General features: G+C 45.5%; 5 protein-coding genes across 6 annotated transcripts; 2 read left to right on the top strand and 3 right to left on the bottom strand.

The window, feature by feature from the left end:
• Nucleotides 1-7,842: 7,842 nt before the first annotated feature.
• Nucleotides 7,843-19,213, top strand: LOC108705068 (putative beta-lactamase-like 1). The gene is made up of 9 exons (XM_018241853.2): nt 7,843-7,941; nt 8,070-8,297; nt 12,592-12,669; nt 13,271-13,412; nt 13,924-14,033; nt 14,337-14,494; nt 14,928-15,169; nt 15,733-15,838; nt 16,179-19,213. Exons 3-9 carry the CDS (start codon nt 12,649-12,651, stop codon nt 17,155-17,157), a joined length of 1,758 nt encoding a protein of 585 aa, XP_018097342.1. The 5' UTR covers nt 7,843-7,941; nt 8,070-8,297; nt 12,592-12,648; the 3' UTR covers nt 17,158-19,213.
• A 3,577-nt stretch (nt 19,214-22,790) lies between these two features.
• On the top strand, nt 22,791-26,710 carry LOC108705058 (guanylin-like). The gene is made up of 3 exons (XM_018241836.2): nt 22,791-22,896; nt 25,031-25,229; nt 26,189-26,710. Exons 1-3 carry the CDS (start codon nt 22,837-22,839, stop codon nt 26,251-26,253), a joined length of 324 nt encoding a protein of 107 aa, XP_018097325.1. The 5' UTR covers nt 22,791-22,836; the 3' UTR covers nt 26,254-26,710.
• Nucleotides 26,711-32,463: 5,753 nt separating this feature from the next.
• LOC121395688 (guanylate cyclase activator 2B-like) lies at nt 32,464-38,684 on the bottom strand. The gene is made up of 3 exons (XM_041569937.1): nt 38,432-38,684; nt 34,660-34,834; nt 32,464-33,065 (listed from the first exon to the last, which is right to left on the bottom strand). The coding sequence occupies exons 1-3, from the start codon at nt 38,498-38,500 to the stop codon at nt 32,998-33,000; spliced, it is 312 nt and encodes a 103-aa protein (XP_041425871.1). The 5' UTR covers nt 38,501-38,684; the 3' UTR covers nt 32,464-32,997.
• A 10,989-nt stretch (nt 38,685-49,673) lies between these two features.
• slc2a1.L (solute carrier family 2 (facilitated glucose transporter), member 1 L homeolog) lies at nt 49,674-110,258 on the bottom strand. Of its 2 annotated transcripts, none has more exons than XM_018241828.2 (10): nt 109,536-110,258; nt 59,647-59,739; nt 54,250-54,410; nt 53,729-53,969; nt 53,461-53,623; nt 53,194-53,381; nt 52,845-52,949; nt 52,637-52,738; nt 52,317-52,520; nt 49,674-51,962 (listed from the first exon to the last, which is right to left on the bottom strand). In XM_018241828.2, exons 1-10 carry the CDS (start codon nt 110,175-110,177, stop codon nt 51,762-51,764), a joined length of 2,100 nt encoding a protein of 699 aa, XP_018097317.2. In that variant the 5' UTR covers nt 110,178-110,258; the 3' UTR covers nt 49,674-51,761. The 2 variants fall into 2 exon arrangements, with proteins under 2 accessions (XP_018097317.2, XP_018097318.1); XM_018241829.2 differs by lacking the exon at nt 109,536-110,258 and adding an exon at nt 64,742-64,899.
• A 7,740-nt stretch (nt 110,259-117,998) lies between these two features.
• Nucleotides 117,999-143,904, bottom strand: arhgef19.L (Rho guanine nucleotide exchange factor 19 L homeolog). Its single transcript, XM_041569935.1, has 16 exons — nt 143,525-143,904; nt 133,745-134,226; nt 131,831-132,127; nt 127,578-127,668; nt 127,171-127,334; nt 126,249-126,496; nt 123,310-123,470; nt 122,937-123,089; nt 122,369-122,498; nt 121,530-121,604; nt 120,901-120,990; nt 120,421-120,584; nt 120,020-120,178; nt 119,554-119,633; nt 119,061-119,165; nt 117,999-118,699 (listed from the first exon to the last, which is right to left on the bottom strand). The coding sequence occupies exons 1-16, from the start codon at nt 143,527-143,529 to the stop codon at nt 118,542-118,544; spliced, it is 2,562 nt and encodes an 853-aa protein (XP_041425869.1). The 5' UTR covers nt 143,530-143,904; the 3' UTR covers nt 117,999-118,541.
• Between the last annotated feature and the right edge of the window lie 275 nt (nt 143,905-144,179).

The following is a 144,179-nucleotide window of genomic DNA, read 5'->3' as shown; positions in this document are numbered from 1 at the left end:
AGATGGAGACAGTAGGTAAAGATGGAGACAGTAGGAGAAGATGCAGACAATAGAACAAGATGGAAACAATAGGACATTATGGAGACAGTAGCGCAAGATGGAGACAGTAGGACAAGCTGGAGAAAATAGGGCAAGATGCAGACAGTAAGACAAGATGAAGACAGTAGGAGAAGATGGTGTCAGTAAGACAAGATGGAGACAGTAGGACAAGATGGAGACTGTAGGACATGATTGAGATATTAAGACATGGTGTAAACAGTAGGGCAAGATGGAGACAGTAGGCCAGGATGGAGACAGTAGGGCAAGTTGGAGACAGTAGGGTAAGTTAGAAACAGTAGGACAAGGTGTAAACAGTAGGGCAATATGGAGACAGTAGAACAAGATGGAGACAGTAAGACAAGCTGGAGACAGGAGAAGATGGAGACAGTAGGACAAGATGGAGACAGGAGAAGATGGAGACAGTAGGACAAGATGGAGACAGTAGGACACAATTGAAATAGTAAGACAAGTTGGAAACAGCAGGACAAGATGGAGACAGTAGGACAAGATGGAGACAGTAGGACAGGATGGAGACAGTAGGACAAGCTGGAGAAAGGAGAAGATTGAGACAGTAGGAAAAGATGGAGACAGTAGGACAAGATGGAGACAGTAGGACAAGCTGGAGAAAGGAGAAGATTGAGACAGTAGGAAAAGATGGAGACAGTAGGACAAGATGGAGACAGTAGGACAAGATTGAGACAGTAAGACAAGCTGGAGACAGGACAAGATGGAGACAGTAGGGCAAGATGGAGACAGTAGGACACAATTGAAATAGTAAGACAAGGTGGAAACAGAAGGACAAGATGGAGACAGTAGGACAAGATGGAGACAGTAGGACAAGATGGAGACAGTAGGGCAAGATGGAGACAGTAGGAGACAATTGAAACGGTAAGACAAGGTGGAAACAGAAGGACAAGATGGAGACAGTAGGACAAGATGGAGACAGTAGAGCAAGATGGAGACAGTAGAGCAAGATGGAGACAGTAGGACAATATGGAGATAGTAGGACAAGATTGACACAGTAACACAAGCTGGAGACAGGAGAAGATGGAGACAGTAGGACACAATTGAAATAGTAAGACAAGGTGGAAACAGCAGGACAAGATGGAGACAGTAGGACAAGATGGAGACAGTAGGACAAGATAGAAACAGTAGGACAAGATGGAGACAGTAGGACAAGATGGAGACAGTAGGGCAAGATGGAGAAAGTAGGACGCAATTGAAATAGTAAGACAAGGTGGAAACAGCAGGACAAGATGGAGACAGTAGGGCAAGATGGAGACAGTAGGACACAATTGAAATAGTAAGACAAGGTGAAAACAGAAGGACAAGATGGAGACAGTAGGACAAGATGGAGACAGTAGAGCAAGATGGATACAGTAGGACAAGATGGAGAAAGTAGGACAAGATGGAGACAGTAGAGCAAGATGGAGACAGTAGGACACAATTTAAATAGTAAGACAAGATGGAGAAAGGAGAAGATTGAGACAGTAGGACAAGATGGAGAAAGTAGGACAAGATGGAGACAATAGGACACAATTGAAATAGTAAGACAAGGTGGAAACAGAAGGACAAGATGGAGAAAGGAGAAGATTGAGTCAGTAGGACAAGATGGAGACAGTAGGACAAGATGTAAACAGTAGGGCAATATAGAGACAGTAGGACAAGATGGAGGACAGTAGAACAAGATGGAGACAGTAAGACAAGCTGGAGACAGGAGAAGATGGAGACAGTAGGACAAGATGGAGACAGGAGAAGATGGAGACAGTAGGACAAGATGGAGACAGTAGGATACAATTGAAAAAGTAAGACAAGTTGGAAACAGCAGGACAAGATGGAGACAGTAGGACAAGATGGAGACAGTAGGACAAGCTGGAGAAAGGAGAAGATTGAGACAGTAGGAAAAGATGGAGACAGTAGGACAAGATGGAGACAGTAGGACAAGCTGGAGAAAGGAAAAGATTGAGACAGTAGGAAAAGATGGAGAAAGTAGGACAAGATGGAGACAGTAGGACAAGATTGAGACAGTAAGACAAGCTGGAGACAGGACAAGATGGAGACAGTAGGGCAAGATGGAGACAGTAGGAGACAATTGAAACGGTAAGACAAGGTGGAAACAGAAGGACAAGATGGAGACAGTAGGACAAGATGGAGACAGTAGAGCAAGATGGAGACAGTAGAGCAAGATGGAGACAGTAGGACAAGATGGAGACAGTAGGACAATATGGAGATAGTAGGACAAGATTGACACAGTAACACAAGCTGGAGACAGGAGAAGATGGAGACAGTAGGACACAATTGAAATAGTAAGACAAGGTGGAAACAGCAGGACAAGATGGAGACAGTAGGACAAGATGGAGACAGTAGGACAAGATAGAGATAGTAGGACAAGATGGAGACAGTAGGGCAAGATGGAGAAAGTAGGACGCAATTGAAATAGTAAGACAAGGTGGAAACAGCAGGACAAGATGCAGACATTAGGACAAGATGGAGACAGTAGGGCAAGATGGAGACAGTCGGACACAATTGAAATAGTAAGACAAGGTGAAAACAGAAGAACAAGATGGAGACAGTAGGACAAGATGGAGACAGTAGAGCAAGATGGAGACAGTAGGACAAGATGGAGAAAGTAGGACAAGATGGAGACAGTAGAGCAAGATGGAGACAGTAGGACACAGTTGAAATAGTAAGACAAGATGGAGAAAGGAGAAGATTGAGACAGTAGGACAAGATGGAGAAAGTAGGACAAGATGGAGACAGTAGGACACAATTGAAATAGTAAGACAAGGTGGAAACAGAAGGACAAGATGGAGAAAGGAGAAGATTGAGACAGTAGGACAAGATGGAGACAGTAGGACAAGATGGAGACAGTAGGGCAAGATGGAGACAGTAGGGCAAGATGGAGACAGTAGGACACAATTGAAATAGTAAGACAAGGTGGAAACAGAAGGACAAGATGGAGAAAGGAGAAGATTGAGACAGTAGGACAAGATGGAGACAGTAGGACAAGATGGAGACAGTAGGGCAAGATGGAGACAGTAGGGCAAGATGGAGACAGTAGGACACAATTGAAATAGTAAGACAAGGTTGAAACAGAAGGACAAGATGGAGAAAGGAGAAGATTGAGACTGTAGGACAAGATGGAGACAGTAGGAGAAGATGGAGACAGTAGGACAAGATGGAGACAGTAGGGCAAGATGGAGACAGAAGGACAAGATGGAGACAGTAGAGTATCATTTAGTGAGGGCACCAGGAGTACAATAGGTCAGACAGTTTTACTTTTTAAAAAGCATTGGACCATTTTCTCAACATTTCCTCAAGTTTGTGTTGCCAATTGGGAAGGGCCCAATTGATTAATGGGGGGGGGCAGTGAATGTCAGTTCAGTTTCGGCTCTTTCCCTGGCTCTGTGCTCTGTGCTCTGTGGGTGCCACTTATTGTGCCAGACAGCGGGTAATGGTGCCATGGGGGGAGTTGCTTTGAGAGCTAAATCTCCTTGTCTCAGATCTGTGCCCCCCCCCTTTACTGGAGATTGGCTGATCCACTCGTCTCCTTCACCCCCAGTCCTGAATGTGATTCTGCTGAAATCCCCGGGGCCCCTTTTTGGGACACAATTCATTTTCATTCTGAGAGGCCGGGGCCACATTTCCAACAATAACTATGTGGGGGCCGCACAGGGCAGATATTTAAGGACATTGTCCTCATTTTGTGCTGTGAGACCCCCCTCCGCCCCCGAGAAATGAGACTCCAACTGGGGGCGCCATGACTACAAGACCTGGCAAAATGAGATGATGCAACAGCTCCCTCTTGTGGATGGAGAAGTCATTGGAGCAGCAAGAAATAAGCAACATGGCAGCTCCTTGTCACTGTCAGTAAGGCAACATGGCAGTGTGTAAGAAGTGATAATAGAACATCAGCTACTGCCCCATACTGGGAACTACTGGTCTATACTGGGAACTACTGCCCGATACTGGGAACTACTGCCCGATACTGGGAACTACTGGCCGATACTGGGAACTACTGGCCGATACTGGGAACAACTGGCCGATACTGGGAACTACTGCCCGATACTGGGAACTACTGCCCGATACTGGGAACTACTGCCCGATACTGGGAACTACTGCCCGATACTGGGAACTACTGGCCGATACTGGGAACTACTGCCCGATACTGGGAACTACTGCCCGATACTGGGAACTACTGCCCGATACTGGGAACTACTGGCCGATACTGGGAACTACTGGCCGATACTGGGAACTACTGCCCGATACTGGGAACTACTGCCCGATACTGGGAACTACTGGCCGATAGTTGGAACTACTGGCCGAAACTGGGAACTACTGGCCGATAGTTGGAACTACTGGCCGAAACTGGGAACTACTGGCCGATAGTTGGAACTACTGGCCGATACTGGGAACTACTGGCCGATACTGGGAACTACTGGCTGATACTGGGAACTACTGGCCGATAGTTGGAACTACTGGCCGATACTGGGAACTACTGGCCGATACTGGGAACTACTGCCCGATACTGGGAACTACTGCCCGATACTGGGAACTACTGCCTGATACTGGGAACTACTGGCCGATACTGGGAACTACTGGCCGATACTGGGAACTACTGCCCGATACTGGGAACTACTGCCCGATACTGGGAACTACTGGCCGATAGTTGGAACTACTGGCCGAAACTGGGAACTACTGGCCGATAGTTGGAACTACTGGCCGAAACTGGGAACTACTGGCCGATAGTTGGAACTACTGGCTGATACTGGGAACTACTGGCCGATAGTTGGAACTACTGGCCGATACTGGGAACTACTGGCCGATACTGGGAACTACTGGCTGATACTGGGAACTACTGGCCGATAGTTGGAACTACTGGCCGATACTGGGAACTACTGGCTGATACTGGGAACTACTGGCCTATACTGGGAACTTCTTGCCGATACTGGGAACTACTGGCCGATACTGGGAACTACTGGCTGATACTGGGAACTTCTGCCCGATACTGGGAACTACTGGCTGATACTGGGAACTACTGGCCTATACTGGGAACTTCTTGCCGATACTGGGAACTACTGGCTGATACTGGGAACTACTGGCCGATACTGGGAACTTCTGGCCGATACTGGGAATTACTGGCTGATACTGGGAACTACTGGTCGATACTGGGAATTACAGGTAAGTACTGTGTGGTTCACTTACCATCTTACAATAAGAATTATGAAGAAGATTCGCACAACACCAATATTGTTGCAGGTGGGGGGGCTTCACCTCTTCTTTTTTTTTTACGTTTTGGGGGGGGGCACCCGGCCTTGATCAGGATAAAACACACAAGTGCCACCAGGGCATTAGAAGCATTTGTTTAACGCACCCAATTACCCATAATTCCCTAAGTTGTTTGTGAATCCACAGTGAGGCTTGACACTCAGTTCTTCTTGTTGCAGGTTCAGTGTCCCAAGTATTTCCTTATGTCGTAATGAGTTTGTAATCAGTCCAATTAGTAATACTTTGTGAACTCAATGAAAACAAATCAAATTGTATCACGTTTTGTTGTGTCTATTTAGTACAATGAAAAATATATCGGGGCAAATTTACTAACCTCTGAAAATTCGCCTTCGCTCACATCGCAACACTTCGCCAGGTGTAGATTCGACAGGACAACGCTAATTCACTAAAATCCGAAGTTGCGTCCAGGGCGCCGAAACCCTGGCAAAGTTGCACTACCGTTACTGCGGCAAACAGAGCGAAGTTGCGCCAGCGTTGGCTAATTTACATACCGCGGGAAGTTAAAGTACAATGGACGTATATGTTACAGTAAATACATTACACAAGTCCAGGGAACCTTAATAAAATAAAATAAAGTTGTTATATTGTCCTACACATGAGCCCACTGTATAGTTTATGTGCCGTATGTCATTAAATGTAGGGGGGAAGCCGGGTACCCCAGAAAAATGTACGCTCTTTTGCAGCCTGTCACTCTGAAAACTGAAAAGTCGCCAGCGTTTTTTGGAAACATTTTCAACTATTTTTTGAGGCGCTCCCATCTACTCTATTGCACTTCTCCTGGTCTGAGGTGGTGAAGACAAGTCTGGCGCAAGAGCTAACGTTCAGTAAAATCCGCATCTTAGTGAATTTGCGTCGTTACGTCCATTCGCCAGAGCGCAACTTCGCCAAGCGTAAGGGAGTGAATTACCGCTAGAGTCTATCGCCTTCGCTAGCGAAGTTACACCGGTGATCGTTAGTAAATCGGTGAAGTAACGAAATGACGTCACGCTGGTGAATTTTCGCTAACGTTAGTCACTTCGCCCTTTAGTAAATTTGCCCCTTATTTACTTACAGCAGCGGGTTTAAATTATCATTAACTCTATGGATCGTTATCACCCTGTCCCGATTATCTGTGAAAAAACGATCTGTGACTTTTTATCACAAGTAAAAAATGTTTTCTCCTTCCCACCCCTAATTTGCATATGTAAATTAGGGTTCGGATTTGGTTCGGTATTCGGCCGAATCTTTCATAAAGGGTTCGGCCGAATCCAAAAAGAGTGTATTCGGTGCGTCCCCATCCAAAATGTCCTCGCGTTCAAATTTGTGCCGCGTATTCTGGAGCCACATTAGCCCCCGTACTGGTCACTTGGATTTGTAAGTAAAAATCAGAATCAAAACGGAAGTAATTAACACTTCAGTAGCATCTCAATATCAAGTTCACTTTGTGTGTTGTTAATTCATCTTAAAGTAAATATTCTCTAGTGCCCTCGACTCATTCGTCATTATGGGAGGCTCCAACATTTTAGAGTCTGTAAAAACTGTGTTGTGCCCTTTAAACAAGTCTCTCATTTGGGCAGAATGTCGGATGTTATTATTCCCGACAACCAAATATCTTCTAGGAATAATTTGACAGTTTTATAGTAGGGAACTATGGGTAATTGGGTGCGTTAAACAAATGCTTTAAATGCCCTGGTAGCACTTGTGTGTTTTATCCTGATGAAGGGACGAGAATGTGCAGTTCTATCAGAGACCACAAGGTGTCAGTGTTGAGTTGTGAGTCTGAGGGTTATGCCAGTTTGTGCCTGTAGGTGGCAGCACAGGAGGAAATTGATTTTTTTAGTAATTCCCAGTAAATCTCCTTCTGTTCCTGGAGCTACAGATTTGCACTAATTCCACTCACAGGCCCTGCCGCCCCTCCCCCACGTCTGTACAGAAAATTGTGAAGCTGAAGCAGCAGAGCTAACAATCTAAGTCTCCCTCTGCATGGAATTGATTTGTTTTCAGTTTGAGCCCTGGGTCCCCAGCTGAAGAAATGTCCCCTAAGATTATTCACACTTGTGACCCCCAACACCCAATATTTCTCTCAAAGGTGCGGGGGGTGCGGGGAGTTGTAGTATGATGACAGACGGGGGAAATGGGCCTTTCCCATAAGGATCAGCTAAAAGGTGGGTTGATATGAGGAAGGGGTGAGGCAGGTGCTTGTTGCTTTTGGGGTGCAATTGTGGCCCCCCGTCCATCCCCAAGGGGCAGAATCTATGGAGCAGATAAATGGAAACGTCTTGCTCCCCAATTCTTTGTAATTCTCTTCAGGGGCTGCTGGAGATATGGGGGTTATTTGGGGGGAGCAGGTATCAAATCAGGGGCCCCCTCTGACACCCAGAAAAACTCACACTGGGTCGTTAGGGCCAATCCACCTCCTTACGACGCAGACCCAGTTCCCTCTGGTTCCCAGTGTTCTGTACTGGGATTATCCTGAGATTATTGTGGGCCCCCAGGGACTCCAGCTGTCACCCCCCCCCGGCTCATGTCTGTTCCCTGCGGGTCACGTGTTCTGTCCAAATCCCCTGGAACAGCCGGGGGGGGAGTCAGAGATTGGGAGTCACATCGCTCAGTTCACTTGCCCCATGGACACAGGTAAGAAGGGTCTGAGTATTTATAGGAGCTCCAGGGGGCAGCTTGGGAGGCAGATGCCCCATTAGCTCCTGTGAGTAACCAGTTAGTTTTATACAATGGGAAATTCTCTTCTCTCTCTTCCTCTTTAGGAACCAAGAAAACCCATTAGACGTGGAATCTACTGGGAACTGAACCCACAAACCAACCCTTCCCCCCTATAGATCCAGACTGGAACTTGGACTAAACACTGGATCCCACGGGGCCTCCCTCAACCAACACCAGAACCTTCTCACCTGGGGGTTCAGGACAATTCTGTAGCCACTCGTTGGCTGAAATATAAATATGGCTGATTCCTGGGACTATGTACAACGTGTGAGGTGCGTGTAGTGCTCCATATACTTGTTACTAGGGGTTTGCTATTTACTTACTAGGAGTTTGCCATATACTTACTAGGGGTTTGCCATATACTTAATAGGGGGTTTACCATATACTTACTAGGGGTTTGCCATATACTTACTAGGGGTTTGCCATATACTTACTAGGGGTTTTCCATATACTTACTAGGAGTTTGCCATATACTTAATAGGGGTTTGCCATATATTTAATAGGAGTTTGCCATATGCTTAATAGGAGTTTGCCAAATACTTACTAGGAGTTTGCCATATACTTACTAGGGTTTGCCATATACTTACTAGGGGTTTGCCATATACTTAATAGGGGTTTGCCATATACTTACTAGGAGTTTGCCATATACTTACTAGGGGTTTGCCATATACTTGCTAGGGGTTTTCCATATACTTACTAGGAGTTTGCCATATACTTAATAGGGGTTTGCCATATACTTACTAGGGGTTTGCCATATACTTACTAGGAGTTTGCCATATACTTACTAGGGGTTTGCCATATACTTGTTACTAGGGGTTTGCCATATACTTACTAGGGGGTTGCCATATACTTTTTACTAGGGGTTTGCCATATACTTACTAGTGGGTTGCCATATACTTACTAGAGATTTGCCATATACTTACTAGGGGAAATGTTATCTTGTTGGGAATTATTTTATACACTGACATAAGTAATAGGATATTGCTACTGAAGCATGGAATACATTTAGAGTTTACAGTTACTATGAGGGATACAATACAATTGCATAGACTTCCCTGAAGGTTGCTAGGAATGTGTTATACACAATACGGTTTGAAGCTACTGAGAGTTTACTATGCAGCATCACGAAGAGTAAGGTTCACTGAATGACATAATACTTGTGTAATATTCTTACACACATAAGACCTGTTAGTGAGGGTTAGATGTCGGTACAGTTACTCACATTAAATAGCTACTTAAAGTATATAGCTACTCATAGTATATAGGTACTTACAGTATAGTTACTTACTGTATATTGTTACTCACAGTATACAGCAACTTACAGTTTATAGCTACTCAACAGTATAGTTACTCACAGTATATAGCTTCTCACAGTATATAGCTACTTACAGTATAGTTACTCACAGTATATAGTTACTCACAGTATATAGCTACTTACAGTATAGTTACTCACAGTATAGAATACTCACAGTTTATAGTATATACTAGCAGTAACATAGTAACATAGTAACATAGTAAGTAAGGTTGAAAAAAGACACATGTCCATCGAGTTCAACCTTTTTTTTTTTTTGTTTATTAACTACCTATCTGCCAGTTGATCCAGAGGAAGGCAAAAAACCCATCTGAAGCCTCTCCAATTTGCCTTAGAGGGGGAAAAATTCCTTCCTGACTCCAAAATGGCAATCGGATTAGTCCCTGGATCAACTTGGACTATGAGCTATTTCCCATAACCCTGTATTCCCTTACTTGCTAAAAAGCCATCCAACCCCTTCTTAAAGCTATCTAATGTATCAGCCTGTACCCCTGATTCACTTCCCAGCTCTCCCTGTAACACCCCTTTCCTCTAATCTCATTGGCTCCCTCCTGTCTGCTGGGAGGAGCTACTGGTGAATAAAGCATCCGACCCTTCCTTGTACCTATCTAATGTATCAGCCTGTACCCCTGATTCACTTCCCAGCTCTCCCTGTAACACCCCTTTCCCTCCTCTAATCTCATTGGCTCCCTCCTGTCTGCTGGGAGGAGCTACTGATGAATAAAGCATCCGACCCTTCCTTGTACCTATCTAATGTATCAGCCTGTACAACTGATTCAGGGAGACAATTCCACATCTTCACAGCTCTCACTGTAACAAACCCCTTCCCAATATTTAGGCGGAACCTCTTTTCTTCTAATTGGAATGGGTGACCTCTTGTCAGCTGGAAAGACCTACTGGTAAATAAATCATTAGAGAGATTATTATATGATCCCCTTATATATTTATACATAGTTATCATATCTCCCCTTAAGCGCCTCTTCTCCAGCGTGAACATCCCCAATTTGGCCAGTCTTTCCTCATAGCTAAGATTTTCCCTTTACCAGCTTAGTTGCCCTTCTCTGTCCCCTCTCTAATACAATAATGTCCTGTTTGAGTGATGGAGACCAAAACTGTAGGGCATATTCTAGATGGGGCCTTACCAGTGCTCTATACAGTGGGACCCCCTCCTCCCGTGATTCTCTGCCCCATTTAATACAAGTCAAGACCTTATTTGCCCTTGATGCTGCTGACTGGCATTACTTGCTACAGCCAAGTTTATCATCTACAAGGACTCCAAGCTCCGTCTCCATTATGGATTTGCCTAGTGCAGTCCCATTAAGGGTATAAGTGGATATTGTTACATCCCAGGTGCAGGACTTTACATTTATCAACATTGAATCTCATTTGCCACTTAGCTGCCCAGATTGCCAGTTAGTCAAGATCGTGTTGCAAGTGTCACATCCTGGATGGAATTAATTGGGCTGGATAATTTTGTGTCATCTGCAAACACTGATACATTACTTACAACACCCTCCCCTAAGTCATTAATGAACAAGTTAAATAAAAGTGGACCCAATACTGAGCCCTGGGGGACCCCACTAAGAACCTTACTCCAAGTAGAGAATGTCCCATTAACAACCACCCTCTGTACCCGATCCTGTAGCCAGTTTCCTATCCTTCATAAAGCCATGCTGATTGTTGCTCATAATGCCATTCATTAGGACAAAATTTTGTATGTGATCCCTTAACAAGCCTTCAAATAATTTGCCCACCACAGATGTCAAGCTTACTGGCCTATAATTGCCAGGCTGAGATCGTAATCCCTTTTTAAATATTGGAATAACATCAGCTTTTCTCCAATCCATAGGCACCATACCAGATGACAGTGAATCTGAGAAAATCAGAAATAGGGGCTGGTCTAAAACTGAACTAAGCTCTCTTAGAACCCGGGGGTGTATGCCATCAGGCCCTGGAGCCTTGTTTACATTAATTTGTATTAAAGCTTTATGAATCATATCCTGAGTCAGCCACTGACTAGATTGAGCTGAGCCATTAGTGCAGCTATAAAGTGAGCCTGGGAACTCACACTCCTCTATTGTATACACTGAAGAAAAGAACTGATTTAACACATTTGCCTTATCTGTATCTGTTACAACCATACTGGTACCATTATTTAATGGAGCAACACTCTCAACCTGCATCTTTTTACTATTAATATATTTAAAAAACTTTTTAGGGTTAGTTTTCACCTCCACCGCAATTAACTCTTCATTTCTTTTCTTAGCCTTCCGGATTGCTGATTTACAACATTTATTACAGTGTTTATATTCATTAAATGCAGCTTCTGTCCCTACAGATTTGTAGTTATTAAATGCCTTTCTCTTCTTTCCCATTAACTTCTTTACCTCTGTATTAAGCCACACAGGATGATTCTTAGAGATTCTACGTTTAGTCCTTAAGGGAATAAATTGAGAACAGTAATGATTTAATATCATTTTAAAGGACAACCATTTCTGTTCTGTGTTTTTAGCTGAAAACCTAATGCCCCAATCAATACTCTGTAGGGCAGCCCTCAAGGCACTAAAATTAGCTTTGGCAAAATTCATGGTTTTTGTTGCCCCAGTATATATTTGTTTTTTGCACCAGACATTAAATGATATAACATTATGGTCACTATTACCCAGGGGTTCAATGACTTGCACATTTGCTATAAGTTCTGGCTCATTTGAGATCACTAAATCAAGAATAGCATTTTTTCTGGTTGGCTCCTCAACAACCTGTGCTAAAAAATTGTCGTGCAATAAGTTTATAAACTTGCTCCCATTAACTGATCTAGCAGTACTGTTGCTCCAGTCAATATCTGGGTAATTAAAATCCCCCATTATCATTACTTTACCTAAACTAGCAGCCTTTTCTATTTGCATTAGGAGCTTTGTCTCTTCCTCCTCACTTACATTAGGGGGTCTATAGCATACTCCTACAATTAATTTGCTGGATTCTTTAGGATAGACAGTTACTGAGTAGGATAGACAGTTACTGAGAGGTAGTAGTAGCTAGAGTTACTCACAGTTTATCGTTACTAGCAGCAGGTAGCACAGCTATTAATAGCTTGGTATATAATTAGTTAAGTCAGTTTACAATCAGGGGAGGGAGCAGTTAACCCCTGTAGGTGCCAGACTGACTTTGTTAATCCCACAATCCCGTGTAATCGCTGGGACTCAGTGTTTTGGGATGAGGAACTGACTTTCCCTCTAATAATTGTCCCATTGCAGATCCAGTGGCCCCGGCACATTCCCATTATAACCCTGGGGCAGACCAGTGGCCTAGGAATGGATGGGGGAGCAATACAGGTAAGGGTTAATGTTACTGCACCCCTGAGACTTTACCCCAAGGAACCCAATCCAACACCCCCCCTTGGGCTCCCAAAGTGATTCAAACCCCTCCCTCATCTTGTTCCATTGGGAAGTGATGGATTGTGGGACTTGCATGGAATCTATGCCCCACCCACTATAGAAAGCAAAGTCCCACAGTGAGGGAGGAGCTTTGTGACACTACAAGCCTAAGGGGAGGGTTTTGTATATGGAGATTTATACCTGGCGGGTCAGACTGTGGTTCTGTCCATCTTATACCCCCCACCTCCCAGGAACTGAATGAGCCAATGAGAGAAGTAAGTGCCTTGTAGCCCCTCCCATTTATATCCAGGTCCCCCTGTTATACAGCGTTTCTGCAGGTAGGGGGCAGTTGTTCCTCCGTCACATGTAAAAGGTCCGCCGGTCTCTTTATGTTGCAGAGAATTCATATTTTATTTGGTACCAGCCCCAACTGCCCACAGACTCCGTTACTAACACAGCCGATCCATAGCAACCAATTCAGTTGATCGGTTAGGTGTAATGATAACATGTCCCTGCTGCACCCATTTTCCCAGAATGCATCACTTTCCTTTCCCTGCAGCCCTCCAGTAGGCGGAGCTTCGGCAAGGTGTCGCTGATGGAGATGAAATGGACCCACCTGGGACTGGTGCTGCTCCTGTTGGTTTCCATGACAATGACCGGCTGCTTCATCTGGCAATACAAACTCCCCAAACAAGAGTCCGGTAGGTACTGACTCCAGAACGCCCTCATGCCCCCTGCTGTGCCCCCTGTAAATGGTGTGGCTGGGAATTTGGGGGCAAGATGAACATGATGGAAGATTTCATGGCCTATGGGACATTACACCTGTGCCAATAACACTTCCCACCTGACTTCCACCTGGGCACAGGTAAGCTGCTTGTCTCAATGGTGCCAATTAGTATGAGCTGATGGTTCTGCCCCGAACCCTAAAGCAAATGGGCACATGCCATTGGTCTGTTCATTATACTGACAGCCCCACTGAGCAGATCTGATTGGAGAACAGAGAGAGCTCCACCCCCTCACCTGGGCATCTGCTGAGAAGGGGCACTGATTGGCTATTGTACTAATGCTCCACTAGGTGCCGTATGTGGCCCTGCAGGTGATCAGTTATTTAAATTATAGGGGAACAGTGAGAAGTCCCTCTGATGAACATGCCCAAAGCTTCGTCTTGCCAACGTCTAGTCATGTGATTGGCCAATCTGTGCCCTGTTTCAGGTTCTTTGGTGAAAGAGGCAATTGTGGATGTGGTGCCAATGTGCCCGCGTTACCCAGACCCGGTCCCTCTGGAGCACCCAATACCCATCCTGAAAGAGGCCCTGGAAAAGGTGAGATGCCATCACCATGGCAACATCACTCTCATTCCATATAGGAATATACATCAGTGAGGGGGGCAGGAGGTAAGTGAGGATTGGGGGGCACAGGTGGGTGAGTGAGGGGGGCAGGAGGTAAGTGAGGATTGGGGGGCACAGGTGGGTCAGTGGGGGGGGGCAGGAGGTAAGTGAGGAGGATTGGGGGGCACAGGTGGGTCAGTGAAGGGGGCAGGAGGTAAGTGAGGAGGTTTGGGGGGCACAGGTGGGTGAGTGAGGGGGGCACCTGTCCCACTAATATTCTCTCGCCTCCCCCACAAGGTGGACAAATACCTTCGCTATATAATCCGAGAGCCGGGGCTGCCGGCAGTTTCAGCCATTGTTACTTATAACGACACGGTGCTGTGGACGGGGAACTTTGGGAAGAGGAACGGATCGGACCCCACATCAGCGGCACCCAATGAGTACACTGTGTATCGGTAAGGAATCCTGGGGCTGCGCCCCCCCCCCCTTATTCATCTCAGAGATTAGGGAGTTAGGGAGCTGGGGGTCCTTGTTTTACACCTACTGGATAATCTGCAGCCACTGAATCTTTGTGACCAGCAGAGCTTGCAATCCATCAGACATACAGCTGCCTAGTGTCTCTATATTACAGCAGTGATGTGGGGGTGCACAGGGGTGCAGTCAGCATGTGGTGCCAGCTGAGGATTCGTTTTGGTGACTGGCCCGTCCCCTTGGGCACTTGGCACTGCACACCCTGGTACCATGTCTTTTGTAAGATGGAAAGGGGGGCTGTTGCTAGGATACCAGTGGGTCTGTGGGCAGGTTACTCTTGGTTGTATAAGGGGAGTCAGACAGTGACAGTGGGTGGAGTCTGTGCTCATGGGGCATTAATCACAGATTTACCCACAGCATTGCCAGTCTATCCAAGCTCTTCCCGACCCTCATGCTCTACAAACTGTGGGAAGATGGAGTCGTTGCCTCTCTGGACGACCCCCTGGAGCGATACGTCGCCAATTTCTCCATCAAGAACCCCCTGGGCCGAGCCCCTGAGCGCAGATACTCAGCAGATGGCATGGAGCTGTCTGAGAAAGGGGCACCAACTGCAAGGCCGTCCCCTGTAACTCTGCGCAGGATGGCAAGTCAGCTCTCAGGTGAGTGTGAGAATATCCTAAAAAGACCACTCAGGTGAGTGTGAGCATAGTTGGGTATGTCAGCACTCAGGTGAGTGTGAGCATAGTTGGGTATGTCAGCACTCAGGTGAGTGTGAGGATATCTAGTAAGGCAGCAGGTGAGTAGGAAAATAGTTAGACAGGTGAGTGTGGAATAAATAAAGGCAGTTGTTGACTGGACTATTCCAATGCCGCATCATGAGGGGGTCCTCCAGCTCAGTGATGTCATGTTGTGCAAATATCATCTGATTTGCTCATAGGCCAAATTCTTATAAAATTATGTCATAAAAAAAATTCTGTGCGACCTTTAGACCTTAAAAATGCCTTTTGAGGGCCCCTCCTGCCCCAGTAGTCTATTGCTGGTCCTATAGGTCTCAGCAGGAGAACCAGATGCATCAAGTTAGGAGCAAAACCAATCCCAATCCCTTCCCTCATGCCCTGGCACTGCCCCTGCCAAGCATCTCATCTTATGGACCTTGTACCAGTTATAGGGGACTGACCACCCCTAAGCAACTCAATCACTGGCAACTTGTTTTCCTTTCCAGGTCTGCCGAGGCGACTGAGATCCACCAACCTCCTCTGGAAGGGGAGCACCCAGGAGGCGCTGGAGCTGCTCAAGGACGACGTGTTGGTGGCTGATCCTGGCACAAAGTACGTTCCACATGACAAACTGTATTAAGCTCCAACATGTTCCTTGGCGCTGTACAACTGTAGAACAGGGTCCTGCATATTATGAGGTTGGGCCAACATTAAAGCAGGGCTGTGCCACCATGATGGGCCTTGCTCCTCAGAGCTTACAGTCTAGAATGATGAGAGGGCAGATGTAATTCTGCCTGGGTCGTATGACTGGACAGATTATTGCCCAATGCCAGGGGAAGCTAATGGAAGGGTTTTGAAAATTACAAGGACTGAAGGAATGTTCCAGGATTGGGGTGCATAAATCTAAGAATTACAGAAATAATCTGAATTACGTGTTTTGGTTGAATTTTAGGTGCCACTATAGCAACCTGGCATTCTCCCTGCTGGCACACGTGTTGGCAGAACACTCGGCAGAAGGAAACTACCAGCGCTGGGTAACAGAGAACATTCTGGACCGGGTGGGAATGGAGGACACAGGATTTGACATCACGCCCCCCATCTTGTCCCAAATGGCAGTTGGTGTCTATGGCAGCGGGCAAGTAGCGCCACTGTACGACCTGGGATGGTACCGCCCCTCGGGTCAGATGTTTTCCACAGCCGCAGACATGGCAAAACTGGCGATGGTGCTGCTGGGAACTTACCATCGGCGCATTCTGGATGCCGACACCCTGAAGACCATGCTGACGCCCCTCTTTAAATGTGCCAGCAACTACTTTGCCAATAAGACTGGCACCCCTTGGGAGGTCAATGAGCAGTTTGGCTATGACATCATCAGGAAGGATGGGGATTTGGATGGATATTCTGCCACCTTCTCCTTGGTCCCAAAACTCCGTATAAGTTTCATTGTGCTGATGGCTGGGCCAAGACCTCAAGAAGAAGATCTTGTCTCCAAGACCTACAGTTACCTCATCCCAGCCCTGGAAACGGCCTTCCGAGAGGCAGAGAAACAGCTGAATCCAACCCCAAACCCCGTACCCTACGTTGGCTATTACACCTACGCCAACCTCACCTTCTACCAGATCAAGGCTGGGCCCAAGGGGGTTTTGGTGATGCAGCAATTTGGTCCTCACGTGGAGCAGCTCATTCCAGAGCATTACAGAACCATCCAGCTCCATTATCTTGAGGAGCACATCTTCCAGGTTGTCTTTGAGAAGGAGTATCCGTGTGTCCTGCACTTGGGCTCCGCCTCTGTCTCTCTGGAAACCCAGGACCGGCAGCTCTTCCATTTCTACTCTTTGGACTCTCATGGTTTGTCTCCTGGTTTTGATGCACCAGGACTGAACACATATAGTGTCATGCGCATTCACCACAAACCCATCTTCTACACCTAGGAACCCCCAAACCTCATGTTATGGGGTGTCAGTGCTCAAGACCCATTTAATGCCTCATAAACCTGCTGTGTGTTGGGTTTGGAAGCTAACTCTTGGATCTTCTCATGAGCTGCTATGACCCGGGCATCAGAACACTGGCACCTGTATTTATTGTGGGAGATAATTCGTCATCCCCTATTTGCCCTTTAGCAGCTTGGGGTTCTCTGGATACACTAGAGTTGGTGGATGTTATCCATGTATTTGCCCTTATGTAGCAGAACTGGGCAGTAGTGTTGCCTGTTGTACAAACCCCTCACCTAATACTCAGGAAAGTGTTTGTGTAAATGTGTGTGACATCAGTGTTGGACTGGGACACCGGGGGCCCACCCAAAAACCTTTGACTAGGGGCCCACCAATTAATCTTAGACCAGGAGCCCACTCTTAGTAGTATTATTATTCCTCTCCTCACTCAACCTCTTTTTGCCTAGTCTCTTTTCTTTACATACTATAATCTATTATTCCATCCATTTATCATCTTTGTTTAGGGAATGGGCATTAAATAGGCCACATGTCTAGCAGCATAAGGGCCCACTGACACCGTGGCCCACCGGGACTTTTCCAGGTATCCCGGTGGGCCAGTCCGACACTGTGTGACATTATTCCCACCATTGCTTTGTATACAGTTGTACAATTGCCACCAACCTTAGCTTATGTGTTTAGTTTCCCTTTACTCAAATGCCCAGATGTGGGTGTGGGACTGGCTCCATCTATTGGGCTGAGAACTATGTGTGGAGGGCACTGGGCATCATTTACCCACCAGGTGGCAACTTTAGAGCCAGGCAGTATTGGGGGGCTGGGCAAGGAGTGTATGTGGCACATTAATCACAGAAATGTCTGACGCTGTCCCTGTTATTCCGAGGATAAATCCCTAATTCCTGATCATGCAGCCCCCCCCAGCACCGCTTCTGATTGGACCCCCCCCCCTAGATGTCTATTAAAGGCTGAGCCTCTTTAGGAGATTTGATACTAATCCCCCAGTTTGTGTCCTGAATTTTTATTTAATTTAATGCAATACCCTGGGCAAAGCTGTGCTGCCATCTGCTGGCCAACGCTGAGATGTGCAACTGAGCTCACAGTCATTCAGGGGTGTTGCCCCCTCTCCCCTCAATAGGTGGGTCTTGTATTTAACTCCCCTCACTATTGAGTTCTTCTGTATGGCAATGGTTTACTTGTCCTTTATTCTCTACTGAGAGACTTTATGTGAGTGTAACATTAATATGAAATATTAAATGAATATTTTCGGCGCATAATGGGGCACAAGTTAACCCTTTGGTGGAAGCAGTATGTTAAGACGACGAGTAACTAGTTATATACTGTGGCTGCTTATGGATGTGCAGTTTATCTGCTCTCTCTGGGTCTGTAGGTCTGTCTGTGCCGTCCCAGTTCAAGTTGTGGCCCTCAGTCTGTACATACTCAGGATCTGTCTGTCTGTCTTTGGGCGTCTGTAGCCTTTCCAGACATGGGGCCCGTCTGTATTCTCTCCCCAGTGATTGGTAGATGGAGCATTTGATATCTGACTCCTCTTTATATTTGTTTATTGTTTGTGTTACTTGGCCTTTTGTCTGTCTGTCTGTCTGTCTATTATCTATGTATTAATTTCCCACAGGTTTAATACCCGTCAGTTCCCCTCACTGGAGACTGAGCAGTGACTTGTGTTGGTTCATGAGTCGTGTGACAGCAGTTCAGCACTGCTCACTTTCCTTCTTTATGACCCACTTTTGTTGCCGTTCATTATCTTTACGATCGTTGGCACTAATTGACCCCTGGACTGTTCCACCCTAGAATTCCCCTGGCGCTGGAGATATTGCTGTGAGTTTCAGGCTGTGGATAAGGCAACCGGTTGGTTCTGGCTGGGGGTTACGTTATTCCGTGACACTCGCTGATATGGGGGGTCTGTGGGGGAGGGGTGATGGTGAATCACCATTTGCAACACAGGCTACTCAGGCCCTGGAGCCTTGTTTACATTCATTTGTATTAAAGCTTTTTGAATCATATCCTGAGTCAGCCACTGACTAGATTGAGCTGAGCCATTAGTGCAGCTATAAAGTGAGCCTGGGAACTCACACTCCTCTATTGTATACACTGAAGAAAAGAACTGATTTAACACATTTGCCTTTTCTGTATCTGTTACAACCAGACTGGTACCATTATTTAATGGAGCAACACTCTCAACCTGCATCTTTTTACTATTAATATATTTAAAAAACTTTTTGGGGTTAGTCTTAGCCTCTGCTGCAATTAACTCTTCATTTCCTTTCTTTGCCTTCCGGGTTGCTGATTTACAACATTTATTATAGTGTTTATATTCATTAAATGCAGCTTCTGTCCCTACAGACTTGTAGCAGACCATAGAGATGTATGAAGAGTAGACTAGTGATAACTGTGACACGTACCATAGAGGTGTATAAAGAGTAGACGAGTGATGACTATGACACATACCATAGAGTTGTATGAAGAGTAGACGAGTGATGACTACGACACATACCATAGAGATGTACGAAGAGTAGACGAGTGATGACTATGACACATACCATAGAGATGTATGAAGAGTAGACGATTGATGACTTTGACTGTAGCATATACCATAGAGATGTTTGGAGAGTAGATGAGTGATGACTATGACACATACCATAGAGATGTATGGAGAGGTGATGACTATGACACATACCATAGAGATGTATGGAGAGTAGATAATTGATTACTATGACTGTGGCACATGCCATAGAGGTGTATAAAGCGTAAACAAGTGATGACTATGACACATACCATAGAGATGTACGAAGAGTAGACGAGTGATGACTATGACACATACCATAGAGATGTACGAAGAGTAGACGAGTGATGACTATGACACATACCATAGAGATGTACGAAGAGTAGACGAGTGATGACTATGACACATACCATAGAGATGTATGGAGAGTAGACGATTGATGACTTTGACTGTAGCATATACCATAGAGATGTATGGAGAGTAGACGAGTGATGACTATGACACATACCATAGAGATGTATGGAGAGTAGATGAGTGATGACTATGACACATATCATAGAGATGTATGGAGAGTAGATGTAGTTTGGCTCTGGGTCAGATCAGTGCAGCCCCCCAAGACCCCTGCTCCACCTTCTCACCCCTCTATCCCTAATCTCTTACCGCTCATTAACATGTGAAGTGCCCAGGGCCATACCATTTCTGTCCTGATGATTAGAGAGAAAGCTCCTAAGAAAGGTGTATGTGGATAAAGATCTGACCAAATTTGTGTGTAGGTGTCTTCACAGAGAATTAGATTGTAAGCTCTTGCGAGTAGAGCCCACCCTTATTTTTGTCTCAATACCATCACAACCTGTATCTGTTTGAATGACAGGCTAGTGGCGTGGGGGAGCCGGTGGTGCTGGATAATAAATATGCAGTGATTGGTCTCAATACCTGTCACTCAACATGAACGGAAAATAATCAAGGTCCTGTTTTCTGTCCATCTGTCCTTATCTACAGTGGAGCATATAATGGGATCAGGTTGCTAGGGGCAGTGATTGTAGCAACCACATAGCAGAAAAGAAGGGCATGAAAACTCCACCATGTTCTGCCGTCTCTCTGCCATTGTGTGGCCCCTGGGCTGTGTGTGAGGATGGGGCCCCATGTGGTCAGGTAAGTGGCCCTGGTACCAGATCATGAGGCAGATCCTGCCCGGGCTCAATAAAGATGAGGTTCCGCTCACACTTACCTGTAGGGCTCACTTACAGCTCTGCTGCCTGGTGCAGGTTTTAGTGTATATTCTCCATGGGCACCAAACAAACAGTCATGTTAATGTCTCTGCCCCAGGGATGGGTTGGCATGAGTCTGCTGGCACCCAGCTACAAAGTGCCGCCTGCCGGAGCTTTCACAAGAACAAGTTGCCCTTGAACCCGACGAGATGATTTTATGGAGATGAATTGGTGTCTGTAAAACATTAGAGCACTATCTGCACTATCAGATCCAGACTTCGATAAGATTAGGAGCCCAGTCATCAGTCCAATCACAGCTCAGCGGCTCATTAAGGAGAATAAGTGTTTGGCTGTTAATTGGCTCCGACATATTCTCCCAACTTTCAGTCTGCGCCCACTATCTGCCCCACCTCTGCCCTATCTCATCTCTTGTCTGATTACCCAACAGTTACTGACTCCAAAGGGCAAATATTCTTATCCACCCCTACCGTTATATTTCTTCTGCCCCATTCACTGGCCCTTGCACCCCCAAATACCATCACCTCAATATTCTCTTTATATCACATTAAAGGGGAAGCCTCAAACAGATTGGGGCTCATTTATCAATACTGGGCAAATTTGCCCATGGGCAGTTACCTATAGCAACCAATCAATGATTAGCTTTTTGAAACCAGCTGCAAGTAGAACAATGAATGCAGCGATCTGATTGGTTGCCATGGGTTATTGCAAATTTGCACAGTGTTGATAAATGAGCCCCAATGTGTTGTATCTTATATACTGAACTTACTGTCCAGCCCCTCAGTTACCCCAGCACCGCCCCAGAAAAGGCAGAACCACATAATTCCCCCCCCCCCCGTAATATTTCCTTTACTCTCCCAAATGGGGTGCTTGTCTACACCCTCAGATTTCACCTGACGATTGGCTCTAATGTCCCACCATTTACCCTTTGTCTTCAACTTACCCATGTCTTCAAGACTTGGTCAATTCACTATAGTTCCTGGCCATGGGGATGAGAGCAGCCCAGGAGCAGGAAGTACAGAGAATCAGAGCTCTGTACCTGGGTAAGTACTGGGGGAGATTGGATTCACTTACCCAGGGGGAGGTTCCTGTCTGACCATGGGAAAGAGAACAGCCCAGGAGCAGGAAGTACAGAGAATCAGAGCTCTGTACCTGGGTAAGTACTGGGGGAGATTCACTTACCCAGGGGGAGGTTCCTGTCTGACCATGGGAAAGAGAACAGCTCAGGAGCAGGAAGTACAGAGAATCAGAGTTCTGTACCTGGGTAAGTACTGGGGGAGATTGGATTCACTTACCCAGGGGGAGGTTCCAGTCTGACCATGGGAAAGAGAACAGCCCAGGAGCAGGAAGTACAGAGAATCAGAGCTCTGTACCTGGGTAAGTACTGGGGGAGATTGGATTCACTTATTACGGGGTTCCTAGGGGGTCTAATGCAGATGAGTTACAGTCTCATGACAACTGGATATGGTTGGTATTTTTATGGGGAACCGTTCCCTGATATAAGAGCTTTGGGGTGATATGTGGTGAGTTGGGACATGTTGGAGTCCAAATAAGAGTCCATAACTGGCAGTGCCAAGTTCCTTGTGGCAAATATTCCTTGTGGCTCAGTCTGTGCAGATTTGGGATTAGGATGGGGCAAAGGAGACACCCAAAGAATTAACAGCCCTAAATAAAATGACAGTTGCCCTGGAGATAAGACTCCCCATATTGTACCCCAGGCTGGAGCCCTGCTGTGTCCGAGGCCCGGGGGATGCTGGGAAAATGCCTTGTATCAATAGTAATAAAGTCAGGTGATTGTGGCTCCAAGTCAATAAAGATTATTGATCTCATCGTTGCCGTGTGCCAAGTCCGATTACTTAGTAACCAAAGTGTGAGATATAAGGGCGAGACCCTCGGAGGTGCCGGAGAGACTGTCCCAATATGAGGTGGCTCTGCGTCCTGGTGCTGCTCATTCCCTGCGCCACGTGCGTTATTGTGAAGGTAAGTGACCCCCGCAGAATTCTGTGTTCCTCAGGGGAGGGGAATTAATTAACCCATCCTGTGCTGTGATGAAGCTGCTAATTTAGGAATGTTTTCAATTCAATGGAATGTTTTTCCATTCAGGTCCTCATACGCCCCCAAAATCCTTCCCAGGGTGGGCAAAGTGGCAGTGAAAGGGTTATAAGAGAAATACCCTCTGCTGGAGCCACAGTGTGGGGGTTCCCCCGGCATTTCAACACCCCATTATTCTGACTGGGCTGTAAGGACGTGCTTTGTGTTATGTATAGTTGCACCGGAGCATTGGTGATGCTGAGGGTATTGAGAGGAACATTCAAAGATCTCAACTCCAAAAATAAACTGTAGTTTAAATTTAGTGATTGTGAGGGGCCCTGAGAAACACGTCAATCCTGAGAATAGCGACTCCCATCTATATACTCATATATATATAAACGATATACACCGATGTCTGTATTAATTGTAGAGTTTAGTATCACAATAGCCGTTGATATTATGTCCGAGTCATTAACACAGGGGTGCCCAAACTTTTTGCAACGAGGGGCAGATTTGATGAGGTGAAAACGTGTGGGGGGCCGACCATTCAGACGGACATTAACATTAAATTACAGGAATGGCGTAATATTTGGGCACATGAGTGAAAAGATTTGGTCTATAGAACAATAGTGATAATTAACAGTCCCACATTATTTGTGTCAATATCACCGGCGTCAGCATCTGATTCACATGTCACTTTATTATGCACCATATTTAAATCTGCTCCCTAAATTCCAGCCAATCCCTATTAGACGTTCCCTCCTGCATGTGGGGTTGGAAGTTGGACTGATGTTCCTTGTTTGCAAAGTGCTGCCTGTTGGGTTTTCATACCTCCCAACTGTCCCGTTTTTAGAGGGACAGTCCCTCTTTTTACAGCTCAACCCGTAGTCGCTCGTTTGGAAAATCCAGTTTTTCTCTGCACTGAACAGCCAGAAAAAGAAACAAAGTTTCTAATTTAATTGGCTTTTGGCTTTTTATTTGCAAAATGTTGGGAGGTGTGGGTTACGGTATAGTCTGGGGGGAGAATAAAGAGATTGCGGTGAAGGTAAACAGACGAGGCTGAGACGGTCGGCCGATTATTATTAATTTCATGACGGAGGCTGTTGGCCGGTGTAAATTTGAAAGCAGGATGCAATCGGCCCCCGGGCCGGACTTTACACATGTCTGTATTAACTAATGGGGGGCCTCTGGTACGTGATTCTCTTTATGGGTAAAAAGGTCCCCTGCTATTTGTCTATAATGTCCTCTAATGTACTTGTAAAGTCTAATCATGTCCCCTCACAAGCGCCTTTTTTCCCCCAGAGAAAACAACCCCAACCTTGTCAGTCTCCCCTCATAATTTAACTCTTCCCTCCCTCTAAGCAGTTTAGTTGCACTTAGTCTCTGCACTCTCTCCAGCTCATTTATATCCCTCTTAAGGACTGGAGTCCAAAACTGCCCCCATACTCCAGATGAGGCCTCACCAGGGACCTATAAAGAGACACAATTATGTTTCATCCCTTGAATTAATGCCCTTTTTTATACAAGAACTTTATTTGCTTTAGTAGCCACAGAATGACACTGCCCAGAATTAGACAACTTGTTATCTACAAAGACCCCAAGATCCTTCTCATTTAAGGAAACTCCCAACACACTGCCATTTAGTGTAGAACTTGCATTTATATTATTTTTGCCAAAGTGCATAACCTGCATTTATCAACATTGAACCTCATTTTCCAGTTTGCTGCCCAGTTTTCCAGTTTAGACAAATCACTGTGCAAAGTGTCAGCATCCTGCATGGAACCTATAGTTCTGCACAATTTAGTATCATCTGCACAAATAGAAACAGTACTTTCAATGGCACCTCCAGGTCATTAATAAACAAGTTGTATAAATACAGAGCCGTGCGGAGCTCCACTCACCAATCAATATGGCAGCTTCTTACTATTGATGGGAACAGACTATTTACTGTTTGTGATCCTGTAACAAATATAAATTCATTTTATTGCTCTTCACTGGGAAATGATTTATGGTTGAACTATAACTCACTGCAGGTTGCGTCTCCTTCCCTGTTCCTAATGGGATTTTCTCCTCGTTTGTGCAGGACGGGGATTTCACCTTCAATCTGGAAGATGTTAAAAAGCTGAAGGAGGTTCTGGACCAGGAGTTGGACCCTGAGAGCCGAGTACAGAAGGAAATATCGAAATCCTCTGTAGAGAAAGTTTGTACCAACCCGAATCTTCCTGACGTGTTTGAGAGAGTCTGTGTCAGCTCTGAGGCCCGAGACGTCTTCTATAGATTAGGTATTGGGCTCAGCAACATGTCAAGCACTGGCTCCTTCATTCACTGGGATTCACCTTTAAGTTTACGTTTAGTATGTTACACACTGGATAATTCTTATCGATGTTACAATTGGTCTTCATTATTTAGTTATTTTCATTTTTTTTACTTATTTGCCTTTATCTTCTGACTCTTTCCACCTTTCAAATGGGCGACAAGTCAAAAACCAACAAATAGTAAAAAATGAAAACCAATTGCAAATTGTCTCACAATATCCCTCTCTACATCATACTAAGAGTTAATTTAAAGGTGAACAACCCCTTTAATATTATCAATAATAATAGAGCCTGCAAATGCAGGGGTTCCCAGCAGAGGTGGTAGGACTAATACAGTAAAGGAATAGGAGGGAGAGTGAAAGGGGGATAGATAAAGGGAACAGACTCCCAGCAGGGGTGGTAGGACTAATACAGTAAAGGAATAGGAGGGAGAGTGAAAGGGGGATAGATACAGGGAACAGACTCCCAGCAGGGGTGGTAGGACTAATACAGTAAAGGAATAGGAGGGAGAGTGAAAGGGAACATAAGGAAGTGATACTTTACAGAAAGAGGGATAGATACAGGGAACAGACTCCCAGCAGGGGTGGTAGGACTAATACAGTAAATGAATAGGAGGGAGAGTGAAAGGGGGATAGATACAGGGAACAGACTCCCAGCAGGGGTGGTAGGACTAATACAGTAAAGGAATAGGAGGGAGAGTGAAAGGGAACATAAGGAAGTGATACTTTACAGAAAGGGGGATAGATACAGGGAACAGACTCCCAGCAGGGGTGGTAGGACTAATACAGTAAAGGAATAGGAGGGAGAGTGAAAGGAACATAAGGAAGTGATACTTTACAGAAAGGGGGATAGATACAGGGAACAGACTCCCAGCAGGGGTGGTAGGACTAATACAGGTCCTGACTTGGTTTTCGTTTCATTTACAGAACAAATTGCGGCCGAGCCTGATGTTTGTGATGTTTGTGCCTTCGCCGCCTGCTCAGGATGTTGAAGTCGCCCTGAATATTTATTTGTGATTAAATCAGTCGCCTCTTTTATTCGCTCAGCCTGGAATATTGTGCTAATGAATTGCTGAGTTCATTCACTAATTGTACAGACAGGGGGCAGCACAGGTAATGGGCCCCAACTCAATACAATGTGTGGCCCCATCATGCTGCACAATAAGCCCCTCCCACCAGCCGCTCCCTGTGTTCCAGGAGGTCAAGGGGTCTGACCTCCCCGTAGTCACGTGACTCATCCACAGAACTGGGGTCTCTGGTCTCAATACAGGAAAGTGTCCCATTGGGAATAATAGTGAAACAAAACTGTGCTGTAAAGGGAAAGTTGATTAATATTGATCAGTGATTGATCCCTTCACTGTCAGCTGAATAAATAACATTTTCTGTTATGTAAAACAATCACTTTAACATGAAATTTGTTCTTCTAAAAATAAATCTGTTAAGTGTTTACTCTCTGTATTCCTCTGGTTTTGTCTGGTGAAACTCCACCCAGGTACAGAGCTCTGATTCTCTGTACTTCCTGCTCCTGGGCTGTTCTCTTTCCCATGGTCAGACAGGAACCTCCCCCTGGGTAAGTGAATCCAATCTCCCCCAGTACTTACCCAGGTACAGAGCTCTGATTCTCTGTACTTCCTGCTCCTGGGCTGTTCTCTTTCCCATGGTCAGACAGGAACCTCCCCCTGGGTAAGTGAATCCAATCTCCCCCAGTACTTACCCAGGTACAGAGCTCTGATTCTCTGTACTTCCTGCTCCTGGGCTGTTCTCTTTCCCATGGTCAGACAGGAAACTCCCCCTGGGTAAGTGAATCTCCCCCAGTACTTACCCAGGTACAGAGCTCTGATTCTCTGTACTTCCTGCTCCTGGGCTGTTCTCTTTCCCATGGTCAGACAGGAACCTCCCCCTGGGTAAGTGAATCCAATCTCCCCCAGTACTTACCCAGGTACAGAGCTCTGATTCTCTGTACTTCCTGCTCCTGGGCTGTTCTCTTTCCCATGGTCAGACAGGAAACTCCCCCTGGGTAAGTGAATCTCCCCCAGTACTTACCCAGGTACAGAGCTCTGATTCTCTGTACTTCCTGCTCCTGGGCTGTTCTCTTTCCCATGGTCAGACAGGAACCTCCCCCTGGGTAAGTGAATTCCAATCTCCCCCAGTACTTACCCAGGTACAGAGCTCTGATTCTCTGTACTTCCTGCTCCTGGGCTGTTCTCTTTCCCATGGTCAGACAGGAACCTCCCCCTGGGTAAGTGAATCCAATCTCCCCCAGTACTTACCCAGGTACAGAGCTCTGATTCTCTGTACTTCCTGCTCCTGGGCTGTTCTCTTTCCCATGGTCAGACAGGAACCTCCCCCTGGGTAAGTGAATCCAATCTCCCCCAGTACTTACCCAGGTACAGAGCTCTGATTCTCTGTACTTCCTGCTCCTGGGCTGTTCTCTTTCCCATGGTCAGACAGGAAACTCCCCCTGGGTAAGTGAATCTCCCCCAGTACTTACCCAGGTACAGAGCTCTGATTCTCTGTACTTCCTGCTCCTGGGCTGTTCTCTTTCCCATGGTCAGACAGGAACCTCCCCCTGGGTAAGTGAATCCAATCTCCCCCAGTACTTACCCAGGTACAGAGTTCTGATTCTCTGTACTTCCTGCTCCTGGGCTGTTCTCTTTCCCATGGTCAGACAGGAAACTCCCCCTGGGTAAGTGAATCTCCCCCAGTACTTACCCAGGTACAGAGCTCTGATTCTCTGTACTTCCTGCTCCTGGGCTGTTCTCTTTCCCATGGTCAGACAGGAACCTCCCCCTGGGTAAGTGAATCCAATCTCCCCAGTACTTACCCAGGTACAGAGCTCTGATTCTCTGTACTTCCTGCTCCTGGGCTGCTCTCTTTCCCATGGTCAGACAGGAACCTCCCCCTGGGTAAGTGAATCCAATCTCCCCCAGTACTTACCCAGGTACAGAGCTCTGATTCTCTGTACTTCCTGCTGCTGGGCTGTTCTCTTTCCCATGGTCAGACAGGAACTTCTCCCTGGGTAAGTGAATCCAATCTCCCCCAGTACTTACCCTCTAATTCTCTGTATTATATGAGTCAGTTCAGGCACAAGGGCAATAAGAGATCAGTAGCCTTTTGCCCCATCACATAGTGATAAAGAGCTGCCCCCAGGCCTCAGTTTATAGTATAATGAGAGTAATGGGTTGGTAAGTAGAGTAGGTAAGTGATTATTATCAGGACATTCCTCAGGAGTGTCTCTAATCTGTTGCTGCTGGTTATGACCTTTACTTGTCGTGAGTTGAGAGAAGAGAATGTTCCTTCAGGGCAAAGTTACTCCCAGTCCTGTACTGGCGGCATCTCCTTCATCTCCTCCTCCTCCTCCTCCTCCTCCTCCTCCTCCTCCTCCTCCTCCTCTGAGGATCTTTCACCCACATTTCCATTGTCCCAGCTACAAACACCCCCTCAGCTCATTGATTGATATTGTAATTTGGAGCCATTAGATACAAACTTCCTTACCTGAGAATATACACTCACACTCACTAATACTCACTCACACTCACTCATACACACTCATACTCACCCATACACACTCACTCACATTCACTCTCACTGATACTCACTCATACTCACTGATACTCACTCACACTCACACTAACTCATACACACACACTCACTCACACTCACTAATACTCACTCATACCCACTCACACTCTCACTCACACTCACACTAATACTCACTCATACACACTCATACTCACTCATACACACTCACACTCACACACTAATGCTCACTCATACACACTCACACTCACACTAATACTCACTCATACACACTCACACTCATACACACTCACACACTCACACTAATACTCACTCATACTCACTCACACTCACTCACACTCACACTCATACTCACTCATACACAGTCACACACTCACACTAATGCTCACTCACACTCACTCACACTCACTCACACTCACACTCATACTCACTCATACACACTCACTCACACAAGGTGAAAGAGCAGCTCACTAGAGGGAACTGTGGATTCTCATTTCTGGGCAACTGTGATGAAAAATCTGCAGCATTTGAACCAATTTACCCCCCCCCCCATTACAAATGTCTCATGTTTAAATGATCTTTAGAAAACTCTCAAGTGTAACAAGTTTTATCTCATGGAAATAATTATTTCTACACTAAACACTCGTCTCTCTCGATTGTCTCTTTCTACAGAGTCACAGTTTGATTGACAGTTACGTCTAATACAGACTGGGGGGGGTGCAGACTTGTGTAGAAGAGGGAATGGAGCTTTTAGATTAGACACTTGTGACTGAGGCCCTGTCTCTCTACACGCAGGGTGTGGGCTGGACTCATTTTATTGGATTTTGCTTGTGCTGGAGTCAGATTTTTGAAACCATCAACTTCCCCTGCACCTCAAGTTCCACCATCATTTTTCCTTTTACCTCATGTAAGAAATGAGCCTCACCAGGAAGATTTTATGTGAATATAATATTTTATGTGTGAATGTCAAATGTTAATGACAAAGGTAAAAGGACACGGGACAGGGAGTTGCCAGAACATTCATGTTACATACGGTGCGGGAAAGTTCTGTCATCTAACAAGAAACAAGAGTCCGTCTGAGCTTCTGTTTAGCCAGTTCTCTTGTGGGGGTGAGACTCTAAAAACAGTATAAAAGATGTGTCCAAAGGACACTCGGGAGTTCTGTTTTGGGGAACAGACCTCTGTGTACAGGTACCTCCAACATCTTCTCCTGTACCTCATGTTCCACCATCATCTTCCCCTGTACCTCATGTTCCACCATCATCTTCTGCTGCACCTCAGGTACCTCCAACATCTTCCCCTGTACCTTGGGTTCCACCCTCATGATGGTGGAACCTGAGGTGCAGGTGAATATGATAGGGAAACCTGATAGTTACATAGTTACATAGTTAAATTGGGGTGAAAAAAGCCAAAGTCCATCAAGTCCAACCCCTCCAAAGTAAAACCCAGCCCCATACACACACCCCTCCCTACTGTCACATAAATGATATATACCCACATCTATACTAACTATAGAGTTTAGTATCACAATAGCCTTTGTATTATGTCTGTCCAAAATCCTCCAAGTCCCTCTTATAGTCATTAACTGAATCATCACCCGGCAGTGCATTCCCCAACCTCACTGTCCTCACTGTGATGAACCCCCTACTCTGTTCCTTTAAATGAAACTTCTTTTCCTCTAGTCTGAAGGGGAGGCCTCTGGTACGTGATTCTCTTTATGGGTAAAAAGGTCCCCTGCTATTTGTCTATAATGTCCTCTAATGTACTTGTAAAGTCTAATCATGTCCCCTCACAAGCGCCTTTTTTCCCCCAGAGAAAACAACCCCAACCTTGTCAGTCTCCCCTCATAATTTAACTCTTCCCTCCCTCTAACCAGTTTAGTTGCACTTAGTCTCTGCACTCTCTCCAGCTCATTTATATCCCTCTTAAGGACTGGAGTCCAAAACTGCCCCCATACTCCAGATGAGGCCTCACCAGGGACCTATAAAGAGACACAATTATGTTTCATCCCTTGAGTTAATGCCCTTTTTTATACAAGAACTTTATTTGCTTTAGTAGCCACAGAATGACACTGCCCAGAATTAGACAACGTGTTATCTACAAAGACCCCAAGATCCTTCTCATTTAAGGAAACTCCCAACACACTGCCATTTAGTGTAGAACTTGCATTTATATTATTTTTGCCAAAGTGCATAACCTGCATTTATCAACATTGAACCTCATTTTCCAGTTTGCTGCCCAGTTTTCCAGTTTAGACAAATCACTGTGCAAAGTGGCAGCATCCTGCATGGAACCTATAGTTCTGCACAATTTAGTCTCATCTGCACAAATAGAAACAGTACTTTCAATGGGCACCTCCAGGTCATTAATAAACAAGTTGAAAAGCAAGGGACCTAGTACAGAGCCCTGCGGTACTCCACTAACAACACTGGTCCAATTAGAAAATGTTCCATTTACCACCACTCTTTGTAGTCTAGCTTTTAGCCAGTTCTCTATCCAGGTACAAATACTATGTTCCAGGCCAACATTCCTTCATTTAACCAGTAACCTTCTGTGTGACACTGTATCAAATGCTTTAGCAAAGTCTAAGTAAATCACATCCACTGCCATCCCAGAATCGAGGTCCCTGCTCACCTTCTCATAAAAAGAAATTAAGTTAGTCTGGCAAGATCTATTACACATAAAACCATGCTGGCACACAATCATAGTATTATGATTTGCTATGAAGTCCAGTATCTTATCCTTTATTAACCCTTCGAAAATCTTTCCTACCACTGACGTCAGACTAACTGGCCTATAGTTTTGAGGCTGAGAACGGGATCCTTTTTTGAATAGAGGCACCACATTAGCAATTCGCCAGTCTCTCGGCACTATGCCAGATCTCAATGAATCCTGAAAAAGTAAGTAAAGAGGTTTGGCAATCACAGAGCTAAACTCGCTAATTACCCTGGGATGAATACCATCTGGCCGCGGACCTTTGTTTATCTTAACATGTTCTAGTCTCTTTTGAATTTATGATGTACAGGGAAAGATGTTGGTGGCACATGAGGTGCAGCAGAAGATGATGGTGGAACATGAGGTACAGGGGAATATGATGGTGACACATAGTGATGGGCGAATTTATTTGTCAGGTGCGAATTCACGGCGAATTCCTGCATTTAATAAATTCGCAAAATTGCCGCAAAATTCAAAAACAGACGCCGGTGTCAAACATGAGACGCCTGCGGCATTTCACAAATTTTCAGACGTTTTGCGAATTTCCCATGAATTTTTTCCGCGACACGAAACAGGACAAATTCGCCCATCACTAGTGACATATGAGGTACAGGGAAAGATGATGATGGAACCTGGGGTACAGGGGAATGTGATGATGGAACCTGGGGTACAGGGGAAGATGGTGGTGTAAACTGGGGTGCAGGGGAGAATCAGGGTGGAACCTGCAGGTACAGGAGAAGATGATGGTGGAACCGGAGATAGAAGCGGAAGATGAAGGTGGAACCTGAGGTGCAGGGAACGATGGTGGTGGAACCAATATATATATATTGTAGTTGCTTAAAATTATGTTTACTTTTCAAAGAGTCAAGTTATGTTTCTGTGAAGTTCCCCTTTAAGGTGAGAGTTGTTACTTTCGGGGACCAATAATCAATCACTGAGACAATAAGTTCCAATGTAACAAGTTTATTGAGCATAAGAAATGGGGGAACAGCTGGGGATGTAGCAGAGCAAATTGCTTTATTTAAAGGCAAAGCTAAAGGGACGGGCTGCAGAATTAGACAGAGCCCAGGCCTAAAACCTAATTTAGGGCACAAACCGCACTCCATGACTCCTGATCCCTCTTTGCTGTATAATTATCATTATGATTTTGAAATAAAGCAGCAGTGCAGATCAATTTCTTTTTGTAATAAATGCAGTTGTTAGGCAGGTGGAGCCACAGAGCTTGCAGTCGACATTATGGCCTCATTAGACTGTCATAGATTATACAGCAGATTATACAGCAGATTATACAGCAGATTATACAGCAGCTTCCCTCGCAATTTGGAGTCTGAGATCCTGGAACGCTCTGTATTTCCATCTAAAACTGCCACAGGGAGTCCCGGCACCAACAGAACTGGATTCACTAAGAGGAACCAAGGGCCCAGGTAATAATCACTGGCTCTGGATTTGGGCCCAACACCACCAGCACTTCCCAAAGGTTCTTAGGAGCAGCCGGGACAGGCCGGATTGGCACAAATCTCACATTCATCAAAGTTCTTCACGGCCCGAACTGTAACACAACATAGAAATAATGTCAGTCATGTCATGTATTATAAGGGATAATGTACCCCCTACTGTAAATGATAAGGATATTAGAAGTCACTGAGGGGTTGTTCTGTGACCATATAAAGTCACAAGGCTGCAGGCTGAGTTATACAGGGAACTCTGAGTATCACTCATGTATTATAAGGGATAATGTACCCCCTACTGTAAATGATAAGGATATTAGAAGTCACTGAGGGGTTGTTCTGTGACCATATAAAGACACAAGGCTGCAGGCTGAGTTATACAGGGAACTCTGAGTATCACTCATGTATTATAAGGGATAATGTACCCCCTACTGTAAATGATAAGGATATTAGAAGTCACTGAGGGGTTGTGACCATATAAAGACACAAGGCTGCAGGCTGAGTTATACAGGGAACTCTGAGTATCACTCATGTATTATAAGGGATAATGTACCCCCTACTGTAAATGATAAGGATATTAGAAGTCACTGAGGGGTTGTTCTGTGACCATATAAAGACACAAGGCTGCAGGCTGAGTTATACAGGGAACTCTGAGTATCACTCATGTATTATAAGGGATAATGTACCCCCTACTGTAAATGATAAGGATATTAGAAGTCACTGAGGGGTTGTTCTGTGACCATATAAAGGCACAAGGCTGCAGGCTGAGTTATACAGGGAACTCTGAGTATCACTCATGTATTATAAGGGATAATGTACCCCCTACTGTAAATGATAAGGATATTAGAAGTCACTGAGGGGTTGTTCTGTGACCATATAAAGGCACAAGGCTGCAGGCTGAGTTATACAGGGAACTCTGAGTATCACTCATGTATTATAAGGGATAATGTACCCCCTACTGTAAATGATAAGGATATTAGAAGTCACTGAGGGGTTGTTCTGTGACCATATAAAGGCACAAGGCTGCAGGCTGAGTTATACAGGGAACTCTGAGTATCACTCATGTATTATAAGGGATCATGTACCCCCTACTGTAAATGATAAGGATATTAGAAGTCACTGAGGGGTTGTTCTGTGACCATATAAAGACACAAGGCTGCAGGCTGAGTTATACAGGGAACTCTGAGTATCACTCATGTATTATAAGGGATAATGTACCCCCTACTGTAAATGATAAGGATATTAGAAGTCACTGAGGGGTTGTTCTGTGACCATATAAAGGCACAAGGCTGCAGGCTGAGTTATACAGGGAACTCTGAGTATCACTCATGTATTATAAGGGATAATGTACCCCCTACTGTAAATGATAAGGATATTAGAAGTCACTGAGGGGTTGTGACCATATAAAGACACAAGGCTGCAGGCTGAGTTATACAGGGAACTCTGAGTATCACTCATGTATTATAAGGGATAATGTACCCCCTACTGTAAATGATAAGGATATTAGAAGTCACTGAGGGGTTGTTCTGTGACCATATAAAGGCACAAGGCTGCAGGCTGAGTTATACAGGGAACTCTGAGTATCACTCATGTATTATAAGGGATAATGTACCCCCTACTGTAAATGATAAGGATATTAGAAGTCTTGTGTATAATAATAAATGTAAAGCTATTATTGGGGTGCAGGGGACATACCCAGCTCATTGAAGATTTCCGGGGCGTTCGCCTCCTCGCAGACTGGATTAAATTCCCCCGGGAGGGCGGAGCTATGACACAGATCCTGGGACACTTGGGTCGGATCTTTTCCCTCTTTTTCCATCACTTTCTTTAAGTTCAGCACCGAGTCCACATGGAAAGTGAATTGTCCGACCTGGGGAAGAGGAATGAGAGAAGCTCAGGCCATTTATATACTGGGGAGGGTAAGAGCCACTGAATAACAGTAGTCACAATATTAGCACTTGGTTTCCAGAGATACTGCCCCTAGCAACCACATGCAATTTAAAGGTAAAACACAAACTTGAAAACATTAAGTAGCAGAAACATGAGCCCAAATCTCCAACCCTCACTCACCCTCATAGTGTACTTTAATTCCAACCCTCACTCACCCTCATATTTCCCTTCATTCCAACCCTCACTCACCCTCATATTTCCCTTCATTTTAACCCTCACTCACCCTCATATTTCCCTTGAACCTAACCCTCACTCACCCTCACATTTCCCTTCATTCCAACCCTCACTCACCCTCATATTGTCCTTCACTCCACCCTCACTCACCCTCATATTTCCCTTCATTCCAACCCTCACTCACCCTCATATTTCCCTTCATTTTAACCCTCACTCACCCTCATATTTCCCATCATTCCAACCCTCACTCACCCTCATATTTCCCTTCATTCCAACCCTCACTCACCCTCATATTTCCCTTCATTCCAACCCTCACTCACCCTCATATTTCCCTTCATTTTAACCCTCACTCACCCTCATATTTCCCATCATTCCAACCCTCACTCACCCTCATATTTCCCTTCATTCCAACCCTCACTCACCCTCATATTTCTTTTCATTCCAACCCTCACTCACCCTCATATTTCTTTTCATTCCAACCCTCACTCACCCTCATATTTCTTTTCATTCCAACCCTCACTCACCCTCATATTTCCCTTCATTCCAACCCTCACTCACCCTCATATTTCTTTTCATTCCAACCCTCACTCACCCTCATATTTCTTTTCATTCCAACCCTCACTCACCCTCATATTTCTTTTCATTCCAACCCTCACTCACCCTCATATTTCTTTTCATTCCAACCCTCACTCACCCTCATATTTCCCTTCATTCCAACCCTCACTCACCCTCATATTTCTTTTCATTCCAACCCTCACTCACCCTCATATTTCTTTTCATTCCAACCCTCACTCACCCTCATATTCCCTTCATTTTAACCCTCACTCAGCCTCATATTTCCCTTCATTTTAACCCTCACTCACCCTCATATTTCCCTTCATCCCAACCCTCACTCACCCTCATATTTCCCTTCATTTTAACCCTCACTCACCCTCATATTTCCCTTCATCCCAACCCTCACTCACCCTCATATTTCCCTTCATTTTAACCCTCACTCACCCTCATATTTCCCTTCATTTTAACCCTCACTCACCCTCATATTTCCCTTGAACCTAACCCTCACTCACCCTCACATTTCCCTTCATTCCAACCCTCACTCACCCTCATATTGTCCTTCACTCCACCCTCACTCACCCTCATATTTCCCTTCATTCCAACCCTCACTCACCCTCATATTTCCCTTCATTTTAACCCTCACTTACCCTCATATTTCCTTTCATTCCAACCCTCACTCACCCTCATATTTCCTTTCATTCCAACCCTCACTCACCCTCATATTATCCTTCATTCCAACCCTCACTCACCCTCATATTTCCCTTCATTTTAACCCTCACTCACCCTCATATTATCCTTCATCCCAACCCTCACTCACCCTCATATTTCCTTTCATTCCAATCCTCACTCACCCTCATATTATCCTTCATTCCAACCCTCACTCACCCTCATATTTCCCTTCATTTTAACCCTCACTCACCCTCATATTATCCTTCATTCCAACCCTCACTCACCCTCATATTTCCTTTCATTCCAACCCTCACTCACCCTCATATTTCCTTTCATTCCAACCCTCACTCACCCTCATATTTCCCTTCATTCCAACCCTCACTCACCCTCATATTTCTTTTCATTCCAACCCTCACTCACCCTCATATTTCTTTTCATTCCAACCCTCACTCACCCTCATATTTCCCTTCATTCCAACCCTCACTCACCCTCATATTTCTTTTCATTCCAACCCTCACTCACCCTCATATTTCTTTTCATTCCAACCCTCACTCACCCTCATATTCCCTTCATTTTAACCCTCACTCAGCCTCATATTTCCCTTCATTTTAACCCTCACTCACCCTCATATTTCCCTTCATCCCAACCCTCACTCACCCTCATATTTCCCTTCATTTTAACCCTCACTCACCCTCATATTTCCCTTCATCCCAACCCTCACTCACCCTCATATTTCCCTTCATTTTAACCCTCACTCACCCTCATATTTCCCTTCATTTTAACCCTCACTCACCCTCATATTTCCCTTGAACCTAACCCTCACTCACCCTCACATTTCCCTTCATTCCAACCCTCACTCACCCTCATATTGTCCTTCACTCCACCCTCACTCACCCTCATATTTCCCTTCATTCCAACCCTCACTCACCCTCATATTTCCCTTCATTTTAACCCTCACTTACCCTCATATTTCCTTTCATTCCAACCCTCACTCACCCTCATATTTCCTTTCATTCCAACCCTCACTCACCCTCATATTATCCTTCATTCCAACCCTCACTCACCCTCATATTTCCCTTCATTTTAACCCTCACTCACCCTCATATTATCCTTCATCCCAACCCTCACTCACCCTCATATTTCCTTTCATTCCAATCCTCACTCACCCTCATATTATCCTTCATTCCAACCCTCACTCACCCTCATATTTCCCTTCATTTTAACCCTCACTCACCCTCATATTATCCTTCATTCCAACCCTCACTCACCCTCATATTTCCTTTCATTCCAACCCTCACTCACCCTCATATTTCCTTTCATTCCAACCCTCACTCACCCTCATATTTCCCTTCATTTTAACCCTCACTCACCCTCATATTCCCTTCATTTTAACCCTCACTCACCCTCATATTTCCTTTCATTCCAACCCTCACTCACCCTCATATTTCCTTTCATTCCAACCCTCACTCACCCTCATATTTCCCTTCATTTTAACCCTCACTCACCCTCATATTTCCTTTCATTCCAACCCTCACTCACCCTCATATTCCCTTCATTTTAACCCTCACTCACCCTCATATTTCCTTTCATTCCAACCCTCACTCACCCTCATATTTCCTTTCATTCCAACCCTCACTCACCCTCATATTTCCCTTCATTTTAACCCTCACTCACCCTCATATTTCCCTTCATTTTAACCCTCACTCACCCTCATATTTCCTTTCATTCCAACCCTCACTCACCCTCATATTTCCCTTCATTTTAACCCTCACTCACCCTCATATTTCCCTTCATTTTAACCCTCACTCACCCTCATATTATCCTTCATTCCAACCCTCACTCACCCTCATATTTCCCTTCATTTTAACCCTCACTCACCCTCATATTCCCTTCATTTTAACCCTCACTCACCCTCATATTTCCTTTCATTCCAACCCTCACTCACCCTCATATTATCCTCTGAGTCTTAGAGCTGCCCATATACCCAACTCCCTGCAAGAAGGATGAAGCCAACTGGGAGTTGATCTCTGCGCGTCGCACAATTCTTGTGATCAGAGAGAAGATTCCTGTTTGTGTACAACCAGCAATAGGGTGCAGGGAGTTCCCCCATAATACTCACCTGTATTTTAACCCCTTGTGACCCTCCCAGCAGAAGGATGAGCAGGAGGGAGAGCAGGAGGAATTTCATGGCAGGGGGTGAGTTGTCTGAGTCGCGGCTCTGGTTGTTCTGTGGCTGACGCTGCAACTCCCTGCAGTCTTATTCTCCAGTCGGCTAAAGGGTAACTTATAAACTCAGCCTGGTTTAACCTCTTCCTGCCCTGAGCTCTGCCTCTAACTGCTAATAATGACTTCAAGGTGTGACTGAGCTCATTCCCAGAACATGATAAAAACCAATCAGCTTTTATAGCCCTGGGATGGGCCCTCCTGCTGGAGACACTTAGGGCCACGGCTTCCAAGATGGACAAATAAAGATGATCCTCTGTGATGATAAATGATGGGAATCTGATACTTGAGACCCATTTTATTGCCCCAATTTCCCTGTATTGAGAACAGAGGGAACTAAAACATTTTGGGGGTAACTTATACCTAGTTCCCTTTTCACCACCCCCTACCCTGCAAATGTGCCCTTGTAATAGGACAAGCTGTACCCCAAGTGTAACTGGGACCCCTGCATTGCAATAGGACGACAGGAGCTGCTGAATCTGCTAGAAGAAGGGGTGCAGATGTCGGGGGTGGGTTATGTCAGAATGGTGGGTGTGGCTTGTGGAGGCTGTGGGTGTGGTCATAGTGGTCCAAGTTTATTTCTCTTTCTACTTAATAAATTGTGGAGCTGCCATGTCAGTGAGACTTCTGGGAATGTAATTTCATTTATTTCTGTGTCCACTAGAGGGAACTCTTGTATCATATGATGGAAAGGAATCGTTGTTTTTCAGCAAGGCCCACCCCCAATGTTGTTGCTTCAATATTATTGCCCCAATAAATAGCTTTTCTGCAAGTGCCACAACTCAACAACATTCCTGCAGGATTCACTGATACCCAAGGTCCACTTTGTGTCCTGCTTGTGAGCTGAACCCTGCCCTCAGTTACAGCCTCTGGGATGGAGTGTGAGCTCCACCTATTGGCCAGAGAATAAAAAGGAAGGAATGGGGGGCAAATCCTTTCAAACTACAGAGCCAACGGCCCCTCCTGGTTTAGTTACTGACAGTGTCGGACTGGGATGTCAGGGGCCACCAGAAAACCTTAGACCGTGGGGTCACTTTCCAAACTGTTATTTCTCCTCTTCTCACTCAAACTCTTTCTCTTCCTCTATGGGGAACAATTACCCAGGGTCGCTCCCCCCAAAATGGCACAATAATCTCCCTATGGAAATAACAGCCAGGCGGCCACTTCTCATTGGTTAGTTCTCTTGTGTAATTGAGTCAGATTTATGGAGAGTTTAATTCTTCTTTAAAGGGATTTTAGAACCCCCATAAAACTGCGCACCCCTATTTCTCGGAGCAGAAACTTAATTGCAGATGCCACAGAATTGATGTAATTGAGTGTTTCGATCCCCAAAGTCAAACAGATGGAGGGCCCTCCGTTCAAAGAGGTAACAAGTTTATTACAGGCTCCTACAAGGATCTTACACCCTACGGGGCAAATTCACTAAGATTCGTAGTTGCGCCAGCGTCCGCTTCGCCACACTTCACCAGGCGTAGTTTCGCCAGCGCTTCGCAAATTAACTAAAATCCGAAGTTGCGCTCAGGGGAAGCGTAAGGTTGCGAAGTTGCGCTAGCGTTAATTCGCCAAGCAAAGCTAAGTTACGCTAGCGATGGTTAATTTGCATACGGCGCCAAATTGAAGTTACAATGGAGGAATATGTAGAATCACTACACAAGCCTGGGAAACCTTCAAAACAGCAAATAAATGTTTATTTTGCCCTACACTTGTGCCCACTGTATAGTTAAGTTGCCATGAGTTAGGAAATGTAGGGGGGAAGGAGGGGAGCCCCAAAAAAAATTTCGATCTTTTTCAGCCTATCACCCATAATATAGAAAAAAACGCCAGTGTTTTTTAACTTTTTTTGAAGCAATCCCTATCTACTCTATTGCGCTTCGCCTGGTCTGAGGTGGCGAAGGAAGTCTGGCGTAAAAGGTGGCGTTCAGTACAATTTGCGCGTCAGTGAATTTGCGTAGTTACGTCCGTTGCACAAATTCGCCAGGCGTAAGGGTGCGACTAACACAAGCGAAGTTACGCCAGCGTCCGTTAGTGAATAGGCGAATTAATGAAAATGCGCTACGCTAGCAAATTGTCGCTAGCAAATTAACACTAGCATTAGGCGCTTCGTCCTTTAGTGAATTTGCCCCTACGTGTTTCCCGATACAATCCCTTAATCATAGTCAGACATCCAATTAACCAGACACATTATATACAAACAGGCATAGGGACCCCTGCTGTCTACAACATGGTACTACAGTTCAAATCACTCTTAATTCTTATCATAATAAAACCAACATACAGAGGGAAAAATCTTAATTATATCTTAATATCACATGTTGTTAGTGATCCCTGTAACTATGTGAGAAAATAGAAGGGAAAAGAATGGGGAGGTTTATTCACAAGATCAGATGAATATAAGTAGGATATATCATGTCTACTATTCAGTCCCCCAATTTTAGGATCCAGAATGTCTAAATGTAAAGAGCTCACCTGGTCCCCACCACTAAGGGGAGTCTTTACCTGTTCTATAACTTGGACTGATCCGTCCTGTACCCCTTTTTTGGAACATAAAGTAAAATGCTCACAGCGCTTTCCCTCTCTGTCCTTATAAACGAATGTCCAGGTAATTTCCCGCAATTGATTGATCTATGACGGCCCAGGTTGCAGCAAATTTCGGAGACGGTTGGAAACAATGAAACGTCAGAGAACTGCTGCTCCAGTTACATCATTTTACAATTTTGCTGATATATCACTGAAGCTGGTGACATAGAGAGAACAGACACGTGAGGTGTATTTCGATGGCTAGCTCTTGTGTCTATGTTATACAGGAGAAGCTTTGGGGTTACAGAGACTTGACATAAAGCTGAGAGTTCCCACATTATATAATCTTACAATTGGGGACATTGGACTTTCATTCAATATAATAAAAGCTCGACTGTATATTTATCGGTTCAGCTGTTCCTTGATTTTTGAAAGGCTTTGACATATTAGTCACCACCCAAAGGTGACGCAGTATTTATTGTAGCTCCAACTTGACTTTATTTTTACCCTAATATGGCGGCTGTTGGTGCGACGGAACCTATAGAACAAGTAACAACGTGTGCCCTGGAGAGGTTAGAGGACTGTATAGCAGATTCTATAAGTACAAGTCTATGGGATATAGATGAGGAAATGTCTGATGAATATTATTTAAAACACTTGAAAAACTGATGTCACATGAACTTGTTATGTTGGGACTTTATTTGGAGAAATCTCCTCACAGTGAATACCCAGGGGATTAAGGGTTAAAGACGATGTGGACTTTGCCAGTAAATGGAATAATGTCCTATCAAAGTGCTCCATGGAATTAATGGGTCTCGTTATTGATTCTAAGAATCAGGATCTTCTCAATACGAGAGAGGAAAGGAAATGGTCCCAACGTCATTTGATGACAATTGATAGAAAACCTGAATTTGAGGGGTTTAACACCCAATTGAAGACACACTTACAAAAACTTGAGTCCTCAGTGAAAAAACGTAAAGTAAGAACATGGTATATATGGTGTATATGTGGAATAAACCCAAATCTACACTTAAACATAAACATAAAAACAAATTTAGAAGAATTCTAATAAATCAGTTTCCTTCTCAAGTGTTTCCAGCGATTCAGGGGATGAAACTTCTTGTTGTCAGAGGATTTGGAGATGAAATTATTGCGCATCACTGGGAGTCGGACCTGGACCATCTGGGACCTGTGGATTCACCCAGGAAGGCAACAAACGATCAAGGCCGCGATTTGTTCCCGAAACGCAAGAAAATGGAGAAGAAGGACTGGTCGAAACAGAACCACCAGACGAGAAGAAGACGAGAAGAAGACGAGAAGAGGAGGGAGGAGGTTCCAGAGACGATGCGGCTGAGGACAACACGTGAGGAAGGACAAGACTTACTGAATGTGATGAATATCTTCAGTCTCCCTCAATTTAGCACAGAAACGTGTTTTGAGCTGAGCTTTATCGTCTGCACGTAGACACCATTTCAGTTTGTTTAACACATTAATAGATGGGAATCGGTTGGTGCGTAAATTAACCCGTCGGAGACATTTTGGTCCATGTGGTTTAGGCACGAGTGAGGTTAATGTTTCCCGGGCAGTCGAGCAGCGACAATAAGTCAACTGGTTCCATTGAAAAGATTCATTTCCCACATTCTGAGAAAACTGTTGTCTGATAGACTTTACAGCAGTGATCCCCAACCAGTAGCTTGTGAGTAACATGTTACTCTTCAACCCCTTGGATGTTGCTCCCAGTGGCCTCAAAGCAGGTGATTATTTTTGAATTCCAGGCTTGGAGGCAAAATTTAGTTGTATAAAAACCAGATGTACTGCCAAACAGAGCCTCAATGTAGGTTGACAATCCACATAGGGGCTACTAAATGGCCAATCACAGCCCTTATTTGTTACCCCAAGGAACTTTCTCATGCTTGTGTTGCTTCCCAACTCTATTTACATTTGAATGTGACTCACAGGTAAAAAAGGTTGGGGACCCCTGCTTTACAGCATGAAAGTAGAGTCAAGGCCGAGACATAGAGGGGTTGGTGGAGAAAGTGATTAAAAAGATAAAGGATAAAAAGTTGCCCTTTAGTTTTTACCCCCTACAGTCTCCCCTAAAGTCTTGGTGTACCCCCCATGGACACATTTCAGGACCTCGTTGAGAAGAATCTCACTAGGACAAGTACATTGAGAACTAGAGGAATTCCTGAAAATGTGTCCAAGGAGGAGAGATTAACCATCAACTCACAGATATTAGGATTAGACAAGAGGATAAAGGAGGGAGAGTGTTGGGATAAAACACGGCAGATTATCTGTCAGAAGATAAAAGACAAGTGAATGACTCACTTTCCAACATCTTCCCTCTGACCCAGTGAGTTTATGGAGTTGATAAAGAGGTTTCGTATGGGGTACCCCTGGGGGTGGTGGATCCTCGGGACACTGACTACTTAGTCAGACACAATCTGGTGGTCCTGATTGTCAACCACCTCCTGAAGATCCATAAAACCGCTCACGTCCCCTGAAGGAAGGCCGATATTGCCGGCATAGGGTCCAACAATGAGGCCTGTTGGTTTGGGTAGACTCTTGCCTAAAGCCTCTAGTTCCCCAGTTGGACTTCTGTATTAGGGATTCAGGACACGTATTGGAGACACTGTCCACTATGAATTGGTGTAACCAGGTCCGGACTGAGAATTTAAATAGGCCCTGGCATTTCAGCTACATAGAGGCCCAAACAGTCCCACCAGCCCACTAAATACTGACTTTCTATGGGACCTTATAGGAGCCCCAATGGCATTTGCCAGAACCCACAGATTGTCAGTCTGGGCCTGGGTGTAACACTTATATATGGGGGGTCTATGGATGTCAAATTGTTGTACACGACTATATCACATGACTTGGGTCTCCAAGATATTACAGATATTCTAAAAAACACACACTCATACACCAATGACTAAATACACTGTACACTTTTGGTTTTGGAATTTTTACTAACGCACAACTTTTTTTTTACTTCCATGGGGGGGGGGTTCTACCTCCAGAGACGGGGGACCACCATCATTCGCCCCAACCTATGCCAACTTATATATGGCCCCTGAGAACCCCTTTCGAGAGCACATTGTATAGTATGGTCGCTATATAGACAACCTTTTATTCATCTGGGATGGCCCGGAGGAATTAATTCATGATTTTCACACATACGTAGACACTAATCTGTATCATTTAAACTTCACACGTCAACATAACAAATTTGAAATTAATTTTTTGGACGTCACGTGAAGAGGTGAAACACATAGTGATAGAATTAAATCCAATTTCTACAGAAAGCTCACGTCAGACAATATATAATTGTAAGAGTTAATATCTGCCATAGAAAACACATCATACGAGGGATAATATATAGTGATTTGTCAGATACAGGAGGAACTGGCGTCAGGATAATTATACCTTTAATAAACAATCAAGACTCCTGGGACACAGAGACGAGGTTATCTAACGATATGATAAGACAATCATGCGAAAAAGCAAGTAAATACCAAACCAAGGATAAATGACACTAATATTAATATAAATATTTTATTTATTTATTCTTCTTCCCCTTTAAAAACCACGTAGCGCAGCAATTTTTTGACCACACCCCTTTCTGTGGCCACACCCCCTAATTACCATGTTTGTTTTACAAAATTTGGCAGGTTATGAAAGTTTGAAAATATTTCTCCTTATCTAAACTGTGTTTTTGTGTCTCAAAATTGTTACAAAGTATCTTATTTGCACCTGTTAGCTGTTCTGGGCTCTCTGCTAAAAGCCAATTAAGTGAGAAACTTTGTTTCTTTTTCTGGCTGTTCAGTGCAGAGAAAAGAGGGACTTTCCAGTACAAATGAGGGACTGCGGGTTGAGCTGGCAAAAGAGGGACTGTCCCTCCGAAAAAGGGACAGTTGGGAGGTATGACTTGAAAGGGAGCAATAGATTTTAAGAGTTAATATAGATGTGGAGCAACTACATGTGAAACTTGCAGGGTCATTTCTATGGGTCCCAGTTTTAAATGCAGTGTCTCAGGAAGGGTTAAGTATAATCACAGTTGTTACTATTGTATCACTAAAGGGGAGATATAGTTATTAGAATGTAAATGTTGTGAAAACCAGTGTGTAGGTGGCACTACCCGTCGTGTAAAGGAGAAGATACAGGAGAATATATACGAGCGATTGACAAACAGAATGAGGGGTCCCCAATTGGGAAGCATTTTACTTTATGTTCCAAAAAAGGGGTACAGGACGGATCAGTCCAAGTTATAGAACAGGTAAAGACTCCCCTTAGTGGTGGGGACCAGGTGAGCTCTTTACATTTAGACATTCTGGATCCTAAAATTGGAGACAAGAAAACCCAAGGGACTGAATAGTAGACATGATATATCCTACTTATATTCATCTGATCTTTTCTCATTTTCTCATTCCCCCCCCCCCATTTTTTGAATAATGTACATTTATCTATTTATTCATCTATTTCTATATTTGAAACTTTATATTTAATAATAACTTGAAATTACCAATGTTTAACATATTGACTGATCCCAGATGTGTATATATATATTTCTATAGATTAGGAGTAAAAGAGCAGGAGTTAAAGAATACACACGTAGTTACATAGTTACAGGGATCAGAACTAACAACATGTGATATTAAGATATAATTGAGGTTTTTCCCTCTGTATGTTGGTTTTATTATGATAAGGATTAAAAGAGTGATTTGAACTGTAGTACCATGTTGTAGCCAGCAGGGGTCCCTATGCCTGTTTGTATATAATGTGTCTGGTTATTTGGATGTATGACTATGATTAAGGGATTGTATCGGGAAACACGTAGGGTGTAAATCTCCCCATAGACGCGGCGATTCTTCTTGCCAAACGACTGATTTTAGGGAAGTCCGACCAATCCTCCGAAATTATTTTGTGCGGTTAGTGGGATTCGAACGATCGTACATCTTACGATTTTTCGGCCGACATCTGTCAGGAAATTGATCAGCCAGGTTAATAAATCTTTGTGGGTCCCAGTGCAATGTATCTATGTCTTGAGGACAAGCAGCTCCCCTTTGTTTTCCTGCCAAATTGGTCTTTTTAGTTGATGGTCAATTCGTACGATTGTTCTGAGAAGATCGTGGTCTCACAATCAGGATCTGATCTTTTAAAAATCTCAACATCTATGGCCAACTTAAGATCCTTGTAGGATCCTGCAATAAACTTGCTACTCATTGACCGGAGGGCCCTCCATCTGTTTGGCTTTGAACTGACAGTAAGCGGTGGGGACGCTGCAGACAGAGGGATTGGAACAGCCAATGGGAGGATAAACTTGGGGCAGTCTATTTGGTTTGAAAAATTTAGATCCCCAAAAACCTGTTATTTCTGCTGCACTTTGTACAAATAATCACTTTCTTTCATATTCCCCACCGGGTGATTATCCCTCACCTTTATGTCACTCAACTCCCACTAACACTAGTGGCTCACCATTATCTTACACTGGGAGAGGAGGAGGAAATAAAAACCCAAATGCCTGGTTGCTTAGGTAATTCTCCTAGCAACCAGCTGTTTGGTTTATTCCATTGCCTGCAGAAGATTCCATTGTGTTGTGTCTGTAAAAGGAAAGTATCAGCTCTCATCCTATTTTGCTCCAACATATTTGCTTTTCGTAGAAATAGTAAATATTCAATAATGGTAATGTGCAGTTTTGTGGGGCGCCACTAGATGGTGCTGTGATACAGGGGTGAAGGCATGGAGCATGATGGGAGATTTCTATATAAAGTTCCAGGTGCAGCGTATTGTTCCCAGTGCAGCTCCACTGAGCCAATGATAAAACACATATTTTGGGTGAACCTCTACTCGTGTAGCTGCACTCAGGCCGACACTATAGATAAATACAGAAGATTATTGGGGTTCATCCTCTTCTCTCTGACTGCCTCTAAACTGCACCTGCAGAGAAGTGGGGCACAAGCCCAGTGTGCCCTTTTCTTTAGCCTCACAAATGGAGGTGCCAGTAGGTTAGAGAAGTCGTGTGACCCCAAAATGTTGCAGTGCAGTCCCCCATTAAATGTGCAAAGTGAACCTTACTCACAGCCGGCGTTGCCAGGTCTAGTTTTCAAAACCAGCCAAGAGACATTTCAAGACTAGCCCAGACATAGAACAATATGTGCAGTGAAAAAAAGGCTAAAAAATAAATGAATATATGTGAAAATTTCACTGTTTTGCTAATTTTTCCTTGAAGCAAAATGGGTCTGATTTGCCCGTCACCAGGGGGGTAACTACAGAGGGGGGCCCAGGAGGTATAGGGGTCCCTAAGGCCCTAATTCATATACAATTTCAAAAATATTGGTAAAACAGTTCAACCTCTAGACATTTTGGTGACCAGTAGATGTTTGCCCCAAAATTGTCTGAAATTGAGGAAAGTCACCGGAAAATGTGAGAGAACTTTTGGAACGGAGCAGAGCCCAAGATCTGGTGACTCGCGACTTCTGCACAAGTCAGTCCCATTGCATGCTGGGTATTGTAGTCTTACATTCAACTTGGCAGAGGGCAAATTGTTCAACAAAAACTACATTACCCAACATGCATCGGGGAACCCAGCCAAAGGCCCAAAAAGTAGCCCAAGTCCATAGCTTGGCTAGTTTGTACTTTCAACTGCCTGGGCTTTAAATTAGTAGCCAGACATTAGAGAAATAGTGTGAACTCACTGCTGTTGCCACTAGATGGTGCTGTTTCTTGTAATGGATAATCTGTCGGGACAACCAACCATGCTGTGTGTCAGTGTCAGTCAGACTGATTGGCTGAATTCAGCTAATGTTGCAGCAGGACAGTGTTGGTGGCAGCAGGGAGGAGAAGTTGAGCAGCGGAAGGAGAGGGAGAAGATGATAAACATTATTTGGCTCATTTACTAAAGTGCACTTTTTGGACACAAATCACCATGTTTTTACCCATAATGCAATATGGCCAGTATCCTCGCCGTCCTGGGGCAGATGAAGGTTAATGTGCCAATACACAATTACACTTGGTATCAAGTACAGCAGCAGTTTCCCATGTGCAAGTCAGTTCCATTCATAGGGAGGAGAATGAAATAAGTGGCAGTTGGAGACTCGAGTTGGCGCAACAGTAGCTGCATGAAGTAATGGCATCAGAATCGGCTGGCTGGGCGCACTGGGCGGAGTTACCAGGGATGATGGGTAAAAACATGGGGCCTCAGGGACCTACAACATTTTTACCACTGGCCCTTGTTCCCTCACACGAGAAAGTGAAGCCAGGGAGACTAATGGGCATGAGAGGCAGCAGTTTTATCCTGCTATTATGTGTAATAGGAACACCCCTCGTGTGCTGTCCTGGCAGTGGGCAAAAAGATTAAAGGGGATATCAAGCCTAGAGAGACAGAGAGAACTCAGAATAAACCATCTACCCCCTTGTACCCCCCATAGGGCAACTTTGTACTAAGAAATGCCCATGTGTAACAGCCTAAACAGTCCCCGCCCCTTGGGAGTTTAACCCAACTCTTTGTGCCACAGTCAAGTCTGAGTCAACTTACCTGACCCACGGCCACTGAGCTCTACATCACTGGCCACACCCACAGCCCACCCTCCGGTGACACCCACCCCTGACACTTCATATGCCCATTGCATGCTGGGATAATGCCTGTTCCCTGCCCTCTGTGCCCAGTGCCTGTAGGTCACATTTCTCTTCAGCCTCCACTATTGGCCCCAGCTCAAGGCAGAACTACAACACCCAGCATGCACTGGGCCTGGAAACCAAGGGGAATATAAAATCCAGATTAAGATTTGTACCAACCCAGGGACGGGTGAAATATTAGCCCAAATCACAAGCAGACATGCTGGCAACTCACTGGTTACTGATGAAAGTCGCCCAATTTGGTGTAAACGGTTTCTATGGGCAACGCTGTTGTCATGGGCTGCACAATCCCCCCTCCATGCAGGAGATTCAGTAGAAAACAGGTTAATTTTGTTGCCCAGTGGTTTTTATACAATTCACTTCTGATGAAGATACAGAAGAATTCTATATTATGGGTTGAATTCCCCTTTCAGGAGTCAGTCTGTGGAGGGTTAATTAGATATATTAATCATTTCCCCTGATTTCTAAGAATAAAACAAAAGAGAAGACACCAAATTCTCTATTTTTTCATCAGTTTTAATTCGAGACAAAATCTCACAATAAATAAAAAAAATCTATAGAACTACAGTAACGAGTGTGACGATGGTGAGCGGCGACGCACAAACCCTGTACCAATACGAATACACACGGACGCACAAGGACACACCCACATTGGGGCTTATTCAGAGCAAAAGTCACATCTCCAACATCACTGCTTTCCAAGGGTTAAAGGGGAAATAGTCCTGGCTTCTAAGCAGGGTGTAGATTTATCATCTATATCACTGGCTGCACATTTATACTCATAGTGGGAGCTGCCATACTGCAATCCCCACAGGCTGCAACACAGCGCCACCTAGTGTTCAGAATGGATTCAGATGAGCTTTAGTGGCCTATGAGCAATGCCTGAGGCCCTGTCAGCAACATGGCAGCTCCCACTCATTCATATAAACATAGAAGGCAAGTTCAGTCAGTGATCAGTCTCTGGATGAAATAAACACAGCCCTTAGTATATTTATATATATATATAAGGTTTATTATTACTCCCTGTGATCAGGACCACCCGATGCTGCTGCTGTATTATTTGCTGGATAAAGGGTAACTACACGTCAGTCATTACAGGGGCCCCAGAAATAATCAACACAATGACCAGTAACATTGGGGCCCCCCAATACAGAGAAAGACAGGAATAATAATAATAATAATGATAATAACAGCGCTACACAGATTTCATATCTTTCGTTATCAATAAGAAAAACTGACCTATCGGCTTTGAGCTAATGTGCAAAAAAACAAACCATGTGACTAAAATAAATATTTACAGTACTTTTATCATCATCGCTCAGGTCTCATCAGACACACCTGCACACGGACACCATCCAACCAATATATATATATATATATACACATACACTTATACATATAAATATATCCATTAAAAGCTCTGGGGCTGTACAAGGAGAGGTCTGCAGGGGAGGCGGAGCTTCGTGTAGTGTTCACTAGGGTCCAAACTTGCTACAATGGATCAATATAAGGGCTGGCAAGTAATAGGGGTCACCCCTGCCTGGTGCCAATTAATATGGGCAGAGGGTCGGTGGCAGCCAATTTAAATGGCAGGTGCCGGGGGATCCAGTGCCACATTCTCTCTGTCTCACCCACCCTCACACCCCCGCCATGAGATCAGAATGGGGGCAGTCGTTATTATAGATCAGTATTTACCATTGGGAGGAGGCACAGCCCCTGACTACAGTTTGTAGCTGTACCCCATTAAGGGGGGACTCCTGGCTTTCTCTCACTGTGCTTCTGTTTAATAAACCCACCAGGTCTCAAGCAGCACCCCCTCTACCCCACAAATATAAAAAACATGTGGAATGTCAAATGCCCCCCCCAACCCACTTAAATAACCTTGTACCAAAGCCCCCCCATGACCTGACAACCCTCCTGCCTCCTCCTCTCACTGGGTGACTGGCATCCATGGGATTTGGGGGATTAAGTGTGACGGCAGGGGGCGTCTTATTATATGAAAGTTGAGGACAGATGCCCCCCCCCCAGCAGGAGGCTCTGGCAGGACATGGGCATGGTGGGGGTTTATGTGAAATGATACAGTACACAAGATCAACACTATCAATCAGTCCCCACAGGCTGTGTATTGGGGGGGCAGAGCCCATACTCATGGGGGCCACATTACGTGGGCTCTTATAACCCCTTGGGGGGCCCAAAAATGGGGGTGTCAGCTACCACAATGCCAGTGCTTACAGCTTGTAAAGTGTCAGTGCTTGGAACCTCTAGAGGAGAGCTGTCCCACCAAGAGAAATTCTGTGGCCCCCCAATCAGTTGCTATGAGTTGAGTCCAGTACAAGAAATGCCCCAGAACCCCCACATCCTGCCAGAGGAGATCCCACCCAATTCCCAGGCTCTGTGACCGAGTATTGGGGCTGCAAAGGAGGGTCCCCAACACTTACTGAGTCTCCTTGCAGTGGAACTCGCTGCCCCCAGTGTATAGAATACAGTGTATATATATATATATCAGATCAGGTTCTCCATGGTGTCATTAGACTTTCTACAAAAATATTAAAGGAAAACTAAACATAAAAAAATACTACTTTATGTAAACAGAGTCCATGGTGATGGGGGAGGTTGCTCCGTGCTCAGAATTCGGGGATAAAATCTTCCTTACGTGAAAAGCTCACACTAGTTACAAAAATAATCCATGAAAATAACATAGCCATCTACCATTATATATATATATATCTCGATATAACTCGTTTCATAGAGAGCTTTCTCCTTCCTTCATGTCTGACACACGTGGAAATGAAATTAGTGAGGAAGATGAGTGTTAATGCGCGGGGTCTGGCTGAACTGCACCACAGCAGCGCCGTTGGTTTGGCTGAGTAGCAGCGTCTCCCAGAAGCTGGAGGTGTCAATACGTCCAAACAAAGAGCAAACTACAACTCCCTGTCTCCCTCCGTCCTGCTGCTTCTCACTCCCAGACTCCTCCGGGAAACAGTGCCGACCAACCGCAGGCGTGGGAGCAAGGAGAAGGCGCAGAGGGAGACCAGGGGGAAATGACAAGAGGTAGGTGCTGGGGGGCTGAAATGTTAAACTTGGGAGTCGTCCGCATGCCCAAAAGTGTTTAACTCCTCCGCCTGTTTGACCATCTGACTCTCGCCCCCGCGGAATTCCGAGGCGATCTCGTCGAACGTGCGCCCTCTGGTCTCCGGCACTTTGAAGTAGGTGAAGACGAAGAATATGAGCAGGAGGATGATGAAGATGATGAAGACGTAGGCGCCGCACAATTTCTGGAGAAGACATAAGAGGAAATATTCAGGATTTGGTCACACTGCGCTACTGCCGGGGGAGGCAACATTCACCCAACAATCAGAATTGGGAAGGAGGAAACCCAGTTGTGGCCTCCACCCTGTCCCCAGACATGTGGCTGACCCCCAATGATGGGAGTTCTTGGGCTTTTAAATGTTCTGCCCAACTGCCTCAAGGAATTATGGGTGGAAGGAGTTTCTGTCTCCCAACTGCTGGTTTCTTAGAGCCCAATCACTTCAGGAACAAGAAATATTTCCTACTTTCCCCCACCGACAACCCACCCACCCAACAAGGGCCCCACACAGATGAATCCCCCACCTTTAGGGGCCACTCACCTCTACATATTGGAAGCCCATGCCTACGATAAAGTTGGAAGTCCAATTGGAAAGTCCGGCGACTGCGATGGCAGCTGGTCGTGGGCCCTGGCTGAAGAGCTCGGCTACAATGAACCATGGGATGGGTCCCGGGCCAATTTCAAAGAAGGCAACAAAGCCAAAGATGGCGACGATGCTGAGATAGGACATTCCACTGACAGACTCCTGCAGGGGGGAGACGCGGGATGACAATAAGGAACAGAATACAACTTGGCGCATCATTCTACCCGCCCACATGACATATGCTCCACCCACATTTAGTGATCATTTCCCAGGCTTACCAGTAGAGCCAGTGCAATGGTCATCAGGATGGCACAACCCGCCATTCCGGCCAGTCCAATCAGGTGCAGGGTCCGCCGGCCAGCACGTTCCACTACAAAAAGCTGCAGAGACAAAAAAAGATTTGTTCCAAAGATGCCACCAAGCCACTCATGGCCCTGCCAACCACACAATCTTCCCGGCCCATAACTAGAGCCAAAAAAGACTCACCGACACGACAGTGAAGGCCGTATTCACAATTCCTGCACCAATGGTAGCGTACACCGGCTGCTCAACTTGGGCTTTTTGGAATATCATGGTGGAATAGTAAAAGACCTGCAATGACAGACAGAAGGTCAGTTAGTTGGGTCGGGCTGAGTCAATACTGGAGCACTTGTTCATTTCAGTTGCCTCATTCTGACCAGCAGGTGCTGCTCTACTGCTGACTCCCTATGACTGGAGGGACAGAGAGAGAGAAGGCAAGCAGATAAGTTCTGGCAGGTAAGTTCTGGCAGGTAAGTTCTGGCAGCCGTAGGGTATCTGTAGTGGTGATGGCATGTGAAGCCCAGACATAACTTACCGCGTTGATGCCAGAGAGCTGCTGTGACAGTTGCAGGACGATGGCGATGAAGATGGGCTGGCGGTAGAGTGGGGAGCGGAAGAGTTCCGCAATGGTGACTTTCTTCTCTCGCATCATCTGCCGACTCTCTTCCTTCATCTCCTGCAGGTCACTGCTCACATCTGTGGTGCCTCGGAGCTTCTTCAGCACTGACCGAGAGAGAGGGAGAAGGTGAGACCTGGGAGAAGCCTTCTGAGATGCCTTCAGGGGCAGTGACATGGGACTTACCGCTCTTGGCTTTGTCTTCCTCATTGCGATTAATGAGCAGGAATCGTGGACTCTCTGGGCAGAAGGGCAGCACGATGCACTGCAATATGCTCGGCACAAATATGCAGCCCAACAATAGGGGCCACAGGGACTCGTTCCCCATGATAGGCTTCAGCCCAAAGATCTACACAAGGAACAGAGACATTTTAGCTCAATAGAGAAGATCCCCAGCCACTTACTCACCCCAACCAGATGGACATTCACTGAACACCATGAGATTGTCACCTACCTGAGCAATAAGGATTCCAATCACAACTCCCAGCTGGTGCAGGGTCCCCAGAGCTCCTCTCAGTGATGTGGGGGAAATTTCTCCGACATACATTGGCACAAAACCAGTGGTGAGGCCACAGTAGAGTCCGACCACAAACCGCCCAATGATCAGCATCTCGAAGGAGGACGCCAGCTTGGAAAATCCCATCAAAATGGCAGCTAGAAAGGCCAGGATGTTGGCCAACAGCATGGAGTTGCGCCTGGATTCAGAGGCGAGACGAGAGCATTAGGAAACAAATTCCAAGGCATTTATTCTTCATCTCTGATTGACCAGATTTCTGGGAGGCACTGCTGTGGCAATACCCGGATGTGACCCCCCAAGTGGTATAAAAAGGAGCAGCCTGGATTCTCATTGTATGGGAGCCCTTGCCAATAGCCTGGAGAATATTGGGAGTTGTAGTCCAGTAGTGGAGCAAGGTCCAGGGTGGAGCAACACTGCTATGGAAGGTTCACCTTTAGTAACAGAGGGACACCCCTTACCTGCCAAAACGGTTGACAAACAGTCCCACGGAGAATGAGCCCACCATGCCACCAACTGAGAAGATGGCCACAGACAGGGACCACAGGGAGGTGAGGGTGGTCTCAGAGATGGGCTCATTGTAACGGCTCATCCACGTGGCATTGTAGAAGCCCTCGATCACCTGCAGGGAAGGAAAAGCCACACCATTAAGGCAAGAAATGATAGAACACAAAGGGTTAATTTTCACATGAAATCTATGATTGGCTGATGGTCACCATGGGAATATCAACCACCTAAGGGTAGAACTACGCGGACAATTTCCGTGCGCTTCTGTCGGATCCTGCGCTGGGCGACAAAACTCCAGCGTCAAGTTGGATGTGACGTGAAACAAGTAATACAAAAGTCGGATGCGACACGACTGTTGATGCAAACGCTGCGTCTGGATCTGACGTTTGTATTACTTACCTTGTTTCTAGTCGCATCTGACTTGACGTGCGTTTTGTCTCCCAGCATCGGATCCGACAGAAACGCACGGAAATTGCCCGTCTACTTCTACCCTACACTTCTAAATGCATTGATTGGCAAGTCAGCTGTATAAAAGCCCTTTTAGATACTTAGGATACATGGGGTTAATAAGAACCTGCCCCTGGGGTGTCACTGTATAGAAAGCAGTGCAGTTTGGGGGCAGAGGACCACTTTATGTTCAGACAGGGTTAATTATGCAATAATAGTATTCCCCTTTAATTCAAGCGCAAGTAATGCAGGGATGCAACTCCCAGAAGGCTCAGCGGCACAAGTAACACAACAGGGATGCAACTCCCAGAAGTCTCAGCAGCACAAGTAACACAACAGGGATGCAACTCCCAGAAGTCTCAGCTGCACAAGTAACACAACAGGGATACAACTCCCAGAAGGCTCAGCGGCACAAGTAACACAGGGATGCAACTCCCAGAAGGCTCAGCTGCACAAGTAACACAACAGGAATACAACTCCCAGAAGTCTCAGCGGCACAAGTAACACAACAGGGATACAACTCCCAGAAGTCTCAGCTGCACAAGTAACACAACAGGGATACAACTCCCAGAAGTCTCAGCTGCACAAGTAACACAGGGATGCAACTCCCAGAAGGCTCAGCTGCACAAGTAACACAACAGGAATACAACTCCCAGAAGTCTTAGCGGCACAAGTAACACAACAGGGATACAACTCCCAGAAGTCTCAGCTGCACAAGTAACACAACAGGGATACAACTCCCAGAAGTCTTAGCGGCACAAGTAACACAACAGGGATACAACTCCCAGAAGTCTCAGCTGCACAAGTAACACAACAGGGATACAACTCCCAGAAGTCTTAGCGGCACAAGTAACACAACAGGGATACAACTCCCAGAAGTCTCAGCTGCACAAGTAACACAACAGGAATACAACTCCCAGAAGGCTCAGCTGCACAAGTAACACAGGGATACAACTCCCAGAAGTCTCAGCTGCACAAGTAACACAACAGGAATACAACTCCCAGAAGTCTCAGCTGCACAAGTAACACAACAGGAATACAACTCCCAGAAGGCTCAGCTGCACAAGTAACACAACAGGAATACAACTCCCAGAAGTCTCAGCGGCACAAGTAACACAACAGGGATACAACTCCCAGAAGTCTCAGCTGCACAAGTAACACAACAGGGATACAACTCCCAGAAGTCTCAGCTGCACAAGTAACACAACAGGAATACAACTCCCAGAAGGCTCAGCTGCACAAGTAACACAACAGGGATGCAACTCCCAGAAGTCTCAGCTGCACAAGTAACACAACAGGGATACAACTCCCAGAAGGCTCAGCTGCACAAGTAACACAGGGATGCAACTCCCAGAAGGCTCAGCTGCACAAGTAACACAACAGGAATACAACTCCCAGAAGGCTCAGCGGCACAAGTAACACAACAGGGATACAACTCCCAGAAGTCTCAGCGGCACAAGTAACACAACAGGAATACAACTCCCAGAAGGCTCAGCGGCACAAGTAACACAACAGGGATACAATTCCCAGAAGGCTCAGCGGCACAAGTAACACAACAGGGATGCAACTCCCAGAAGTCTCAGCTGCACAAGTAACACAGGGATACAACTCCCAGAAGTCTCAGCTGCACAAGTAACACAGGGATACAACTCCCAGAAGGCTCAGCTGCACAAGTAACACAGGGATACAACTCCCAGAAGTCTCAGCGGCACAAGTAACACAACAGGGATGCAACTCCCAGAAGGCTCAGCGGCACAAGTAACACAACAGGGAAGCAACTCCCAGAAGTCTCAGCTGCACAAGTAACACAACAGGGATACAACTCCCAGAAGGCTCAGCTGCACAAGTAACACAGGGATACAACTCCCAGAAGTCTCAGCTGCACAAGTAACACAACAGGAATACAACTCCCAGAAGGCTCAGCTGCACAAGTAACACAGGGATACAACTCCCAGAAGTCTCAGCTGCACAAGTAACACAACAGGAATACAACTCCCAGAAGTCTCAGCTGCACAAGTAACACAACAGGAATACAACTCCCAGAAGGCTCAGCTGCACAAGTAACACAACAGGAATACAACTCCCAGAAGTCTCAGCGGCACAAGTAACACAACAGGGATACAACTCCCAGAAGTCTCAGCTGCACAAGTAACACAACAGGGATACAACTCCCAGAAGTCTCAGCTGCACAAGTAACACAACAGGAATACAACTCCCAGAAGGCTCAGCTGCACAAGTAACACAACAGGGATGCAACTCCCAGAAGTCTCAGCTGCACAAGTAACACAACAGGGATACAACTCCCAGAAGGCTCAGCTGCACAAGTAACACAGGGATGCAACTCCCAGAAGGCTCAGCTGCACAAGTAACACAACAGGAATACAACTCCCAGAAGGCTCAGCGGCACAAGTAACACAACAGGGATACAACTCCCAGAAGTCTCAGCGGCACAAGTAACACAACAGGAATACAACTCCCAGAAGGCTCAGCGGCACAAGTAACACAACAGGGATACAATTCCCAGAAGGCTCAGCGGCACAAGTAACACAACAGGGATGCAACTCCCAGAAGTCTCAGCTGCACAAGTAACACAGGGATACAACTCCCAGAAGTCTCAGCTGCACAAGTAACACAGGGATACAACTCCCAGAAGGCTCAGCTGCACAAGTAACACAGGGATACAACTCCCAGAAGTCTCAGCGGCACAAGTAACACAACAGGGATGCAACTCCCAGAAGGCTCAGCGGCACAAGTAACACAACAGGGAAGCAACTCCCAGAAGTCTCAGCTGCACAAGTAACACAACAGGGATACAACTCCCAGAAGGCTCAGCTGCACAAGTAACACAGGGATACAACTCCCAGAAGTCTCAGCTGCACAAGTAACACAACAGGAATACAACTCCCAGAAGGCTCAGCTGCACAAGTAACACAACAGGGATACAACTCCCAGAAGTCTCAGGGATGCAGGGGCAGGCAGTGTGCAGCAGGAGCACTGGGGGGAGGGGCAGGGGGTGTGGCTCTCGTTAGTGACGTTAATTAGCCGTTATGAAAGCTGCCAGAGCCAGAGCAGCTGAACTGGGCCAGAAATATGATCCTCCCTGGGCTCAGGGTGAATGAGTCCAAGTTGCTGAAATTCCAGTCCCCATGGGGCCGAGCCGTGTGATTGGTCGCTGGCTGTAACCTGATGACGCAGGAGCTCAGGATAAAGACTGTCCTGTAACATCCTATTTGTCCTCTGGGAAACTTCCAGCCACAGCCCACAGTGACTTAAAGGGGCCGCACCTGCATCACACAGGAGCATGACTATATGACAGCTCCCACACCTACAATAATAATGTAAGTAAATAAAGCTCAATTTACTGGGAATTACAAGGAACCCTCCCCAAAGCTTTCCTCCATGCCTTGTTTCAACCCAGAATTTAAATCTGGTTGCTATGAACAGTGGCCCTGGTGATGCTAAAGCAGAGTGACTATAAGGCTACATTGTATCATCATCTTTATTCAGCTCACTGCCTGGTTACTAGCATCATACCCCCTAGCAACCAGAGGCTTAACAGGAAAGTGGCAGAGCACAAATCAATAAACATTGCAGAGCTGCTGGATAACAAGAGCACTGACAACAGCAAGGTGAACTTCCCCTTTAAACACTGGCTGATTATAAAGTGGTTCCAGGCAAAACCGTGTGACTCACAGTCGCCGGGGTCACATGACAGGCCACCTGATATTCAATAAATAACACAATAGTGTGTGAGCTCACAGGGAGAGGCCGTCTGTTTGCAGCAAGTCAATCCCAGTCTGAACCACCATTACTGGGTCGTTACTGATTGGCTGAGGGCTTTACCATAATGCAAATACTGGAGGGAGATGAGATCTGGGGGTCCCCCCTCCTCCCATGGATTAGAGAAGCTGGAGCTGCACTGCAGTGCCCACAAGCACAACCAACCGCTTCTCTATACATTAGGGAGCCTGGCCCTTTAACTGCTGTTATATAAATTTCACAGCTTGATCAGGATTGGCTGCTGCAAGTAGAGACAGGCGAGTGGGGTGAGTAGGCGCCCGTATGGATATGAACCTCGACTAATCTGGGGGTGTTGGCGCTTGGGAGGAATGTGGCACATTCTGTGCTTTAAAGGGTCACTCCATTAGTTTGCCTAATAAAATAAACTGATATTCCACTCATTGTGGTACAATAATGTATTGAATCAGAACCAGCAGTGCACACTTCTTGCAGGTAATAGGGATCAGTGGTGCAGGAGAGCATTCAGCAGCCACAAAGCAGCTGTGCCAGGAAGGGGTTAACCAGTAACCGCAGGTGCTCGTGGTCTGCAGAGAAATGGCACTGAGAGTGGCAGCCAAGGTTACCCACTACTGGGGGGTCTCCAGACTGAGGGGTGAGGATAAAGGTCCTTCTAGCACCCCCCCAATTGCCCCACTGAGGAGCATAAATCACCCCCCCCCCAGAGGCAGATCAGCTGGACAAAAAGCTGAACTTAATGGAAGTTGATTGGTTGTGACTTTGGCTCTATCTGGACCCAGTGGACCCCTGAGAAAACTCAAAGTGGTCTATCGAGTGTCCCCACCAAGAACTCCGCACACAACAAGAATCTCCCTGAGCAGATCTGCTAATCCCACAGCTCAGCAGGACGGTGATACGTGATTGGCCGGAGCTCACCCAGGGCCACGTGTGATTGGCCAGAGCTCACCCAGGGCCACGTGTGGAGCCACAGAATCCAATTAGTGGACACAGAGAGTGACATTATGGACGTGCTGGAGGGTCTCTGCTGTTCAGGAATGGGAACCCCCCGGCCCTCCAGCTGTTGCTGCCCCTAAAGCTTCTTACGTGTTGTTTGTGAAGATTCTCATTGATCAAGTCATGTTATATCTATAGAAACAAGTTCTTACCTCTTGTGGTGCATTAATCACTCCCGTGTTGTATCCAAACTGTAAGGAGCCAATCACAGCCGTGCAAACAGCCAGCATCAACTTCGCCGTCATCTGCAACAACAAACGGGGAGCGGGTGAGAATGGGGGGCACACAGTGATGTATCTTGTCTGTGGGCAACTATCTTACAATCAATTAGCACCCGAAATAACATCCTTCACCCACCCCAACCCACAGACCCTTCTCCACCCCTCAATCTAACACTTCAGCCCCTTTATAGAACTCATTGGCCCCATCCCAAATACAGGGGCCCCAATATGCACTTCCAACAGGTTCTCCAACTCTTTACAGCAAACGTTTAATTACTCTTATCAGTCCCTACCCTGAGGAGCTTACACTCATAATTCCACCAGCAGCCAATCAACCACTGGGGTTAATTTGCCCCAACAATCCCAGACAAGTGGTGAAACCTCCCCAATACCTACTGCCCCAAAGAACCCTGGTCAGAGTCGAACCCACGACCCCAGTACTGCAGGGCGGCAATGCTAAGTCCTCTGCTGGGTTTGCTATGGGTGGGGAATTCTTTTGCACTAATGAACCCCTTTTGGAGGGTTATTACCCCCATTACTGGACTTATTTGGCATCTTCCTGTAAATCAGGGCAGAAAAGGAGAAAAGGAACGGGGTAAATCTCTAATTTGGATGGGAGAGGGGAGGGATTCCAGGGGCAGTTATTTCAGGGGCAGTTATTTCAGGGACAGTTATTTCAGGGACAGTTGTTTCAGGGACAGTTGTTTCAGGGGCAGTTGTTTCAGGGGCAGTTGTTTCAGGGGCAGTTGTTTCAGGGGCAGTTGTTTCAGGGGCAGTTATTCCAGGGGCAGTCGTTTCAGGGGCAGTTGTTTCAGGGGCAGTTATTCTGGAGGGGGGGATCAGGCTGGGGGTGGATTGGCTGGGGCTGCCACATACAAGGGTCCCTGTGTTCCCCGCTCACCTATAAAGACCCCATTCTATTCCAACACACCAGGGTCTGAGCAAAATCCCATCATGTGTTTCCTGAGCAGCTTTTTCCCTGGTGCAAATGCCGTCACGTCTCCCACTATAAACCCTATGGCACATACTGGCCATTTGCACCCACTGACCCTGCACTGTTTAAAGGACAAGTAATGGCAAAAAATGGAAATTGTTTATGTTCCCAGTGCCTCGTGCAGGGCAAGTGCTAAACCAAACGATGGGACCTACACAGGGTGTACCCCCAAATATTTATGTGCCTCTGTTTGTTGTGTGTGAATGGGGCACGGGGGTTATGTTATGGCACAATCTGTATCATGGGGGGTCGGGCAGAATTCTGCAGATGGATCTCCTGCTTTAAAGGGTCATGAAGGTGGGAGGGGGGCTTCAGTGCGCAGGGGGTTCAGCCAGAAGCTGCCAGTGATGTGTGTGTATTTACATAGATATATATATATATATATATTATAGGGGCAGCGGAACCACGGGGGGAGATTTCTGCTGGGATTTCAGTCAACAAACCCCCCCCCCATTTGTACAACTGATGCAAAAATGTCTCCTGAATTGTCTGATTGGGCTGTGGGTGTCAGGGTTAAATATACAGCGAGTGTCGTTCTTCCGTGTGGCGCAGTTTGTTATTATAATTAGGGATATTTGTGTATTTCTCAATCAGGAATAAAGTGGAACAGGAAGAACTTGGATTTAAGCACAACTTCAACACAAATGTGTCTCTGCTGATACAATGTAACACTAATGGGGAGACATTAATACAATGTAACACTAATGGGGAGACACTGATACAATGTAACACTAATGGGGAGACACTGATACAATGTAACACTAATGGGAGACACTGATACAATGTAACACTAATGGGAGACACTGATACAATGTAACACTAATGGGGAGACACTGATACAATGTAACACTAATGGGGAGACACTGATACAATGTAACACTAATGGGAGACACTGATACAATGTAACACTAATGGGAGACACTGATACAATGTAACACTAATGGGGAGACAATGATACAATGTAACACTAATGGGGGAGACACTGATACAATGTAACACTAATGGGGAGACACTGATACAATGTAACACTAATGGGGAGACACTGATACAATGTAACACTAATGGGGAGACACTGATACAATGTAACACTAATGGGAGACACTGATACAATGTAACACAACATAACACAATGTAACACAACATAACACAATGTAACACAAGTAACACACAGGAGCAGCAGTGATTATACAAATTCAGTAGAAGACACAGGGCCGGTTGTGCGTCAGTCTCAGTCATTTGCTGCCCGTCCCACATCCTCCTCGTAACCCCCAGACATGAAGGCTCGTCCCGTCTCTGCCAATAGAATGTCAGCTCCTGGCACACCCATAACCCCCCCATTCACCTTTCCCCTACATGTGACGCCATTCAACCCCCCCCCATTCTGTCTGATTAACTGCATGAGGCGCAGGGTGGGGGAGGCAAAGCACAAGGCCATTGTGGGCAGTTTGGGAGGAAGAGCAGCGTCACTGAAAGAGTAGTAGTGTCTGGAGCCGCCTTGCTGCTGGGGTGGGGGGGTTTATACACAAATTCTTTGTCCTACACTGAAACTCACAGCAGCAATAGATATAGAAATAGTCCCACCTCCCTCTAATACTTTGTCCTTTTTATTATGGGCATGTGGGGGCGACACTAATGAACCCTATTTCTTATTTATAAACTTCCTAAAATCTACCCCCCACCCCAGGAAATAAAATGTAATAAAACTCAGACCGTGTTTCCCCCATGTAGCAACATGGCACACAAGGGGTTACACAGAGGAAATTTGCAGATAATGTGCCCCCCCCCCAGCATTGCTCTTATCTCCCCCTCACAGCACAACTGTCTCTTTCTACAAGGACAAACAGTAAAGGGTAAATAACCCTCTGTGCCACTTTCATTTCACTCCCCCCCCCAGCTGCCACAATTAACACTCACAATTAACAATTGGACTAATGAAAGGAAATTTCCACTTAACGAGTGCAAATGTTTTGTCATGTTCCTCCCCCTCCCTGCTGAGCCCCAGGGGGAGACACAGGGGGGACATTAACCTCTCACCTTCCCTCTCAGTTCTTTTCCACTTCCTTCCTCTGTGCCTGGAAATTACACTCAAATCTGGGGGACCCCATTCACGTTTAGAGACCCAACCTTTTTGTCCCCCAACTTCTGCCCCCATCCTCTGTCCCCCAAAATCAGATGCTCCCCATCCTTCCCATGACTGACAGTAGAAAGAAGTATCTCAAGTGCCAGTTTGTTGTTATATGACAGTTTGCCAGTGGCCCCTGGATTGTTCTAGGTCTAAAGTGACTCCTATAGAGCTGAATGGAGACAGTCACAGGGCAGTGCCCATATTGGTTCTCCCCAAATCCACTCTGGCAATGAAAGCTTTAACCTCTGAAATGCCGAGGGATGTGGTTGATTTCCCAGTTGCCACTTCCCAAGACGTAAATGAGAATGGAATCCAGTGTGGGAGACACAAGCACTTGAGGGTCATGGAAAGTCTGGGGCGGCAGCTGCTGAGAGCGGGACAGGGTGACATTTGGGGCCTTGGGAACATGACGCCCATTGGAAACTGACACAACACAGGGGTCCGAGCTCTTCCCTTTATTACAATCGGCTTCTATTTCCAGCCCAGCCATGAACTGAGCCTGGCACTGCCCGCAGTCTGTCACCCCAAAACTGCTGTATGTTCTGATCTAACCCTGGCACACGACTCATACAGCACAAATACAACTTACTGCAACTGGATAAACACACATATAGTACTGCCATACTGTACCCCACACTTAGTATTACTGCCATACTGTACCCCACATTTAGTACTGCCATACTGTACCCCACATATCGTACTGCCATACTGTACCCCACATTTAGTACTGCCATACTGTACCCCACATTTAATACTGCCATACTGTACCCCACATTTAGTACTGCCATACTGTACCCCACATTTAATACTGCCATACTGTACCCCACATTTAGTATTACTCCCATACTGTACCCGCATATAGTACTGTCATATTGTACCCCACATTTAGTACTACTCACCATACTGTACCCGCATTTAGTGCTGCCATACTGTACCCCACATGTAGTACTACTCCCCATACTGTACCCGCATTTAGTACTGCCACCATACTGTACCCCCCACTGTGGCATGATGTGACCCAATGATGTGCAGGAATGGCTTATTTGTCTGTGAGTAAAATAGCCAATGAGATGAGAGTCAGACTGACAGTTTATTATAGAGAATCTAATTCTGGGGAGTCTCTAGTACAATATATTCCTGCCCAATCCTCTCACCCCTGTGACCTTCAGTATCACTAGAGATTGGGTCACGTGTGGAAATGAATTTTGTGTAACAACAGACCCCCCCATTACACTCACACCCCCCCTGTCCTTATTAACTGCTCCAGTCTCATCCAAACAGGAGTGTGTGTGTGTGACTATATGTGAATTTATATATATATATGTGTGTGTGTGTGTATCTATATGTCTGTATATGTATGTGAGTATATATCTATATATCTATATGTGTGTGTGTATATAAGCGAGTATATCTATATATATCTATATGTGTGTATATAAGTGAGTATATCTATATATATATATATGTGGGGGTGCTGTTGATACAGGGTCTGTCAGTTCTCTATAGGGTCACTAAGGGGAGACCTGAATGTTACCTCTACTCCGGCCCCCCAACATGTCACAATGTCGTGGCCAATGCCCCCCCATATCTCTGTACTTTACACCCACATGTGATTCAGGGACAATTGTGCTCCAGTATAAGGGGGGCAGTGAGTGTGGGGGGGATTTAGTCAGTTTAGGGGGAGTATGAGAAGCTGAATAAAGTGGGGGTGAGTGGAACTAGTGGTCAGTGGGTGATTATTGGGGTGACAGTTAACAGTGGGGGGTAAATGGGGGTCAGACTCAGGGGGTGACTGGGGGGTGACACTGGTGGGTCTGTTAATGGGAGGAGCTGGTAATGGAAACTGTGGGGGTCCCTGATGGTGAGATTGGGGGGGAGAATGTGGGGGAGACACTGGGGGTCCTTACCTTGTCCCCCGACTCCATGGCGCCGCCGCTGCTACAGAAACACAAAGCGACACAAAGTGACAGAAAGTCCGGGGAGGTCGCGGGTTCCGCACAATAAAGTCCCGGTGAGTCGGTGCCGGAATCTCTAACACAAATGCGGCTCCCCGGGGCGGGACTCGGGATATTACTGGGAGGTGTGTCTGTCTGCTGGGCCGTGATTGGCTGAGGCAACACAGGGCGTGGATAAAGCCACCGCCTCCTATAATTTAATCTCCTTTCAAATAAGAATGTGCTCCGTGCCCTGTACCATTATTACTGTTATTATTATAATCCGTTATTTCATTCATGTCTATACTATGTGTTGTGGGCCCCCAATACACATATACTCAGGATATAAACATATAACCCCCAATACTCATATACTCAGGATATAAACATATAACCCCCAATACACATATACTCAGGATATAAACATATAACCCCCAATACTCATATACTCAGGATATAAACATATAACCCCCAATACACATATACTCAGGATATAAACATATAACCCCCAATACTCATATACTCAGGATATAAACATATAACCCCCAATACACATATACTCAGGATATAAACATTTAACCCCCAATACTCATATACTCAGGATATGACCATATAACCCCCAATGCACATATACTCAGGATATGACCATATAACCCCCAATACACATATACTCAGGATATGACCATATAACCCCAAATGCACATATACTCAGGATATAAACATATAACCCCCAATGCACATATACTCAGGATATAAACATATAACCCTCAATACTCATATACTCAGGATATAAACATATAACCCCCAATACACATATACTCAGGATATAAACATATAACCCCCAATACTCATATACTCAGGATATAAACATATAACCCCCAATACACATATACTCAGGATATAAACATATAACCCCCAATGCACATATACTCAGGATATAAACATATAACCCCCAATACTCATATACTCAGGATATAAACATATAACCCCCAATACACATATACTCAGGATATAAACATATAACCCCCAATACACATATACTCAGGATATAAACATATAACCCCAATACACATATACTCAGGATATAAACATATAACCCCCAATGCACATATACTCAGGATATAAACATATAACCCCCAATACACATATACTCAGGTTATAAACATATAACCCACAATACTCATATACTCAGGATATAAACATATAACCCCCAATACACATATACTCAGGATATAAACATATAACCCCCAATGCACATATACTCAGGATATAAACATATAACCCCCAAAACTCATATACTCAGGATATAAACATATAACCCCAATACACATATACTCAGGATATAAACATATAACCCACAATACTCATATACTCAGGATATAAACATATAACCCCCAATACACATATACTCAGGATATAAACATATAACCCCCAATGCACATATACTCAGGATATAAACATATAACCCCCAAAACTCATATACTCAGGATATAAACATATAACCCCCAATACACATATACTCAGGATATAAACATATAACCCCCAATACACATATACTTAGGATATAAACATATAACCCCCAATACACATATACTCAGGATATAAACATATAACCCCAATACTCATATACTCAGGATATAAACATATAACCCCCAATGCACATATACTCAGGATATAAACATATAACCCCCAATACACATATACTCAGGATATGACCATATAACCCCCAATACACATATACTCAGGATATGACCATATAACCCCCAATACACATATACTCAGGATATGACCATATAACCCCCAATACACATATACTCAGGATATGACCATATAACCCCCAATACACATACACTCAGGATATAAACATATAACCCCCAATACACATATACTCAGGATATAAACATATAACCCCCAATACACATATACTCAGGATATAAACATATAACCCCCAATACACATATACTCAGGATATAAACATATAAGATATAACCCCCAATACACATATACTCAGGATATAAACATATAACCCCCAATACACATATACTCAGGATATAAACCTATAACCCTCAATGCACATATACTCAGGATATAAACATATAAACATATAACCCCCAATACACATATACTCAGGATATAAACATATAAGATATAACCCCCAATACACATATACTCAGGATATAAACCTATAACCCCCAATACACATATACTCAGGATATAAACCTATAACCCCCAATGCACATATACTCAGGATATGACCACACAGCCCCCAATAGAGGAGGCACACAGGCCAGTGACACAGATAATAACATTGTGACGCAGACTATTAGGTGGGGGGTATCCCTGGCTGGAATCTTATATCCTGGGCTATTTATGGAGCAAGGGAAGGGTCAGTCTCCTGCGCACACACAGGGTCTATAATAAGGGACAGGTCACATGTGAGGACCCTCCAAGCTGCTTACGTCTGTTCTATCCCATGACGTCAGCTTGTCTGTTACCCCTGACCTTGCCATAAACAAACACATTGGCTGCTATCTGGAGTCAGGAGCAGCAGTGCAGAGACAATAGCAATTACACATATCTATATATTTTTATCCATATAAAGGAATCTTGGGAAGCTGCTCAGAATTATATATATTTTTTTTCAGTAGGCAAAAACAAAAGCTTCCCGTTCAGTACAATAGATTATATTGCTGTCGTCAACATGTTGCTCTCCAGCTGTTACTGAACTACAACTCCCAGCATTCCATGAGAGACAGAAAGATTGGGGACGAGAGAATGAAAATGATTGGTGGAGACCAAGGCAAGAAATAAAGTTCCTCTGTGTGTGTTCAGCTTTTGGCCCCTGGAAGTTCTTGTACTCACAGGGCTAGAAAAGAACGACTTGTGGGGTAAATGGGCAGTTGTGTGTAGGTGACAGTTGGGTGATTCCTACAAATGTCTGAATCTGAACAATAAAGGTATTCGTGCCCATCCTCTACTTATACCACTTGCTGGGGGCTGCAAAGGGCATGCGGGCTGGGGGCAGGGACATAGATTAGTGGATGTGACCTAGGTCAGGCAGAACAATCCCAGGCTAAAGGGAGGGGGCAAATTAAATGTGTAATGGGATAGTCAGGAGGGGTAGTTGGGATTAGAAGGGGGCTATTAGGAGTGGTAGTTGGGATTAGAAGGGGGCTATTAGGAGTGGTAGTTGGGATTAGAAGGGGGCTATTAGGAGTGGTAGTTGGGATTAGAAGGGGGCTATTAGGAGGGGTAGTTGGGATTAGAAGGGGGCTATTAGGAGGGGTAGTTGGGATTAGAAGGGGAAGCAGCGTGTGGATGTGACCAGGGTCAGGTGGCACAATCCCAATACTCAAGGGAAGAGGCACCTAGTAACGGTATAGTTAGGAGAGGCAGTTGGGGTGAGAAGGGGCAGTTGGTTTGAGAAGGGGCAGTTGGGATGAGAAGGGGCAGTTGGGACTAGAAGGGGCAGTTGGGATGAGAAGGGGCAGTTGGGACAAGAAAGGGCAGTTGGGACAAGAAGGGGCAGTTGGGACAAGAAGGGGACAGTTGGGATGAGAAGGGGCAGCTGAGGGTGTGTATGTGACTGGGGGAGGCCTCACATCTCAGACAGACAAGCTGAGCGCCGAGGGGAGGGGGTAGAGAGATTTGCTGTAATGTTTCTGTGGAAATGAATCATCAGACCATAAAGCAGTCGTCAGGTCCCGCACGTTCCTCCAAGTGAATCACATGTTTCCTCTTGGCTTTGTGGGTAACTGTGGCCCCTGCCAACAAATTTTGGGGTGAAGTCAAGCATGGGGCACTTGTCTGTTCCCTGATTCCTGAAATTCCGTCAGTTACTACCCATATGCGCATAGGTCACTCTGATTGTAAGCCTTGTGGCTCAAGGGCCTTGTCTCCTAATACTGGTTTATTTATTTCACTTTCTGTAACTCAAGCAGCACTTGTTAGTCCATTGCTGGTATTCTGTAACCTGAGACACACAGACACAGCCTGGCTGGGTTTACGGAAAGATACATCTGTGCCCAAGAGCTGACACTCTGCATCTTTGTGTTGAGCAGCAGAGAGTAGAGGACTGGTCTGACTACATAACATGCCTGAGGAACTGAGCCATAAATATCCTGTCAATTATATCCTTATACATAGGCTTAGTGATGTCATCAGTTATAATTGGTGCCTCAACCTTTAATGCTTACAAAACTGCTCTGTGGCTTTAATATCCTTATAGGGGTAAAATATACAACATATATATATATATTTGAATTGAGAAGGGCCAATAGCATTCTCTTTGTTTCTCTGAAGTACAAAACCAGAAGGCAACTTGGTCAGCACCATAGGGGCCACTATTGCAGGGTCACAGTCACACAGGGGCCACAGATTCTCCTGCAGAAGGGACTGCTCAGCAGTGAGCCAAGGCAACTCTTGTTTATTACATTGGGCTTGAAGGAAAATATGAGCCGACCAGAACTGGCAGTGAGCCGACTGTCAGATGTAGTGACCAGTGGAGTAACTAGATGCTACTGGGCCCCACAGCAAATTAATTTTAGGGCCCCCAACATTTCCAGAGGTTGTCCTATACCTCCTGGGCCCCCCTGCAGCCGCAGGGTCTGCTTCCTCTGTAGTTACGCCCCTGGTAGTGACATTATCTGTGTGTAGTGATACCACAATGGTGAGGCTGAGGCAACAGTAACATTACTCCTGTTACCATTTATGGGGATCAGGGTTCTTTCCTCCTGCCGCAGCAGGTTCAGCGTATCATGACATTCCTTTCCTCCTCTTCATCATCACATGACAAGTGGGTGACACCAAAACAATCAGGGCAGATGTAAATTCAGAATAAGTGAATGGCACAACCCTATGATGTCAGCAACTTAAGAATGCGGTGAGTTTCCAACCAGTGCCTACTAAATCTGATAGGCTGGTGTTGACCTCTCTCTTGAAACAGCAGAACAGCTAAGGATGATGGGAGCTGTAGTTCTGCTGGCAAGCTATTGCAGTTACAATTGCAGTTCATTGGTTCTGTCATTTCCATGGGGGGGGGGCAATAAGCAGTTCAGGGGTGGAGCCTGCCCCCCTAAACGTTGCATTCCCATGAAAATGATACCTGTCCTGCCTTTTACACTGCATCCAACTGCCAGTACTGCTGCATCTTCTCATGCGCATGTGCATTGGGGTATCTGTGTGTAATGCATCTGTGCAAGGAGGAAAATGGGGATCTTATAGCACAGCGAGACAGTCACAAGCGGCACTTGCGGTTGCTAAATAAAGACCCACACAGGAAGTTCTACTTATTACAACTGTGTGTCAAAATGTGTCACTAGAGTTCCACAGAGACAGATCCACAGAGACAGATCCACAGAGACAGATCCACAGAGACAGATCCACAGAGACAGATCCACAGAGACAGATCCACAGAGACAGAGACAGATCCACAGAGACAGATCCACAGAGGGAGACAGTGACAGAAGTGAGAGTCACAAATAGAATTCCTGCAGCGACACAGTTGTATCATCTCACAGTCAGGGGTGCTTCGCCAATGAGGCAAGTTGAGGCTGTCGCCTCAGGCAGCAGCGCCCCACTAGGTACCAGGGGCAGCAAAAATGCTGCTCCTGGTACTTTAAGAGCGAATTTCCGGGGGAGGGGGGGCAGCAGCAACTGCTGCTGCCTCAGGCGGCGGAGGGGCCAGGATCGCCCCTGCTCACAGTGACGCACAAACTTCACTCACTTGTCTTCAGACTGCTCGAGAAATTGCAATGAGGTTGTGCAGGGATCATAGTTACACACTGTAGTTACACACTGTAGTTACACAGTTACATAGTTACAGTGTTACATAGTTAAATTGGGGTGAAAAAAGTCCATCAAGTTCAACCCCTCCAAATGAAAACCCAGCATCCATACACACACCCCTCCCTACTGTCACATAAATGATATATCCCCATATCTATACTAACTATAGAGTTTAGTATCACAATAGCCTTTGTATTATGTCTGTCCAAGAAATCATCCAAGTCCCTCTTATAGTCATTAACTGAATCATCACCCGGCAGTGCATTCCCCAACCTCACTGTCCTCACTGTGATGAACCCCCTACTCTGTTCCTTTAAATGAAACTTCTTTTCCTCTAGTCTGAAGGGGAGGCCTCTGGTACGTGATTCTCTTTATGGGTAAAAAGGTCCCCTGCTATTTGTCTATAATGTCCTCTAATGTACTTGTAAAGTCTAATCATGTCCCCTCACAAGCGCCTTTTTTCCCCCAGAGAAAACAACCCCAACCTTGTCAGTCTCCCCTCATAATTTAACTCTTCCCTCCCTCTAACCAGTTTAGTTGCACTTAGTCTCTGCACTCTCTCCAGCTCATTTATATCCCTCTTAAGGACTGGAGTCCAAAACTGCCCCCATACTCCAGGCTGGATATCCTTACTGTTTTCACATTGGGGCACAGACTGGATATCCTTACTGTATTAACATTGGGGCACAGGCTGGATATCCTTACTATATTAACATTGGGGCACAGGCTGGATATCCTTACTATATTAACATTGGGGCACAGGCTGGATATCCTTACTGTATTAACATTGGGGCACAGGCTGAATATCCTTACTGTATTAACATTGGGGCACAGGCTGGATATCCTTACTGTATTAACATTGGGGCACAGGCTGGACATCCTTACTGTATTAACATTGGGGCACAGGCTGGATATCCTTACTGTATTAACATTGGGGCACAGGCTGGATATCCTTACTGTTTTAACATTGGGGCACAGGCTGGATATCCTAATTGTAGGGGCACGGGGTGCATAGCTCTGCTCTAGAGACAAGGAAAGGTTCCCCCAGGCAGGCGCTATAAGGAAGTGCATGTAGACGTTGATGTCTGAGTGAGAGTAAATATTGACTGTGGTATCAGTAGTGGCAACCGCTTGTTCATGACAATTCAGCGCAGGTACAAAGCACATTCCAAGACTGGGGCAATAATTATCTGGAGCCGTCAGCATTAAGCTGCAAAACTCTGCCCCACCCGCACCCCCGCTGATTAACAAGAGGTGCACTTACTGTACATACACAATTTAGCAGTAACACCGGCATTACAGTCTGCAGCACAGGGACGTGTTGGGGGGCACTTTATACGGCACAATATTAATGAGTCAGGCCCACCCAGGGCTCATGTGGGGGCAGAGGAACCCCTGCCAAAAAGGAAACCAATGTCCCACCACCAACAGGGAAGGGCCCAATTAACTTGTGTTATAGGCAGGGGGCGCAGAAAGCATGTGAATGAGCCCCACTGGAAGGGTGGGAATTACCTGCCCACAGTCTGGATATTATTTATAAGGGGGGCTGGGTAAGTACCAAACATGGGGGTAAGTACAAACCCTGCTACCCCCGGTCATGATGTGTCAGAGCCCAACCAATGGGAATGGTCACTTTCTGTGACTTTAATCCCGTGACCTCTGCGTGTGCCAAGGTCAGATGCCCAGTCCTGGTATAGTGAGTGCCACCTTGTCAATCTGTCAACCCTACTGCCCCGAGTCAAGAGCTCCCGTCCCACCAGCAATGTCCCGAGCTAAGAATAACCTTATCTACTGAGATAGTGAATAGCTGAGATGCCCAACACTTGGCATATTGCCCCATATGTGCCTGGGGTCTTATACAGGGGGATTGTGATGTTACAAACTGCAGTGGGGGGGGGTGCCTGAGATGCAAGATACAAACATGAACCCAATGGGTGAGATAATGGGAATTACCCACAGTCACTCACAGCTTGTCTCCATGTTACCATTGTCCAGGGAATTAGATGCCAATGTATAGGGGAATATAGATTCTCTGTGTGGAGGGAACATTTATTGACCCAATTTACTAGTCTGGTGTCTCACACTTCTTTCCCATGTTCTAACATGGGCACCGTACCTACCAACCCTCCAAATATAACATGGGCACCCTATCCACTGACCCTTCCATATCTAACATATCCATTAACCCTTCCATATCTAACATATCCATTAACCCTTCCATATCTACTTGGCATCATATCAGTTTAAAGCTGCATTATGCCTTGGGCATTGGCTATGGAGGAAGCACTTGCCCATGAGTTGCTCCTGGAACCCACAATGCATCTCTTCCCTGGTTCCGATCTGATTCTTGGGCAGTGGTTTTGGTGAGACAAGTGAAATTCTGTGCAAGTGCTGGAACCTTGTTTATTTCCTCCACCGCTGTGCCAAGAACATGGGCAATGCCAGTCAGGAAGGGAGGCATCATTATACGTCTATTTCCCTGGAATCGGCTGGACAAGGAGAAGAGCGGGAATTTCTCAGGAAATCTCTAAGTAAAAGCTTGGAATTTCCTTCCCCTTTAATCCTTTGTTGTGCACTCACTGTGGCACCGGCAAATGGGGGTCACATCCTCAGTCTGTAGCTCCTGCTGCTAATGGTCAGTCTGTAGCTCCCCCATACTGAGAATGGCCCTTCTGTGCTCCCCAGGGGCCACATTATGAGAATATCTACTGCAGGTCCAGTATTATGAAGGGACCATTCCAGTCAGATTGGGTGCACTTACTGTATAATGAGGTACAGTTAGGGATAAGGGGGTAATATACATTACATTGGGGTGCAGTGCTACAGTGAAAGGTAAGTAGGGTTCTGCTGGTATATACTGGGGTGCAGTGTTACAGTAAGGGGTAAGTGGGGTTCAGATGGGATATAGTCGGGTGCAGGGCTACAGTGAGGGGTAAGGGGGGTTCTGAGGGTATATACTGGGGTGCATTGTTACAGTAAGGGGTAAGTAGGGTTTTGATGGGATATAGTGCTACAGGGTTGGGGTGCAGTGTTACAGTAAGGGGTAAGTGGGGTTTTGATGGGATATATTGGGGTGCAGTGCTACAGTGAGGGGGTGAGTGCAGAGCAACAGGTAAGTGACCTCATACTACAGAGCAGGGGCAGATATGTTGGAGAGAATGAAGCATTTGCTCAGAAGTGGGAATTATAAATGGGGGGCCTAAATACGGGGGGCATTATATACGGGGGGGCTGAAGGACACTAACTCCAGTCTGGGAAGGAGGGGGGACACTGGGCAGGAAGGTGCTGCTGTAAATACTGAATAATTCACTCTCTGTCTTCCATAATGAATGAGATGAGAGGAGTTGGGGAGAGGAGCCAGTTGTGCACTGGGGGTTCAGACTCTGGAATGGGCCGGGTCTGATTTGGTTTCACTGCAGAAGAGACGCACGGAGCCAAAGGAGACGTCTCACAATGTGCAAAAATAAGGACAAAGTGATGAGGAATCAGCCCACCCAATAGGGAAAGACCCCTCAGTAGCACTCAGGAACAATTGCACCGCTCTGGGCTCCGGCCCCATATCTGCCCCCCCATATCTGCAACATCAGGTTATTTTTAGCTCTAGTGCAGGGGGGGCAACATGAGGGAGTAACACAAGGGACACAAACTCACTGACCCCAATATAAATTCTTTCCTTTGTGCGACTCACACTTGAAACAGCTGAACCGCGTAACTCAAATAGAGCCAACTGCACTCACACACTCACTGTTACACACTCACTGTCACACACTCACTGTTACACACTCACTGTTACACACTCAGCACTATTCCTATCCACACTCACTGTTACACACTCACTGTCACACACTCACTGTTACACACTCACTGTTACACACTCAGCACTATTCCTATCCACACTCACTGTTACACACTCACTGTTACACACTCAGCACTAGTGCGACACACACAGACACATAAATTCCAGTTGAGAATTTCCTTGTAGGTGAGTCCCAGTCTCCTGTGCAATAAAACTGCCTCCTCCTATTGCCCCTGCCCCACTGGCTCCTGAACAATGAGGATGATGTCACTGTGGGGCAATAAAGTTCTGTTAGTGCCCTGTCACCTTCCTTCCCTCTGCAGCATTAGTGAGTAGGCAGGTAGGTACAGATTAGAGTCAGATAATCCCAAAAAAGACTTGTACAATTATAGTTAATTACTGGTGTCACATAACACTGCTAGTGCAACTCAGCACAGTTTGTTTTGGTGTGAATGAAACACACACACTCACCAACACACACACACACACTCACTCACTCACACACACACACACACACTGACACACACACACACTGACACACACACACACACACTCACTCACACACACACTGACACACACACACACACACTCACTCACACACACACTGACACACACACACACACACTCACTCACACTCACACACACACACTGACACACACACACACTGACACACACACACACACACTCACTCACACACACACTGACACACACACACACACACTCACTCACACACACACTGACACACACACACACACACACACTCACTCACACTCACACACACACACTGACACACACACTCACAAACTCACACTCTCGCATCATTCGATTCGAAAGATTTAATCATTTGATTAAACGATTTTACTTCGACCGCAGGATACCTACATTTGCTGAATATTCGAAGTTGAAGTATTTTAATTCGAAGGTTGAATTTCGAAGTATTTTTATCTTCGAAATTCGACCCTTGATAAATCTGTCCCTTAGTGTTAGGGACTCATTATGTTGGAATAATCAGTGACCACTTTATAATCACTATATAATCACAACACAGTGACCCCCAGGGTTACACCAAATTAACTGTAACTCCCAGCAAAGGGCAAGTAAATCCAACGTTCCAATTGTCACACAGCAGTGACCTATAATGTAAGTACATTCCATCAGGATCTTGTGATGTGCTGAGATCCCACTCCCTGACCAGTGGCCCCGGGGCTTCTATTTCTGTTTGTACAGTTGATACTGACCCCAACGACCCCCCTGACTGACCTGCGGGGGGGGGGATAACTTGAACACCAGTCGTCTTTGCTTTATATTTAACTACACAACAATGTGACGGAAAGGTCAATATTCCTTATTTCATAGCAGCGAAGTTCTATTCCCTCCTCCTAAACAAGCCAATGTTTCCTCATGGAACCTCCTTTCCTCTAATGTGATTGGCCCATCCTGTCTGCTGGGAGATGCTACTGGTAAATAAATCATCAATCATCCCCTAATATATTTATATATAGTGATCATATCCCCTTATATATTTATATATAGTGATCATATCCCCCTTATATATTTATATATAGTGATCATATCCCCTTATATATTTATATATAGTGATCATATCCCCCTTATATATATTTTATATATAGTGATTCATATCCCCTTATATATTTATATATAGTGATTCATATCCCCTTATATATTATATATAGTGATCATATCCCCCTTATATATTTATTATATAGTATCATATACCCTGTTATATATTATATATAGTGATCATATTCCCCTTATGATATTTATATATAGTGATCATATCCCCTTATATTATTTATTATATAGTGATCATATTCCCCTTATATATTTATATATAGGATTCATATCCCCTTATATATTTAGTATATAGCTGATTCATATCCCCCCTTATTATATTATATATAGTGATCATATCCCCCTTATATATTTATATATAGTGATTTCATATCCCCCTTATATATTTATATATTAGTGATCCATATCCCGCTTATATAATTTATATATAGTTGATCATATTCCCTGTATATATATAGTGATCATATACCCCCTTAATATATTTATATATAGTGATCATATCCCCTTATATATTTATATATAGTGATCATATCCCCTTATATATTTATATATAGTGATCATATCCCCTTATATATTTATAATATAGTGATCATATCCCCTTATATATTTATATATAGTGATCATATCCCCCTTATATATTTATATATAGTGATCATATTCCCCTTATATATTTATATATAGTGATCATATTCCCCTTATATATTTATATATAGTGATCATACCCCTTATATATTTATAATAGTGATCATATCCCCTTATATATTTATATATAGTGATCATATCCCCTTATATATTTATATAATAGTGATCATATCCCCTTATATATTTATATATAGTGATCATATCCCCTTATATATTTATATATAGTGATCATATCCCTTATATATTTATATATAGTGATCATATCCCTTTATAATTATTATATATGTGATCATATCCCCTTATATATTTATATATAGTGATCATATCCCCTTATATATTTATATATAGTGATCATATCCCCTTATATATTTATATATAGTGATCATATCCCCTTATATATTTATATATAGTGATCATATCCCCCTTATATATTTATTATAGTGATCATATCCCCTTATATATTTATATATAGTGATCATATCCCCTTATATATTTATATATAGTGATCATATCCCCTTATATATTTATATATAGTGATCATATCCCCTTATATATTATAATATAGTGATCATATCCCCTTATATATTTATATATAGTGATCATATCCCCTATATATTTATATATAGTGATCATATCCCCTTATATATTTATATATAGTGATCATATCCCCTTATATTTATATATAGGGATCATATGCCCCTTATATAATTTATATATAGTGATCATATCCCCCCTTATATATTTATATATAGTGATCATATCCCCTATATTTATATATAGTGATCATATCCCCTTATATATTTATATATAGTGATATATCCCCTTATATATTTATATATAGTGATCATATCCCCTTATATATTTATATATAGTGATCATATCCCCTTATATATTATATATAGTGATCATATCCCCTTATATATTTATATATAGTGATCATATCCCCCTTATATATTTATATATAGTGATCATATCCCCTTATATATTTATATATAGTGATCATATCCCCTTATATATTTATATATAGTGATCTATCCCCCTTATATATTTATATATAGTGATCATATCCCCTTATATATTATATATAGTGATCATATCCCCTTATATATTTATATATATAGTGATCATATCCCCTTATATATTTATATATAGTGATCATATCCCCTTATATATTTATATATAGTGATCATATCCCCTTATATATTATATATATAGTGATCAATATCCCCCTTATATATTTATATATAGTGATCATATCCCTTATATTAGTGATCATATCCCCTTATATATTATATATAGTGATCCATCCCCCTTATATATTTATATATAGTGATCATATCCCCTTATATATTTATATATAGTGATCATATCCCCCTTATATATTATATATAGTGATCATATCCCCTTATATATTTATATATAGTGATCCTATCCCCCTTATATATTTATATATAGTGATCATATCCCCTTATATATTTATATATAGTGATCATATCCCCCTTATATATTATATATAGTGATCATATATCCCTTAATATTTATATATAGTGATCATATCCCCCTATATATGATTATATATTTATATATAGTGATCATATACCCTTATATATTTATATATAGTGATCATATATATATATATATCATATCCCCCTTATATATTTATATATATGATCATATCCCCCTTATATATTATATATTATAGTGATCATATCCCCTTATATATTTATATATAGTGATCATATACCCTTATATATTATATATAGTGATCATATCCCCTTAATATATTTATATATAGTGATCATATCCCCTTATATATTTATATATAGTGATCATATCCCCCTTATATATTTATATATAGTGATCATATCCCCTTATATATTTATATACAGTGATCATATCCCCAGTGATCATATCCCCTTATATATTTATATTATAGTGATCATATCACCCTTATATATTTATATATAGTGATCATATCCCCCTTATATATTTATATATAGTGATCAGATCCCCTTATATATTTATATATAGTGATCCTATCCCCCTTATATTATATATATTAGTGATCATATCCCTCTTATATATTTATATATAGTGATCATATCCCCCTTATATATTTATATATAGTGATCATATACTCCTTATATATTTATATATAGTGATCATATCCCCCCTTATATATTTATATATAGTGATCAGATACTCCTTATATATTTATATATAGTGATCATATCCCCTTATATATTTATATATAGTGATCATATCCCCCTTATATATTTATATATAGTGATCATATCCCCTTATATATTTATATATAGTGATCATATCCTCCTTATATATTTATATATAGTGATCATATCCCCCTTATATATTTATATATAGTGATCATATCCCCTTATATATTTATATATAGTGATCATATCCCCCTTTATATATTTATATATAGTGATCATATCCCCCTTATATATTTATATATAGTGATCATATCCCCCTTATATATTTATATATAGTGATCATATCCCCCTTATATATTTATATATAGTGATCATATCCCCCTTAACTGTCTCTTCTCCAGTGTAACCAATCACAACTTGCCTTTCCCCATAACTGATCCCTTCCATTCCCTTTATCAGCTTAGTTGCTCGTCTCTGTACTTTCTCATTACTCTCACTTAAGCCCATAACTAGATACTACTGGTTAAAGGGGAAGAAAGACCACCTTTGTTGCTTACAGTTCTGTCCCCAAGTCTTTAGTGAACAGATGAAATAAAAGTGGCCCCAAAACAGAAGCGCAGGCCCCCCAGTAAGACCTCTAGTCCAGTTTGAGCACAAGATCTATAATGCAGTTGTCTGTACCAGAGGGGCCCCAGGGGACACAGCCATAAAACTACAGAGCACAATACATGGAAATAAACTGCTTGAGACGTGAGATCAATTCTGGGACAAAACTCACATTTCCTGTTATTTTTACTTTCCCAAATTGAAAAGAACATTGGGGTGAGGAATTTGTGTTGTTATAAAATCTAAATTTAGATTCTCCCATTTAGTGACTTTGGCCCCTCCCACAGCACAAAACATAAATATTGCCCATTACCTGTCACTGGATTGTTGGAAGTGCGGGGGGGGGGGGGGTGTCCCGTGTGCAGTTCAGCAGTGCAGGGAACACACGTGTGTTTATTCTTAGTATGTGCGTGTGTAACTCCCAGACACTGTGTCCCTCCCGTCACACTAATAGCACTAGTAGTTTATGTTTGTGGTAATTTGGTGACGGCACAAACTCAATGAACAAACCCCATGACTTGACACTGGTACATCCCACCTCTCACTGGCGCCCCCCTATGACTGTGCAGGGAAGTGCTGGAATTGGGAAGGGATAGGAGATGTCAGTTCCAGAGACACATGGCACATGGGTAAGACTGGCAGTGAGTCTCATGGAACTGACACTGGAATACAGCTATTTAATGCACTCTAATGGGGCACTGTGTGGGCTATGTAATGCACTCTAATGGGGCAATGTGTGGGCTATATAATGCACTCTAATGGGGCAACATGTGTGGGCTATGTAATGCACTCTAATGGGGCAATGTGTGGGCTATATAATGCACTCTAATGGGGCAACATGTGTGGTCTATGTAATGCACTCTAATGGGGCACTGTGTGGTCTATGTAATGCACTCTAATGGGGCAACATGTGTGGTCTATGTAATGCACTCTAATGGGGCAACGTGTGGGCTATGTAATGCACTCTAAAGGGGCAATGTGTGGGCCATGTAATGCACTCTAATGGGGAAATGTATGGGCCATGTAATGCACTCTAAAGGGGCAACGTGTGGGATATGTAATGCACTGTGTATGTTTTAGGACTGCTGGGTTGGTAACATCTCCTTTATATTAGAATTGTTACTTTCCTTTATTTACAGCGGAGACTCACCTGCCTGCACCCACCTTGGGCACTGAAGGAGGGAGAAGCCAGAGCTGAACGGCACATGCCATAGGGTCATTTAGTCCCAGACTGGCAGCAGAATGAAAATGGCCAACAGGAGGGCTCATAATGCCACGTGAGTGGGTCAGTAAGTTGGCAGTGCCGTGAGCAGTGATATTGGGCTGTGAGAGGAACGAGTGTCAGGAAGGGAATCATATTGTCACCACACAACACCGACATGTGACACTTTCTCACACTTTACTAAGGCTTTGTAAGGAAATAGCAGCAGCCAAATCATTGTATGGGGGAAATCTTGTCTATCTATGAGTATTTGGGGTATCAGTCCCCCCAGAGATACATACAGGGAGCAGTAGGGGAATAGGAGGGGTCTGAAAGGGAACTTTACAGCAAATGGGTGATAGATACAGGGAACAGCCTCCCAGGGGGAAGGAATGCAGTGGGGCAGTCACAGGGGTTGATTTAAGGGCACAGCAGAGGGGCACCTGCTTCTTTTCTGTTTGTGAGTTCAGACCCCAAAGGACAAAAAGAAAATCATTGTGGGAGTTGCCATTAGGGTTGCCACCTGGCCGGCATTTTACCTTGTTTGATTTGATGCCAATGTTATTTATAGGGAAAAACCATAAAAATATAGGAAGGCCGATATTTTTTTCCAGAAAAGGCATCAATCCTAGTTGTTACGTGGAAGTGGGGTTTGGGGCCAACATGGAAGAAAATCGAAGGCTGCGCTGAGCGTCGAGGTGCCCCACCCATATGAAATGACAGAGCTGTTACTAAATAATAAATAACATGTTGCCAAAACACATTGATCACATGACGACGGGCTCAGTCCCGGTTGGTAAGAGCAGCCGAGCTCCAGCCGACGGGCACAGTGTGGCGCTGCCATGTGACATCACACCCTGGGCCCCGCCTACTGACAATCCTGCTCACAGGAAGGGTTAAATCCACGCAATATTGGGCAGAATTAACCCTATGAATTATGTGACTGTATTAACTGACAGCTCTCTGTAGTGGATCAATAAAAGCACAATTTTTGCAGCAATCTAGTGCGTTGGACCAAGTTCTTATCCTCGGTTATTTCTATGGCCTGAATTAACTGAGTCAGTGTAAAGTTATCAGTGTGTGGGAACATTGAACCCACTGAGCTTTATATAGGGGGGCACAGGGGCTCACTCAGTATAAACAATATGTGATCCTCGCAGCAATGGGATCTGCAACCTGCTTTCAAGCTTCTGTATATTGGTCACCTTTATTTACCCTGCCCCCACCCTCCTGTCTTCTTCCTAATTTTAAGATCCCTGTGGGGGATGGAACTGCCCTGTGAAATATAATACAAACAAGTGCAGGGTGGGAGTCAGGGGCAAATCCAGTGGCATAACTAGATGTTACTGGGCCCCACAGCAAATTAATTTTAGGGCCCCAAACATATCCAGAGGTTGTCCAGTTTTATCAAAATGTATTGAAATTGTATGAATTTGAGCCTCATGGGGCCCCCTATACCTTCTGGGCCCCCTGCAGCTGCAGGGTCTGCTTCCTCTGTAGTTCCGCCCCTGGTAAAATCCCCCAAATCCCCACCCTCCGCCCACCAGAACCTGCCAAATGGGCCTTTACTCCTCCCTGGGGTTCCCACTCACTCAGCGTTTCCCACTTCTCACTACATGTGTCACACAGTGAGAACTGCCAGTAGCATGGCACACACGTCTTGCACGTACTCACACCCCTTGTGGTCTTTGCGGTGGTGCTCATTCCTAGAACTGACACACGGGAAGGGGCGGGGGTCACATCGGTTCATTTCCTCTGTACTTTTAGCAAGAGGATTTATTACCCCGGGGTGAGCTCAGGTTAGTCATTAGGAGGTGCAGCACCCCTGTTTCAGCTGCACTTGGCCCGCTCCTTAGCTCTATACAATAATAAATAGATAATGGATAAAGTGTGTGTGTATAAAGCAGAGACTCCAGCAATAGGTCAGGAATGGGTCCTGTGCCTTTAAGGTGGACCACCCTGATCTCTCTGAATACACGAAAATATCCTTCTATAATAGTGAGGTCATAACTACTTCTAAACCATTTTATTGGGAGCCCTAACACTCCATTGGACTGCACTTTAGGGCTCTTACACACGGGTAGTTTTTCCTGCGCTCCCCTGCGTTGCGCTTTCTTCCATTCAGGATTAGACGCACTCAATTGTTGTGAAGGGACTGTACTCACACAGACGCATGTATGCGCCGAATGTAGGTGAAATGCAACATGCTGCGTCCCACCTGCGTTTTGGCTGTACAGCCCCATTCACAATAACTGAGTGCGTCTAATCCTGCGCTCGCCTGCGGCTGAAACGCAGGAAAAACCGCCTGTGCCTGTGTAAAAGCCCTTAGGAACTAATGATAATATCCACAGCATTCCATTAGAGTGCAAGCTCTACAGTCTTTCTCTCCTGTTCGTCATGGCGCTAAATTTACAGGTACGGGACCTGTTATCCACGATGCACCAGACCTGGGGTTTTCCAGATAAGGGGGTGTTTCCATAATTTAGATCTTCATACCTTTAATCTACAGCAAATCATGTTACCGTGAAATAAAGTGAATAGATTCTGCCTCCAATAAGGATTAATTATATCTTAGTTGGGATCAAGTACAAGCGACACAGAAAAAGGAAATCATTTTTAAAAATGTGAATTATTTGATTAAAATGGAGTCTATGGGGGTAATTCTGAGCTTTCCAGATCGGATCCCATACCTGTATATATATTGTATAATATTATATATATATATATAGGACTATGGTGCAGTGTCTATGACAGAGGCACATTTAGGCCAATGGAAGGAATTAGATGGTCGGAGTAATGAATACGGTGGCCCTGAGTGACCTGGAGGATCAATGGCCCCTGAATTGATGCAGTGCTGTACGTGACTGCAGGGGGAGGGGAACCCTAGAAATAAAACCTGTGGCTCCTGTGACTCATGTAATAGGGGAATGGAAGTGGAGGCTGGAGTCACATCGAGCACGTAGCCACATCTCTCAGGGCAGGGCCACTGATCTGTCTGGGCCTGTGACGATGCTTCTGTGTTTGTTTATGGAAGGAGAGAGAAGGAGGAGGCCGGGGAACTAATTATAGGCCAGATTATCAGGGGAACAAAAGCCTTTATTATCTCTGCTGCTGCTGCTGCTGCACTGGGGGGCGGGGTATTATAAAAGGGACACAGGGGTGTCAGGGAAGGGCACTGATGTAAGACTAACAGCCAATCACAGGAGGGCTGGGGCCGTTACCATGGAGAATACCTGGAGATGGAGTGATACATTGTAGATACAATAGGGGAAGTGGGATTGTTATTATGTAACAGGAGGTGTATGGGGGAGGGGCAAAGTGGTAGTGGCTGTATGGAGCACTTACCCAGCACAGATGGTACAGGCAGTTAAATAAATCACTATGAGGGCGACACACGCAGCTACAAAATAGACAATAGTGATAAACGACACTACCGGGCAAATGGAGACGTTTGCTACTCTCCTAATCACCCAACCAATCAGCACGTACCATTTACTGGTCACTTGTTTAAAAGCAAACATCTTATTGGTTGCCATGGGTTACTGCTCCTGGGCAAACTTAGTGCCTTTTACTGCATATTGGGTTTTTTTTTTTTTTTAGCAGAAACAATTCTCAGTATTATCAATAGCAGGTTTTTACTGGTGTTTTGTAGCCATGAAATAAAGATGGCTGCACATGAAAGTGAGGTGCTCAGACTTGTATCCCCAATATAGTATTATAATCCCCCCATATCCCTGTTCCTGGGACAGACAAAGGGCCCAATTGGAACACAGAGGAGCAGGGAAGGCAGTAAAGTCGGCCATAGATGCAAAGATCCGCTCGTTTGGCGATGTTGGCAAACGAGCAGACCTTTCTCCGATATAACATTAACAGGCATGGCTATATCGGGGGTAATCTGATGGTACAGGCGTATGGCGAACGATCAGATTACGAGGTGCCATGGGCTCCGGCGGGATCAGTTCAAATCAAACCTGACCGATCGACCAAATGACCGATCTCCGCCAGACGAAAGATGTCGGCACACGCCACACACAATCCGAAAATCGTACGAATCCTCGATTCGTACGATCGGATCGATGTGTCTATGGCCACCTTAACACCCACAGCTGTTATAGTGACAATAAACAGCGTAACCAATAGCCAAGCCTGGACAACCTGCCTCAGGGATGCTGAGAATTGCAGTTCAACAGCATCTGAAGAGCCACAGGTCACTCATCACTGGCTTATGATCAGGATTTGTGGCCCAGGCCTAGGGCCACGTCTAGAGGAGCACTGGGGAGCCGATTGTGCACTCGTGGGGGGATATACGCGAATTCGTGGGCAGGCGCTAAGACTTGGCAGCCTAAAAGGAAATCCACATAATGGAAAATGCATGTGGTCTCCATGTGATATTATTATTATTATTATCATCAGTTTAATCACAGGCTCCATCTCTTGCCCCTGATGGACATCTGTTTTCTTATATTCAGCAGCTGAGAATGGATCAGTCCATCACCCAGGGAATGCTGGGAAAGTAAACGGAACCCCTTTAACATAAGAACCCCTCTCCTTGCTTCTCCGACTCAAAGCTCCAAGTCTCCCCAATACTCTCCTGCTCCCCAGGGTCCAACACAATATAACTGCCCAGTTGGATTCATGTGCCCAATCCAAGCACCACTGCCTCCATATTGCCCAGTCCTGGACCATCGATCCAAATGGAGGGTGTTCTGGTTCTCCCCCTTTAATTCCATTCTGCGTCTCTTATGGGTCCAACCAGTTGTAAGTAACTAAGCAGAGCCTAATTCGACCCTCGAAGTAAAAATCCTTCGAATATCGAATTCGAAGGATTTAGAGCAAAAGCTTTGATCGATCGATCGAATAAAAATCCTTCGATCGAACAATTAAATTGTTCGAATCGAACGATTCGAACGATTTTAATCGATCAATCAAAGGATTTTTATTCGATCAAAAAAACTTAGAAAACTGCTGGGGAAGGTCCCCATAGGCTAACATTGCACCTCAGTAGGTTTAAAGTGGCAAAGTATGAAGTCAAAGTATTTTTTAAAGAGACAGTACTTCGATTATCAAATGGTCGAATAGTCGAACGATTTTTACTTTGAATCGTTCGAATCATTCGATTCGATCGAATTTGACCAATTTGAAGGTCGAAGTACCCAAAAAAATCTTTCGAAATTCAAATTTTTTTATATTCGAACTATTCACTCGAGCTTAGTAAATGTGCCCCCCTGTGTATAAAGAACAAAGTTATGGAGGAAGAACAGGATTATTGCCCATGAGCCTCCTGTTTTTCCTACTGCTTCTGGCAGGGAATGAGTCGGGAAGAAGCTGCCGTGACTCTGGGGGATTAAACGAGACTCGTCCGCCCCGGGGCACATTCCTGCTCTAATGAAACATTCCTGGTGCAAATGTCTCTCCCCAGCAGAACCTGCACATGGTACTGACCAGAAGGGAGCGGGAACATGGCAAGAAATGGAGAATATTACCCAGCAGTCATTGAATTAGGGGCAATGGCACACAGCAGGGCTACTATCAGTACCTACAGAGAGTAGTAGTTCTACTACAGCTAAGGGATACAGTAGCATAGACACAGACAACAGAACAGCGGAGAAAGCAGAATTATTTAATGTACAAATATATATATTCCAATTTCTATGCAAGTTTTCTTGGCTGCACCGATGACTGGAATTCACTGCACTGGTTTCCAAGCAGCCATGCACAGGCTAAATGAATGTAATCAATTAATATCGCTGCCATCTCCTTCTGGCCCAATCACACACAAGGACATACCTTCAATCAGCCAATCAAATCAGGCCTTACTGGAGTGTCACAAACACAGCCGTATATAGAAGCCAAGGAGGGGCAAGTAGGGGGTCGTTGTGGCCCAGTTGCCACTGAGAGTGCAAGGATGAGGCAGGGAGAGGGTTAAGTCCCATGTGATTGGGCTCAGGATTTAGAAACAGCCCCTGGTCTCCAGGAATGTCAAGCTCTGGGGATAAAGTTCTGATCCGATTAGATGAACAGAAATCACAGGGACTCGTATCCGGCCGACTATTAGCCCTCAGTCCTGCTCAGCCTGGTACTGGGGGGCCGCTCTATATTGTGTTGGGGGGGATCAGAAATGTATGGGGTGTGGGGGGAACAGAAAGGAATGGACACATTATATGGTGTCAGAGAGGGGACAGCACAGTATGGGGGGACAGTTTTCTTTCCTAAAATTCTGTGGTTTCCTCTACTATTTACCTGCTCTGCTCCAACTCTCCTTTATTAACCCTAATACACTAATGATCTCCTATTCTCTTCTACTATTCACCTGCTCTCCTCTACTATCCACTAATGATCTCCTACTATCCTCTACTATATACCTGCTCTCCTCTCCACTACTATTCACTAATGATCTTCTACTCTCCTCTTACCCTAACTCACTAATGATCTCCTACAATCCTCTACTATTTACTAATGATCTTCTACTCTCCTCTAAGCCTAATACACTAATGATCTCCTATTCTCTTCTACTATTCACCTACTATCCTCTACTATTCACTAATGATCTCCTCTTCTCTACTATTCACTAATGATCTCCTATTCTCTTCTACTATTCACCTACTCTCCTCTACTATTCACTAATGATCTCCTCTTCTCTTCTACTATTCACCTACTATCCACTACTATTCACTAATGATCTCCTACTATCCTCTACTATATACCTGCTCTCCTCTACTATTCACCAATGATCTTCTACTCTCCTCTAACCCTAACTCACTAATGATCTCCTACAATCCTCTACTATTTACTAATGATCTTCTACTCTCCTCTAACCCTAATACACTAATGATCTCCTACTATCCTCTACTATTTACTAATGATCTTCTACTCTCCTCTAACCCTAATACACTAATGATCTCCTATTCTCTTCTACTATTAACCTTCTCTCCTCTACTATTCACTAATGATCACCTACTCTCCTGTTATTATTCACCTGCTCTCCTCTCCTCTCCTCTACTATCCACTAATGACTAATGATCTAATGATCTCCTGCTCTCCTCTACTATTCAAGAAATATTTCCTACTCTTCTCTACTATTCACTAATGATCTCCTACTCTTCTCTATAATTTACTCATTTACCTTTTCTCTCTTTTTCTCTAACTATTAAGAGTAATATTCAGTTGTATGATGTTCATATAAACAACCTTTTCCCAGAATGCCTCTTTCTGTGGGACTGTTCTGCTCACAAGACCATGTATAAGGGGTTTCAGGCTGACAGACCTTTTCTAATTCCTTCACTAAAAGCTACTCTCACGCTACTAATAGTTGTATGTGTGGCCAAGCAAGTACCCATTATTTTCCTTGTCACCCAATAGCTGGTAACTGTGTTGTGACCCGTTGGAGTTGGGGAGAGGAGCATTGTGGGAGGGTGAGACACGTGTGGGAACTGGGCCACGGGGGGGGGGTACATTGGTGCAGAGACAATGGGGTCACACAAACAAGTGAACAAGAACGAGAGGCTGAAAGTGCACAGAGAGGTCTTTGTGTTGGTTGGAATGTTCCAGTAATATTCTTATAGTGTTTGTTTATTTCTCACCCACAAACCCCCAGCTCATTAGTTTGTCCCTCAAAGACTTCGAGGAGAGAAGAAATGGCCATTTGTGTTGTGCCCCCCGCACTGTATAAAGATCTCACGCTCATTACCACGAGGACTATCTGGCACCAACCCAATGGCACCTGCAGGCCATGCACCCCCACACTAACTGCCACGCACCCCTATACTGACTGCCATATACCCCCATACTAACTGCCACGCACCCCCATACTGACTGCCATATACCCCCATACTAACTGCCATGCACCCCCATACTGACTGCCATATACCCCCATACTGACTGCCATATACCGCCATACTGACTGCCATATACCCCCATACTAACTGCCATGCACCCCCATACTGACTGCCATATACCCCCATACTGACTGCCATATACCCCCATACTGACTGCCATATAACTCCATACTGACTGCCATATACCCCCATACTAACTGCCATATACCTCCATACTGACTGTCATTTACCTCCATACTGACTGCCATATACCCCCATACTGACTGCCATATAACCCCATACTAATTGCCACGCACCCCCATACTGACTGTCATATACCCCCATACTGACTGCCATATACCCCCATACTGACTGCCATATACCTGCATACTGACTGCCATATATCTCCATACTGACTGCCACGCACCCCCATACTAACTGCCATGCACCCCCATACTGACTGCCATATACCTCCATACTGACTGCCATATATCTCCATACTGACTGCCATATATCCCCATACTAACTGCCACGCACCCCCATACTGACTGCCATATACCCCCATACTGACTGCCATATACCTCCATACTGACTGCCATATATCTCCATACTGACTGCCATATACCCCCATACTGACTGCCATATATCTCCATACTGACTGCATCTGGCAGCCGTGTAACAAGGAGGAGGAACACGGTGGGGGGCAAGTCTAACCAGGTCCAAGGACTCCGGAGCCAGTGAAGGAATTGCAGAGAAGAGCAGTTGTGCAGGAGGGAATGATGGAAGGGGTAGAGCTCGGGTGCAGTTGAGGGAGGACAGGGAGGAGTAGAAGGGGCAGAAGAGCTCAGCTATGTGGGTCTGTGAGGGGGGGATTGTGAGGGGACACCCCAACATTAACGTGCCGATACCAGTGGGGTCTGGGAGTTTACTGGTTAATAATGAGGCAGGGGGCGCAGCAGGTGTTAAAGTCCCACGGGCCCCGCCTCTTTATTCTGCCCGTTGCTCCTGATTCAAATCATTACTTCTGATTTCTCTCGAAATTTCTACTTTTGTGGAGAAATGACGCACAGAAGAACCAAAACTGCGTGGGGGGGGGGGGATTCCTGGCAAAGCTCAGTGAGAACAAGTGGAACAGTCGGGTCCAATCGCAGCAGCAGTTCAACTCATTGTAAATACTAGTGGGGCCCTACCCAAAAGCCTCCTGCACTGTCGGTTCTCTGCACTGCACCCCCCCCACACTCACCTGCGCCAGTTCACCTTCAGGATGCGCCAAACTCTTAAAGGGGAAATGCACTTTTGTTATAAAGTAGATGGAGGCAAAGTTGCAATTGGTCTATTTATTCAGCATTCCCAGGACACATTCTTATCTCACTCACTGAAACCCCAAATCTTATCTCACACACAGGGGCCACAGGCCTGGGAAATGCAAACTGACAGTTGTCACTATGGGAAGAAGGGGCTTGAGTACAACGGGACGTGACCAGCAGCCAAGGTCAAAGGAAGGACAAGGCCTCGATGCGGCCAATCAGGAGCGGAAATCACGTTCACATCAAGTCTCTATGAAGATTGACATTCTCTACATGTCTGAGGTTTGTGCAGACGGGAAATGTCCCCCAAGGGCCCCTCCTCTGCACCCCAAGGGCCCTAATTCACACACAGCTCCCCAAACAGCACCACTTACTAATGGACTATATTATTTAAAGGGGAAGCAATACCTCCATCCAGAACAAGCAATGGTGCTTCAGCAGTCTCCATCACATATCATAGGGCCTTTAGACTGTAAGCTCACTGGGGCAGGGACTGATGGGAATGTAATAGGTACCTTAGATTGTAAGCTCACAGGGGCAGGAACTGATGGGAATGGGATAGGGCACTTAAACTGTAAGCTCACTGGGGCAGGGACTGATGGGAACATAATAGGGAAATTAGATTGTAAGCTCACTGGGACAGGGACTGGTGGGAATGTAATAGGGACCTTAGATTGTAAACTCACTGGGGCAGGGACTGATTGGAATGTGATAGGGACATTAGATTGTAAGCTCACTGGGACAGGGATGGATGGGAATAGGATAGGGACCTTAAACTGTAAGCTCACTGGGGCAGGGACTGATGGGAATGTAATAGGGACCTTAGATTGTAAGCTCACTGGGACAGATGGGAATGTAATAGGGACCTTAAATTGTAAGCTCACTGGGGCAGGGACTGATGGGAATGTGATAGGGACCTTAGATTGTAAGCTCACTGGGACAGGGACTGATGGGAATGTGATAGGGACCTTAGATTGTAAGCTCACTGGGACAGGGACTGATGGGAATGTGATAGGGACCTTAGATTGTAAGCTCACTGGGACAGGGACTGATGGGAATGGGATAGGGACCTTAGATTGTAAGCTCAATGGGGCAGGAACTGATGGGAATGGTGTATAATCGCTATACAGTACTGCAGGGCATATAAAGACTAAGTCGACACCCTCTTTCCGTACTATATACACAAAAACAGATCTGTCTGTGGGGCACAGTGGAGTATTTCTTCCTTTCTTTACCCCACTACTTCTCTGTGGGGCCCAATCTGCTCGTAGTCTATAGGTAATGGTGCCCGTATACATGTGGGATTCCCTGGACCCGGAACAAGCAACTCCCAACCGACCTGCTCATTGGTTAGTTCTTCTCCCCATAATTCCAGTTATCTGCTGGCACTGACTGGCATGAGTCACTTGTACAGAGCCGGGTTATTAGGGGTTGGGCAGATGAAAAGCTCATTAACTTAATAAATGCCATTCCCTGACATTAACTGGCATCGGCCACACCCCTCGCCATGGAAACGTTTGTCTGTGTCTGATCACATGACATCACCCAGTGATCCACCCACTCACCCACTGTCATTAGTGGATAATCACCCACTCCTGGCACAGAGATACCCACTTACATCGTTTTTATCTTTTTCTTTTTTTTATAGGTTTTTGAATTATTTAACTTCTTCCTCTGACTCTTTCCAGCTTTCAAATGGGGGTCACTGACCCCATCTAAAAAAACAAATGCTCTGTAAGGCTACAAATATATTGTTATTGTTACTTTTTATTCCTCCTCTTTCTATTCAGGTCTCTCCTATTCATATTCCAGTCTCTTATTCAAATCAGTGCATGGTTGCTAGGGGAATTTGGACCCTAGCAACCGGAGGCTGAAATCACAAACTGGAGAGCTGCTGAATAAAAAGCTAAATAAGTCAAAAACCACAAATAATAAAAAATGAAAACCAATTGCAAATTGTCTCAGAATATCCCTCTCTACATCATACTAACAGTTCATTCAAAGGGGAACAACAGAAATATGACCCCCCGCCCGGACACTAAGGGGCCCATTTACTTAGTTTGAGTGAAGGAATCCAAAATAGTTTGGATTTCGAATGTTTTTTTTGGCTACTTCAACCATCGAATGGGCTACTTCGACCTACGACCTTCGACTACGACCTTTGACTTTGATTCAAACTAAAAATCATTTGAATATTCGACCATTCGATAGTCAAAGTACTGTCTCTTTAAAAAAAACTTCGACCCCCTAGTTCGCCACCTAAAACCTACAGAGGTGCCATGTTAGCCTATGGGGAACGTCTCCATAGGCTTTCTAATGTTTTTTTGGTAGAAGAAAAATCGTTCGATCGATGGATTAAAATCCTTGGAATCGAACTATTTGCGGTAAATCCTTCGACTTCGATATTCGAAGTCAAAGGCTTTACGTTCGGCAGTCGAATATTGAGGGTAAATTAACCCTCGATATTCAACCCTATGTAAATCTGCCCCTAAATGTGTCCCCTTTTTCACTGCAGAAGCCCCACCCACTATTGAATGTTACTGACCCATAGTAATTATTGGAACTGAGTTATGTGCTCCCTGGTGCTCGTTAGCTGGTAACGAGGTTAATTGATGAGCAAAGAGTAAAATCGTTAGTGACAGGTTCATGCAAATGAAGGGCACTGGAGAGACTTTCCCATAAGTAATTAGTAGCATGACAATGTGTGTCCCAGTAGCAGCGGAGAAGGTGGGTAAGTAGGTAGTAGGTACATGGCGTGGCTGCTCAGTGGCAGTGGCAGTACATGAAGGGAAGAAGCGCTGATGAACTGTAACTGGATGGGGTTATTACTATTAATTGCCCCCGGTCAGTCAATTCCTTTGGGGTCAGTGGCAGGAGACAATGAGGGGAGTGAGGGGCACGTAATGGGGCGGGATTAACCCATTGATGCCCAGAGAGCCAGGTCATGATTAAATAAATGGGAGACAAGGGCAAGTCGATTTGATCAGGAAGTTGCCAATAGTGGGGGGATCAGGGGACCCCAAATTACAGTCATAGAACAAATGGTGTCCCAAGGCCAAAGAAATACTACCCCCCCCCCAGTTATCCGGCTCTAAAGGTGCAAAGCTCAGCTGATCCCAGTGGCACAGGGGGGGGCTTAGCCGGGGATGAGGGGCAGCTCTGTGCTGGGAATCACGTAGAACCCTGGGGGGGTCACACACTGCTGATTGTGCTCTAATCCCTCTCATTGGCTGTGTGACTGGGCTCATCCCCTGCCCCCCCCCTCTGCCCAAATACCCCCATTGTTTCACAAGTCTCAATTCATTAACTGAGAATTAACCTCTCGGTGTCCAACAGACGTGCAGGGTGGGGGCCCATGTGTCACTTAGAATGGCACCTGCAGCCACTGTGCCCCCCTCCTGCCTGCGCCCCAATGTGTCCCAACTAAATGTCCAGTCTCCCCCTTGTGTGGGGGGTCTCTGTGCCTCTAGGATATATGGGGGGGTGGTATATGGGCAGTTGGTATATGGGCAGTGGGTATAAGGCTAATGCCGGGGGCACAATATGTGGATTGGGGGCTAATTATCAGTGAAAGACGTTAAAGTTAAATAAGTGTTATGATTAATTGCCCCTGGGGCCAGTTCAGCCCCTACCAGTTGCCCCTGATGTCATTAACCCACCCCCTCCCAGAAGCACCAATCAGTGAGAATGAATTGGGCAAGTGTCTCCCCATGTCAGTGTTGGGCACATGTTGACCTTATAACACATGGGGGGGGGGGATGACCTTCAGAAAACTGAGCATAGAGGGACCCCCCAAGGACTCTCAGATCCCCCCATATTCAATCAGCTGCTCAGTGTCCCTGGGGCCCCCTCATCTCCCCATTCCCACGGGCCCCGCACTGTTTCTGTTGGGGTTAATGAGGGGTGAGATATTGTGGCCCCAGAGGGACCTGTCAGTCCAGATCAACATCAGGGGCCAATGGAGTTTCTGCCTCACCGGGCGCTGGAATTTGGTTCTGGTGAATTTAAAGTGACACCAAGAATCTCATGGACTGAATGTTGTCTCTTTGCCTCGTTACTTAGTCTGTCTAATTAACTAATTAATCAAGTCACCACAAGGCACGGAGCCCCCCCAGACCAAAGGGCAGAAGAATTCAAAGAGAAACTGTCAATTTAATGAATTTATATATAATAATAAATACTAAATCTACAGCAGTGGAAAAGTCATTGATTGTCCCTTTCACTACTCTCTGTCCTGAGAACATTGTCTGTAACTTCCCATCACTGTCTTTATTTTCATTTCATTCTCAGCAACTTCTCATTATCCTTTTAATTTCCTTCTGTTCTCTGCGTCCGACTCTTGAAACAATGTAGCACAAGCCTATTCATTACTGACCTGCAGAACTGCTACTTTATTTCATGAGTCACAGCCCAGAGGTGTATATTAATATATAAGGGGGATATGATCACTATATATAAATATATAAGGGGATATGATCACTATATATAATATATAAGGGGGATAAGATCACTATATATAAATATATAAGGGGGATATGATCACTATATATAAATATATAAGGGGGATATGATCACTATATATAAATATATAAGGGAATATGATCACTATATATAATATATAAGGGGATATGATCACTATATATAAATATATAAGGGGATATGATCACTATATATAAATATATAAGGGGATATGATCACTATATATAATATATAAGGGGGATATGATCACTATATATAAATATATAAGGGGATATGATCACTATATATAAATATATAATGGGATATGATCCACTATATATAAATATATAAGGGGATGTGATCACTATATATAAATATATAAGGGGATATGATCACTATATATAAATATATAAGGGGATATGATCACTATATATAAATATATAAGGGGGATATGATCACTATATATAAATATATAAGGGGGATATGATCACTATATATAAATATATAAGGGAATATGATACTATAATATAAATATATAAGGGGATATGATCACTATATATAAATATATAAGGGGATGTGATCACTATATATAAATATATAAGGGGGATATGATCACTATATATAAATATATAAGGGGATATGGATCACTATACCATAAATATATAAGGGGGTATAGTGATCACTATATATAAATATATAAAGGGGATATGATCACTATATATAAATATATAAGGGGGATTATGATCACTTATATATACAATATATAAGGGGGATATGATCACTATGTATAAATATATAAGGGGAATATGATTACTATATATAAATATATAAAGGGGTATTGATCACTATAATAAAGTATATAGGGGGTATGATCATATATAATAAAATATATAAGAGGGATATGATTCACTATATATAAATATATAAGGGGGATATGATCACTAATATAAATATATAAGGGGGATATGATCACTATATATAAATATAAAAGGGGGATATGATCACTATATATAAATATATAAGGGGATATGATCACTATATATAAATATATAAGGGGAATATGATCACTATATATAAATATATAAGGGAATATGATCACTATATATAAATATATAAGGGGATATGATCACTATATATAAATATATAAGGGGATGTGATCACTATATATAAATATATAAGGGGATATGATCACTATATATAAATAAATAAGGGGATATGATCACTATATATAAATATATAAGAGGGATATGATCACTATATATATAAATATATAAGGGGGATATGATCACTATATATAAATATATAAGGGGATATGATCACTATATATAAATATATAAGGGGGATATGATCACTATATATAAATATATAAGGGGGATATGATCACTATATATAAATATATAAGGGGATATGATCACTATATATAAATATATAAGGGGATATGATCACTATATATAGATATATACGGGGGATATGATCACTATATAAATATATAAGGGGATATGATCACTATATATAAATATATAAGGGGGATATGATCACTATATATAAATATATAAGGGAATATGATCACTATATATAAATATATAAGGGGATATGATCACTATATATAAATATATAAGGGGATGTGATCACTATATATAAATATATAAGGGGATATGAATCACTATATATAAATATATAAGGGAATATGATCACTATATATAAATATATAAGGGGATATGATCACTATATATAAATATATAAGGGGATGTGATCACTATATATAAATATATAAGGGGATATGATCACTATATATAAATATATAAGGGGATATGATCACTATATATAAATATATAAGAGGGATATGATCACTATATATATAAATATATAAGGGGGATATGATCACTATATATAAATATATAAGGGGATATGATCACTATATATAAATATATAAGGGGGATATGATCACTATATATAAATATATAAGGGGGATATGATCACTATATATAAATATATAAGGGGATATGATCACTATATATAATATATAAGGGGATATGATCACTATATATAAATATATAAGGGGATATGATCACTATATATAGATATATAAGGGGGATATGATCACTATATAAATATATAAGGGGATATGATCACTATATATAAATATATAAGGGGGATATGATCACTATATATAAATATATAAGGGGGATATGATCACTATATATAAATATATAAGGGAATATGATCACTATATATAAATATATAAGGGGATATGATCACTATATATAAATATATAAGGGGGATATGATCACTATATATAAATATATAAGGGGGATATGATCACTATATATAAATATATAAGGGGGATATGATCACTATATATAAATATAAAAGGGGACCATGCAATAAACGCTCTGATGCTTCATTCACTAGTAGCTCCTCCCAGCAGACAGGAGGGAGCCAATGAGATTAGAGGAGGGAAAGGGGTGTTACAGGGAGAGCTGGGAAGTGAATCAGGGGTACAGGCTGATACATTAGATAGGTACAAGGAAGGGTCGGATGCTTTATTCACCAGTAGCTCCTCCCAGCAGACAGGAGGGAGCCAATGAGATGAGAGGAGGGAAAGGGGTGTTACAGGGAGAGCTGGGAAGTGAATCAGGGGTACAGGCTGATACATTAGATAGGTACAAGGAAGGGTCGGATGCTTTATTCACCAGTAGCTCCTCCCAGCAGACAGGAGGGAGCCAATGAGATTAGAGGAGGGAAAGGGGTGTTACAGGGAGAGCTGGGAAGTGAATCAGGGGTACAGGCTGATACATTAGATAGGTACAAGGAAGGGTCGGATGCTTTATTCACCAGTAGCTCCTCCCAGCAGACAGGAGGGAGCCAATGAGATTAGAGGAGGGAAAGGGGTGTTACAGGGAGAGCTGGGAAGTGAATCAGGGGTACAGGCTGATACATTAGATAGGTATAAGAAGGGGTTGGATGGTGTTTAGCAAGTGAGGGAATACAGGGATATGGGAGAGAGCTCATAGTACAAGTTGATCCAGGGACTGGTCCCATTACATTTTGGAGTCAGGAAGGAATTTTCCCCCTCTGACGCAAATTGGAGAGACTTCAGATGTTTTTTTTGTTTTCCTTGGGATTAGTAGCAGTTAGACAAGTTATATACAGACAGAACAGGTTGGGAAATTGTAAAGAATTGAATTTCTTTCCTTAGACAGCAGTGTTTGGGTGCAATTCCCCTTTAATATCAACCCTGCATGTGGCACAATACTGATGTAGCCTGCGGCACTTGTCCTTAGCAAACACAGGTGCACTCTTATATAAGAGCAACTGCACGTCATGTTTACTGTGCCTTTAAGGATCAGCAGTTTCCAGCCGAGCACTAGTGGTGAATACACAGAGGAAGTGCAAGGAGACAAGTGTGCAAATATTAGTGACCCCGGGGAGATGACAGAGTGCAGGTGAGGGAGACAAGTGAGGTCACAGCTTCAGCTGAATAAACGTCACTGCCCCACAAGGAGTTCAGGGTCAGATGCCCCCCAACTTCCTGTACAAACACCCAACAGGAAGTGCAGCGCGCAGGTAACAATGGCTCCCCCTGTCTGTGATTAAATGGGAACATTCTGCATCACAATTATTGTCTTTATATTGTTTCATTAATCAGAGGGACATCTGCTGGCAGGGTTAATTCTGCTCACACCTGCGCTGGCACGCAAAGGGTTAATCCTGCTCACATAGCTGAACTGGAAGCAGAGCACACGCAAGCTGCAGACTGCACTGATTTCTAAGCAGCCCTGCAACGTACCTAGGCTTGCCATCTGGCCAGTATTTTACCCCAATGTTATTGATAGGGAAAAAATCTGAATATACAGGAAGGTATTTTTTTCCAAAAAAGGAGACAACCCTAAATGTCGCTGGGAAGTAATGAGCCGTGTTGCTGATTATTACAGGGAAGAGGGGGCGACCCTACTGCTTGCATCACCCTGTGTAATAGTGAATCAGCAGAGTCTCACACACTCAGACACTAGTGTTGCACAATCAGTGTGTGTTTATATTCCTGGGGGTGACGTAATCCCCGAATCTCCTGTGACTCGGGGGCCGGAAGTGACTCTTGGCTCAGTCTGGGAATGGGATCCTGGGGGTTAATCCTAACTGTAACCCCCATCCTGCCATGGAGTACCCCCTCTTGTAAAATATAAGGATATTATAAGTTACCGAGGAGTTTCATGACCATATAAAAGTACGAGGCCGAAGGTCGAGTTATACAGGTCATGGAACTCCGAGGTAACTTCTAATATCCTTATATTTTGCAACTGGGGGAACTTTATTTATTATAATACACACATTTTAGGGAGTCATGTGACAAAATTGACATCAGAACTCACCGTTTCTAACTGATGACATCAGAACTCACCGTTTCTAACTGATGACATCAGAACTCACCGTTTCTAACTGATGACATCACTAGTCACCTTTTATAAGGATATAATTTACAAGATATTCATGGCTTTTGTGTATTATATATATATACTGTATATATATATATATATCTAGAGCTACAGGTATAATTGCCCCAGTGAAGCAGAGAGCAGCCCTGTGATGGGCAGTTTGAGCAGATTTGCGCCACCACTAGGTGTAAATCTGAACATGAGCAGCTTGTGGGCTGACGCCCAGTCCCCCATGGGTGTGAATACTATGGAGTAGGGGCAGGCTGATACCTCAGGGTGGGGCAAGATTTTACCCCGTTAGTATTTTTTGGGAAGCGCAAGGCTGGAAGATCCCAGATTCGCACAAAACCAAGAAGTAACAGAGGGAACATTGGCCCAGGGAGTACATTGCCTTATATGGGTATGAGTGGTCGGTTCCATCACTTCTCCCCTCTCCCCCATGGCTCCAGCCTTAAACTTATCCTCTTCCTCTTAACCCCGCCCCCATCTCATTAAAGGCCAAGTATAACTAATACACCAAGCTCCTTTCTAGCAAAGTAAAACCCTCACGCTGCCATGGAAACTGCCTCAGGGGGTAAATGTGCCCCTATTGGGGACCAACACCCTGACTCTAACGCTGATCCCAATTCAGATGTAAATTAAAGGCAATAAATAACCAGTGGGACTGCTGGTGTTTGTGGCATGACGTGGTATAACCGGATATAAACGGTATATTTGCATATGCACTAATACACTAATACACAATTACACCATTTCCAGGGAAAGTCCAGAGGGAGACGTTTGTCTCGGTCATTTACACCTGACATACAGATAGAGATTACTTCCCCTTTAAAGTGGAATTAAAGCCCGACTACTCCCTGCTACTCCCTGCTACTCCCTGCTCCGTGAGACTAATGATTACATTGCAAGTGTTTGTATTTGGGACTGAAACAAACCGGAAACCTTTCCCTTATTTGGCAATAGGTAACACTTGGGGCACAATCTTTTTAGGGGTGAAACATTATGAGCCTGTGACCCTCCAGCTGTTGTGGAACTACAACTCCCAGCACCCCAGCTTGTGGTCTCATCAGTCAAACCAGCCGGAGGGAAGTGTTTGGGAATTGGGGGTACTGCCTTCTTGGCCTATTTCTTGGAGCGGCACCCAGACCCAGAGGTGGCACGAAATAATCTGCATATAAAAGTGGCCTAAATCAACCCCACCCACAACTGGTTGATGACTGGGGGTCCAAGGGGCCGCATTGTATGGGGGTAAAATAGCGGGAGGGCAGGCGGGGGGGTGTCTCTCCCTAATAGATGGGTAGGGATGCTTGGGGGTGTGTCTTAACCTAATAGTTATGTAGGGATGCTCAGGGGCATGTCTCTAACTTATAGCTGGGTAGGGAAGCTTGGGGGCGTGTCTCTCCCTATAGACTATGTAGAGCTGCTCAGGGGCGTGTCTCTCCCAATATGGCTGGAAGGTTGTACAGTTATAAAGCAAAGCACATAGAATAAAGGCTCTTTCACGCAGGTGCTTTTTTTTAATACATTCAAAACAATGTTAGAGTCCCTACTGTTCCTGTTCATTTACAATATGGGCCCCTCACTGCTGCCCCAAGCCCCCCATCTGTACTGAGCCAATAGCTGAAAGAAGATATATGGAGGGGGAGGGGTCACTGTCTGTCTCTCGCAACTGGTTTATTGGGGGAGGAGTCAGTCGCTATAGGAAATAAAATATTTGCTCATATAATTAAAGGGGAACTTTCCCAATCCTCCTCTTTTATGGTAGAAGTTGCGTGTGGTTGCTATACTAGGTCCCTAGCAACAAAGAGCTCTCCTGTTTGTGCTGCTGTCTATCTCAGGGGTCACTGGGAGTTATTACAGAATCACAATGACAATGCGGATTTACCACTGACAATTCTGCTCTTTATTTCTAGTAAATCCCTCCCTTCAGCCTCGGCCTCTGATTGGTGGATCCCTATGTGGCTTCTCACTGTTTTATTTGGGTCACAGGCTCTCAATCCTTCAGGTGTTATGGACTACAGTTCCCAGCATTCTCTGTTCTGCAAGTGTCAGACATACAACTCCCAGCATTCTCTGTACTACAAGTCTCAGGCATACAACTCCCAGCATTCTCTGTACTACAAGTCTCAGACATACAACTCCCAGCATTCTCTGTACTACAAGTCTCAGGACATACAACTCCCAGCATTCTCTGTACTACAAGTCTCAGGACATACAACTCCCAGCATTCTCTGTACTACAAGTCTCAGGACATACAACTCCCAGCATTCTCTGTACTACAAGTCTCAGGACATACAACTCCCAGCATTCTCTGTACTACAAGACTCAGGACATACAACTCCCAGCATTCTCTGTACTACAAGTCTCAGACATACAACTCCCAGCATTCTCTGTACTACAAGTCTCAGACATACAACTCCCAGCATTCTCTGTACTACAAGTCTCAGGACATACAACTCCCAGCATTCTCTGTACTACAAGACTCAGGACATACAACTCCCAGCATTCTCTGTACTACAAGTCTCAGACATACAACTCCCAGCATTCTCTGTACTACAAGTCTCAGACATACAACTCCCAGCATTCTCTGTACTACAAGTCTCAGGACATACAACTCCCAGCATTCTCTGTACTACAAGTCTCAGGACATACAACTCCCAGCATTCTCTGTTCTGCAAGTGTCAGACATACAACTCCCAGCATTCTCTGTACTACAAGTCTCAGGACATACAACTCCCAGCATTCTCTGTACTACAAGTCTCAGACATACAACTCCCAGCATTCTCTGTACTACAAGTCTCAGGACATACAACTCCCAGCATTCTCTGTACTACAAGTCTCAGACATACAACTCCCAGCATTCTCTGTACTACAAGTCTCAGACATACAACTCCCAGCATTCTCTGTACTACAAGTCTCAGGACATACAACTCCCAGCATTCTCTGTTCTGCAAGTGTCAGACATACAACTCCCAGCATTCTCTGTACTACAAGTCTCAGACATACAACTCCCAGCATTCTCTGTACTACAAGTCTCAGGACATACAACTCCCAGCATTCTCTGTACTACAAGTCTCAGGACATACAACTCCCAGCATTCTCTGTACTACAAGTCTCAGACATACAACTCCCAGCATTCTCTGTACTACAAGTCTAAGGCATACAACTCCCAGCATTCTCTGTACTACAAGTCTCAGACATACAACTCCCAGCATTCTCTGTACTACAAGTCTCAGGACATACAACTCCCAGCATTCTCTGTACTACAAGTCTCAGACATACAACTCCCAGCATTCTCTGTACTACAAGTCTCAGACATACAACTCCCAGCATTCTCTGTACTACAAGTCTCAGACATACAACTCCCAGCATTCTCTGTACTACAAGTCTCAGACATACAACTCCCAGCATTCTCTGTACTACAAGTCTCAGGACATACAACTCCAGCATTCTCTGTACTACAAGTCTCAGGACATACAACTCCCAGCATTCTCTGTACTACAAGTCTCAGGACATACAACTCCCAGCATTCTCTGTACTACAAGTCTCAGACATACAACTCCCAGCATTCTCTGTACTACAAGTCTCAGACATACAACTCCCAGCATTCTCTGTACTACAAGTCTCAGACATACAACTCCCAGCATTCTCTGTACTACAAGTCTCAGACATACAACTCCCAGCATTCTCTGTACTACAAGTCTCAGACATACAACTCCCAGCATTCTCTGTACTACAAGTCTCAGGACATACAACTCCCAGCATTCTCTGTACTACAAGTCTCAGGACATACAACTCCCAGCATTCTCTGTACTACAAGTCTCAGGACATACAACTCCCAGCATTCTCTGTACTACAAGTCTCAGGCATACAACTCCCAGCATTCTCTGTACTACAAGTCTCAGGCATACAACTCCAAGCATTCTCTGTACTACAAGTCTCAGGCATACAACTCCCAGCATTCTCTGTACTACAAGTCTCAGACATACAACTCCCAGCATTCTCTGTACTACAAGTCTCAGGACATACAACTCCCAGCATTCTCTGTACTACAAGTCTCAGGCATACAACTCCCAGCATTCTCTGTACTACAAGTATCAGACATACAACTCCCAGCATTCTCTGTACTACAAGTCTCAGGACATACAACTCCCAGCATTCTCTGTACTACAAGTCTCAGGCATACAACTCCCAGCATTCTCTGTACTACAAGTCTCAGGACATACAACTCCCAGCATTCTCTGTACTACAAGTCTCAGGCATACAACTCCCAGCATTCTCTGTACTACAAGTCTCAGGACATACAACTCCCAGCATTCTCTGTACTACAAGTCTCAGACATACAACTCCCAGCATTCTCTGTACTACAAGTCTCAGACATACAACTCCCAGCATTCTCTGTACTACAAGTCTCAGACATACAACTCCCAGCATTCTCTGTACTACAAGTCTCAGACATACAACTCCCAGCATTCTCTGTACTACAAGTCTCAGACATACAACTCCCAGCATTCTCTGTACTACAAGTCTCAGACATACAACTCCCAGCATTCTCTGTACTACAAGTCTCAGACATACAACTCCCAGCATTCTCTGTACTACAAGTCTCAGACATACAACTCCCAGCATTCTCTGTACTACAAGTCTCAGGACATACAACTCCCAGCATTCTCTGTACTACAAGTCTCAGACATACAACTCCCAGCATTCTCTGTACTACAAGTCTCAGACATACAACTCCCAGCATTCTCTGTACTACAAGTCTCAGGACATACAACTCCCAGCATTCTCTGTACTACAAGTCTCAGACATACAACTCCCAGCATTCTCTGTACTACAAGTCTCAGACATACAACTCCCAGCATTCTCTGTACTACAAGTCTCAGGCATACAACTCCCAGCATTCTCTGTACTACAAGTCTCAGGACATACAACTCCCAGCATTCTCTGTACTACAAGTCTCAGGACATACAACTTCCCGCATTCTCTGTACTACAAGTCTCAGACATACAACTCCCAGCATTCTCTGTACTACAAGTCTCAGGACATACAACTCCCAGCATTCTCTGTACTACAAGTCTCAGGACATACAACTCCCAGCATTCTCTGTACTACAAGTCTCAGGACATACAACTCCCAGCATTCTCTGTACTACAAGTCTCAGACATACAACTCCCAGCATTCTCTGTACTACAAGTCTCAGGACATACAACTCCCAGCATTCTCTGTACTACAAGTCTCAGGCATACAACTCCCAGCATTCTCTGTACTACAAGTCTCAGGCATACAACTCCCAGCATTCTCTGTACTACAAGTCTCAGGACATACAACTCCCAGCATTCTCTGTACTACAAGTCTCAGACATACAACTCCCAGCATTCTCTGTACTACAAGTCTCAGGCATACAACTCCCAGCATTCTCTGTACTACAAGTCTCAGGACATACAACTCCCAGCATTCTCTGTACTACAAGTCTCAGGACATACAACTCCCCGCATTCTCTGTACTACAAGTCTCAGACATACAACTCCCCGCATTCTCTGTACTACAAGTCTCAGGACATACAACTCCCAGCATTCTCTGTACTACAAGTCTCAGGACATACAACTCCTAGCATTCTCTGTACTACAAGTCTCAGGACATACAACTCCCAGCATTCTCTGTACTACAAGTCTCAGACATACAACTCCCAGCATTCTCTGTACTACAAGTCTCAGGACATACAATTCCCAGCATTCTCTGTACTACAAGTCTCAGACATAAAACTCCCAGCATTCTCTGTACTACAAGTCTCAGGCATACAACTCCCAGCATTCTCTGTACTACAAGTCTCAGGACATACAACTCCCAGCATTCTCTGTACTACAAGTCTCAGGACATACAACTCCCAGCATTCTCTGTACTACAAGTCTCAGGACATACAACTCCCAGCATTCTCTGTACTACAAGTCTCAGACATACAACTCCCAGCATTCTCTGTACTACAAGTCTCAGACATACAACTCCCAGCATTCTCTGTACTACAAGTCTCAGGACATACAACTTCCAGCATTCTCTGTACTGCAAGTCTCAGACATACAACTCCCAGCATTCTCTGTACTACAAGTCTCAGACATACAACTCCCAGCATTCTCTGTACTACAAGTCTCAGGCATACAACTCCCAGCATTCTCTGTACTACAAGTCTCAGGACATACAACTCCCAGCATTCTCTGTACTACAAGTCTCAGGACATACAACTCCCCGCATTCTCTGTACTACAAGTCTCAGACATACAACTCCCAGCATTCTCTGTACTACAAGTCTCAGGACATACAACTCCCAGCATTCTCTGTACTACAAGTCTCAGGACATACAACTCCCAGCATTCTCTGTACTGCAAGTCTCAGACATACAACTCCCAGCATTCTCTGTACTACAAGTCTCAGACATACAACTCCCAGCATTCTCTGTACTACAAGTCTCAGGCATACAACTCCCAGCATTCTCTGTACTACAAGTCTCAGGACATACAACTCCCAGCATTCTCTGTACTACAAGTCTCAGGACATACAACTCCCCGCATTCTCTGTACTACAAGTCTCAGACATACAACTCCCAGCATTCTCTGTACTACAAGTCTCAGGACATACAACTCCCAGCATTCTCTGTACTACAAGTCTCAGGACATACAACTCCCAGCATTCTCTGTACTACAAGTCTCAGGACATACAACTCCCAGCATTCTCTGTACTACAAGTCTCAGGACATACAACTCCCAGCATTCTCTGTACTACAAGTCTCAGACATACAACTCCCAGCATTCTCTGTACTACAAGTCTCAGGACATACAACTCCCAGCATTCTCTGTACTACAAGTCTCAGGACATACAACTCCCAGCATTCTCTGTACTACAAGTCTCAGGCATACAACTCCCAGCATTCTCTGTACTACAAGTCTCAGGACATACAACTCCCAGCATTCTCTGTACTACTGCTCCCAGCATTGCTGTCAGATGAAGGCTGGCCATTATTACTCCCTATATGGGTCACATGGAGGGGGGGGGGAAATTTGCCTCCATAAAGGTCCCAGCCCAGACAGGGAGGTGTGTTGGCACCTGATGGGAATGAGCCAATCACAAGGCAGCAAGCTCTGTTTACTCACAAAGAGGTGAAAAATGCGTCATTCCCTCCCCCGCCACTCAGCTCAATGGCGCCTCCTACTGACAGTTATGGGAAATGCTCCCCAATCACATTCATTTCCTTATTTACCCCCTCACCCAGGGCAGATATGCTCATTTAACCCTTACACATCTGCTCTAGTGCCATTAACCCCCTCAACACCTCCTCTAGGCATTTTAACCCTTACACACACTTCATCTGGGGGTATTAAACCTTACAGACACCTGCATTAACCCTTATAACCTCCTCTTGGGATAGCAATCCTTAAAACACCTCATCTGTGGACATTAACCCTACAGACACCTGCTCTGGGGGCATTAAATGTTGGAGCAGAAATCCTGTTGAGAGGAGGGGGCATGAGACGAGCTAGGGCTGTGGGTGACCCAATATTAGTGACCAGTAGCTGATGACTATAATGGGTATGGGGGTTAATTCTGTGGGTGGTTTATTATAGTGAGAATTATTGTCGGAGGTGGAGCCAGTTGTGTAGCTGCATGTGATTGGCTTGGCAGCCGTTACAGTTAATTGGCCCTTAATTAATGTTCAGAGCAGGGGGCAAAGCTGAAATAATAAGTGTCCCCCAGAGTGATTTGTAGCCATCAGCCTCCCCTCCCCCGGCTCACAACAGCCAACACCTGACACAGGGGTTAATGAGCTCAGGTCACTTTATTGGGGATGAAATATTTATGTCACCCCCAGGGAACGGCAAATCTTTCTGCCTCTGATGAGGGAACTGGGTGTAAAGGGGAAGTAAAGCTTGCAATAGTTTAGAACTGAGATTATTTCTGTATTTGTCATAATAGAAAATAATTTCTTATAATAAAACCATGAAAAGGTTCAGCCAATCAGAATAATCGGAATCTCTCATTGATCTGTAAAAGTCTGTGACCCCCCCACTCACACACACACAGTGGATTTCATTGAATATTTCAGCCACAGATTCTCCTGGGGGGGGGGGAAATTACCCAAATGACCCAGTGCTGGGGGCGTCTCATGGGTCAGACTGACATCTAGTGGCCACTGTAGGGATGTGCCCCCTGTCATGTTAGTAGCCCACTAATGAGTAAGTGAAGCAGCTGGTGACTCATATGGGGGACTCACAGGCAATTTGCAGTTGGTCTCACTGAAGAGCAGGGGGGAGGGGCAGGTACGTTATTAACCCTTGGATGAGGCTGAGGGATGTGGGGCACAGTGATGAGTCACAGGCCTCTCTCAGCCAATCAGGTTAAAGGTTGTTCAGCAGGAGAATAAGGCAATTTTCCAATCTTTTCACCGTAACCATAGCAACAGGCACAGCAATATTAGATGGAAAAGACTTAACTCTTTGCAGCCCTCTGCCCCACTCACATTAGTCTGTAGAGAAGGGAACGTGCTCTGAGCAGAGTGTCAAATTCCTACACAAATCACCGGGATTTTTACCCACAAATTGCAGTTTCTCCCCCAGGATCCCCTTGTCACTGGGGTACACGACTCCCCAGCTGTGATTGGGCCCCATGTGCATAGATCACATGTAAGTGGCCAATACCAGTGTGAGTGAGAGTGTGAGTGAGAGTGTGAGTGTGAGTGTGAGTGTGAGTGAGAGTGTGAGTGAGAGTGAGAGTGTGAGTGAGAGTGTGAGTGAGAGTGTGAGTCAGTATCGGGGGGAGCAGTGAATCCATGAGCAGCGCACGAGGGATGGGGATTTAGGGAGCGAAGCGACATTCACATTAAACAACAAATCCAAATCCACTCGCTGATCTGAACCATCAGTCACTGACCCCGGGGGAGTCACAGAAATATCCCCCCTCCCCTCTGTCTCCTCTGTGTGTCCTTCATCTTCATCCCCCCAACACCCAATGTATAGTTTCTGTTACCATAGCAACAAGAGAAGCCCCTGCCCATCACAATTTCTCACTTTGACTACATTAGACTATAGGAGTAGTATGCTGTGAGTAACTATAGGAGTAATGGGCTGTGAGTAGCTATAAGAGTAGTGAGCTCTGAGTAACTATAAGAGTAGTGAGCTGTGTGAGTAGCTATAAGAGTAGTGATTTGTGAGTAGCTATAAGATTAGTCAGCTGTGAGTAGCTATAAGAGTAATGAACTGTGAGTAACTATAAGAGTAGTGAGCTGTGAGCATCTATAGGAGTAGTGAGCTGTGAGTAGGTATAGGAGTAGTCAGCTGTGAGTAGCAATAAGAGTAATGAACTGCGAGTAACTATAAGAGTAGTGAGCTGTGAGTAGCTATAAGAGTAATGAGCTGTGAGTACAGTGAGTGAGGTGAGAAATAACACCCTAGATGTTTAGTGGCAGAATTGCTCCTTCATTTCCATATAGTGGAACCGGGGGGTCAGTGCACAATATGGGGCAAAATGCACAGACGGAGTCGGAGATGTGGGAATTGGCAGAGGGGGGGCAATAAGGTGTCGCAGACACTCACTATTTATTGGGCTGGGGGGCTCTTTGGGTCTCTGGCTACTTGGAATGGAAGGGACGAAATCTCAGTCCAGACCCAGATGGAGAAATAATGGAGAAATTATGGAGAAATTATGGAGCAGTTTTGTTTCCCTGGCGCTTGTTGGGCAGAGGGAGTGTTGGTGCCGGGGGGGTAATATTAAGAGATTCTCATTACAATGAATAAAGAGGCAACTCTGCATTTATGCCCCACCCCTAAAAATAACAGGGTGCAAGATCTCCCCATGTGCCATTGGGGTCACTGCTGCACCAGAGTATGGGGGTTCCTCAGTGTCACTCGGGTACCAACCCCCAGGGGCAGGAGGATAATTAAAGGGGCAGTAATATTTAGAAGGCACATGAGACAATCCATAGGATTAGGGTAATGGGGTGCATAACTGGGGGGGGACAGGGTGTCATTCCATGGACATGGGGCCATTAAGTGACAATTTGAGAGGTATGGGGGGGGGTTCGGAGATTGGGATTCAGGGGGGCAATATAATAATCCAGGGACTGAATTGGGGAACAGTTAGAGTTTAGGGTAGGGGTGTACTGGAGCCCTCAGACTGATCAAGATCTCAACTCACCTCTTAAAGTGACATCATCGTTTTACTGTAATGTGGCCCCCCAACAATTGTACCCCGATACGGAAACAACTGAATTGCACTGATTTAGAATGAACAGAAATATAAGGGGGCAGAATGGGGTACATTAAGAGTTTAGGGGTGAAGAGAGATATAAGGGAAAGAAAGGGGTACATTAAGAGTTTAGGGGTGAAGAGAGATATAAGGGGGGCAAAATGGGGTACATTAAGAGTATAGGGGTGAAGAGAGATATAAGGGAAAGAAAGGGGTACATTAAGAGTTTAGGGGTGAAGAGAGATATAAGGGGGGCAGAATGGGGTACATTAAGAGTTTAGGGGTGAAGAGAGATATAAGGGAAAGAAAGGGGTACATTAAGAGTTTAGGGGTGAAGAGAGATATAAGGGGGGCAGAATAGGGTGCATTAAGAGTTTAGGGGTGAAGAGAGATATAAGGGGGGCAGAATGGGGTACATTAAGAGTTTAGGGGTGAAGAGAGATATAAGGGAAAGAAAGGGGTACATTAAGAGTTTAGGGGTGAAGAGAGATATAAGGGGGCAAAATAGTGTACATTAAGAGTTTAGGGGTGAAGAGAGATATAAGGGGGGCAGAATGGGGTACATTAAGAGTTAAGGGGTGAAGAGAGATATAATGGGGGGGCAGAATGGGGTACAGTTAAGAGTTTTGGGGATAAAGAGAAATATATGAAGGTGTCAGACTGGGGTACAATCAATGTATCAGGGTTTAGGGGTTCAGTAGAAGTATAAGGGGGAGTCACTGACCTTTCTGCCCTCAGACCCCCCATGCATCAGGCTGGTGCTCTCGGTGGGGGTGGGTTTGGGGGGCGATTCCTTCTGCTCAGACTCAGTTTTGGGGGGATCTGGGGCTGATGGGGAACATTTGGGCTCCTGCTTTGCCTCTTCCTGATTCTCCCCCTGATCCTCTCCAGTTCTTGTGTCTCTCGTCTCCTCCTGGTTCTGATCCACTTTGTCCCCAGCTCTTTCCCTCCTCTCCTGGTTCTGATCCTCCTTCTCCTCCCCGGCTGTGTCCGACGTCTCCTGCTTCTCCTCCGGCTCATTCCCCTTCTCCTCCCGACATGTGTCCGACGTCTCCTGCTTCTCCTTCTCCTCCCCAGTTCTCTCCATTATCTCCTGCTTCTCCTTCTCCTCCCCAGTTCTCTCCATTATCTCCTGCTTCTCCTTCTCCTCCCCAGTTCTCTCCATTATCTCCTGCTTCTCCTTCTCCTCCCCAGTTCTCTCCATTATCTCCTGCTTCTCCTTCTCCTCCCCAGTTCTCTCCATTATCTCCTGCTTCTCCTTCTCCTCCCCAGTTCTCTCCATTATCTCCTGCTTCTCCTTCTCCTCCCCAGTTCTCTCCATTATCTCTGGCTTCTCAGCCACATTGTCCTGCCCGGCCGTGTCCATTGTCCTCCGGCACCGACCCCTCTGCGTCTCCCTCCCGATTTCCCAATCCCTTCCCGACCCGTTATCTCTGTGCTACCGTCACTCTGAGCAACTGTCACTTCCCTCCTGGTCCCGCCCCCGTAGCCGGTATATAAAAGAGTGTCAGCCTTTGGCCCCGCCCACTCCACATGACAGTTAAAAGACCCCACAGACATCAGCGCTACAAATGGTAACCCCCCCCACACACACACACAAAAAAACAGGTCCGGACTGAGAATTAAAATAGGCCCTGGCATTTCAGTTACACAGAGGCCCAAACAGCCCCACCAGCCCACTAAATACTGACTTTCTATGGGACCTTATAGCAGCCCCTCTGGCATTTGCCACAACCCACAGATTGCCAGTCCCGGCCTGTAAAAAACCGTTGGTGCCAGGGCCCCCCATAAAAGTTTTTTTAAAACCCATTAGTGGCAGGAGCCTATAGACTAGTAACAAAATACACTGGTGGTTGGGGGATTAATAAAAATAAAAACACAAATTGGAATTCACTAGAATTGAACTCGCGGCTTCAGGACTTCAACTTCACCTCCTTTCGTAACTTTGGGTCTTTTCGCCTCTTCGGGACTTCGGCTGATCGGCACTTTGGAAGGCGGCGACTGTTAAGGGGGCCACGGCTCTTTCGACAAGTTCAGCAGTGCTGGGCCCCCCCTTGAGACCCGGGACACTTGTACCCCCTGTGCCCCCCTGATGGCGGCCGCCACAACACGGCTTTAGTGATGAGCCAATAATCTCACCAGATACAAAGTTCCACGTTTCACTGGCGGCGACTTTATTCCCTGGTCTAATGGTCTCTGCCCAGAAGTAGAGGAGGGTGTGAGTAGCCAATCACAGCTCTGCATTTATTTATAAAGCACCAACATGTTCCATAGTGATGTTGTTCTGTGTCAGGACTGGGGCTGCTCATTGGTTGACACTGAAAGTACAAAATTCTGGTGCCACTGGGGGGTCAGGTAAGTGCAGTCAGTGAGGTTTGGGGGAAATTCCCATGAAACTGACATTTCCCCTAATGTGGGGTATTTAATATATTCACTCATTGCTCTGGGGAGACCACAACCAATTGAACCAGAGAAGCTGCTTGATAAAAAGACTAGGCCACGCCCACACGTGCTGCAGCCTCCACTGACTGTTATACCGCCATGCACTTTAATCCCTGGCAAACCCCAAACCTCACCTGTGCAACACCTGTCACACCCTCTTTAACGACAGGAAGTGCAGCGACAGGAAGTGCAGCGACAGGAAGTGCAGCGAATCCAAAAAGGGGAACTTGCAGCACTGTCTCATCTTGTCCCCACATCCCTATAATCCCATAATATAATTGACTGGGTTGGACTGTACTGGTTTCCAAGTAGCCATGCAGTATGTGCAGCTCATCAATGTAAACCACTTACCTGCAACTCACGTTACTGATTCATTCATTCCAGTGGGCAGCACATCACTGGCCCAGGGGTTGGCACGGGTACCTTGCAGGAGGGCCGCACTTATTGTACTCGATTTAAACTGATTCAGCTGCAGCAGTGGGTGGAGCCAAGTTTTTGGCCCTTATGTATCAACTCACTCGGGTCTCAAGTTCTGTTCCGGCCTGGGCATCTGCAGGGTGTGTACGTGTTCTACTCCTCAAAATTATAATATTTGGGTATTGGCTCTAGAGTGGGTGCCAATGTGGTAGGGATGTTTGATTGTAAGCTCCATTGGTACAGGGTCATGTGTTGCTACTACATGTACAGCCATTTAATATGCGCCTATTCACAAGCTGGGGCTTATAGGGGCGATTCACCTTTAAATGAACTATTAGTATGATTTAAAAAAAAGGGATATTCTGAGACTATCTGCAATTGATTTTAATTTTCTATTATTTGTGGTTTTTGACTTATTCAGCTTTTTATTCAGCAGCTCTCCAGTTTGTAATTTCACCAATCTGGATGCTAGGGTGCAAATTCCCCTAGCAACCATGTGCTGATTTGAATAAGAGACTGGAATATGAATAGGAGAGGCCTGAATAGAAAGACGAGTAATAAAAAGTAACAATAACAATACATTTGTAGCCTTACAGAGCATTTGTTTTTTAGATGGGATCAGTGACAAATAATTCAAAAACTATAAAAAAATAAAAATGAAGACCAATTGAAAATTGCTTAGACTTCTATAGGTAAAGGTGAAGCACCTCTTTAATGAGACATTGGGGACCAGAAGGGCTGGTGGGAGGGAGCTGCCATGTTGCTTGTCATTAGTATCAGGGTTCAGACTAAACTGGATTTGGGGGGTGCTAGTGCCCAGGGTCTGGTTCAGAGTTGCCATTAGTGTATGTGACCCCTCATGTGTCTGTGTGTCCCCCCCAGGGATGGATCTGTCCTGTAGGAAACGTTCCTGCACCACTTCTCCCCCCCCCCCCATAGAGGCGACAGTGAAGAGATGTTTCTTGTGCCCCGAGACCACCAAACCCCTCGTGCCCCTGCGCCCCATCAAACCACTGGCCGGATTCTTTTACCCCAGGAAATCCTTCAAGCGTCTGGGGGGTAACAAGTGGCGCTGGTAGGAGGACGTGCAACTGCGGGTTCAGACTTCCCAGCCCAAGATAGCAGAAAGCAGATAGAGGGTAATGTACTGTGTATATAAATATTATATGGAATGTACCTGTACCCGCAGGGTCTCTGGGAGTTGAGGGGCCGGTGCAGGGGGCACATGGGTAACTTGCCTGAGGTGGGACAGGGTGCTGCACGTGGCTCAGTGTGGGTGTCTCTATTGTAAATAACATTGGCACATGTCTATACACTTGCTCCAGACAGGGGGCGCTACACTGGGCTTGTCTCTTTGGCATGAAGTTGAATTTGCCCTGCTGAGCCCATTTGCCCCTACTCATGTGCCCCTACTCATGTTCCCTTACTCTTGTGCCCCTACTCCTGTTCCCTTACTCTTGTGCCCCTACTCCTGTGCCCCTACTCTTGTGTCCCTACTCCTGTACCCCTACTCCTGTACCCCTACTCCTGTTCCCTTACTCCTGTGCCCCTACTCCTGTGCCCCTACTCCTGTACCCCTACTCCTGTTCCCCTACTCCTGTGCCCCTACTCTTGTGCCCCTACTCCTGTGCCCCTACTCCTGTGCCCCTACTCTTGTGCCCCTACTCCTGTGCCCCTACTCCTGTTCCCCTACTCTTGTGCCCCTACTCTTGTGCCCCTACTCCTGTGCCCCTACTCCTGGGCCCCTGCTCTAGTGCCCATGTGCCCTACTCGTGTGATTGACCGTTTGTTTTCCAGAAAGAGATCACACTGGCTCTGTGTTCTTCTCCAACCCTCTGTACCAGCCCCCACACCTGAGAGCAGAGCAGCTCCTCCACCCGGCACCATCTTGCTCAGCACCAGCCATGGATCATGGGACCATCGGAGCTTCACCACCCCCCTCATTGCTGTGTCGTAGCAGAGCGACATCGGCCTGTGCCTTCTATGTTAAACTACAGCTCCCAGCATCCTCTGCAGACCACTAGATACAGCTTATTGGCGCCTCCCTTTTTAGGAGAAGAAGTAATGACGTCACTGCCCCACCCCCCCAGACTGATGGCACCCTCCTCCTCAATGTTACCCTTCCCCCAGGGTTACTGACCCAACAGCCCATCATATCCCTGGCACATTACTCTCCTGTTCTCTCTATGGATAGAAAACCCCAGATGGTACAAAATCAGACCTCCCAGCACCCCAACATAAACTGAGCTCTATAAGGGATCCTGGGAGTTGCAGTAACTGGAATGGCAACTGGGACTGGCCTTGAACACCAGTATAATATAAGGATGCTGGGAGTTTGTGGTGGCACAAGAGGGTAAGTGCCCTGGGGGTAAGGGCCTGATCTTGTTTCATTCCAGATTATTCAGATTATTCAGACGTGTGAGTCGTAACTCTGGGTTCTGCTGGACTGTGGGGGTGCAATCCCAGCAATGGACAGATTTGATGGGGTGCCTGGGACTTGTAATACTGAGGGAGAGGTGCAAAATGACCCGTTTCTATCTCTGTATCCAGACCCCTGTATGGCACAGATAACTGGGGGGCCCTGTGTGGCACAGATAACTGGGTGGCACAGCCCGGGGTACCATTTATTCTCTCCCCCTCTATCAGGATTACTGGTTGCACCGTGCCAAGGCCAATACCCATGGCTCCGGCTCCTTCTCTCTGGATTCCTCCCTGTCGGTCGCTGGGCTGCTCTCCTCATCCCTCGCTGGAGGGTCCCCAGTACAAATGAGCTCCCAAATTCACTCCTCCTCCCTGTGGCAAGAGCTCCCCTAGGTGAAGGAACAGAAGATTATGGACAAAATGACCCCCCATCAGAGGCAACTTCAGGAGGTTCTGGGGGCAGGAAGGCTCAGGGAAGCTTTTAGTGTCTGTCACTTTAATTCCGTTATTGCCTCTCCAGTAAAGTAATGTCAACAACAGAAACCCTGAGTCTCTCTAATAATGATGGACTGATCTCTGTCCCTTCTGTTCTTGGGCTGCTCTCTTTCCCATGGTCAGACAAGACCCCCCCCCAAGTAAGTCCATCCAATCTTACCCCCAATAACAAGTTCTGATCCATTTGTGCCCCTGGGGTTCTTGTACTTTGCCCTCACAGAGCCAGTGTTGTGCTGCCCCCTACAGACCATATTTGTAGTGTAGTATTTCGGAGGCTTCGTACCAGCGCACTTTGTCCTTGGCCATCCGCCATTTCCAGAATTCCCACAAACTCTCTGAATTCCTCGGCGCCACCGACCAGCACATGCTCTTCTCCAACCTTCTCGCCGTCAGGCTTCGCTTTGGTCAGGAACATGGATGGGAACATTCACTGATCTTATGGATTGGCCACAGAATTCCCAGTCAGAGGGTTGGGGTATTCCATGAACTGACCAGGGATTTCCATGAACCCTTTTTTCTGCCTGTTCATTCCTTGTTGGGGTAACTGCTCTGGGGCAATTTAATGGCTATGTTAGTAAATTAACCACCAGGAGGCCAAATCATCCTGTGACATCACCAGTTTAGTCATTGTTCATTACTTATATTGCTCTTGGGGGACAATAAGTCTGACTCCTGTCATGGTTAGGGCCCGTTGCCCACGTTTGGTTTGTCACGTCATTTAGTTGCCTATGTCCATGAAATGTTTATTAACTTGCCCTTGTGCCCATGGTGCCCAGTAGGAAGGAGAACGGGAGGTTCCTGCAGGTCCTACAGAAGCTGGAGGAGAAGTCTGAGTGCAAGAGGCAAAGTCTTTCCTGATCCTCCCGTTCCAGAGGATAAACTGCCTGAAGATCCTGCTGGAGGTAAGTCTTCTCTTTGGGCAGTTGGGGGGCGGGAGGTGGGATCTAGGACACAAACTGACCACTGCTTCTCTCACAGAATATCCTGAAGTTGCCGCAAGATGACCAGGAACTGGTATATTCTGCAAGGAGGTCTCTGGTGGCTGTTGGGCAGGTGACTGGTGTCCAGTGGGTCTGGCCTGGTTGTTGGCGACGTTAATTAGGATAATGGTGTTACTCTCAGTGCTAGAGGGGACAGTTCAGTAATAGCCCCAAGCCTCATCTGAATCCCTTCCTGCCCCATCAGATCGGATCCACCTGCAACGAGGGGGTAAAGTGTAAGAAGGCGATCGAAGACTTGGTGCAGTGTAACTGGGAGGGAGGGTCACAAATTGGGGTTTTGTGGGAGGAGCGTATAAGGCAGTGGGAGGGGCATAACCATAATTATAATTGAGATAGGACAGTGTCATTAGAATATATAATTGGGACTATACCACTGGTATCTGAGGGAGGGATTGCTGCAGTTATGAAATCTGCTCATCCAATCATTTCTCTCCCTCACTGCTCTTACCCACAATCCTCTCTGGCAATGGCATTTGTTGAAGCAGCAGTGGATTTCTCTCATTAATTCCCAGATGTGCTGAGTCTGCCCTACAGGGGCCCCAGGTAAGAACCTCTTCATCTGCTATTGGGGAGTCTTTGCTTCATTATCCCCTGACTGTGGCATTGACCCATAATCCATTGCAGAAAATTGGCCTCAGTGTCCCAGTGCGTAGACAGGGGGTTGGGGGGGAACATAAGGAGAAGGTCAGTAGCCCCCCATGAGTTGAACTTATTTTGTCAGTGGGGGGGGGGGCAAAGCCACTTACCTGTGTGATCCATTGGGTGTAAATCAGTTAAAATGAAGTGATAATTTCTCCCCTTTTTCCTGTTTAGGTTCTGGGGGAATGGGCAGAGGGGGATTATCTGGGCCCCCAATACTAATTTCTGCCCCCAGTGAAGCCACAACCAGTACCAGTTGGACCCGGCGTATCCGCCACATCACAGATCAACATGGAGGGGCCCCCGGCTGCTCATCTGGGGAAGCGCTGACTGTTTCAGGGGAACCCTTTGCTAAATTGGGGTGACATTCCCTCTGAGCTCAATGAGATTTGGGGCAAGTCATGTTCTGTATGTGGAGTGAGCAGCGTCGGTCGTTTATTTTGTTAGGAATTCACTGTTCCAATAAATTTTACGTTTATTCACATGGAGCATGTGCCCTTGATGTGCCCTGTCACCCCAATACGCCATGAACAGAGACACAGTCTGTCCCATTCCTACTGTCACCCCCTTTTCTCTCACTGCCAGTCTGTCCCATTTCTGTCACCCCCTGCAGCGCCAATTACAGGACTAAATACGCAAATAGAACATGAAGCATCTGCTCCCAAAGACTCCGCTATATAATAATGCAGCTTTTAGTAGGGTTCACCCCTACATGTTGGGGAGCAGGCAGAAAGGAAGTCTGGCCCACAGGAGGGGGGGGATGAGAGAGCTCCAAATATGATTCAATCCTTATCGTATATTAAGGGAGGTAGAAGGAGAAAGAGCAGAAAAGTGAAAGATCTGAATGAGAGAGACGAAGAGGAGTGTGAGGCAAAGGGATAGAGAATAAAGAGGGGATTCCAGAAACTCTGTAGTGTCGGGGGTCCAACCGTCTGTCCTACAGCAGCACAGATTTGTGGGTGTAACTGTGCCAGTAGCTGCTCTCTGTCTGTCTTGTCTGTCTGTCTGATTGTCTGTCTGATTAATATGCCTGATATATACTGAATATATACACTGTCTGTCTGTCTGTCTGATACATAATATGGCTGAGAGATATATACTGAATATATACACTGTCTGTCTGTCTGTCTGATACATAATATGGCTGAGAGATATATACTAAATATATACACTGTCTGTCTGTCTGTCTGATACATAATATGCCTGAGAGATATATACTGAATATATACACTGTCTGTCTGTCTGTCTGATACATAATATGCCTGAGAGATATATACTAAATATATACACTGTCTGTCTGATACATAATATGGCTGAGAGATATACACTGAATATATACACTGTCTGAGCAATCCCAGTCCAACACTGGAGAAATGCCTTGTGCCCCAGTAGCCTAAGAGCTAATCTCACTAACCCTGTATTGTCTGCTAAAAGGCATCCGACCCTTCCTTGTAGCCATCTACTGTATCTGCCAGTCCAGCTACTTCCCACAACTTCCCAGCTCTCCCTGTAACATGTATCCATAATGCCATTCTCATAATATAACCTTGAATGTGATCCCATAACTTGCCCCCACAGCTGTCAGACTTACAGGCCTATAGCTGCCAGGCTGAGATTGTGATCTCTCTTTATATACTGGAATGACACCATCTTCCCCTCCAGTCCATGGGAACCAGTTGGAAGTGGGTCTGAGAGAATGAGCTAAAAGCTGGGGCCCATGAATAATATCTGTGTCGCTGCTGGTTTAAGGGAAAGACAAGGGACGGTGCGGGTGCAGAGAATGACGTTTAATTTGGGCGACGTATTTACAATGTGGTTCAGTAGAAATTCAATGTCAGGGTCTGAGCAGGAGGCTGTTCTTCATTCTGTAACTCCCTAACTCCTGCAGCAGAATTACTACAACTCCCAGTATCCTCTGTCAGCAGCCGGTCTCAGCTGGTAACAATGGAGCCCTGATTCTATAGGGGTGCAGGGAGTTGTTGGGTAGGGGCGGGAACTATCGCATTAACAAGACACTTTCTTGCTGCAGAACGTGAGCCCCATCCCAGCGCTACCAGAACTGCTCTAACCCCCAATTCCTAATCCATTATTCCCTATTTATAGCGTTCCTAAATAGCAGTTGCTCTGGGTGCAGAGACTATTAGTTGCAGCAGTTATTAGTGATCAGGGCCAGGCTGTACCCTGGGGGGGGCCCGTTGCTGTAGTTGCCCCTAAGGTTAGAGCAGAGAAGCCCCCGGGGGTGCACTGGCCAAGTGAAATGTTCCGGACGCAGGTCCAAGAGGAGTTGGGACAATCGGGGAGGCGTCGGGGAGACTTTAGGGCGGATCCCTCTCCAGTTTGCTTGTTGCATGTTTAATGCGCTTGTTCTCTCGCAGGTTTCGCAGCCGCGCATTCTTATTGGTTATTTCTTCCACATGGGTCGCTGGGACCCACCCCCTTTCTCCATCACAGAGACGAATCACTTCCATCCAGCCTGAACCCCAAAAACAAAATAAGAACATTAGGACAATCGGGGGATTCAGTATCTTCTGCATCCAAGGATAGGGGGTTATGTGAGAACCATAGCAACCAGATGTGGGAGCTGCCATAATGTAAACTCACTCGCATGCATAGTAGCTCAGCTTGAATAAAGACTCCCCTCCATCAAGTCTATATCTATTATAGTGCTACTTGTATATACGTACATGGTACACGCAGGGGGAACCAACAGTGCAATGCTAACTAGGGAATGATGGGATTGTGCCTCCCCCTGACAAGTTACACAGGGGACTCCTGGAGTTGGGGCGCATTGCTGCACTTTTGCTCGTCGCATTTCCTCTATATGACTTTCTTACCGTCACTAGTCTTGGCTGCGAGTCGCAATATATCCGCTTTCTCCAGCGTCAGTTCATCGTGCTCTTGCGCCGTGTAACCCTTGATGCACTGGACTTGTGGGATGTCTGGGGGAGGGGGAAAGAAAAGATTTGGCTCATATAAATGCAGTTTGCACTAAATAACGTGATACAGAACTAGTCAGTGTTGGACTGGCCCACTGGGATACCAGGAAAAGTCCCGGGGGCCCTCCTGCTTCTAAACTTTTGGCCTATTTCATGGCCATTCCCTATTTCTATGAGAACAAAGAGGCTAAATAGATGGAATAATAGATTATAGTCTGTAAAGAGAAGAGACTATAGAGGTTGAGTGAGGAGAGGAATTATAATAGTACTGAGAGTGGCCCCTGGTCTAAGGTTCTTGGTTGGGCCCCTGGTGTCCCAGTCCGACACTGGAACTTGCCATCAAATCCCTGTGCCCCGCCCCTCCCCCCATACACAGAAAAGACAGAGGCACCTTCACTGTCCGTCAGAATCTCCAGATCTGATTGGGCGCTGGAGAGGAACATGGCTGAGATCCAACGCTGCTTCTCACTCCTATTGGCAAATAAAACATATAACTGTATATCCCCCTATTAACATTCCTGGACCCCCAAAGGCTCCCATCTTACTTTTCCCCCAAATTGCAAGGACAGATCCAGGTGCAATTACTGGCGCCTCATTGGGCAGAGATATATACATATATTTGCACTGACCCAGCCTTCCATAATAGAGATGGGTCCCCTGGGTCTGTTTGAATTGTACCTATGTACCCCCATTTGTCTTCACCCCCACTGAACCCCCAAAACATCAAATGTTGGGGGTCACTGGATTACAGACCCCCCTCCCAGCCAAGGGAACATCTGCTGCTCTTCTACATTTGACCAACAGATGGAGCTAAAGATCTGTCCCATTCCTACACTCAACCCTTGGCCCCAACTCACTCGCTCTGGGCCCTCAGCAGGATCTGGTGTTTGGGTTTCTGCTCGTGGCACAGTTGGACGTGGAAAACCTCCCCCGGCACCTCCTGCAGCTTCCAACTCAGATCCGTCACCTTCAGATCCATCATCTGGGCATGAGCAAAGACTGCAAATCTACCCAACCTGGAAGCAGAGTGCAGGAACCAATCAGAGTGGGCACAGGAGGGGGATCCAATCAGAGTGGGGACAGAAGGGGGATCTAATGATAGAGAGGGACAGGGCTGGGAGATCCATTTGGATCAGGATGAGGGTCCCACAAGGAAAGGGATTTGGGCATTTTCAGCTACAGAAGTCCAACAATACCAATGGTCCAGGAAGAAGAGTGAAAGGAATCTGTTCTGGCCCCGGGGCCCCTGGGTACTTACTCTTTCCTTCTGGAGAGCAGGAGGCAGTCGTTGAACAGATGAAGATAAACGGGTTTGGGGCAGAGCTTGAATTTGGAGCCGGCGCTGTTTGGGATCTGCATGTCCAGTTCCACCAGTTCCCCGTGTTTCACCAGCCAGCGGGACTGGGAGATCAGAGGGAAGATCTGACACAGAAACAGGAGAGATCAGTGGGGGAATTGGTTCCACTCTCCTAAATCCTCACACAATTCACTCACTCACTGCACTGGTACCCACAGAAATGCCCACTGCTCACTTTTATATGTCCACTGGCTGTGCCCACTCCTCCCCCTGGCTGTGCCCACCCATTGCCCAGCTGTGCCCACTCCTCCCCCTGGCTGTGCCCACCCATTGCCCAGCAGTGCCCACTCCTCCCCCTGGCTGTGCCCCCCCCATTGCCCAGCTGTGCCCACTCCTCCCCTGGCTGTGCCCACCCATTGCCCAGCTGTGCCCACTCCTCACCTTGCTTTCAAAGTGAATCTTCTTGTTTAGATGAATTAACTCCTCGGTTCTCTTCATGGACTGGACGCTGGCATTGCACCCCTTCACCAGCTGCAGGCACAACAGGGGTTACTCAGTGTCTGTCTGGCACCAGATGGTCCTGCCCGACCCCTCACATATCTTACAAATGTCTCACATGGGTGCCAGCTCCCCCCACATCACGTCTGTGACTGGCAAACGTCTCACTGACCCTTCACAGCCAAGTGGCAAGTGGGAGCCAATGCAAAGCCAGACTGGGAGCAATTTACTGACACCCCCCTGTGATGTGTCACCCACCTGCAGAGAGGAGATCTCACCCACCCGCAGTGGCCCCGCCCATAAAATACACAGTGGGGTGTCCTGGGGGGGCTATTACAGAGGCTACAGTAATACAGGCAGGGGGATCCGGGGGGGGGGGCTGGCAAATATTCTATATGGGGCCTTACCAGCTCCCTGTCTAGGGGAAGAATGACCCTTATTAATCTCTAGCCATTTAATACAGGACTATACCCTGCGGCCCTCCTGATGCTGACTGACATTGCTTCGCTCCCCCCCTATTCACCCCCCCCAGCCCCCACATTCCAGTCTGATATAGAGATTATTGCCCCCACCTTCTTTAGTTCAGTGAAGGCTTTGCTGGCCGTGTCCTCATTCTGGGAGCCGGGAGTCGTGTGCTTCAATATGTTCTGCAGACAGACACACGGACAGTGAGACACAGACAGACACACGGACAGTGAGACACAGACAGACACACGGACAGTGAGACACAGACAGACACACGGACAGTGAGACACAGACAGACACACGGACAGTGAGACACAGACAGACACACGGACAGTGAGACACAGACAGACACACGGACAGTGAGACACAGACAGACACACGGACAGTGAGACACAGACAGACACACGGACAGTGAGACACAGACAGACACACGGACAGTGAGACACAGACAGACACACGGACAGTGAGACACAGACAGACACACGGACAGTGAGACACAGACAGACACACGTTTTTCAGTTATTACAGTTTTGCTAATGAAGGTGAATTACCCTTTAAGTTGTGAGTCTGACTTCTCCCAAGGGACCTGTTCTCTTATATTGTTACAATTACTTATTTGCTTATCTCAAAATTGTTACAAATGTATCTTATCTGCAGCTGTGGCTGTTCTGTACTCTCTGCCAAGAGCCAATTAAGTTAGAAACTTTGTTTATTTTTCTGGCTGTTCACTGCAGAGAAAATAGGGAATTTCCAGTACAAATGAGGGACTGCGGGTTGAGCTGTCAAAAGAGGGACTGTCCCTCTAAAACGGGGACAGTTGGGAGGTATGGAATAGGTATAACAGCGGGTTCTGACATTCTGGCCATTGGGCACATTCAGATACAAGTGTTTGACTGGGGAAAGGGATGATGGGAGATTCTCATGTTCGGGGCCAAATGGGCGTTACCTCCACCAGCATTTTGAGGCGCATGATCCTCTGGAAGGGCAGGATGAGGAAAGAGGTGAGGGGGAGGCGCTGGCAGACCTGGTCCTCCTCCAGTTTGGAGAGAATCCCTCGGAAGCGCGAGTTCTCCTGTCTGAGAGGAATAAAGACTCAAATCATAAACATGCTTTAGGCTAGCAGGGGATGCTGGGAGTTGTAGTCAGAGTATGCCTGGCCTCCTGTACATTGGCCTCTAATATGTCTGAGTGCATGGGGGGTTGACGGAGGGTCTGAAAGGAGATGTTGCTCCATAGACTTCTGTGTATGACATCATCATTGTGATATTATCCACCCCAAATATATTCAGTACCTGAAATAATCTGCCCCATGAACCTTGTGCCAGCCCAGTGGCCCCTCCTGCAGAGGCTCATGCCCCAGTCTTCCTGTGGCCCCAAATGCAACAAAAGTAACAGGACAGCTGAGTTGTCCAATGCCAGGGGCCCCTTCCCTACTCCCCATCTCCCATGATGCTCTAGTGGTCAGTCAGTGCCAGTATAATGCATTAGGCATGGAGTTGGCAGCAGGTACTTACAGGAGCCGCTGGTAAGTCTGTTCCTGATACGCCTGGTTGGTGACGTAGGGCAGGTAGACGCGGCGCAGCTCCGGGCAGTGGTGCAGGACAATGTCGCATACATCAAAGTGCAAGATGTCCCCCTCCAGCCTCTCCTCCAGATCCATCAGGAACCTTGTAGGGGCCACAAACACACTTCAATTGGCAACTCCTCCAGAACCCCAATAACTTGTCCTAATGGGACAGTTCTTCTGCATAGACCCACATTGACCCAGAACTTATCCACACATTGAAGGGGTCCCTCAGATTCCTGACAAAGGCCCTCACTGCTGGCAGTTTGTGGCTAATAATATTCTAATCTTGAATCAGGTGTTTGAAGACCTGGGGAACTCACCTTTCACTGATCTCCTTCACCTCAGGGAGCTTAGAGAAGAGCCACTGTTTCTCTTGGGCCCCGAGGCACTCGTTGAGCTCAGGGGAGTTGAGGAAATGATCGACGGCTATGGAGAGACTGTGAACGTACGAGGCCTCTGAGGTCACCAGCTCAAACTTGGCCTGGAAGAGACGGGAGTCAGGGAGGAATGGCAGAGAAGGAGGAGAAGGGCAGAGGAACATGAGAAGGGCAGAGGAAGAGGAGAAGGGCAGTGGAAGAGGAGAAGGACATAGGAAGAGGAGGAGAGCAAAGGAAAAAGAGAAGGACAGAGGAAGAGGAGAAGGACAGAGAAAGAGGAGGAGAGAAAAGGAAAAGGAGAAGGACAGAGGAAGAGGAGAAGGACAGAGGAAGAGGAGGAGCGAAAAGGAGAAGGACAGAGGAAGAGGAGAAGGGTGGAGGAAGATGAGAAAGGCAGAGGAGTGGAGAAGGACAGAGGAAGAGGAGAAGGACAGAGGAAGAGAAGGAGAGCAAAGGAAAGGGAGAAGGACAGAGGAAGAGGAGAAGGACAGAGAAAGAGGAGGAGAGAAAAAGAAAAGGAGAAGGACAGAGGAAGAGGAGGAGGGCAAAGGAAGAGGAGAAGGACAGAGGAAGAGGAGAAGGACAGAGGAAGAGGAGGAGCGAAAAGGAGAAGGACAGAGGAAGAGGAGGAGGACAGAGGAAGAGGAGAAGGACAGAGGAAGAGGAGAAGGAAAAGGAGAAAGACAGCGGAAGAGCAGAAGGACAGAGGAAGAGGAGGAGAGCAAAGGAAAAGGAGAAGGACAGAGGAAGAGGAGAAGGACAGATGAAGAGGAGAAGGACAGAGGAAGAGGAGGAGCGAAAAGGAAAAGGAGAAGGACAGAGGAAGAGGGCAGATGAAGAGGAGAAGGACAGAGGAAGAGGAGAAGGACAGAGGAAGAGGAGGAGCGAAAAGGAAAAGGACAGAGGAAGAGGAGGAGAGCAAAGTAAAAGGAGAAGGACAGAGGAAGAGGAGGTGGGCAGAGGAAGAGGAGAAGGACAGAGGAAGAGGAGAAGGACAGAGGAAGAGGAGAAGGAAAAGGAGAAGGACAGCGGAAGAGCAGAAGGACAGAGGAAGAGGAGGAGAGCAAAGGAAAAGGAGAAGGACAGAGGAAGAGGAGGTGGGCAGAGGAAGAGGAGGTGGGCAGAGGAAGAGGAGAAGGACAGAGGAAGAGGAGGAGCGAAAAGGAAAAGGACAGAGGAAGAGGAGGAGGGCAGATGAAGAGGAGAAGGACAGAGGAAGAGGAGAAGGACAGAGGAAGAGGAGGAGCGAAAAGGAAAAGGACAGAGGAAGAGGAGGAGGGCAGATGAAGAGGAGAAGGACAGAGGAAGAGGAGAAGGACAGAGGAAGAGGAGGAGCGAAAAGGAAAAGGACAGAGAAAGAGGAGGTGGGCAGAGGAAGAGGAGAAGGACAGAGGAAGAGGAGGAGAGCAAAGTAAAAGGAGAAGGACAGAGGAAGAGGAGAAGGACAGATGAAGAGGAGAAGGACAGAGGAAGAGGAGGAGCGAAAAGGAAAAGGAGAAGGACAGAGGAAGAGGGCAGATGAAGAGGAGAAGGACAGAGGAAGAGGAGAAGGACAGAGGAAGAGGAGGAGCGAAAAGGAAAAGGACAGAGGAAGAGGAGGAGAGCAAGTAAAAGGAGAAGGACAGAAGGAAGAGGAGGTGGGCAGAGGAAGAGGAGAAGGACAGAGGAAGAGGAGAAGGACAGAGGAAGAGGAGAAGGAAAAGGAGAAGGACAGCGGAAGAGCAGAAGGACAGAGGAAGAGGAGGAGAGCAAAGGAAAAGGAGAAGGACAGAGGAAGAGGAGGTGGGCAGAGGAAGAGGAGGTGGGCAGAGGAAGAGGAGAAGGACAGAGGAAGAGGAGGAGCGAAAAGGAAAAGGACAGAGGAAGAGGAGGAGGGCAGATGAAGAGAGAAGGACAGAGGAAGAGGAGAAGGACAGAGGAAGAGGAGCGAGCGAAAAGGAAAAGGACAGAGGAAAGAGGAGGAGGGCAGATGAAGAGGAGAAGGACAGAGGAAGAGGAGAAGGACAGAGGAAGAGGAGGAGCGAAAAGGAAAAGGACAGAGAAAGAGGAGGTGGGCAGAGGAAGAGGAGAAGGACAGAGGAAGAGGAGGAGAGCAAAGTAAAAGGAGAAGGACAGAGGAGGAGGGCAGAGGAAGAGGAGAAGGATAGAGGAAGAGGAAGAGGAGGAGGGCAGGTTGGTACATAGAATGTGAGCTTGGGGCAGAAGTGAGAGGAGACAAGGGAGAATATGATTGGCTGATTGGCTGAACCCAAGTAGTATTGGGGTCAATGAATTACTGTAAGGGGATGACAAGCTTAATAAGGGCAAAAGCATTGTTACTATCAGCTCTGGAGTGTGGGGTACAATGAATCTGCCCTTTGGGTAATAGGATTTAATTAGAATGGGGTAACAGAGGAGATGCATTATCTTGGCTGAGGAGCTTTCACTTCTCTCATTTAATAAGGAAGAACTGTGTAAGGGAAACAATATGGCATGTCTATTTATTATGCATGATTTTCCTGGGCAGTCGTGTCGGGGGCACAGAGTTAATTAGAGGGAAGAAGAGTCTCACGCTCGTTAGGGTCTCTCTGTACCAAGAGGGTACACAGAAATGGGGGATCAATAGTCCATTGGCAATGTATTGTACTGGTTGTGAGAATTCTGACAGGGAGGAGTAGAGTAAATCTAAATTACAATAATGGAATAGTGTCTATACCTTGGGTACTGTGTATTGGGGGTCAGTTAATCCCCCCCTCTACTGTGGGGGTGGGCCTGGGTTCAGTTGCACCTGCTGCACCCCAGGAAGTTACTCCACTAAAAATGAATTTTCTTGGAATCATTTGGCCAAAGGAACATGCCCTTTGGATTTGATGTTTCAGTGCCCCTCATGGGCGGAGTCTCACCTCCTGCAGTTTCCGCTCGTGGGTGGTTAAAGTGTTGAGAAGGCCACTCCCCCGCACATCTGGGATATCCTGCCACAGGGAGAAGGTGGAGCCTCGGGAGGAGCGCTGGGAGCGGAAGGAGCTGCTGGGGGACAAGTTACTCTTGGGACTGGCCGTTACCTCCTCCTCGTCCCCCGCCGTGTCCTCCCGCTTCTGCCGCTGGATCTCCCGGTTGATGGCGACGTCACTGTATTCCTGATAGAGAATGGCTGGGGGGCAACAGCACAGGTCAGGGGAGGGGTACAGGGGGCACTGGGGCAATGCTCTGCAATGTGTGGGGCCAAATTGTACCCAATCTGATCTGAGAAGCCCATCATCTCTACTGAGAAGACCGCAGACATAACTGGGATTGTGTGTAAACTACACCTTTAATATAGAGCAGTGGTCCCCAACCAGTAGCTCGTGAGTAACATGTTCCTCTCCAACCCCTTGGATGTTGCTCTCAGTGGCATCAAAGCAGGTGATTATTTTTGAATTCCAGGCTTGGAGGCAAGTTTTGGTTGTATAAAAACCAGGTGTACTGTCAAACAGAGTCTCAATGTGGTTTGACAATCCACATAGGGGCTACTAAATGGCCAATCACAGCCCTTATATGCACCCCAAGAACATTTTTCATGCTTGTGTCATGCTTGGGGATCCCTGATATAGAGGGTTTAAAGGGAAAGTAATGACATAAGAATTTCCATGTCCCAGTGAGGTGGAGCTGCTACATAACCCCCTACAAACTTCAGTTTGGGGTTTTTTTTCTCATTTTATCAATCAAAAACTTTTCTACCCCTGGGAGGGAAAATACTGGCTCTGCAGACTCAGTAGCACAGAACGAACTTCATGGAACTTTTGTTGTTACGACTCATGAGCAATTGTAGCAGAGTTTGGTACTTACAGTTCAACAGAAAGCGCGACTGTCTCCTCTCACAATACGACTGTCTCTTCTGTGCCCTCCCCCCACGCATCAGTCTCTCCTCACTGGGGGGCTGGGACTGCTCCTGGGGCACCTCATTGGGGGGTCTCCCAGCGCTGCCTCCCCCACCCTCTGTCACTTTATTCCTGGAAGGGAAAAGCACAAGCAGGGGGTCAACCGTGACTCCCACACAGGGTCCTAGCACCCACTCAGGGTGGGGAAGGGACTGGGAGGTGGGAGAACAAGGGAGTACGACATTGGGCTCAGTATTCGGCTTTTTTACTCCTATTTGTCCCCATGTTAAACCAATGGCCAATGTGTACACAGGGGGAATTAGACTGTAAGCTCCTCTGGGGCAGATGAGGGAGAATATAAATAGAATGAGGTACCTGAGCCAAGAGCTGTCACTTTCCGACCCCGGATGTAGGAGAGTCGCCACCCCCGCGCTGTTACATCTCCGCTCCCTTCTGCCTCTTTTACCTGCGGGGGAGGGGCAGAAACATTCCTCGTCAGGGCAACAAACACAGTTTCTCTGGGGGCCTTAATGGGGGGGTACAGGGGTGTCGGTTCCAGGCTGCGCACAAGTGTATGAGCTGAATTCTATGGAGGGATATAGAGACAAAATGACCCCTTACCCTAATCCTAAACTTAATTCTAACCCTACGCCTAACCATAACTCTATGGCTAACCTTAATTCTAACCCTACTCCTAACCTTAATTCTAACCCTACTCCTAACCCTAACTCTATGGCTAACCTTAATTCTAACCCTACTCCTAACTGTAATTCTAACCCTAATCCTAACCCTCACTCTATGGCTAACCTTAATTCTAACCCTACTCCTAACCCTAATTTTATGGCTAACCTTAATTCTAACCCTACTCTCAACCTTAATTCTAACCCTACTTCTAACTCTAACTCTATGGCTAACCTTAATTCTAACCCTACTCCTAACTGTAATTCTAACCCTACTCCTAACCCTCACTCTATGGCTAACCTTAATTCTAACCCTACTCTTAACCTTAATTCTAACCCTACTCCTAACCATAACTCTACTCTTAACCTTAATTCTAACCCTACTCCTAACCCTAACTTTATGGCTAACCTTAATTCTAACCCTACTCCTAACCTTAATTCTAACCCTACTCCTAACCATAACGCTACTCTTAACCTTAATTCTAACCCTACTCCTAACCCTAACTCTATGGCTAACCTTAATTCTAACCCTACTCTTAACCTTAATTCTAACCCTACTCCTAACCCTAACTCTACTCTTAACTTTAATTCTAACCCTACTCCTAACCCTAACTTTATGGCTAACCTTAATTCTAACCCTACTCCTAACCTTAATTCTAATCCTACTCCTAACCCTAACTCTATGGCTAACCTTAATTCTAACCCTACTCCTAACCTTAATTCTAACCCTACTCCTAACCTTAATTCTAACCCTACTCCTAACCCTAACTCTATGGCTAACCTTAATTCTAACCCTACTCCTAGCCTTAATTCTAATCCTACTGCTAACCCTAACTCTACTCTTAACCTTAATTCTAACCCTACTCCTAACCTTAATTCTAACCCTACTTCTAACCTTAATTCTAACCCTACTCCTAACCCTAACTCTATGGCTAACCTTAATTCTAACCATACTCCTAAACTAACCTTAATTCTAACTATACTCCTAAGCCTAACAAACTCTACGCCTAACCTAAATTCTAACCTTACTACTAACCCCAACTCTACTCCTAACCCTTATTCTATTCATAACTCTTATCATAATCTACACCCTAATCCTAAAATGTATCCTCCGCCCAACTCTTATTTCAGCCCTAACAATAAAACTATTCCTAACCCTTATCCTACATCTAAACCTAATTCTACTCCTAACCCTTATCCTGCCCCTAACCCAAATCATAACCCTAATACTACTCCTTTAGAGCGGAATTTCCATTTTTTAACATGAACATTTGGCTGTGCTGGTGCTGGGAATAAAATACTACTCCGGAGTAGCGATGTGACCCCCTTTGACCCACTCAAACACTAACGTTTAAAGCACAGAGTGGAAGAGAGAGCAGCAGTGCCAGGATCACCCCTGAGAGCTGATACAGGAGTCAGAAGCAGCAGTGCAGAGAAAGGGACAGACAGACAGTTATACATTGGGGAGATGCAGAGAATTAGTAGTTTCTTCCATTATGGAATATTTTCTGGCTATGGGGGGGCTTATGTCACTACTGGGGTGCGCTATATAAAAATAATCTGTATGAAAAAGTGAACTGTCCCTTTAATATAAAAAGTTGATGTCGAAGCAGTTTGGAGCAGTCCAGGTGCACTTCCTCCGGGGGTCCCGCCCACTATATCCACCTGATATTTAAAGAGGATATTTAACCTTTTCAGTCCCTTCTCCCTTCTCTACAGATTAGTGCCCATGAGAGAAGTGAACGAGAAGTGAGAGAGAAGTGAAAGAAAAGTAATAGAGAAGTGAGAGAGAATAGAAGAGAAGTGGAGTAGGAGAGAGAGAGAAGTGGAGTAAACTAATGTTTCCACAGAAGCTGCGAGAGAGAATGGGGTGACTGGCAGATGAGGGAACCCCGATATCTAATGACAAATAATACAGACAATGGATCAGATTCTGAAACTGAGAAATTCTATTTTTTGTAAGAAAATCTCTGCTCGGGTTGAATTTGATGTTGGGGGTGAGGGAAATGTTCCCCACTGTGTTGCACCCCCTCTTCTATTCCCAGTACTCTGTAACCATTTGGGAAGTGAGGAGCCCCATTTCTGGGCTTCTGCCCCATTGTCACTTGATACAGGATTTCAGTTGCACATTATATAATATATAATAATTGACTGCAGCTCCACCTGAGGCTCCGAACACCCTGACACCCCAATATTCACTTGCACTCTTGTCCCTTGTACAGACATTTCTCCAGATTCTCCGAATATTGTCAGCACATTATGTTCTGGAGCTGAGAGAATCCCCAGATTCTATGACATTTTTTGTTGATGAACATTATTATTACATTGGTGCAAATCTATTGTCATTGTACTGTTTCCCATTAAATATCGGGGTTCACTGATCTGCACATCGTCTCATTCTCCTCTTAGTTACATTTTACACAACTTTATTACAAACTAGGTTTGACTGAGAAGGGTGGAGCAGAAATAAGAGAGTGGGTGGAGTAGAAGTAAGAGAGGGGGTGGAGCAAAAGTGTGAGAGTGGGTGGAGCAGACATAAGAGAGGGTGGAGCACAAGTAAAAGAGGGGTGGAGCAAAGGTGACAGAGTGGTTGGAGCAGACATAAGAGAGGAGCAGAAGTGAGAGAAAGAGTGGAGCAGGGAGGTGTTAGTGTGGCAGTAAAGTGGAAAGAATGAGAAATTGTATCTTATTAATACTTATCAGTTATTGGTCCATTGAGTGTTGCACCAGGTTATTCATGAGGCCCCTACATACCCCATACATATCCAAAATTTACCTCATACATATCCCCATATTTACCCCATACATACACTCTCATACCCCATACATACCCCATACATTCCCCATATTTACCCCATACATACCCCATATTTAACCCATATTTACCCCATACATACCCCATATTTACCCCATACATACACCCTCATACCCCATACATACCCCATACATTCCCCATATTTACCCCATACATACCCCATATTTAACCCATATTTACCCCATACATACCCCATATTTACCCCATACATACCCCATACATACCCCATACATATCCCATATTTACACCATACATACCCCATATTTAACCCATGCATTGCCCATATTTAACCCATATTTACCCAATACATACCCCATGTTTACCCCATACATACATACCCCATGTTTACCCCATACATACATACCCCATACATATCCCATACATACCCCATACATACCCCATATTTACCCCATACTTCCCCCATATTTACCCCATGCATAGCTCATATTTAGCCCATACATAAACCATATTTACCCCATACATACACCCACATACCCCATACATTCCCCATATTTACCCCATACATACCCCATGTTTACCCCATACATACCCCATACATATCCCATACATACCCCATATTTATCCCATACTTACCCCATATTTACCCCATACATACCCCATATTTACCCCATGCATAGCCCATATTTACCCCATACATACCCCATACATACCCCATATTTACCCCATACATATCCCATACATACCCCATATTTATCCCATACTTACCCCATATTTACCCCATACATACCCCATATTTACCCCATGCATAGCCCATATTTAGCCCATACAAATACCATATTTACCCCATACATACCCCATACATACCCCATACATACCCCATACATACCCCATATTTACCCCATACATATCCCATATTTACCCTATGCATAGCCCATATTTAACCCATATTTACCCCATACATACTCCATATTTACCCCATACATATCCCATACATACCCCATACATACCCCATATTTACCCCATACTTACCTCATATTTACCCCACACATACCCCATACATACCCCATATTTACCCCACACATACCCCATACATACCCCATATTTACCCCACACATACCCCATACATACCCCATATTTACCCCATACATACCCCATATTTACCCCACACATACCTTCCTGGCTGGAGGACGTCCCCCTCTCTCTCAGGGTGATTTTGGTAGAAAGGGACTTGCCCAGTCGGGCAGTGAAGTTGTTGCGCCTCTGGGTGAGTTGTAGTTTGCTGATGAGCTCCGATGCTGAGAACCTCCATCTCTCCTGCTCCCCTTTCCCTTGTGGGGCCACCACCTCCTCGGGGGACTCTTTAACCTCCGATACCCTGGGCTCTGGGCTCCCCGGCTCCACAAACACTGAGTCGTCTTCTGCCGAGGAACTGGGACTGAGGTCTGGGAGGTACAGTCGGATCTTACGCCCTGAGGGGAAGAGACTCAGTTATTGGCCCTTAGTTTCCATTACACTCACTGTATATATTACACACAGGGGGAGGTTCCTGTCTGACCATGGGAAAGAGAACAGCCCAGGAGCAGGAAGTACAGAGAATCAGAGCTCTGTACCTGGGTAAGTACTGGGGGAGATTGGATTCACTTACCCAGGGGGAGGTTCCTGTCTGACCATGGGAAAGAGAACAGCCCAGGAGCAGGAAGTACAGAGAATCAGAGCTCTGTACCTGGGTAAGTACTGGGGGAGATCGGATTCACTTACCCAGGGGGAGGTTCCTGTCTGACCATGGGAAAGAGAACAGCCCAGGAGCAGGAAGTACAGAGAATCAGAGCTCTGTACCTGGGTAAGTACTGGGGGAGATTGGATTCACTTACCCAGGGGGAGGTTCCTGTCTGACCATGGGAAAGAGAACAGCCCAGGAGCAGGAAGTACAGAGAATCAGAGCTCTGTACCTGGGTAAGTACTGGGGGAGATTGGATTCACTTACCCAGGGGGAGGTTCCTGTCTGACCATGGGAAAGAGAACAGCCCAGGAGCAGGAAGTACAGAGAATCAGAGCTCTGTACCTGGGTAAGTACTGGGGGAGATCGGATTCACTTACCCAGGGGGAGGTTCCTGTCTGACCATGGGAAAGAGAACAGCCCAGGAGCAGGAAGTACAGAGAATCAGAGCTCTGTACCTGGGTAAGTACTGGGGGAGATTGGATTCACTTACCCAGGGGGAGGTTCCTGTCTGACCATGGGAAAGAGAACAGCCCAGGAGCAGGAAGTACAGAGAATCAGAGCTCTGTACCTGGGTAAGTACTGGGGGAGATCGGATTCACTTACCCAGGGGGAGGTTCCTGTCTGACCATGGGAAAGAGAACAGCCCAGGAGCAGGAAGTACAGAGAATCAGAGCTCTGTACCTGGGTAAGTACTGGGGGAGATTGGATTCACTTACCCAGAGGGAGGTTCCTGTCTGACCATGGGAAAGAGAACAGCCCAGGAGCAGGAAGTACAGAGAATCAGAGCTCTGTACCTGGGTAAGTACTGGGGGAGATTGGATTCACTTACCCAGGGGGAGGTTCCTGTCTGACCATGGGAAAGAGAACAGCCCAGGAGCAGGAAGTACAGAGAATCAGAGCTCTGTACCTGGGTAAGTACTGGGGGAGATTGGATTCACTTACCCAGGGGGAGGTTCCTGTCTGACCATGGGAAAGAGAACAGCCCAGGAGCAGGAAGTACAGAGAATCAGAGCTCTGTACCTGGGTAAGTACTGGGGGAGATTGGATTCACTTACCCAGGGGGAGGTTCCTGTCTGACCATGGGAAAGAGAACAGCCCAGGAGCAGGAAGTACAGAGAATCAGAGCTCTGTACCTGGGTAAGTACTGGGGGAGATTGGATTCACTTACCCAGGGGGAGGTTCCTGTCTGACCATGGGAAAGAGAACAGCCCAGGAGCAGGAAGTACAGAGAATCAGAGCTCTGTACCTGGGTAAGTACTGGGGGAGAGACTGGATTATATTTTCCAGGCAGGGGGATCCTAATGGGGCATCAGTGTCTGTAACTGTTCAGACCATGGGGCCACTGGGTAGAACAAATAACACTTACAGGCTGATTTCCCTCTCTCTGATCCCTGGCTGGTGCTGGAGAGCAGGTCGGGGGTGTCAATGAAGGATAATGAAGATTTTGGGGGGTCCCCATCACTTTCGGTGCTGCTGTTCCTTCTCTTCACTTCTGGGTTGAAGCCCAAAGGCTGCTGCTCCCTGGTTCCTACTGAAGTCTCCTGTATCAGCTCCTCTCCCAACTTCTCAATCCTCATAACCCAGTGGTCCTGGAGCTGATCTGCGACCCCCGAGATGTTTGTGTTCAAGGGACTTTGTATCGTCCTGTAATCCAGACTGGGAACCCCCCCAAATGCCAAGCTCTCCTGCTGGTAAACTGCAATGTGTCTCATCACATTGTGTCTCTCTGTAGCTGCTGCTTCTGCCAAGCCGGGCACCATCCTGCCCTCACACTGTATGGGGGTCCGATGTGGCTGGTAGTCCAGAAGAGCTTGATAGTCCATAACCAGATTATTAGTGAGACCAGGCCTGGAACACAACAGAGATGCATTGTTAGTTCACTTATTTATACTCAAAATGCTGGGCCCTCAAACGGGAGATCTGGGGTGAGTGCTGGTGTCCTGGGTACCCCTGGAACTATAGCAGGGTGACACCCCAATGTTTCTATATATCTGTAACCTTGTTATGAGCTAAGGGGGCCCAGTCTGAAGGTCAGTTAGGGGGAGATTTGGGGTGAGTGCTTATTTGTACCCTGGGTACCCCTGGAACTATAGCAGGGCGACACCCCAATGTTTCTATATATCTGTAACTTTGTTATGAGCTAAGGGGGCCCAGTCTGAAGGTCAGTTAGGGGGAGATTTGGGGTGAGTGTTTATTTGTGTCCTGGGTACCCCTGGAACTATAGCAGGGTGACTGTTACCCCAATGTTTCTATATATCTGTAACCTTGTTATGAGCTAAGGGGGCCCAGTCTGAAGGTCAGTTAGGGGGAGATTTGGGGTGAGTGCTTATTTGTACCCTGGGTACCCCTGGAACTATAGCAGGGTGACACCCCAATGTTTCTATATATCTGTAACCTTGTTATGAGCTAAGGGGGCCCAGTCTGAAGGTCAGTTAGGGGGAGATTTGGGGTGAGTGCTTATTTGTACCCTGGGTACCCCTGGAACTATAGCAGGGTGACTGTTACCCCAATGTTTCTATATCTCTGTAACCTTGTTATGAGCTAAGGGGGCCCAGTCTGAAGGTCAGTTAGGGGGGGATTTGGGGTGAGTGTTTATTTGTACCCTGGGTACCCCTGGAACTATAGCAGGGTGACACCCCAATGTTTCTATATATCTGTAACCTTGTTATGAGCTAAGGGGGCCCAGTCTGAAGGTCAGTTAGGAGGAGATTTGGGGTGAGTGTTTATTTGTACCCTGGGTACCCCTGGAACTATAGCAGGGTGACACCCCAATGTTTCTATATATCTGTAACCTTGTTATGAGCTAAGGGGGCCCAGTCTGAAGGTCAGTTAGGGGGAGATTTGGGGTGAGTGCTTATTTGTACCCTGGGTACCCCTGGAACTATAGCAGGGTGACACCCCAATGTTTCTATATATCTGTAACCTTGTTATGAGCTAAGGGGGCCCAGTCTGAAGGTCAGTTAGGGGGAGATTTGGGGAGAGTGTTTATGTGTTCCCTGGGTACCCCTGGAACTATAGCAGGGGATGGAATATGGAAGGCACCCCACATTAGCCTGATGTGCTGTTACTTATTACTATTACTGCTATTAATTATGATGAATAAAGTAGCTATGATGGACAGGTAGGTGCTGCAGGGATGGGATCCAGTAGAATAACATCCTAATATCAAGCAATGAACTGAAATATTATGTTTATGGCAACTGGGTTCACTGAAATTCCAGGTAGAAGGTTTTTAGGGACAAGAACCCACAAAAAATTCTATTTCACCAATAATTTAGCAGGGTTCCTTTATGAAAACGTCACCATTACAATTAATGAATAAATAAAAGGTGAGTATATATACAGTATATATATATAATATTTCAGGTTCAGTAAATGAGAGTTAGTGGAAGGTGCCAGTGGGGAGCAGCACAGTCAGTAGAACAGTAGTAGTTATAGCAGGTCTGTACCAACAAGAGGTGCTAATTGACTACAGAAACCCCAATATACTGTGCACCCCGGTGTTCTTGTTACCCACCTTTATCCTCTAACTCAAACCTGGCGGTGCTGAAAAACAGAAAAAGTCCAGTGCCCACATTCCATGTGAAGGTGCAAGTACTTTCTATGGGACAATGGGGGCACCATAAATCCCACGTGTCTCTCAGGGGAGCCCCAAATAATCTACAGAACTAATATTATGTATCGTTTGTTTCAGGTGACAGCGACCCGTTGGGCTCATTGGACCTTTCCATGAAATGCCCAGAGATTGGGCTCAGTAATCACAATGACAGGAGGTGAGAGGGTGCAGGGAGTGTAGGTAGAATGCTCTGCAGAACTGCAACGCTCTGCGCTTGGCTGGGATTTGCGCTGATTAAAGAGACTGGAAATGGGCCGATCCTCTGTCTGAGCTTGTGGCGCCTGCAGGAAGAACATCAGGGAGTCGCTTCCCAGCAGAGACGTTCCAAGAATAACGTTCACCCAGGTGTTCTGCCTCCCCCTGAACAGCACATAATGTAAGTGTATAATATATAGGCACAGCCCCCCATCTTTCCTCTGTCACCCCCATATCATATATGCACATAATGTAAGTGTATAATATATAGGCACAGCCCCCATCTTTCCTCTGTCACCCCCATATCATATATGCACATAATGTAAGTGTATAATATATAGGCACAGCCCCCCATCTTTCCCCTGTCACCCCCATATCATATATGCACATAATGTAAGTGTATAATATATAGGCACAGCCCCCCATCTTTCCTCTGTCACCCCTATATCATATATGCACATAATGTAAGTGTATAATATATAGGCACAGCCCCCATCTTTCCCCTGTCACCCCCATATCATATATGCACATAATGTAAGTGTATAATATATAGGCACAGCCCCCCATCTTTCCTCTGTCACCCCCATATCATATATGCACATAATGTAAGTGTATAATATATAGGTACAGCCCCCATCTTTCCCCTGTCACCCCCATATCATATATGCACATAATGTAAGTGTATAATATATAGGCACAGCCCCCCATCTTTCCCCTGTCACCCCCATATCATATATGCACATAATGTAAGTGTATAATATATAGGCACAGCCCCCCATCTTTCCTCTGTCACCCCTATATCATATATGCACATAATGTAAGTGTATAATATATAGGCACAGCCCCCATCTTTCCCCTGTCACCCCCATATCATATATGCACATAATGTAAGTGTATAATATATAGGCACAGCCCCCCATCTTTCCTCTGTCACCCCCATATCATATATGCACATAATGTAAGTGTATAATATATAGGTACAGCCCCCATCTTTCCCCTGTCACCCCATATCATATATGCACATAATGTAAGTGTATAATATATAGGCACAGCCCCCCATCTTTCCCCTTTCACCCCCATATCATATATGCACATAATGTAAGTGTATAATATATAGGTACAGCCCCCATCTTTCCCCTGTCACCCCCATATCATATATGCACATAATGTAAGTGTATAATATATAGGCACAGCCCCCCATCTTTCCCCTGTCACCCCCATATCATATATGCACATAATGTAAGTGTATAATATATAGGCACAGCCCCCCATCTTTCCTCTGTCACCCCCATATCATATATGCACATAATGTAAGTGTATAATATATAGACACAGATGTTTAATGTTTGGGGGGAAGGGATGGAAAATATGTAACATTTGGGGGGAAGAGATGGAAGATGTTGTACATTTGGGGGAAGGAATGGAAGATGTAAATGTTTGGGGGGAAGAGATAGAATATGTGTGACATTTGGGGTGAAGAGATGGAAGATGTGTAAAGTTTGGGGGGAATAAATGGAAGATCTGTAACGTTTGGGGGGAAGGGTTGGAAGGTGTGTAACATTTAGGGGGAATATATGTAAGGTGTGTAAAGTTTGAAGGTGAGAGATGGAAGATGTGTGACGTTTGGGGGAAGGGATGGAAGATGTATGAGGCAAGTAACTCGTTTCCTACTATACAGACAATCCCTCTACTCCTGCTTACAAAACGGTCACCACAAAAAGCGAAGGGAGGGGCTTGTGTACTAACAATCTAATAACCTCACAACGCACCAGTCATGGAGGGACTTCATTTTTCTTCTACATTTCCCTATAAACAGTTGCAGGTGAAGTGGGAGGTGCAGTTTCAGCAGGTGGGGGGGGGGGGCATGTTGGGTTGTGGGGTGAGAAAGTTGCAGCAACCGGAGACGATTGTAGTTGAACTTATCATAATGAGCACAGGGGGTCAAGGAAGCCGATCTGAGGGATTTTATTGTAGCAACAACAGAGAGAAGGATCAGTGATTAATGGCGCCATTACTTCTATAATAAACCAATTCCATTTGGGTTCATGACCTGAATATAAAGATTTATTGCTCAAAAATCATGGGAAACCAACTGTTTTATGGTTATTGATATTATGTGCCCAGTCTGCAAGATAAAGGGGTAATTAAACTTATCATCTCTCTAAGGGACCCGCCCTCATCTGCTTATTAGTCTATGATAAGGATATTAGTAGTCACTGAGGGGTTGTTCTGTGACCATATAAAGGCACAAGGCTGCAGGCTGAGTTATACAGGGAACTCTGAGTATCACTCATGTATTATAAGGGATAATGTACCCCCTACTGTAAATGATAAGGATATTAGAAGTCACTGAGGGGTTGTTCTGTGACCATATAAAGGCACAAGGCTGCAGGCTGAGTTATACAGGGAACTCTGAGTATCACTCATGTATTATAAGGGATAATGTACCCCCTACTGTAAATGATAAGGATATTAGAAGTCACTGAGGGGTTGTTCTGTGACCATATAAAGGCACAAGGCTGCAGGCTGAGTTATACAGGGAACTCTGAGTATCACTCATGTATTATAAGGGATAATGTACCCCCTACTGTAAATGATAAGGATATTAGAAGTCACTGAGGGGTTGTTCTGTGACCATATAAAGGCACAAGGCTGCAGGCTGAGTTATACAGGGAACTCTGAGTATCACTCATGTATTATAAGGGATAATGTACCCCCTACTGTAAATGATAAGGATATTAGAAGTCACTGAGGGGTTGTTCTGTGACCATATAAAGGCACAAGGCTGCAGGCTGAGTTATACAGGGAACTCTGAGTATCACTCATGTATTATAAGGGATAATGTACCCCCTACTGTAAATGATAAGGATATTAGAAGTCACTGAGGGGTTGTTCTGTGACCATATAAAGGCACAAGGCTGCAGGCTGAGTTATACAGGGAACTCTGAGTATCACTCATGTATTATAAGGGATAATGTACCCCCTACTGTAAATGATAAGGATATTACAAGTCACTGAGGGGTTGTTCTGTGACCATATAAAGGCACAAGGCTGCAGGCTGAGTTATACAGGGAACTCTGAGTATCACTCATGTATTATAAGGGATAATGTACCCCTACTGTAAATGATAAGGATATTAGAAGTCACTGAGGGGTTGTTCTGTGACCATATAAAGGCACAAGGCTGCAGGCTGAGTTATACAGGGAACTCTGAGTATCACTCATGTATTATAAGGGATAATGTACCCCCTACTGTAAATGATAAGGATATTAGAAGTCACTGAGGGGTTGTTCTATGACCATATAAAGGCACAAGGCTGCAGGCTGAGTTATACAGGGAACTCTGAGTATCACTCATGTATTATAAGGGATAATGTACCCCCTACTGTAAATGATAAGGATATTAGAAGTCACTGAGGGGTCTGTGACCATATAAAGGCACAAGGCTGCAGGTACGGGTATCTCATATATAATCAGTATTTATCTATGGCACATAAAGTGACGGGGCTTCCAAGCACTGGTTAGTTAGGGAGTAAGAAGGATATTGGGGTACCAGTAAGTTGTTCTATAAATACAAGTTGAATCGTGAGTGTCAGACACTGGGGATAAGGAAGACAATATCAGTAACAAGTAAAAGTCGAGGTGACATTGAGGTGAGATTCTCTGTTCGTGTCGGGGTTAAGGACAGTGCCAGACTCTGATGTGCCAAATATATTAACCTTTCGCTGTCACCTAGGAAACAAAGTCTGATTAGAAAATGATTTCCCCCTCAGCCACATACAGACTTTTGGGGGGTATTAGAAGAGAATTATTTTACTGATTGTGGGTTATAGGGTGTCAGATCCGAGGGAGCAGCACAAACTGGGGAATAAATGAGGGGTGCAGGGAATCCATTGTGTGATTGGGGGGGGGTAGATATTCTCATAGACAGAGGAATGGAGTTGCATCACTCACATGTAATTGAATTATTCTCTGAAAATGAGTCCCCCCCCCCGACTGGGGATCAGAGCTCAGCCAATCACTGCTTCTCATTCCTGGACGTGGGCTTGGGGGTCTGTGAGGAGCCCGCCAGATTGTCATTCCTGTGGGCAGGTAAGAGGCTGTTGCCCCCGGGGCTGTGTCTGGTGCAGGGCAGATTGGGGGGAGATCAAAGAGACTGTGACACATGATGAGGAAGAGAAAGGTCATGTGACCCCAGGGCCGGCTTAGTATCCCGAAACCACTGGGATTTACCCCTTTGCACCTCTCCCCCTGCACCAGAGAGTCAGAGAGGAGCTGCCATAGTGCATCTGTATAATGGGACAGCCTCTGAGACAGTATTACCCAATCACAGGTGGCACCAGGGGATATCATTACAGCATCAACAACTCCCTGCACCCAAACTCATAGCTGCCACTTTTTCTTTGTCCGGCAGCAGTAAATGCCAACTGCTGATTGGTTGTAATGGGTACAGAATGTTTCATTTATGTTGTGCCCACTGCTTGTGTGAAATACAGTCCCAGACGGGAGTCTCAGGCCTGGCAAAGCTTAGTGCATCCCTAATGATTCACTGTGAGTGTCAGCTCCTGGGCTGACTATACAGAGCACAACAGTATCACCTGCACTAACTTGAGCTACTCCGAGTACCACAACTCCTTGCACCTTGTCTCTGTATGGACATAACACACCAATACCCCTTGTAGGAAGGAACCACATACATATTCCCTTGTTCCATTACAAATATAAATCATTAACCAGTAGGGGCACTTCTAGGGCCACACACAAATAACTCTAAATACATGAAGAATGGCACTAATAGGGCCCAAGAGTAAACACATTGGCACAGGATTCCTGCACTCACATTGGCACATAACTCCCAGGATTCCTGCACTCACATTGGCACATAACTCCCAGGATTCCTGCACTCACATTGGCACATAACTCCCAGGATTCCTGCACTCACATTGGCACATTATTCCCAGGATTCCTGCACTCACATTGGCACATAACTCCCAGGATTCCTGCACTCACATTGGCACATTATCCCCAGGATTCCTGCACTCACATTGGCACATAACTCCCAGGATTCCTGCACTCACATTGGCACATTATCCCCAGGATTCCTGCACTCACATTGGCACATTATCCCCAGGATTCCTGCACTCACATTGGCACATTTTCCCCAGGATTCCTGCACTCACATTGGCACATTATCCCAGGATTCCTGCACTCACATTGGCACATTATCCCAGGATTCCTGCACTCACATTGGCACATAACTCCCAGGATTCCTGCACTCACATTGGCACATTATCCCAGGATTCCTGCACTCACATTGGCACATTATCCCAGGATTCCTGCACTCACATTGGCACATAACTCCCAGGATTCCTGCACTCACATTGGCACATTATCCCAGGATTCCTGCACTCACATTGGCACATTATCCCAGGATTCCTGCACTCACATTGGCACATAACTCCCAGGATTCCTGCACTCACATTGGCACATTATCCCAGGATTCCTGCACTCACATTGGCACATTATTCCCAGGATTCCTGCACTCACATTGGCACATAACTCCCAGGATTCCTGCACTCACATTGGCACATTATTCCCAGGATTCCTGCACTCACATTGGCACATAACTCCCAGGATTCCTGCACTCACATTGGCACATAACTCCCAGGATTCCTGCACTCACATTGGCACATAACTCCCAGGATTCCTGCACTCACATTGGCACATAACTCCCAGGATTCCTGCACTCACATTGGCACATTATCCCCAGGATTCCTGCACTCACATTGGCACATAACTCCCAGGATTCCTGCACTCACATTGGCACATTATCCCCAGGATTCCTGCACTCACATTGGCACATAACTCCCAGGATTCCTGCACTCACATTGGCACATAACTCCCAGGATTCCTGCACTCACATTGGCACATAACTCCCAGGATTCCTGCACTCACATTGGCACATTATCCCCAGGATTCCTGCACTCACATTGGCACATAACTCCCAGGATTCCTGCACTCACATTGGCACATTATCCCCAGGATTCCTGCACTCACATTGGCACATTATTCCCAGGATTCCTGCACTCACATTGGCACATAACTCCCAGGATTCCTGCACTCACATTGGCACATAACTCCCAGGATTCCTGCACTCACATTGGCACATTATTCCCAGGATTCCTGCACTCACATTGGCACATAACTCCCAGGATTCCTGCACTCACATTGGCACATAACTCCCAGGATTCCTGCACTCACATTGGCACATAACTCCCAGGATTCCTGCACTCACATTGGCACATTATCCCCAGGATTCCTGCACTCACATTGGCACATAACTCCAGGATTCCTGCACTCACATTGGCACATTATCCCCAGGATTCCTGCACTCACATTGGCACATTATCCCCAGGATTCCTGCACTCACATTGGCACATAACTCCTAGGATTCCTGCACTCACATTGGCACATTATCCCCAGGATTCCTGCACTCACATTGGCACATAACTCCCAGGATTCCTGCACTCACATTGGCACATTATTCCCAGGATTCCTGCACTCACATTGGCACATAACTCCCAGGACTCCTGCACTCACATTGGCACATAACTCCCAGGATTCCTGCACTCACATTGGCACATTATTCCCAGGATTCCTGCACTCACATTGGCACATAACTCCCAGGATTCCTGCACTCACATTGGCACATAACTCCCAGGATTCCTGCACTCACATTGGCACATTATCCCCAGGATTCCTGCACTCACATTGGCACATAACTCCCAGGATTCCTGCACTCACATTGGCACATAACTCCCAGGATTCCTGCACTCACATTGGCACATAACTCCCAGGATTCCTGCACTCACATTGGCACATAACTCCCAGGATTCCTGCACTCACATTGGCACATAACTCCCAGGATTCCTGCACTCACATTGGCACATAACTCCCAGGATTCCTGCACTCACATTGGCACATAACTCCCAGGATTCCTGCACTCACATTGGCACATTATCCCCAGGATTCCTGCACTCACATTGGCACATAACTCCCAGGATTCCTGCACTCACACTCACACTCACACTCGGCCTTGGCATCACCGCAGACTTTCCAGTGAATAAACAAAAGAGGAGAATGCAGGACTTGGGCTCGGGTGTGAGTGGGCGCAGTAAATGCAGTTGGGCAGAAATGCGACACAAGTAACGACACAAGTTGTGGAGCAACAGGTTGAGACAATGAGGAGTTGGGGACGAGTTGGGAAGTTGAGGGGCACAAACCTGTCCCCCAGTCTCTGAGCAAAGTGGCAGCCGGGGGCAGTGAAAGAACTTACCTCATTGTGTGAGTCCATCAGTCCCGTCCGCTTGGCACTTGTCTTGCCCCAGACAGAACATGGCACGGCCGCTTCTCTCCCCCCCCCCCCGCACTGTGACTTCTCTTTGTCTCTTGTTGCACCTCCTTCTCCCTTAGTAACGGGGCAGGTGCCTCCTAATATTTCTCCCCATCCATGTGACCCCCTTTCACATTCTCCCCTTTGTCTTGCCCAGAGCGACTCCCTTCCCCCTCTTTGTCCCTCTCACTTTCCCCCCCTCTCAGTGTCCCACACACTTTCCCTGTGAAAGATTCCTTTCTCCCCCCACCCTCAGCCTGTCCTGTCCCATCCCGGGGGCCCCTCTGCTTGTGGCCCTGCTCCCTCCTCCTGCAGCACCTGTACAGCGAGTGTGTCCCAGTGTGAGTGTGAGTGTGAGTGTGATTGTGTTTTACACTGGGGGAGACACAGAGAGAAGCAGGAGGGGCCCAGGAGCTCGCTGGGAGTTGTGTGGACTTGCCCCGGCCCCCCCTCTCCCCACTCCCTGCAGACGTCTCGCTGCTAATAACAAACACAGAACTGGTTTGGCAGCTCCCAAAATAACAGGGAGATTCTGTTTGTACATCTGGGAGGGGGACTGGCCGGCAGGGAAGGGGTTAAAGAAGCTCATTGTGCAGGG

Source organism: Xenopus laevis, chromosome 7L (genome assembly GCF_017654675.1).
Source record: "Xenopus laevis strain J_2021 chromosome 7L, Xenopus_laevis_v10.1, whole genome shotgun sequence".
In the NCBI taxonomy this organism is placed as follows: Eukaryota; Metazoa; Chordata; class Amphibia; order Anura; family Pipidae; genus Xenopus; species Xenopus laevis.
This window is presented reverse-complemented; position numbering and strand designations above follow the sequence as displayed.

Coding starts and splice junctions, on each gene's coding strand:
- LOC108705068 (XM_018241853.2), top strand. CDS start 12,649: ATGGATGGGGGAGCAATACAG. Junction 15,170..15,732: donor GATGGCAAGTCAGCTCTCAG/GTGAGTGTGAGA, acceptor TTTCCTTTCCAG/GTCTGCCGAGGCGACTGAGA. Junction 15,839..16,178: donor GTGGCTGATCCTGGCACAAA/GTACGTTCCACA, acceptor GTTGAATTTTAG/GTGCCACTATAGCAACCTGG.
- LOC108705058 (XM_018241836.2), top strand. CDS start 22,837: ATGAGGTGGCTCTGCGTCCTGGTGCTGCTCATTCCCTGCGCCACGTGC. Junction 22,897..25,030: donor CCACGTGCGTTATTGTGAAG/GTAAGTGACCCC, acceptor TCGTTTGTGCAG/GACGGGGATTTCACCTTCAA. Junction 25,230..26,188: donor AGACGTCTTCTATAGATTAG/GTATTGGGCTCA, acceptor TTTCATTTACAG/AACAAATTGCGGCCGAGCCT.
- LOC121395688 (XM_041569937.1), bottom strand. CDS start 38,500: ATGAAATTCCTCCTGCTCTCCCTCCTGCTCATCCTTCTGCTGGGAGGG. Junction 34,835..38,431: donor CACAAGGGGTTAAAATACAG/GTGAGTATTATG, acceptor CCTCTTCCCCAG/GTCGGACAATTCACTTTCCA. Junction 33,066..34,659: donor GGAAATCTTCAATGAGCTGG/GTATGTCCCCTG, acceptor GTTGTGTTACAG/TTCGGGCCGTGAAGAACTTT.
- slc2a1.L (XM_018241828.2), bottom strand. CDS start 110,177: ATGGACACGGCCGGGCAGGACAATGTGGCTGAGAAGCCAGAGATAATG. Junction 53,970..54,249: donor TTTGTCAACCGTTTTGGCAG/GTAAGGGGTGTC, acceptor CTCTGAATCCAG/GCGCAACTCCATGCTGTTGG. Junction 52,521..52,636: donor CCATTGCACTGGCTCTACTG/GTAAGCCTGGGA, acceptor TCCCCCCTGCAG/GAGTCTGTCAGTGGAATGTC.
- arhgef19.L (XM_041569935.1), bottom strand. Junction 120,585..120,900: donor AGATTCACTTTGAAAGCAAG/GTGAGGAGTGGG, acceptor TTTCTGTGTCAG/ATCTTCCCTCTGATCTCCCA. Junction 119,166..119,553: donor GATTCTGACGGACAGTGAAG/GTGCCTCTGTCT, acceptor CCCCTCCCCCAG/ACATCCCACAAGTCCAGTGC.